General features: G+C 39.4%; 2 protein-coding genes across 2 annotated transcripts; one reads left to right on the forward strand and one right to left on the reverse strand.

The window, feature by feature from the left end:
• Positions 1-966: 966 nt before the first annotated feature.
• Positions 967-102119, reverse strand: LOC146312663 (ubiquitin-conjugating enzyme E2 E2-like). The gene is made up of 6 exons (XM_084738723.1): positions 101970-102119; positions 94669-94866; positions 85313-85363; positions 22099-22231; positions 10249-10396; positions 967-1722 (listed from the first exon to the last, which is right to left on the reverse strand). The coding sequence occupies exons 2-6, from the start codon at positions 94857-94859 to the stop codon at positions 1625-1627; spliced, it is 621 nt and encodes a 206-aa protein (XP_084594849.1). The 5' UTR covers positions 94860-94866; positions 101970-102119; the 3' UTR covers positions 967-1624.
• A 2659-nt stretch (positions 102120-104778) lies between these two features.
• sf3a3 (splicing factor 3a, subunit 3) lies at positions 104779-115744 on the forward strand. Its single transcript, XM_084739146.1, has 17 exons — positions 104779-105001; positions 105106-105153; positions 106778-106830; positions 107094-107199; positions 107294-107366; positions 109628-109719; positions 109814-109896; positions 110037-110175; positions 110277-110345; positions 110439-110506; positions 111570-111677; positions 111775-111844; positions 111961-112125; positions 113860-113970; positions 114145-114235; positions 114332-114387; positions 115452-115744. Exons 1-17 carry the CDS (start codon positions 104906-104908, stop codon positions 115527-115529), a joined length of 1506 nt encoding a protein of 501 aa, XP_084595272.1. The 5' UTR covers positions 104779-104905; the 3' UTR covers positions 115530-115744.
• The last annotated feature ends 5315 nt before the right edge of the window (positions 115745-121059 follow it).

The following is a 121059-nucleotide window of genomic DNA, read 5'->3' on the forward strand; positions in this document are numbered from 1 at the left end:
TTGGCTCAGGCAAAATGAATAAATGGAGACATCTTTTTGTGTGTCTACAGGCTGGTACTGTGGGAAATCATGTCTTTTTTTTTTTTAACACATTTTACGGCCTAATGCCCATATAAGAACATCAGAACAGGATTCTTATCGTCTCGTGGAGCGCGTGCCATGCAGATAAACTCCTGCTGGTTTAAAGCCTGAAGCCACGTTCAGAGAGACAAGAGCACAGCTTGACAAAACGCAACCTCCTCATTCATTTCCAGGAGACCACTGTGTTGGTACGGTGGGGGTGCCAAGACAGGGGCCTGTAACTAAGATGGAAGGAATCTCTGTCTGTCTGTCTGTCCATCTTTTGATTTTCTCAACAACCACTTATCTGATCAACATGGCAGATGGTGGATGTATTGCTGAGGACCAAAGGAAGTGGTTTGTCGAGTGTGAAGTAGAAAAGTTCAGAGGGCCATTCTAGACTAAATTAACTAACTAAATTATCTTGAGTAACTGGGTCATATCTTAAAAAGCTCTGCGATTCACACCAAAAAAAATCTTAGTGTATAAATAGCACTACAGGTCAGGGAAAAGATTTGAACTTAGGGTAAAATTTCCCCTTAAATTACAATATTAAAAGATTTTCTGTTTACATGAATGACTGTGCAGATGAAACACAAATTCTGTTGAGAACCAAGCATTTTGTACTCAAATTGATGAGTTTTTCATGTGCATAAAATTAAGCATTTTCGAAACTTCCAAGACTTTCTAAGAATCCTGTACTGTATGAATAATTAGCCCTAATTTAAGTTACCAGAAAATCGAATAAAATGTCACATTTACATCGAAGCTTTCATTATCTAATCACTCGACTCTGTGGTGAGCCCGTGAAGAGTCATTTCTAACAGGAAGTGGTCAGAGCGATGAGCCTGCATGTTCACACACTGTAATCACACAGTCATATTCAAGCAGGAGACTGAGACAGGGTTTGTCACATTACAGCCAGTGTTTAATTGAGTATTCAATGAGTATGTATTCTCACAAGGCATTAAATGTACAGCAAACTACCACTATCGTCATACATGGTGATGGGCTCACTCCATGCCTGAAATAATACCATGACTACATGTCCACTGCATGAACACAGATCCTGATGCCATGCACTAATATTGACCATGAACTGTCAAACCACTGAAAGAAAACGGCCTAACTGCACTCGCTCGGTATGATCATTTTTACATGAAACCATCACATGAAACGGGAAGAACACACGCGCACGCTTTTAGATCGAGAAGATGACGAGGGTGGCGACAATGTTATAAACAATGCAATAACAATAAGAACAACATCGACAAGAACAATAACAGTATTAAAGCTTTTCATGACCATATCAACATTCAGTGTATTGGAAAATACAATCCCAATAGACTCTTTGTATAAAAAAGAAGCTTTTCAAGTCAGCATGGAACAAATAACAGTTCGTTTCTCAGGGGGTGGGGGGGCAGGGTGGATGACAGGAGCGGGTGTGCTTCCATAGATTTCGGAGGAAGGGAAGTGTGTGTGTGTGTGTGTGTGTGTGTGTGTGTGTGTGTGTGTGTGTGTGTGTGTAGGGTAGGGTGAGGGGTCCTGGAGGAGTCGTGCTGCTCTATGTGGCGTAGCGTTTGGTCCACTGTTTGGCTATCCTGTCGTGCTCGGCTCTGTTGGTCAGGTACTGTGTGGCGATGCTTCCAACCAGAGGGTCGGCTGCAACACAAGAGGAATCAAACTCAGTGACACACAACACAACAAACGTATGTTTTAATATGAGTAATTCATCATTATTTACTGCAGTGTTAAACCTTTTGTTTAGACTGTCAGTCTTCTAATGGATAAACAACTAATCGTTTCAGCTCCAGTTGACAGTGAGCCACATTAGTAATTAAGATTCAGATATATTAAAGTCTATACATGCAGTGGCTACACTTGAGCTGATTTGAGTTTGAGTCAAGAAATATCAACTTCAGAATGCATTACACCACAAATGTTGGAGAAACCGAACTGTTCATGGCCTCAGGAGACTAAGTCAAACCAGAAAACATCATGGTAAATTCTCATTTCTATAGATTTTAACATTTTTTTAGACAAGAAGACATTTTGCCTGATGGCTGAAAACATCCATAGGACTTTTACTGTATCCAGCCAATAGTTTTAGAGTAGATCAGCAAATATTAGTCAATTAATTGATCAACACAAAATTACTTGCCATCCCTTTTGTTCATCAATTAATCGCTTCAGTCATTTTTTAAGCAAAAATGTAAAAAAAAAATGCTAGTTCCAGCTTCTTAAATGTGAGGATTTACCACTTTTCTTTGTCAAGCATGAGAGTAAGTGAAGAGTTTTTGGGTTTCGGAACGTTGGTGGGACAAAGGAAGACATTTGAAGATGATAAACTGATTTCATGTGAAAATAATCAGCTGATTCATTGATGAAAATACTGTTAGTCGCAACCCTGTTGTAGAGATGCTGAACCTTGTCACTCTAATGTAAACATCTCACACCTTCACTACCAAATTTCCTGAGGGGGAAATGTGATCTCAGCAGCAGCCTTCAAAAATCCACATCTGTGAGAGTGATATTTTATTTATTAGGACATACAGCATGTTTACACAAACAGCCATGCAGTGCTGTTTGACATCCAATTACCTGACGCTGTGTATCAAAGTCTAAAATGGTGTAGAAAGCTGCGGCCGGCCACTGCGGCTCATCAGCATGCATGGGAATTTTATTACAACCAGTGAAAACCACAGAAAAGCCATAAGTCAAACAAATGGAGGTCTATCGTTCCTGTGGTCTGAGGTGAGGCTTGTATCGCGTGACGTACAGCGCGGCCGACACTTTTATCGACAGCATGGTGAAATGTGCGTGCCGCTGTAAATCAGAGGTGATCGCAGCGGGTTCCAGCGGCCGCTGCGCTGTCCCGTCCGTTGATACGCCGCGCACGTCCGGTCGGTCAGCAGCCGCCGTTATGAATTCCCGTCGGCTCCTCCATTGATTGTGCTGATGCTCAACTTGTCGTGCCGCTGGTCAATTTCTCAGTGAGGTGACAGAGAGAGAAACAGATTCCCAGAGCCTCACATAGACTCTCTGCTTGGCTTCAGACCGTCTCCTGCGGGGCTCGGCCTGCTGACAGAGCAGTGTGATGAGCTTGGCTGAGCAAGCAGCACAAACACCCCTCCACACTAATCCCTGCTAGGGTTTCAATGATGGGGGTTTTTACAGGCTTATACCCATATTTCTGGATGAATGGAGCCTTACACATCACAACATTGTAGCCTGAAGCTGGAAGCATCTGACTCCTGAAGTGACAGCTTGAGCCGAAGACACAAGTCCTGTTGGAATTGTTTGTTGGTGAAAGCTTGTGAATGAATCATCATGTCAATGATGCATTATGTTTGTCTTTCCTTGTTTAACCCATTTGTGCTTTGAGGGTTAAAACTAAGATTGTCCTTTTTAGAATCAGGCTCTTGAAGGATGGTAATGTGGCTGATATGACTGAAAGTGTATATATTCGACTTCTGAAAATCACAGTTTAAACCATAATCAGCGGTTAGACAGAAAGACAAAATGGCATCTAAATGATAAATATTGATGAACACAACATCAGGAAGAAATTGGAATGCAGTTCAATTTAGTCTGACTTTGGTACATCCTTGGAAACTAGATGGGACAGGATTAGGGAGGTCACAAGAACCAGGACCAAGTCAATACCAAAATTTTGAAAATGCAGCAGTACTGTAGTCTGCTGTTAAATGCCAAAGGAAGAAGACAACGGGGCACTGGCACTGAACAAAAACAAATACACAAGTAAGACAGCAACATGTGCAGCTACAGCAGCAGCTCTGCTTCAACTCGTCGAACAGAAATAGTGATACGCGGGTCGGGTTGTGGGTTGACACAACCACCAAGCCAAGAAAATACCACGGGTTCCGATGGATGGATTGAGTGCCAAAGCAGTGGTCGGAGTAAATATTAATGACTCACAGAAACACTGTGTCTATTAGTCCACCTACTGTACGCTCTGTCAGCTCAGCTGATCAGTTCTCAAAGTGCAACAAAATAGTTAAAATCATTTTGCTATAATGTTTAAAGTTGGTGTGATTTACAGCCAGGTTGGGTGCAGATCGAAATTTCTACAAATCTTTTACTTAATTTCTGGTAACATTACATCTCTAGATGGGATGTCCGTAAAACACTTCATACAGCACCTAAATCTGTGAAGATCAAAATGATCAATTGTAATTTTGTACACAGAACATATTTAATCCCTGTTCAATTATGCAGGATGGGTGAATCTGACTCTGATCTTTGTTGGCACTGTAAACAAGGTAAAGTTACTTTTTACCACATGGCATGAAATTGTACCCAAGTAAAAACATTATAGGAAATGAAAGCCCCGGGAAAATTTTCAGCAATGAATGATAATGTTGAAGGAACCTGCTCTAAACACAACAAACAAATTTTAACAACTGGATGCAGGACAGCTAAAAAGCGATAGCAACACATCGGAAGGATGCAGATCAGCTGAAAGAGGGACTGTGGCTTCAAACATTCCTGGAGATGATCTCATATCCAACCTATCTTAAGTTTATAATGAGGTATCTGTGTTGGCATGCAGGGTTTTCCCTGCCTATTTAACTCAGCCACATTTGGCTGAGCCACATTTGTATTACTGGCTGCCACCTTTGTTGAAAATCCAACAAAAATGCAAAGGCTTTTTTTTACAGCAATGCCTTTGTGCTGACTTTCCCACGTTAGTGAAAATTATTATTAAAAAATACTAAATTGGTCTCATGTAGGACACCTGTTTTGACTGGTACTGTGTGCATTTGAACAATAACTGTGTCTGCCCCCTTGCGACCACAACCTTTTCAACACACCTTCAAGTGTGGTTATTTGGAGCAACTACAAAAACAAAGACAGCTGGATGACGCTTCATAAAAGTGACCCGTTTCAGAGTGGAGGCGCAACAGGAAATCCAGTGCTAAAAAATGGGGAAACTGAAAAAGTTTAACCTTATGATAATGTTCTCTGATACACAGGAGTAAAAACCTGGAAATGACCAAACACACTTGTTTGGATTCCTTGGTAAAGCTGGAGCACACTGGTTTTTTTCTACAACATGACTACATAAAAGAAATTCAAACAAGTTGATCATCATGATCAACAAGCTCCCGATTCTCTATGATATACAGTAACTTCAATAAGCTCCCAGGACTTGAACAAGAAAAGAAGATGCATGGAAGCACATCACTTAGAAAATGAATTACTTGCTCATTTGCCAGAATAAGAGGCAAACTGACAATTTAACTGCCTAGTCGAAGCAGAGTATCTAAATAAATGGTAAATGAAAATAGCCCCAGAGGCTCAGACTTAAGAAATGCGAGCCTGCCACTTTTAATCCATATGAATGAGATGTTAGACCATCATAATGCTACTGTAAAACTGTAGGCGGGTTGGCACCTCCTCAAAGAAATAGTTCCTCAAAAATTCAAAAAGTCTTTATCTGCTCGCCCTTGTCAGTTAAACACTGGTGTGTTAGCTGGCTCAGCTCATCATTCAATCCATAGGGGGTCTGGGTTCAGCCTTAGAGATTCAGTGTGGAGCCGAGACATCTGAAGCAAGCTTGGAGTGGAGCCGCAGCCCCTTCGTGCTGAAAGGAGCCAGCTGAGGTGGTTTGGGCATATGATTAGGATGCCTCCTGGATGTTTTCTGGGCCCCTCCAACTTGGAGAAGACCCCAGGGTAGACCCAGACCTTGCTGGAAAGATTACATATCATCTGGCCTGGGAACGTCTCAAGAGCCCCAAGGAGGAGCTGGAAAATGTTGCTGGGGAGAAAGACGTCTGGAATCGCCTGTTTAGCCTGTTGCCATCGTGATTCTGCCCCCGGATAGGCAGAGGTAAATGGATGGATGGATAAAGTTCAAGTGACGCAAATATTCTGCTTCATTGTGCTGATGCAACAAGTACATTTGTGTGGCTAAAACCAAGATATGTTTGAAACTTGAACATGCAACAAGTTGGAGCTTAAGGCCTTACTAGGCTTCAAACCGAGTGATTGTCGGATCATCTTAAAGCGTCGGAAAACTCGGAATCAAGGGAGAGGGGTTGCGTTTGACAGCCTTTGTACCTTCCTGAAACAGGCAATATCTCTCTTTGCACAACTACTTCATCACTTTTCACATGTATAACCAAGTGCAACACCATGAATGCCTGCGAGGAAAGACTGAGAGCGGGTTATTGTTATCTCCATTTGTACAATTCATTGTGTGAAGTTCTCAAAGACACGTAAAAGAGAGAAATCATCAAGAGAGGATGTGGAAGCTGTGGGATGCAGCCAAGAGGATGATGATGGGAGGCGTTCTACACGGACTGTGAACAGCTGTAAACACTCTCGCCTTCAGACATGGTTGGACAGCACATTGTAGGAATTAGTTTGTTTGAAGCATACTGAGGCCTTTATAAAGACTGTAGAAAAGCAGAAAGGCTTTTTCCAGATGGCTGCAGGATAACCAGAGTTTTTTCAGTTTTCAGGCCTAAATTGGGAAAATCCAGAGGATAATGAGACAAATATGAAAACTGTTGGACCAACAGTGCAACCATAAGAACAGATTATTGCAGCCCCATTTGGTTTGAGTTTTTTGTTGTTGTACAAAATGCACACAGGAGCTGCACCAGCTGAGGACATAAACTGTTTTTATCTCATAAATTCTGGTATCAATCCAGATAGTAAAGCCTTTCTTTAAGGTGGGGTGAGGCATGTGTTATTACAGGTTTGACAAACTGACACCCCTGAAGCTACTGAGGGGAAAAAAGCAGACACCTTTATTGTAAAAGACTGGCCGAATATCAGCACATATCAGCAAGATATATGATCCAGCCCAGACAGCAGCAGGAGCAGAAATCACTGAGGAGGAATCCCTCTGGCTTAGTTAAAAATTTAAGATTACTTTTTGGACGTTTCACAGAGGTTGAGACAGGCAAAGACAGGGAGAAAAAGGGATGACACTCGACAGAGGCCCTGGGCTGGATTTGAGCCCTAGATACGCTCTGACATGGCATGTGGTTTAGCCCCGGTGAGCCACCAGGACGCCCCAGGTAGAAATCTGCTTGTGGGACTTGATACAGGGTTCAATGTGGCATGACGGCAGGGCCAGAAGCCCTGGGAGGGTTGATTAACTGTCATTCCATCCTCTTCCCTGCCTTTAATGAGCCACATGTCAATGATCTCCGCCTGCATGGGAAAGAAAATCTTCAGATGGAAGGCGGTGGAGGGATATTTTTAGGGTATTTCAGATCCAGGGCCCACATTCGGCACTTGAGGCTGGGTTTTAAAAAACTTAAGCAAGTGGTGAGAAGTGTAGCGAGCGGACTGATTTTGATGAGGCAAGAGGCAGAAAGAGGGATAGAAAGTGCGTGGGTAACTGTGAGGAGGGGGTGACGATGTTTTTTTTTTTTTTTTTTTCGGCGAGGACGGAGTGTCGATCAAGTCTCTTTTGTATCATACTTTAAAGGAATCGGCTCATTTCATCTCGCCAACATCAGAAAATGTCGAAGAGGAGGAGGAGGGGGAGGAGAGGAAAAGCTATTCTCATTTTCGCCCACGGAGGGAGAATCTCCGCTGCTAGGTTTATCAAAGAGCAATCCCTGCAGAGAGGACACAAGCTATCATCAGAGGTCTTCACAATCATCACTATCGCTTCCCATCCTCACCCCCCTCACTCTTTCTTTTCTGTTGCCATCTCATTCCCCACTATTCACATCTGAAATCACCTGTCATTCTTCTGTCCTTTTAAGTCCCTTTTTTCCTGGCACATCTCTCCCACTTCTTTCACTCTGAGCCTCATTGCTGTGATATTGGACAGATTTTTACGACAACTGCTTTAACCACCTCTGCTTGCTCAATTCAATACTTCATACCAACAGACATTAAGCGTATTGTCAGCAGAGGACCAGTCGAACTGGGGAACGACACGTTTTACTGGTCCATAAAAGACAGACGGAATTCCCAGTTCCTCCCATTTCTTTGCTCTGCTGGTAAACTGGGCCATAATGGATCTAATTAGCTTTAAAATTGTTGCCGTCTTCTTCTTGAATGGTGTCAGCTGTTTACGGGATTGCGTTTAGCCAGCCAGTCCTGGTTAAATATTGATTAAACTGCAATGAAGGGAGCAGGAATACCCAGGCTCGCTGTTTACTGTAAGAAGATGGATGCAAATGGTATGACAATGCTACAAACATTTTTTTTCCTGCTTCTGACGCCCACAACCGCCACAAATTCAAACAGAGACAGTAATGGTTACTGGAGAGAAGAGCGTTATGTATTGTTGTTGCTGAAAAGGCTCCAGTGTGCTTCAGTGCTAACATCATCTGAAAGCCTCCTTCCAACATCGTTTGCAACACCACAAAAACACGAGAAGAAGCTGGCCGAAAGTGTGAACTCCCATTTGTACAATTCACTGTGTCACACCACAAAGACACACAAAAAGTCACTCCTGGAGACACTTTTGACTATCTGATGACACACTGTACAAACCGTTTGAGGCAGACTGAGTCCTTAACTCAGGTGATCTTGACCTGTGTGGTACGCCATAAATTCTAGACCCATGCATTAACCTAATTACCTAAATGGCGCTCTCATGTTTGAACACGCCCCTGTGTCACCTATCCGATGGCTATCTTAGGGTGTTTTCACACCAACAGCTTGTTTGCTCTGGTCAGTGGTTAATGACTTTGTAAACTTGAAACCTTTTTCCCTTCGTTCAGTTTGTCTTTTCACAGAGGCCCTCTCCAGTCGGTTCCAAATAGGAGTTTTGCTTGGGAAGAAAATAGGCGTGAAAAGTCGGGCTACCACCAAGGTTCCAAGGTTCTTGAACAGAGCAGGATCAAGAGCAAAGGGAAAAGGAAAAAAATATCCAAAGGAACCAAAATGCATCACTTCAAACCAAGTGAGACTGATTGGTTAGATGTGTCTGGGGCAAGAGCAAAAAAGTAAATACAACAAGAACGTCCTGCGTTCTGGACTAGTGCGTATTTAACATTGCAATGCTATTTAACATGGACAGTTATTTAACGATACAGTTGGCATTTGCTCATAACTGTGGTAATTATGTTGACAATATACCAAGCAAAACAAAACCAGAAGAATGCACTCTGTGGAGCACTCTGTACCTCATACTTTGCAACAAAAAAGCACTGCCTTCAGAGGACTGAGCAGGAAAAGGGAGCTAATATTGAGCATGTACAACGAGGTGTTAAGCCTAATCCTGTGGAGTACACCTGGTAATTGGGTCTGATCACATTCCCACTACAAACGCACCAGTCCAGACTTTGTTTGGGTCCACCTCCTCTCAGGGGTCTCAGTGCAGATTTTGAGGTTTGCACATGAGTGCAATTACTGTGTTCACACCTGCTGAATCACATCAAGGAAGAAAATGAACCAGGGCCCAATTTAACTGGACTAAAAAGTGCAGGTGTGAATACACCCTTACAATATCTGACCAAATAACATTTCTGTAAAACCTGCAGTGCTGACGCCACAGCTCAGCCAGAAACCTTAAATTTATTTTAGTACAAAAGATGGCCAAGACGTACTGATTGGGACACTTTATAGCCCTCATTTTTTGACATATCATAAGTAATGTCTGCCGATATTTTGACCCAGCTGATTTAGACATCACATTACATCTAACAGCCAAGATTATACCCATATAGATATAAAGCACTGCTTTTCAGCCTGCTGTGAAAACACATCAGCATCTTTAAATTTTCAACATTCTAGTAAACAGTTTACAAACTGCATGCAGGAGTGCATTAAATGAGTCACATCCTAATGTCCTGTCATTTTAAACTACGCTTTGGCACTGGGAGACTGTATGAAATAGGCAGCAAAATTCTGTGTTCATTATATCAAATGTATGAAAATATTTTAGGAGAACAGAACGGTTAGAACGGAGGCCCTTCTCTGAAATCACAGACGCCGGTACAATGTTACAGATGCTGTTTGAATAGCAGCAGTTCATCACAGAAACCTGCCTGTCTGTCCTCAGACGACGGCTGCTGTTGTGCTACAAAGTGACGACTCAAGCCTCAAAGTGACACACTTCTATGTACATTATCTACACAGAATGGACACGTCAGTCAACCTGTCACAGCTAGAACTGGATTGAGTTATGACAAGGAGTGTGTGTGTGTGTGTGTGTGTGTGTGTGTGTGTGTGCTGCAGCTCTCACCAGGGTTGCAGTCAGTGAGCAGGGAGCAGATGGACAGTAGGACCTTGGAGATGGTGAGGGCAGGACTCCAGTTGTCCTTCAGGATGTCCAGACAGATCACACCCTGACTGTTGATGTTACAGTGGTAGATCCTCGTACGGAACGTCACCTGGACACACACAGATGGACGATTACTTCAGTATTAAATTTCATAAATACAGCTGTGATCATTTTGGTTTCACCTTTTAAATCTTTTACATTTCTATAAGCGATGTGATACATTTTTCATGTAAAAACATTGATTACATATTGCAGGTTTAAATCTGATGGCAGATGAGGCCACTGAACTCTATGAACATCATGGACAGACTTACAAATATCACACGTTCTAGTTTTAGTAACATATACAGATATGCTCCCTTGTCAGTAGTTTGCAGTCTGATTATATTCTAATTTCAGTCGAACCAGTCAACAACACCAATTTTAAGTGTTTTTTTTTGTCTTTTGAGTACTTAATTTACTTTTACTCTTTATTCTAGTATGCTGCAATTATGTGATTTGTACTGACAGCAACATTTGGTTCAGCATAGAGATGGTCTGATGCCATTTTTTGCTCCTTGATAATGATTCTGATATAGAGTACTGATCCAATACTGTTAAGTTAAAAAATACTATATATTGTTATTGGCTGTATGTTACTAACCTGGGTGGATGTGATATGATTGCTACCTTTTTTGTATGGCTTAGCATACAGTGCACTGCTGGGAAGTAGCAGGGTCCTGTTTTAGAGCTGATAAATTACACGATATCAAATTGGTGCACAGAGTCCCATTACAAATGCAGCTAATGATAATTTCATTAATTAATAGTCATTTTTACCATTAAACCAATTAACTGTTTAGCCTGTCTGGATTAATGGTGAAAAATGTTGATCCAAGCCCATGGTGACCTAAAATGTCTTGTTTTGCGCGCAACCCAAAGATAATCAGTTCACTGTCACAGAGTTTCATAAAAAAAAAAAGATTTAAAATGATTCATTGATTATCAGAAAAGCTGTAGATTAATAGTTGATTAATAATCAGTTAATTGCTGCAGCTCTAGAAAATAGCATAAATTTTTCAGAGCCCAGCGTCTGTCAGTCTGACCAACACTTTAAAAAGATATTTAATGCTTCTATGAGGAATTGGTAGCATCTCCACCATAAAACCCATAAAATATAACCTGCATCTTTTTACCTGGCTAATGTACTACTCACTGTAACTTCACCTGGGAAAATGTAAACACAGGCTTGTTTCTTCTGATTCAAAGGAGAATTTGACCTGATAGCAGCCATTAAAAACATCTCTAAAGAAACAGCCAATCTTCTCACTGATGGTCTTGTTTCCTTATGTAGGTCATATAGAGGCGTCAGTGTTAAATTGAGACCGTTTTATAACCAGTTAAAAACTCCCTGTAGTAGCTTTAATTTGCAGTTATATAAAACAGAGTGTCCCCAGATTTGGACAGCAAACACTCCTTCATAAATGACTAAAACAATCAATTCATTATCAAAAATAGATTTTCTGCCCACTGACTAATAGATTCATGGTTTCAGAAAAGAACAGAAGCAACCTTACAAACCCACAGCCAAACAAATGTTGGACAGATTTTAACAATTGGCTGTTAAAAAAAAATCCTTCACATTCAGATTGATTTCCAAAGTTCAAACAGGGCTATAATAGATAGATCATCGAAGAGGCTGCAGACAGAGAAGCAGCTCCTGCTGTGTCTTCAGACTGTTTATACAGAGTGAAGGTGATACTGACAGTGGATCTGCCTCAGTCAACAGTGAAGTGAGGACAGAGCCTCCTGTCAGCAAAAGGAGCCTAGCATCATTAAGGAGTGACCTCTGACCTCTCTGCTTCTTTAAAACAGCGACTGCTGACCAGGACAGGCAGTCGAGGCATGCTCGCGCTCCGTCTCCCTTCTCTGCGTGCTCTGTGACTGCAGCCCGCCCTCGTTTATTTCCTCCCTCTTTTATCCTCTCATTAAGTCTCCATTCCTCCCTTCACATCTCCTTCTTATGAGAAATAAACAACCCTCGTCGTGCGCGAGCCCAGCCTTCCCTCCCTTCACATTCCACGCTGAGGTAAAGCCATGATCAAGACGCTCTCTGTAACATAAAAAGGTTGCAGTCGGGGGACGTGACATGAAAAGGCAGAGATGAGGTGATTGATGGTGATTGGTTGAGGGCAGGTCTCATGTTCAAGTCGCTCCTCTTCTGTTCTTGCACCTCCGCTGAGATGGGTTAGCGGTGGCATGCTAATGCTGGCAGCCCAGCAGCCATGAAAAAAGATCCTTGGCCGGCCTGTGTGGTCTCATTAACAGCCTGTAATCCCATCATGGCTGATGCTAATAGATTATGATGCTGCCTCCGCGTAACAAAAGCTACGGGCCTAATCCCACATCCCCTCTGTATTATGGATTCATCCCTGAGCCTCTAAACACAACCTCTACACCCGCGTTTTGTATCCCAACAGCTCTCGTTCTCATTCAACACATTTATTTTTGTGTTCCTAAAGCACAGAACACACCTCAACACGTGAATATGAAGATCTAAAAATTTATTCCTCTGGGGAGCAGTTACAGTACATTTAATGACTTGGTGGTGACGCTCAAAAGTCAAGGAATCAGAACAAGTTATCTTTCCGGAAATATGAACATCCACAAAATTTCATGGCCGTTACTTGTCATGACTTAATATTAATTTGGCTCAGTTTTAGATGAATTGACCGACATCTCCATCTTTAAAGCTGCGTTTAGGGTTGTTACGGTATCAATACCTGTATTGGAAAATACAGCCAAAAATGATGGTATCATATCTGCAAATACATGGTTATCAGGAGCAAATAATTGTAACACCTCTCGCTGCATTTTTGCAGTTTTTGGCCACTTGGGTGCAGAACCCCACAACAAGCTAAAAATATCATATTTGACATAAACAGTATGCAAGTTGTTATGACTATGTTAGCAAACTATTGTCTGTTTTAGGGTTTGTACAGCTTTTCAAGCATTTAATTCAAGCACTTTTAAGGTATCTAAATTGTCACTATAAATGTAATTGCTAAAAATAAAGTTTTCAGAATTCCTTTATACCCAGAGAAGTCGATCTATATTGTCACATTGTTTATTTTACCAGCTGTTCATATTAAAGATCATGTTTGTCACATCACATAAACACCCAGCCAAATTTGAATGATTAAAAAAATCGCTAAATGTGTAAAATTACGATGAGCAGTTTCCTCTGCTCCTCTGCTCACACCACTACGACCTGAGAACAACCTGAGACATGGATGCTCCGTCTAGCAGCTTTATTGGATGTCTGAGCCACGAGAGCCAGAGGACAGTGATAGGATGGTATGTTTTTTTTTCTTCTGTGTCAGATTGTTGGAAGTGAAGTGAGCTGAAGTGAACTGCTGGACTGATTTGGACTGAGAGAATTGCTGAGATGGTACTTTTGTAAATTGACCATTAGGGAAGGGGAGGTGATGTCGTTTGTACCTTTAATTTCAGATATTAAATGTTTTTTTCCACTTACATGAGTGACTGCGTAGATGAAACAGCAGTTTATGTTTCAAGGAGTATATCTGAATTCAAGCATATTCTTGACCTTGACTGTTAAAATTAAGCAAATACACATATGATAATAACATACACACACTTTTGACTATCCAATAAGTGTAACTGTACATTTTGTACGCTTTTCTACAGTTATGTTACAGACTCTCCACCTCCCTACACTCGTATTTTGAGTGTAATTCATTTGCCAAAAAAGAGACACAATAAAGAAAGTTAAAGATATGTTTGACTGATGCTATCATTTTTTTTCACATCTTCTGGAAATACTGCAACAATATTGTTATTAAGAATTATTTTGGTCATGATAGTTGTGTGGTGAAAACTGATATTGTGGCAGCCCTACTACAAACCCTGCTATTTACACATCCAACAGACACGGATCAACATGATTGTTCATAGCAAATTCAACTAAATATTAGAGCCTTCTTATAGTTTTGCAAGTCGCTAAAGTTCCCTATACATGTAAAAGGTCCACATTTGGCTCAGCAGTGATGGATCATGTTCCTCTATCATTAACTCAGCTCTCTTCATTTACTGTCCACATTTAATAGTCATTTTGGGTAAAAGGAATGAAAAGCAATTGAACTGATTTATAGTTTTATGAGAAGGCAGTCATCATGACATCTCTTAAATGAGAAAGAAGAGAAAGGTTTGGTTTAAAGGAGTGAATGTGCTGAATGGCTGATCATCCGTAAGTCTAAGCTTGACTTTATGGCGCTTCATGGCACGTTAAACAGCCTATTTCACAAGTTTGAAAATGAGAGTGATATCATGCTGAGGAAGATAAAGTGTGCTGCGGAATTTAGTTCAAAGCCATGAGGAAATTAGAGTTGATAGAGGGGGATAATGTTAGTCAGAGGACTCTAATCTCTCAGCCTGTCATTGGGTGGCTCTGCTGCGCAGGTCCTGGAAGGGACTGATGTTGGACCAAAACACGAATGCTGAAGCAATGCCCTTGCCACCCTCCACCTCTATCTAAGAGTATCAGTGTCAGCCTTAACTGGCATTATCATCCTAACATTAGCGAGTGAGCCAGCGCAGTGAGCAGCTGCAGCTGTCGGATTGGTGGCGGCGAGCCGGTGAGCTGCTGGATGGCGCAGCTCACAGCCAGGCTGGAAAAACAAAGCAGCAGGAGGCCAAGAGTTTAGATGAGCTCTGTTTCTCCCCTCAGCGTGGACTGCCAGGAGGGAGGCAGTTTTTAGCTGGTCAGGAGGGACTGAGGAGGACGATGTGTCTTTTGGGGAGTCGTGTTTCACACCAGACAACAGATAACATACCCAAGGCCGTAGCAAAACTGACAATCAATTTAATTTGTTGTAAAAATACGTAATGCGTTCAGCATGAGATGACAAATTATACCACAAATCAAATACACAGCAGCACAGAGGTTTTATTTAGTCAACTGTTGTTCTTCCAAACTGTGCGATTGCAGTTCTACAGAACAGTACTAGTACCAGGCATAAAGGTGATATAAGCATTTTGAGAATTAAGCTGAAATGTTGAGAATTAAGTCAGACACTTTGGACTTTAGTCTCCACATTTCGACTTTATTGTCAATATTTCACCTTGTTTCTTGACATTTTGAGCATATTCTCAACGCTACAATCAGATGCTATGGAATATGTTTTTCTTTATTCTCAAACTTTTAAGCTTATTCTGGACATTTTGACTTTATTGTAGACATTTTGACAATATCGTTGACATTTCAACTGTATTCTTAACACTTCAACTTTATTCTCAACAAATTTGACTTTGTTCCTGCGATTTCAACTTTATTCTTGACATTTTGAGCCTATTCTCAATAGGGGTGTCCCGATCCAATATTGATATCAGATATCAGTCCGATATCAGCCAAAAAATGAGTATCGGATTTTATCGGACTGCATCTACAATCTCCGATATAAGCGCTCTGATTAGCAGTCCATTTTCCGCTCCAGCACTTCTATCCATAGATGACTCTGATTGCTGACTATTGTTCTCTGTTTGAGTAACATCACTTGATCAAGTCTTTTCTAACATTCCACACTACAAAATAAGTCATAAAAGTATGTATGATTCGTGCTGATATCGTATCGGATCGATATCGGCCAATACTCAAGGCTGCAATATCGGTATTGTTTCGGAAGTGAAAAAGTTGTATCAGGACATCCCTAATTCTCAACACTAAAGTCAAACAATATGGACTTTATTCTCAACATTTTTTCTTTATTCTCAAAATTTTAAGTTTATTCCGAGCACTCTGACTTTATTCTCGATATTCAACTATATTTCCCACATTTCCATCTTTATTCCTGATAGTTTGACTTCAACTTTATCCCTGAGACTTCACTTTTACTTTTGACATTTCGAGCATATTCTTAATGCTAAAATCAGACACAGTGGATTTTATTCTCAACAATTTTTTTAGTCACAAAATTTTAAGTTTATTTTCTATTTTTCTATTTTGACTTTCGACATTTCAGACTTGACTGTTGACACTTCAACTTTATTCTCAACCAATCTGACTTTATTCCCAAGACTTCAACTTTATTCTTGACATTTTGAGCATATTCTCAACACTTAAATGAAATTCATGACATTTCGACTTTTTTGTTGACATTTTGATTTTATTCGTAAGATCTCAAACTTTATTCTTAACATTTGGACTTTATTCTGAATATTTGGACTTTATTCTTGGCACCTTAACTTTATTTTCAACATTTCAATTTAATTCTTGAAATGCAAAATAAACAAAATGCTGCCCTAATTCTCTACTGTATAGTTTCAGTTTGTACTGATCCTCCAGTGTGTATTCTGTTACTCAGGACTGGGTATCAAAAAACCCTTTGACACTGGTGCCAATAGAATACTTGAATTCCAGTACTGATAACTTCTTTTATACCTTACATTGAGGAATTTAATTGTTTTTTTCTGCTATCTCTTTCTTTCTATTTAACAAAATAAAGCCAACTTCTTAAATGTGTCAGTGTTCTCATAAACACATTTTCCTCCCTTTAGTGTCTGAATGTGTGAGAAGATGAGCGAGAAATGACTCACATCCAACCTTATCATTTGCTTAAATTATTACTGTGGATGCAGCATAATAGGCTGCACGGGAGACATATGCCAAGTAGTTATTGAGAAATCATCATGAAGTCATTCACACAGCGAAGTCTACAGCATGATAACTGTCTTTTTTCAAACAAAGCTGGGAAATATGTCGGGAGTTTTTGAGGTTTTATACAGAGCCCATGCTTACATTTTCTATGACAAAATGGTTTTGACTGATGTAAGGCTGGGTCATACTTCAATTACTGTTTTGATACTGACCAAAATGTGTCCCATAGCACCAAATAATACTGAAAGTTGTCTGGTCAGATCAGCAATCTAGTTAATTTATTATCTGATCAGGCTGTTCCTGATTCAAACAAAAACTTTGCTGTATTTTATGTCAGGGAAATACTCAGATGGCTGCTTTTATTTAGAGGTTTCTTTTGTTAAATTAAGTTTAGAAAACATTTATTTTCATAAAAGCAAGGTATTGTTTGACAGAGGTTTCACCAGAATCTCACGTGACTGTATCACAGCACAGACCTCCAGAAAATCTAGCAAATGGACATTGAGTTGAGATTGTTTTGTCAAATTCTTGTTTCCAAGGTTAAGAATGAACTTTCACTCTAAATGAAAAGTGTCAACACCCTATATTTCCCAGAATAAGCACAACTTATTCATGCATGCAGAATGAAGTTTTGGATGCTAAAAGCAGCTGTATAAGAAATGAACACAACTTAAATAGTCTAGAAATTATGATTTACATGAGGAAATAGAATTATGAGTAAGGTGACCACACAAAAGGTCGATCAGCCCTAACAGGATTTAGAGATTTGGTGTCCAGACCTATCCAACACGGTGCCCCGTGAAGAAAACAAAAATGAGCAGCCATGAGACAATTTTCAGCAGTTTATGTGATATGCAGTCCTCATTAGAGCTGCTGAAAATATGGCACGACTGATCCTAAAAAGAAGGTAATCCCAGAAAACATGGTTGCTGTCTCTGTGGTGCCAGTTTCAATTTACTTTCAGTGGCATCGCTTTTCTGTATTTGCAGTTTAAATCACCTCTTGGAGCTGAACCAAAAACAACACACAAGATTACCCTGGAATTGGCAGCGGATATTCACACTCCCTGCACAGTGATTCCAAAAGATTCTTGTGTCACTATGACCTTTTCTTGAACACCACAGTTACATGAAAACTTCCCTTTCATAACAACTTTGGTTAAAGTAATCTTCTTCAATATCTTCTACACACATTACACATGTTAGAAAATAGTTGCTAACAATGTGTGAAAAGGCTGACAACTGAATTGTGTTGTTAGACATGAAACTCTTGCTCATGATTGCTGTACAAGATCTTTAAAAGATCATGGCTTGATTTTTATTGAATCTGCTGTGAATATTCAAGGTCCCAAAAGGATGAATCCTAACTTTTGGCAGGCTTTCTGTACTATTGCTGCAGGTCTCCTCAATAACTCTCTTTCACTTCTCAACCATAATCCAAAGCAAGTTACACACTCCATATCCTAAAATATTTTCTTATTTACTTTCTTCTATTTATTTTTACAACATGCGTCTCTAGATAGCTGATAGAGGTTAGCCAGTGAGTATTTCTAGACTTGAAACCAAAACCCAGGGCAAAATCAGAGGCACGACTCAAACCGAGGGAGGTGGCAACCGCTGTCAGCCTGTCTACTGTGTAAATACTGACACACACTTGCATCAGCAGAACACACACATATCCCCACAAACCCACAGCCTCGCTGGAAGGAAGCCAAGTGGTAGCTGCGTGCATATCAGAAGGGGAGACAATAACAAGAAGCAGTTAAAGGAGAGCAGGTGATAGTGCCAAAAAAACAGACAAGACGGGTAATTTTTCACCCTCCATTAAAAGTCAAAGTATAGAATTTAAAAGTTTATGTAAACATTTTAACAGCACAACTGGCTTTAGGGTCTGTGATATTCTGTATTTTTCTTATGTCAACAAATCTGATGTGCAGCCCAAAACCAGCAATGAATGCATCCTACTGACAAGCACTGTGTGTGTATCAAAGGCTGATATATCTTCTTCCTCTGTGCAACAGAGCTCTATTATTGTCCAAAAACTATTAAAAACACATCAGTGAGTCACACTGTTGCACTGGGTGAATGTTCCTTCATTACCATGAACACACACACACACTGTAGTTTATTTTGACTCAATCCCACATACACCACCCTGTTGCCAGAAATACCCACTAGAGCACCAAATGTGGATTAATCCTCCGCTGAAAATAGTCCAGAGCAAATGCACTATTTCCTCCTGTTTGAGTAGTGCTTTTTTTTTTTTTTTTTTTTAAATCACAGTGAGCAGCTGATTACCAATCATCCCCAAAGACTGGGTCATGACCCACAAGTGGGTCACAGGAGATTTTATTTGGGTCACCAAATGACTAAAAGACTATGGAAGAAATTCTGCTAATTTAAGATTTATACATATTGTAGGGCTGCAACTAAGGATTATTTTCAGAGTGGATCAATTGGTGGATTACTTTCTCATTTAATCAATAAATCAGTTTTCCCCGTAAACCTAAAGTGACGTCCTCAAATGTCTGTTTTGTCCAGAACTCAAAGATATTTACTTTACTGTCGGACAGGAGTAAAGAAAACAGAATATTCACATTTAAGAAGCTGAAATCAGAGAATTTTGACTTTTTTCTTACAAAATTACTCAAGCTGATTAATCAACTATCAAAATAGTTGGTGATTTTACTTTAATAATCAATTAATAATTGATTAATTGTTGCAGCTCTATATGTAGTACACCTTTCATAAAGCATTTAAAATGTGTAGATGCTTTTACTGATAAGAGGGAAAAAACAAAGTCTGTTAATTCTGCCTGAATGCATTTATTTTGTCTCATTTATTACGTAGGCTAAAACATTGGGTCTCAACCTGGGGTCCAGGCCCCCCTAAGGGGGACAGCAAAAATCACAGGGGGTCCCTAAGGTTTTGTCTGCTCTGAGGTCGTCAGAATGAGATTTTCAGATGTTAACTACAATAACAGTTTGTACAAAAGTACACAAAACTCTGTGATAATGAATCATTATTCTTTTGTTCTTGGTGAGTGTGTGTTAGTCTACTCTTCTGGGTTATTAAAAGAATAATATTACACTTATACTAGAAAAGAGACATTTACTGAAGGTAAAGGGAAACAATTATTAGTGATAATATTTAACAGGACAGTTTTGGAATTAATCACGTATTCTTTTATAGTATAAAGTATTTAACAAGTGTATATGACATCAATAACATGCTGCAAGATAACATAAGGTGATGTAGAAATGACTGTAAAAATGGTGATAGTAAAAAAAAAAGTCAGGAATGTTCATTTATGCAGAAATAAACTCTTGTCAAGATTTCTTAAAAGGTCGATTGTAAATTGGGTTGTCTTGGTTTGTCATTTAAAAAAGTGGGTCGCCAGAATAAAAGTTTGGGAAACACTGGTCTGGACCAAACCAGGTAGGCGTGAAAATGCCTTTAGTCGCATTATGGTCAACTGAGCCAAAAGCTTTTTAGCCACATTTTCATCATGAATGTTTAATGTCCTCTAAGCCATCTTTGATATGTATAATTAATATGACTACAGGTGTTGTTCTTTATCAGCAGGTTAGTGAAAAGGCCTTGTGTTTGTATCAGCCTCTATAGAAAAGATTCTGTGCAGTAAAAACTGTTGTCATTCTCTAAGTCTGGTTGTTAGAACTGTTTGTGCTCAGTGTTCACCGCAGTAACATCCTTTTAAAGCTGGATTTACTGTCTTGTTCACTAAAATATTGTTCTCCATCTGGGTTTGGAGACAAGCAGCTAAAACATTTATTACACTGAAGTGATGTTCCTTAGCAAACACTTATAGAGGAAGATTCAGACAGGGATTTTGTGGGACTGTGGATGAATTTAATCATAAATCAGTTCATCAGCTACAAAACAATCTACGGGGAGCGCTGCTTGGGTGTGAAAAAAAAGTGTCCCTGTGGTGCTCTTCAATCTGGGGATCCAAACTTTGAATTTCTTCAACAGTTCATAAATCAGTTACTTTTGTTCTTTCTGAGACCTGGCAGAAATGTTACCAAAATGCTGCAACATGTCAAGCAGCTAGATCAACTTCTAAAGATTTGGCCGTGGAGGATTAAGTCACAGATTTACTAATCTGGGACATTTGTGTATAATGTGTGCCTCTATAAATCCATGCAGTTCGTTAAATAAGACCGTGTTAAAACACTAATTAGTTCATTTGTCCATTTGCCCTTCTTGACAAAAAATGTAGCACAATTTAATTCTTTTCTTTCTCTCAAATCTTTTAATTTTGCTCTACTCTTTTACTTGTTTGTTATGGAGAAAAGGTCAAGTAACACTTTTCATCATAGTTTTTGTTCATGACATTAACAGCTCCTGTAGAAACCATTGGGTCTAAGTGTTTGAGAGAGTGTGGGGACATCAGGAAGTATTGAAAGACGGGCTAACACACTAACATGAGTTACTGACAATAAGAAAAATATACCATCCATTCTTGAGAATTGGGACAAATTATGTCCTGCCAAATAAAAAGTGGAACTTTATTGATACCAACACTAATCAGTGAAATTTTATTCTTTAAGAATTTATATATATATATATATATATATATATATATGTAATATATATGTAATTCATCAGTCCCAGATTTCTGTCAACTCTGCTATCAGGTGTCTCAACCATAACATGTCAATTTTGGTTTAAAAATGTGTATTTTAGTAAACAATGTAATCACTAAGAGGGATGTTTAATAGCCAAGAGTCTGATCTTTTAAAATATATTTTCAGTATAACTGAACAGAAAAAAAATTAAAAAAAACCCCTAAAAAATACAGTTTTGTCCCAATTCTCAAGAATGAGTGATAGAATAATGCCTGCCACCTTTAACACTATACTGTATTTTCAAACTGAAATATACAAAAAAATTTAGGCTCATCATTTGTATTCAGACCAGCTTCAGTTCTCCGTGCTGCTGTCACTCGTTATTCTGTCAACATGCTGTAGGTGAACAGGCCTTAAACAAGTCATTGTTGCTGGACAGCAGCGTGAAAAGCTGACAGCCTGCTAGGACAATGGTGACATTGTTCAAAGCTCTGGGTGAAGGAGCAGAGGGTCGGGGGGGGGGGGGGGTGGTCTGTGCTGCGCTGCGTAGCTGCAGGGCACCACTCACCTTGGGTGGTTTGAAGGGGTAGTCTGGTGTGAAGGCGATGTCCAGGAAAAACACTCCTCCCTCGTACACGGAGCCTGGAGGGCCCAGGATGGTCGACCTCCACTCATAGATGTTGTCTCCTTTAGGACCGGCGCTGCATTTGTGGAAATAACGAGCAGAAGGGAGAAAAAAAAGGGGAGAAATTTAATCTACCGGCAGGCGTTTAGGGAGGAAAAGACACTCTAATCGTGTAACTCAATTCTCTCTGCAGCAGCAAGGGAGTGAATAAATAAAGTGAGTGATTATCAGCTGTTAAATCAGCTGCACAAAGCTGCCATTTGGAGTTCTTATCCATTAGAAGATTATGCTACATTACTACAGTGTATATAACAAAGAGGGTATCTGTAAGCCAGGAAAAATGATGAGCATGATGTCATGTGTGTGACTGATCTGTCTGGGATCTGAAGGCAAGCATGAAACATACACAAAACAACCTTCACACACACACACACACACACACACACACACACACACACACACACACACACACACACACACACACACACAAACAGGAAGGTGTTGAGCAGCAGCAGCAGCTCTGTTTCCTCAGTGTTCATCAGCGCTTCACCGTTGGGCAGCTGGCTGCTGCCGAGCTCCATTGTTACCTTGATTCATGCCACACACACACACACACACACACACACACACACACACACACACACACACACACGTACGTACGTACACAGTCACACACAAAAACACACACGCACACAGCTGTAAGAAGAGAGGCACTAATCCAATTCCATTTTCTATTGGAATTAGGCCAGATGCCCCTGTCGGTTTCTTGTATTACTTTTACTTTCATCATTTACACACAGAGAGAAAGCCAGAGAGAGACAGAGAGAGAGAGGAGGAGAGAGAGCGTGCGAGTGAGAGTGTGTGTGAGGCACATAAATGTAAGATGAGAGTGTGAGTGGAGTTGTTCATGTGAAACAGCAGCCTGTTGTAAAGCACCGGGCCTCTGCAGACCTATTTCTTGTCAGCGTGTGTTTGGACACAGAGAGGAATTATGGGAGCGGGCTGGGGAAAGGATGCCGACATGTTCTCCTGGTTGGATAAAAATAGTCCGGAGAGCGATAGCGTGCTGGGGCCAACGGGGGACAAGAGGTCCAATAAATCGCTCCTCTCAGCACCAAGAGATGGCCTGATGTGACACGGTGGAGAAATCTGTTTGTGTGTCAGACAGTTTTTTTTTAAATGCTAATAGTTGCAGAGCAGCACTGTCAGATTTGGTTAAAGTGCAATATTGATCTTCCTTTATGACAGTTGTATAACAACTTAACTCACTCAGGCACTCAACCTGAATACTGCAAACATGCAAGCTTTCAGTAAATAAGCCAAACTTCAACCCACAGGAAAAACTTGAAACGCCTTCAAAAACTTTCAGTCTCGTTTCCGCCAATTATCACACTACTGAGACTGGTGAGACAGACAGTATAGACCATAATATACTAACTGACAGGCTGAAACAGCTATCAGTGGTTCTGGTCTCAAATGATTTGTCTTGTACCACTTTCGTTTTCTGTCACAATGTAAACTATTCCCAGTGTCTACTGGTGTGCCTCAAACCTCCGTACTTGGTCTTATACTGTTTTCTACTCATGAGTTACCAAAGGCTGTACCAAATCATTCAAAGCTTCATTCACAATGCTGTCATTAGAATTTTAAATAAATGTTTTTATTCTTAACAGCTTTTTTTTTTTTTTTTTTTGCATATCTATTTATTCTGTTTAAACCAAACACGTCTCCCCTTTCCCTCATTTAATCTGATGAATCATTTCAAATTGAGGATTTTGTTCAAGGATTTTTTTAAGGGTAATGACATCATGAAATATGATGACAGGCATTCAAAGCTTAGATCATAAACCTCAACAGAAGCTTTGAATGTAAAAAAAAAATCATTTTATGCAGATGATACCCTGCTTTACTTTTCTTTCAATTTTAACAGTTTGCATTTGAGACAGAGCTATTCGACTGTCATTCTGATATGAAATGTGGATGAACCACAGCCTCGTTTAACTGAGTGTCAACAAAAAGTGTTTCCACTCCTATTGTAGAAATATTTAAAGAATAATCTAAGTGTCGAAAACTTGAAATTGCCAAATTAAAAGTTGTAAATAAGTTTTAATGACCCGCTTTAGAGTCCTGCTATCCTGGGCCCTGCATGTCCTGTGCAATTGTGGTGTTTCCAGTCGGGATGCTTTCGATTGGTCCTCTGTAGAAGTAAACAAGAACATGGCACATGGAATTACGCCTTCTTAAGTTTCCTTCAGAAACAGCCGTTTCTGAGCCTTCTTTACCAGGGTGGTAATGTGTGATGGCAGATTCTCTATGATGCCGATTCCCAGGAACCTACTGCACTTTTCACCTGCTCACCTCTATGCTAACAAGTGCTAATATGTTAAACTTAAATCTAGAGTTTAGCCTTTTCTTGTCTATTGTAACACAGGCTTTGTGTGTTCTATTTATTCTATTACTGTTTGATTACGGTTTTATCCAAACCTATCAGCATTCCAATTTTGTTTGTAAGCATTTTATGAATCTCTGTTTTGTAGCACACTTATGAAATGTTTCATTGGAGAGTTTAAGTGTTTTATAATGGTCTAATTGCTCTTTTAAAAACAAGAACAAAAGAGCGAAAAAAGACCCCAGCTTTCATTCAATGATTATTGCTTTTTTAATTTCCTCTATTATGCTTAACGTACCCTATGTGACAACCCATAAAGTTAAGATTGCTCCTTGAGCCTGGTTTATCTGAATGAATATCAGCACATAAGTGCAACAGTTGGTAAACTCAATCCGCAAACTACCACTGCGGGGCTTGAAAACCCCGTTATTACTCAAATCCTATTGCAAGGTAGATGTTTAAATTCGCCTTCTAGGCCTCTTAAGGTTGGCCAACCACTGATTTTTCTCCCCACTAAGTTCCCACAGTCCAGTCTGCAGCATCTGGAAATGTTTAGACGTCTGCCAGCACCGCCTCTTTTTTCTCTTCCTGCAGCCTGGTACAACCCGCTCTGACAGGAGGACAGATTTGAGATCCAGTAGATAAAGATCTGTATTTTTACCACCTGCCTGGGCCTGTTAATATGATGGCGGGGAGACAGACCTTCAGGATTCGCCTCTGTAAATCTGCAACTTGACTGTCTTTATTATCAGTAGCTCGGGAGGTATCTTTTAGGATCTTGGATCTGCTTCAAATTGACTAAAAGTCATACCAGAGGAGAAAGAGCGCTGTAACGATGGCTCAATGACGATGATGGAACCAGCTATTTCCCACGGTGTCAATTTCCACACTGTAAGCCATTAATAATGAGCCCGGAGCACTATGAGCACCCCGCCAGAGGAGCACCATAATTAAGGCGAGGCAGTTTCTGTATCTTTTAGCTCCCTTGCAACAGTGAATTCTTAATACAGCCTGGGACTGACCACTGGAAAATAAAATGTCCACATCAACAGCAAAAGGTAAATTGTCCCTTGCACTTATTTATTTGTTTTAATACCATTGAGGGCGGTTGTTTTGCAGAAAAATGTAAATGTGTGAATATTTCCTAAATAACCAGAAGCAAGCTGTTGTCCACCCCATCACACACTGACAGCAGATGCATCATTGGCTGAACTGAAAGCAGTTTGCTATGCTATGCACGCTAAATGCTAGTTAATTCCCTGAAAACTTGACACAACTGACATGCTTGTTTTCCATCTGTTAAATGTCAGGCTTTAATAAATCAATAAAATTAGATGTAAAATGTTTGTGTTTGATGCATTTAGGTTGATAAAGTAGCAGATGGCTGATATATAGTTATCTGATTGTAAAAATTGATATAGGTATCAGCCTTAAAAACTGATAACTGTTCAAACGATATTTAGAAAGTCACCAGTTGCGTAAGTTATCATAGCTTGTTAGCTGTGTTGCACCCTTGATTGCCAGAGCATAGACTGGTCCACAAGAGAGGTCAAGTTTGCAGACAGCTGCGAGGCAGGAGTTGCTGGGACAAATATATCTCTCAAATAAACTGTCAGAATTTATCCAGCTGTTGACAAATTGTCCAATTTAGCAAGCTAGCTAGCACAGTGCCACTGTGACTGACGAGTGCTTGTGTGTTTCCAGCTGGCTATTGTACTAGACATGATCTGCAAACGAAATTTGTTTTGCCACTTTCTAGTATAGGGCCTTTAGACCGAATCCTAGAGCGGTTTAGGTAATCAAATTTTAATCTGTACCTTTTTGGGAAAAAATGTTAAATCTCAAGATATATGAAATACAGGTATTAAAAAGTACAGCACGACTGGAGAACTGACATATTTCCAAGAAGATTTCTGTATTGGGCTAAAAACTATTAATTTAAAACACTTTGTAACTTAGCAGAAAGAATGATACACTCATTTTTACATTAAATTCCTCACAAATGAACACGATTTTACCTTAATTCATCTGCACATTAGGGCTGCAGCTAATGATTATTTTCATTATTGATTAATCGGTTGAATATTTCCACAATTGATCATCTAGTCTGTAAAATGTCAAAAAAAAACAAAAAAAAACAAAAAACAAAAAACAAAAACCTGAGAATAATCTTAATTTTCTTTCTTTCTTTCCAGAGTCCAAAGTGACGTCTCCAAATTGCTTCTTTTGTCCAACCAGCAGAGACTCTTCATCAAATGACAAAGAAAAGCAGCACATCGTCACATTTAAGAAGCTGGAACCAACAAAAGTTTGACATTTTTTGCTTGAAACATGACTGAAATGAGTAATTGATTATCAAAATAGTTGGCAGTTAATTTTATTTTAATCCACTAATTGCTGTACTGCACATGCAATAATATAAATATGAAGCAGCTTCTAGACCTGAACCTTGTGCAACTTGAGAAGAGACAGTTCAGTTGAGACATTTACCAGTTTAATTAACCTCAGAAAAAAAGTGTGACACCTCTGTAACTAATTGGAACCACAGACTTCAGTGTCTACATAAAATGAAAAGGTTTTCATATGTTTTATCAGGAACAAAAACATTAGTAACCTGGAAAAGAAACCCATGGTGGAACATAATGGATTTATTATTTTTGTGTTTGAGGACTGCAAGCTGCCCTGACAATTCCGTATTATCACTGAAACACAATTTCCCGTTGCTGCGCAGCTTTATTCAACAAAATATCAGACTAATTAAAAATTTAATAAACAGAATGAGGATCGGATCGAAATGACTTTATTGGTTAAAACTAATATGTCAGAAACAGAAGACAAATTCAGGCTAATGGACTTTATAGTCTTATATTCAGACTGCAGAGATGTTACAGCCTTTATAAAGAATTTATATCACTTCATACTTTGAGGAATATGCACATCTGCTTACAACTGCTTATGGCTGCACATTTTTATGGGAAAAATTCTTCCAGGAACTCAAACACAGTTTTATATTTCTATATACTGTGCTGCTTTTAAATTCAATAATATCTTACTCTCACTATTGACTGCTGTGCCACCCAACACCTTTACAGCACAGCTCAGATCACCGACCCCACCATCTCAGACTATCTTTCACCCGTTCCTCCCTCCCACCTCTTTTGTAGCTCTTCCTGAAAACTATTTTTACTCAGACAGGGCGCACACACAACACACACACACACACACACACACACACACGGCAACATAAAATACAGGAACTTTCACTGGTGGCTACAGAGGTTTGAGCCTGCTGTGTTGCTTTGCCCAGGGCCACGAGGAAGAGCTCAGCTAACAGAAAAACTGCAGTCTCGCTTCAGCGCAGAAATGCTGAATGTGACTAATGTTTAAACTGAGTGGGTGTTTGTCAGTTGTGGCTGAGATAGTAGCCATAATCTCCTGTGACAGCTTGTTAAGACATCACAGAGAAACAGCAGAATACTAAAGTCACCTAGGGTTGCGCATGTGTCACGTTGCCTTTTTAAAACCTTTATTTAGCGAGGAAAAGTCTAGTGAGCTCTGTGCTCCCTGCTGCACACTCACACACGTTCACGCAGACACAATCGCAGCCTTGTGCTGCAGCGGCGGCGGCGGCAGCAGCAGCAGCAGCAGCAGCAGCAGCAGCAGCAGCAGCAGCAGCAGCAGCAGCAGCAGCCGGGGCCTCAGTGTCCCACTCAAGGGCACCTCCACAGCGGTTGTTTAGGGAGCAGAGAGCGGAACTCATTCACATTTCTTCACACACACTTTTCCAGCCCGTTCAGGGATTTGATGAAATGTTTGGGGATTTGAAATGTTAACCTTCTCTAACCTCAAGGCTACTGCTGATTCCACATTACTGACTTAGTGATGATACCACAAAAGCTCAAATGTATGCTTAAGGGATGATGTGTACTTTCTTGAAAATTGCTGATTACAACAGAATGTTTTGTTTTATTTTTTTTTTTATTTTTTTAAGCGTATTAACATGCAGACCTTGGCCTTTGTTTAATCCTCAACATATATTAATATTTTTCCTGGTTGTTTTACTGCCTGTAAATACACTTGCAGATGCTGCACCACAACAGTCACATCATGATTTCAAGTTCAAAATTTCATAGTAAAAGCACAATGTAAAGTATAAAAAAATGGTAATTACACATTAATTAATAATGAGTCACTTTCAGATGTTAATTAACAATTATGTTACAATTACATGAATCATAAACATACTCCTTTTGTTGCAAATTCTGTACACCTAGGGTTGTAACAATACCAGAATTCTACACTTTTATACAATACCAGAATAAAAAATGATCCCCTTTTAAAAGCACAGCAAAAATAATAAATATAAAATAATTGTTTTCCCTATTATAACCTGGTACTGAAAGTCACTGAACACTGTCTGGTTTTGCTAAACTAAAAGACAAATTTCAGGCAGAACAATTAAGACTGAATTGCAGTCCTGAGATCATTTTTCTACAGTTTCAGCACATTTAATTAGGGCTGCAATATTGATTGAAATTTTATCAAAATCATGATATTTGTTAAAATCAAAATGTGTGTCAAAAAATGAAATGAATGAATGTGGTGAGGCAGAGATGTCCTGTACTAAAATCAGATTCTACAGACTTTTACAAAAAACACATCATAGTCATTTTAACATGTTTTCCAATCAAAATAAGAGTAATGATTATGATAAAAATTAGCATTATATCTAATATCACATTGCAACTCATATTGCAATTGCAATATCAGTCAAATAATTGCAAATCGTTCAGTCCTACTTTCAATACTATCAAATGTTAGAACTGTATTGTTTTTAAACATGGTATTTAAAAAGTTTCATCACTTCAATACTTTTGACAACTTTAGTACCCTGTTGAAACCTGAAGAGGTCAAACCAGGACAGATAACATCTTGAAGCAGAGAACTTCTCAGCTGTAGTTTTACTTTCTGCTTCCAACTTGTAAAACAAGCCTTTGATTTTCTGAATCATACATTTATGCTCAAAAGGCATGTGGAATCAGGTGAATGCTCCCGGCTCTGGTTCATTCCTGAGGTTCAGTTTTCCCATATAGCACTGCACACATCATCTGGTGCAGATCAACACAATGTATGACTCAGATTGACTACTGCAGCTCCCTCTACTCCGCTATCATCCAGTCATCCATGTCCTGTCCGCAACTCCTTCAAAATGCACATCACCCCCATACTGGCTTTCAGCTCGCCATCAAATCAATTTTAAGATCCTCCTGTTTGTTTTTAAACCTCTTAATGGCCTGACGCCCCCCTACATGTCCAACATCCTCAGCCCCCACTCTATCCCCTGATCTCTCTGTTCCTCCAACACTGGCCTCATAGTCATCCCACAATCCTATTACAAACTCAGTGGTCATCATGCCTTTAAGGTCACGGCCTCTAAACTTTGGAACACTACCACTCTTTCTTAGATCAGCCCCTTCCCACGGCTCATTTAAAACTGATCTGAAAACCAACTACATACCTGCTCTTTAGCATTTGTGTCCACCTAAATTTAGTCCTCCTGTCTGTTTTATTCTGTTGACTGTCATTGTTCTGTCTGTGTTTCTGCAAATCTTTAACATACCTTTAAAAATTGGAATCGATGTGTAGGTAGCGTGAACATCCACTGACAATTTTGGGTTTATCTTGTGTGATTTAATACAAAATACAAAAAAAACAAAACAATGCTTTAAAGCAAATATAAACTGGCACCGAATAGACAGAAACCATCAGTCAACAGCTCTAATGAGAATTGTATATCACGTTTCACTAGGGGACTATGTTAGGGGACAATGGCTCTGGCACATCACAGAGTCATATTTCAGGTCTGGTCAAAGCAATCCTGAATGCAGAAATTGTGAAGAACAGTTTACCGGTCTAACTCCACAATTCAGTGCTACATAATTTTCAGTCTTTTCACATGTTTTCCTCAACTATTTTCTAATAGAAATAATGTAGAAAAACTGAACTGAATTTACACACTTAAAATGTGCAAAAAGCCCTCATACACATCCTGAAATCATTTTTTTCCTATTTGAAACCTCTCAACAATTTGAAATGACATCATGTTCTTTGCAAAGTCCACATTTTCACTGATGCAAAACAAAGCCACGTTGTTGCTGCGTCTTTGTCCGGGAGACCAATGCTCAACCAAGTTTGGTTGATGCCGAACTATTTTTTGTGAGTTCTCAAAGTGCAGCAAGCAAACACAGTTTTAATGATGAATAAAAGATGACATGGTAATACAAAACGTCAAGAATTTTTTTATCATGGTTTATTGTGCAAACCGTAAATCCTTTTATCCCTAACTTGTATATTTTATTGTTCTTTGGTTTTTACCACCATACAGCACAAGTTATTACAATTCATTCTTTGTCTGGGTAACATATGACCAAATTTCAAGCAAGCGACTGGTGGCTTTGGCAATGTTTCTCCCTATTCTACTGGTCTACAGGTGTCATTAACACACCAAGATATACTCAACGCACCAACAAAGGCAGGGAAGAAGAAGACTGAGCTTGTCAACATGGAGGTAAACAATGCTGGATTTGAAAGTAATAAAAAAAATCAGCTTTGTTTTAAGAAGAAGGAAACATTTCTTAGAGCTCACACACACTAAGGTTGTAAAAAGTATTGATACTTTTCTTATACTATGAGTTTAAACTGATGCAACATTTCTAATTATAGTATTCAAAGTAGAGATGCCATAAAACAAAATGATCAAAGTGTGCTTTCAAGACCACAGCTCTGCACCAAAGACCAAAGATTTAACTTTTGGGAACTAAGAATGTTTGTACCAAATTTTGTGCCAATCCGTCTGAAACACAAGTGGCAGATGTCGTCTGTAGTCAGGCGATCAACAAAGTCATTAAGATTCATCTTCATCCAAAATGGAAATAAACTAATCAACAGATAGAAATTGGAATCTCATTGATCGAACACGATCTGACAGGAAAATCCTGCTGCTCTGTAAGACTGCTGTGCTGCATGAATCAACACTTTTAATTCAGTTATTTCAACACAGCATGCTTTTTTTGCACATTTCTTCAGTGAAGTTTTTTCCCTTTAAAATGTGAAAGCCTGTTTTTATTTTAATCAGTATGGAAATCTTGCTTCTTTTGTTTGCAAAATTTCATAAATTACACTGACAGCTGAATACAATCGCTGCTCTACAAAAAAGCAGAGAAAAGAGAAAATGAGGGAGAAAAAAAAAATGAAAGCAGGCTCTCCGGCTCTGTCCTGCTTTGGGAAAAGACCTCTGGGACAGACTCCAGCTCTATGAAGCCACAATAATAAACACTCTTTAAAAATCTCTGTGCCATGTCGAGATCAGCGGAGCCGCATTCCATCGACACACACACACATACACTCACGTATAGAGTGATACTTACAGTGAGGAGGAGGGCAGCACAAACAAGAGAGTTTGCAGTTTAAACAAGGGAGTTAGAGGACAAACTGATGAGCAAGTGGACTCAGCTTCATCATCCTCCACTCCTCTCATCAGCCCGACTCTCCTTGGGCTGACAGACAGACAACAGGTCCACAGAGCTGGACAGAAGACTATACATATGGAACAGGAGGATAAAGGGCATTGATTGCTTAACATCTCCAAAGGCCAAGATGTGCTTTCTCTTAATCTTTATTCTTTATCTCTAGTCAGTGAGTGAACACTTTGGCTAATAATAATTTGTTACTGACAACATTAAAGTCATCCATCGGTTTAATTGTAGTAGTAGTTGATAACACCAAAGATAAAAAGTCTGACCTGGTCTAATTACTCATGTCCACCTGTTATTAGATGGATACAATCCAGTTTGATTAGCCATGTATCCAGCAACATATTTTTGTGTGCATTCTGAAGTATCGCATCAGAAACGGTTGATAAGAAACTGCAGAGTTCAAGAAAACTTCCTCAATTTCACAAAAAACTTTTTACGCTTGCTTTAGTTGGTGTTGTTTGTATGATGTTTGCATTTATTCTGAATAAATTCAGAGGTAGACATCCATGATCGCTCCACACAGATCAGCAGCATATTCAATCCGAAAACACTGTGCACTGTTTTGTTACGATTTCCAGATTGAACGGCGTGTTTCTTTAAAACAATGTGCAACAGGCTTTAAGATTCGTTTTCTCTCATTTGGTGGATGTACCACAGGTGTTACCCGATCATCAGCAATGTGGATGTAAACACAAGCGTATTAAAAAGGCATTGCAGTGCAGTGCACTCGCATACACAAAAGGGTTTTCAATGCAGCACCATTTCTGTTTAAATATATGTTTTGCTAAGTTTTGTCTGGGCTGACCCTAATAGAACCTTCCTCACATTAATACATGAAACTAACAGAAATGCCAGATTTTTTTCATCCACCACTGGACTTTAAAGCAGCAGCAGTTCTGTTTGTGACATGCAGGAGAGAAAAGAAAAAGAAAGAAAAAAAAAAGAAGCTGTTGCTGTTGTTCATATCTTCTTCTAAACACAACTAAGTTACAGACGTGGTGTTGAGACAAAGACCCTTTTAGACCCAGCAAACAATATCATCATCCATGAAAATGTTTCACTGCAGACATCGTCGCATGCCAATTTTGCAGACATCACCCAACCATAAAGGAAACAAGCATTTATTTGCATTTTTTAGATATATACCAATTTGCTCAAAATTTGGTAAAAATTTGCAACACACTCTGTTAGAAACACAGCTGATGACTGCAAACTTCACGTACCAGTAATCAACTCTACACTAGTTTTATGAAGATCTCAAAATAAACTTGATAGACTTTATGAACACATTATTATTCTTGTTCCAATTGTCATTTCATCCTTACACATGACAAATTTTAGGCAAACATGTAATCTTTACAATGTTTTTAGCCAGATAACAGCATGGCTCTAGGGATGGCAATGCCACTGAGTCAGTCCACTTTGGTCCACACTCAAACATGGCTTGGTATCAAGTTTGGATCTTACGCTCCTGCTTTCCAGGAAACGTTTCATAAAAACTCTGGTGACCCTCAGATTTGTCCTCTTTCGGTACTGGTTGACATTTTTTGGACTTCACATATTTGATGGACAGTCAGGAAATATGGCACAGATGGATTGGCACAAAATTTGGTACAGACGTTCATGGTACCAAATGGTTGAATTTTAATAACTTTGGTGATGCGCCATCAAGAGGTCAACATTTCAACCTGTCCAATATCTGCAAAACTAATAACATTCCCATCAGCTGCAACTTTACTTTATTGATGGTAGCAGAGAAACAATATGCTGCTAAACATCAGCATTGTAGCATGGTTATGTTAGCATTTAGCTCAAAGCACAGCTGTGCCAGCTGTATTGAGTGTAGAGATCCAGAAACAAAGGTAAGTGGAATTAAGATGTTTTTTTTGTCTGTTTTTGTACTGATGATTAAATGTGAGTCACATAAAACAGCCAGTTGCCAAGATTTTTTCATGACAAAATACAAGTCTTTGAGGATTAGGGAAAAGTAAAAATCAAAAGTCTTCAAATGAAAAAGAATGACTTCCAGGAGAGGAACAAACTGTTGGCACAAAAACACAAGCTATTAGCCGCTTTGCTCCAAAATTCAGTCGCACTCTTCAAAGACCTCTAACTAAAGAGCCCTGTAGATCTGTAATGTGTGTGCACAACTTAATATCTCTTGTCCACAAGATCCATATCTTGTGTGCATAAGATATTAAATTATGCACCATAAATATTATCATTCTGGACTTTGGGGGCTCTGTACACAACAGTCTAACTGATTCTGCACAAAAGGGTTTCCAAAAGTCGTGCAGGCATGTTAAGCACAACAAACAGGTGATTCCTAATACTGTTAACTTGTAATTCTTTGGCCTGAGAACAGCTAAAACATCGACTATAAGCAGCTCGACAAAGCTTACAAACCCACAGTAGTCACAGCCTCGGTGAAACAGCTGTGGTTTGAACAGTTCCACTTGATTTCAGCCTGGAGCAGCAGTCTCTTGAATAAGCAGTGGCTCTGTGACCTCTGCGCTCAAAGTGGCATCATTTATCATTTTCCCCTGTGGGTGTATCAATGATTGCGTTAGCTAATCAATTCAGCTAATGAGGCTGAGTGACACAGAGGAGCCCTGACTGTCCATCTCTGTCAAGTTACATACACTAACAGTTTTAAAGCTGGGGGGCTGGCTGCACAAACATATATCTGCAAAACCTTTTCCCCCTGATTTTGTCATCATTCTACTTGGTGGTGGATTGCGAGAAGAAATTGCTTCAGCTTTTGGTTTACAGCCATGTTTTTCCATTTATGAAAATAAAAGTCTCAAGACCAGTGCAATTTCACTCCAAGTTTCCTTTGTTTGTAGCCTAACAAAGTACCCCCGTCTGTTGCTTTGGCTTTTGTATTGTTATTTAATTGGATTCAGTGGCTAGGAAAATCCATGAATGAAAAAGGAAAAAGGTTTTTGACATGATACGAATTTGACATCCACTTTGTCTGCCTCGACCCATGTTGCTTGACAGTGGAAATACCAGGGCTGGATTAACCAGCTAGAGGACACCAGGGCAAATATGAGCTGTTGGCCCCATCTGAGCCCCCCGTAGACATATTCCCTCAACCAAAAACTCCCTAGAACACCACCCAGTCCTAGGACTCATGTCTCCATGTTTTATGAATGCATCATTCATTGAAATGAAAATATTCTGCACATCTTAGGATCATTTTATGCACATTTCCTTGAAATTCAGGATTATATTTGGTATCTTTGGAAAAAAGTTCTGTGGGATTGAAAACTGCACAGAATGAGTGTGTAATGACTGACTTAAGAAGTTATGACTGACCCAAGAGCTGGTGATTTCAATGTTTTCACATTGCACTTAGTAAAAAATTTTTAACTGCAACAGTTCTCTTTAGCATTTTAGCATCTTTCAGGTCATTTTTTTGGTTTTACTTCACTGTATACTGCTTGCCCAGCAACAAAGAGTGGACAGACATTAGCAAGACAAGTTAGCAACTAGCTGGTGGAAATAAAAGGACATTACACAGTTAAAGAGTTGGATTTTTTTTTTTCCTCAGGAGTTGGTGGAGAACAAACCAGAGCTAAAAGGAAAGTAAGTTTTGAAGTCACATTTGTCATGTTGTCAGAGATAAATGCCCAAATGAATGCTCCATCTCTGCTGATATTAAACACAAAAGAAGAGTTTCACATAAAAGGGCAAGATCCACCTTGGGGACATTTCAGCTTTCAAATGTGCTTCAGGTCAGGTCAAGTTCCTTTTATTCAAAATCTATAGGCCAAAATTACAAATTTATAGACAAGATTTATTTACAGCACCCTCTAAACTCTTATCTGTCTATGTAAGGAGGCTGTAGTGCTCTAAAACCATTCATAATGCCATAAAACTAAAGTAGTGGTAACAAATAATTCAGGTTTTTATTTGCTTTTCTTTTTCCCACTTAATCTAAATACATAAAGTCTCTAGGTTTCTTCAAGGTGTTCTATTGTCAGGTGTCTGAAACAGACCTTCCAGTTCCACCCTGTTCTTCAGGGTTTGAAAAAAAAATCAAACAGAGCTCTCATTATGTTTGCTTACAGTGTCTTTGAGGCGTTTGACACCTCAACATCTAACCCGCCAACAGACTGTTATTATTGTAGAAGCACCTTAGCAATGTTTCTACGCTCAAGGGCACTGCGCAAATGTCAGTGACTCGCCGGGGAGTGTACAGAGAGGCCACGGCGCACAAATCTATTACAAACAGGTAAATAAAGAAATACAGCAGACAGACGGAAAGCCAGTCAAGAGAATGTCACAGTCCTCAACAGCAGGGACTGTAGACATTTTGACATTGTTCACGTGTCAGGAGTTGTTTGTTTGGACTACTGAGTATATTCCCTTCTTGCTTGTGTGTTTGGCCATGTGTGAACAAGTCACCTGACACAGGGTTTTATCCTATTCTAAGTGCTTGTCAGTATAAACAAATAGATTACCTCTGAGTAGAATGTGTCAGTTTAAATAGCCTAAACCAAATACAGTAATGGTTTCAACTGTAGAAAATAGGGCAAAAAAAGACAGTCATTCTTTTCAAAAATGATGATTTGCTGCCCAGACAACCCCCTCAGTGTTTTACCCAATAATCCCAGTGAGATTAAATGAAGCCCTTGTCCCTCCACTCAGCATCCCCCAGCAGGCAAACAGCTCCACACTCCAACAACAGACTGATTAGATTGTGATAGCAGAGCAGTCTTCGACAAGCAGGGCAGAGGTGATTCATAAAGACGGATAGATATCCATGTACGACGAGATTCAACAGGACAAGCCGGCAGGACGTTGTCAGCCTCAGCTCCTGTTTGCTGCAGTAAAAGAAGACAGGACCAAAGAGGAGAGGACTGCAGAGGATGAAGCCCGACTGGCAGCATTACCGTCTACTTACATTCCAGCCTGGATGGCTAATCCCCCCTCCCATTCCAGATTACAAACTAACTGGATTAAAACCCGACGACAGATGATACAGCACTGATTCAAATGCATTTCCAAGGGTCTTCAATGGCTTCAAAGTCACATTTGACTTGAAACTGTTTCTCCCAAAGGTCGATTTAAAGCCGTATCACATAATCTTCCCCAGCAGCTGGAGTTTGCCCAGTTGTCATTGAATAGATCAAGGTAACTCTCTTATCAGCATGTTCAAACTTCTGTTTGCCCAAAGACATAAAAGGACTTTTCATCAATGTTGCTTTAAACACTGAAATTGAAGATTATTCTTGACCTTGGATATGATCCAGTGATACAATCTTGGGTACCCCGTGATACGACTGGAAGCTCAAGAACAGCTACTACTGGACCTTGTGATGAGGTTGTTTTATCAAATTATGTTTCCAAAGTCAAGACTGAACTTATCTCAATATTTGTGGACGTCTGTAGAGTCAGCAGCGGCAGGAACTTTGAATGCAACCTTTCAGCCAGCAAGTCAGACATGAGCTCCTGGCGCAGAGCTTCGCAGAAACACTATCTTGATCTTGTGTGTGCTCAAAAAAAACTTGTTTAGGGTTAGGAAAAGATCATGGTCGGTTGGTTCAAGTTAACAGGGTTTAGTGTTGATGATTTTTTCCCCTACTTGCCCAGAAATCTATTTGCCTGAAGACAAATTTTATTTGCTTCTCGTACCAGTCCCATTCTTCTGTTGAGCAAACACACCTCAGCGTTAGTTATTTCTGCTTTTCCTTTTAGATGTGGTTTGACCAAACTTCGTATAACAGAAGTTGTTTTAAGGATGAGATACTTTTAGTCCAGGGTTTTCATGATTGGACCCCAACCTACACTGGCCAACTGAGTGTAATACACCTTAATAGAAGCATTTACTTCATTACAACTACAAAGCACTTATTCAGTCACTCAAGGCTCTAAGAATATCTGCAAAATCTCATTAAGCAAAGCTCAGCAGGTCACAGGTATTGACTGACAACCATCAACCAGTTATAGCATGTAATTTTAAGCCATAAATCTCCGGAGTGGAGGCTGTTCCTTGTGGGTTAGCAGGATTTCAAAGCCTCATTAGCGAGCACTAACCAGCATCCTCACGTCAGTTCTTTTAATGAAGGGTAGGCTCAAGGTCCCTGGGAATGATCGGTTGTAAAAAGGCTCGGGAAAAAGGTGAAACGCTTAAATCCCCTTGAGATAAAAGCTCTTTTGATTCCTTTGTTGCTTTAGCTAAAAGGACTAAGTGTTGGCTTGCGCAGGCCTTTGTCCCTCTTCACGTGGAGCGGCCATACATTCACAATGGCCAAGTTCACTGGGAGCAGAGGTGACGAGAGCAGGCGACAGAAGGGCCGACTGGAGGAAGGTCGACTGTGGTAGAACTCCAAAACCCTCTAACCTTTGAATCAACACTAAACCAATTGCACCTCCCCATTGTCTTGAACATGTTGCCTAGCAACATTACATCCCTGCAGTGACTCTGTGCGTGTGTGTGTGTGTGCGCACATTTTGAGCTGCAAGAGGAATTTCCATGGAAACAACAACAGCAGTACAGACAGACACAACAGCGCTGCTTGACTCACCTGGAAACTGTTTGGCCAACGGATAAAACATAAAGGCCAATAAAAGAATGAATTGCCCCACACATTCATCTTTGGTTATGGCTCATAATCCCCAAATAGGTCCTCCAGGGACAAATCAACAAACATCAAGCTATTAAATTAGCCAACGAGATCATATGAAAGGAATCAAGACGCAGATTATTTCCTAAATGTTAGTGACAGCTCATGGGCAGACATCAGATCTAATACACTCCCCGCATGCTCGTTCTAATGACGCCTCAAATAACAAGTGAGATTTGCATCAATATAGAGCAGTTGGAAATGAATTAGGCCATTCAGTCTTTGTGCATGATTTGCTTTGATGGCGAGCACTGGCGGTGCAGTCATGGGAAAAGCTCATCATCCCCAACTCAGTTACCTCACGTCTTATCTTTATGGAACACGCCGACATCCTGATGGATCTTTCACAGAGGATGCAGTCTGGTTAATGCTCACTTGGTAAAGTGTGGCACTTGGGTAAATTCTTATAGAGGTTAAAGTAAAGAATTAGATGAGATGCCAAGTCATTACCAAAGGTCATTGTCTTTTTTTGCCACAGAAAATGCCTGTTTCTGATTGGCTGGCAAGTGTCCTTTCAAAATGCTGTATCAGAACACCACCAGAATAGTTCTAGTCAATTGCTTAACCACTGTTTCAAATTAGCTAGGCAGTGATTTTTTGGCTGAACATCGGTACTGGCCGATATTTGCCTTGTTGACTGCAATCTGCAAATCAGGTGACATTCACTGATGACAGTGGCCGATGTAAATGTTGTGTTGGTAATTCGCAGTTGGACTTGAACAGTGGCTAACATACCCATGTGCTGTTTGTTAGTTTCCTTGGCACAAAATTGGAAATAAATTACAACAAAAACAAACTAAACAACCACAAAAAACATTGGAACCGGCATAGGCATAGATTCCAAAGAGCCCCATCTAGGCTTACATTTAGAACATGTGAACTTGTCCCCTCCAATAAAAACATGAAAGTAGATTGAACGGTCATCTGGAGCATGACTTTTGTGTTTTCTAGGGCTCCAACTAATTTTCATAGTTAAGTAATTGGTCGATTATTTTCTTGATTAATTGATTAATATCTGTTTTCCAGAAAATGGTAAAAAAAAAAAATGCCAGTTGGAGTTTCCCAAAGCCCAGGATTATGTCCTCCAGTGTCTTCTTTTGTCTACTACCCAAAGACATTTCAGTTTATTGCCCTGTAACGAGTAAAGGAACCAAAAAATAGTTACATTTAAGGAGCTGAGATCAGAAAATTTTGACTTTTTTCTTTTAAAAAAACTACTAAAACCAATTGCTCAATTATCAAAATAGTTGTTAATTAATTTAATAATTGATTAATGCATATAAATACAATATACAATAATACAATAATTACATTTCCACTACAAACTGATACAGGAAAAGCACAGATTGCATAAAAAAAATAACATTAATATGTATTCCCCCCATGTTGAAATAAAACCTATGTCACTTGGGTAGGCCATCGGCTATCATTTGTTGTTATTTGAAACATCAGTATCGGCCCAGAACTTCACAATCGCTGCATCCCTGCTTTAAATAGCTTAAAAATGGATGGTGGTTGGATGGTTTTTAAAGAGCCTCTTTTTTCCTTTAGTAAGTGGGCATAAGCGCCAATCTCCACTCCTAAGGTGTCCTGATTACAGCTGGGTATCCAACATTAATGCTGGGTCCATAGTATTGCATATTTAAAACTGTCAAGGACTGAAAGCTAGTGTCAAATATCCAGACTTTTGAGCCTGTTGACCTATTGATCAATTTTCTTGTACAAAACCTTGTGTGGCTGTTAGTGTTTAGATATCATGTAACATTGACAAAAGTTTTTTTTTGTCTTAAAACATAACATTACCATTAAAATGTCTTTGCCTTTATTTTAGATAGTGAAAGCTGAAGATATGAGAGGAAAGGGGGCAGAGAGAGGGGAAGACACGCAGCAAATAGACCGCAGGTGGGAATGGAACCAGCAGCCTCTGGACAGACAGCATCAGCATGTGGGGCAGTCGCTCTACCAACTGAGCTATAGGGACACCCCAGAGTTGTGTACTTACACTAACCCATCTATGTTCAAGCCTAGAAAAATCTGTAATTCAAGGCAATGGTGCCTTTCATTTTGTCACCTGTCAACAGCGTCTAGGGAAACATGGGACACGTCAGAGCGAGGAAAGGAGTCGGTGAACATGAATAAATGTAATGTAACATTTACCTCGTCCATGAACATTATTTCTACCTGAGTCACGTCAGATAGATTTTCACTGGCGATGGTGGCTGTTTAACAATGAAGACAACAAATCCCATGATCCCACGCTATTTCACAATGCCATTAAACTAGGTTTCTTGTTCTGGTTTTGATGTCAGAGAGCCCCAGCAACAGAAGTTACATACCGTGACTTTAAATCGATTTCTTTTAAATGAAAAACATGCTTACATTTCTCAAAGTAAGGCACTGAAAAAAGTATAGCTCTATACAGGTGCCAAAACTCAGGCACGGTATTGGCAGTGTAATTGTTTTGTCAGTGACAGACACATTATTTTTTTATTACAGTAAACAGGAAAGACAAAGTGCATCCTTAGTGCTGACTCTGAGGAAGGAGGGGGATTCTCTGGCTCGGCATCTTCATTTTCTTCTAGTCATTTTGTCCGACCCCTCCCTCTCTGCTCTCAGCCTACTTGTGTATCGAGCCTTGCTGTACCACACTCTTCTGAAAGCAGACACACAGATGGGTTTTTCCTCTTCCAATAAATCAGCTGGAATGGGAGCAGGAAAAAATGGAGTCCTGGTTTTCAGTACTGTAAATAGCGCATTCAGTTTTTGTACTTTCAGCATTGAATTAGAATTGTTACCGTGAACTGAGAACAGCTGATCATCAAGTATTAGTAGTTGTGCACACTGGGGGTGGACAACCTACTGTAGAAAAAAAAAACATTCTGAAACACATTGGGACTTGACCAATCAGAGATTTCGTGCAGAAGTTATCAATAGTTTTTGGTGCTCACATCTATCCATCAGTGGGCATTTGGGTATGGACAGAAATGGCTGGCTATAAAGTGCTGAGAGTTGGCATTGAATGCTTAGTCAAATTCTTAGTCATAATACTGCAATGTGTTGCAATTGTGCTCTGTGAAGTGCGTCAGTAGCAGAATGATTACTGAGCGTGCAACGTAACCACAAAGTTGCCGGTTCAGTTCCAGCCGGGGATATTTGTCTTTCTCCCCATGTTTTCTGTCAGCTTTCAAACTGTCCAGTAAAGACACGAATGACCGAAAAAGAGTCTTTAAAAAAACTGAAAAAAGAAAGATTGGTTTTGCAGAAAAGTATTTATATATTTGAAATATTTTAATACTATTGCCAAGACCTGACATTCAGTACTGATAACAATTTTTATTTAGCTGGGAAGTTCACTTTTGACCTTGGGAACTGTTGTTTGGCAAAAACTGTAACTTGAGGTCCACTCACTAGCTTTTTCTGGAGCTTTTAAAGTAGAGCTGTAATGATTAATTGACCATTACATTAATCATCAACTATTTTGATAGTCAATTTATCGTTTCGAGGCTTTTTTTTTTTTTAAGTAAAAATGTCCAAATTCTTTGATTTCAGTTTCTTACATGTGAATACTGTCTGGTTTCTTTAGTCCATTATGGCAATAAACTAAATATCTTTGGGTTGTGGACAGACAAGACATTTGAGGATGTCACCCTGCACTTTGGGAGGCAGTGATCACGATTTCATGATGTGTTTCTGACGTTTTATGCACCAAAAAATTAATAAATATATATTGAATAATCATTAGTTGCATCTTCAACACATTTATCAGTAGGGTGGAGTTAAGAAGAAGATGTGGCTAAAGTGTAAGTAAGTGTACCTTGAGCCAAGATTTATTTACAAAGAAAAAGACTTTTTGGGGCTTTTCCATTGGCATTTTTGGCTGGCAGAGTCATACAATGTCGTGTTGATTTGCGTCACCATTACCAGTTAAAATGCACAAAGCTGTGCTGAGATGGACCTTCTCCAGAGAAGGGCCAAAGCGTGCCCAATCCGCCTACAAGTGGGCTGCGGTGATGACTCGCCACTTGCCACCAACCCATGACAACCCCCCTCCTCCCCCTCAAACAGAGACTCAACTCATGCCTGAAAGATGTTCTAAAAACTGCCTGCGTGTTCAGCTCTCAGTGCTTTTGGGCTTTCAACTGAATCTCTGTGGTTTGAGGTTTAGTTTCAGCATCTGGTTAATTTTACTGTTGCATGTTCACCTTCAGTTGGACAGGAGTCGTGTTATGTTAGCGCTGATAAAAAGCAACATTTCTGGATTTTGGTGCTTCATAATAAAAGGGGTTAAATATCTGGTGACTTTTATTGTGGATGATTTACAGGAAATTAGGTGTTTATTCACCGTTTTACAGCCAATTGACTCAAACTATGCTCCTCTAGCAAATCCCTGCTGTGCTGGGCTGACGTGCCAAACACGTGTATGGAAAAGGAATATCTAAGAAACATAACATTACATTTCTACAAAACAAATGAAGACAAATGTCTCCAATATTATACTAAACACAAGCAGCTGAATAAGAAATTTAACAAGTCTAAATAATGATAGAATTTATGTTTAAAGGAGGAATGATCTGACCAAAAAATAAGCAAGACATTCAAAGCCACCTTTCAGTACTTTGTGCTCTGGAGACATTTCAGTGGGACTGAAAAAAGGAAGGAATCTTGTTACAGAAAACATACTTGGGCTGTGTATAAAAACCTCAGAAATCCTTTGTTGAAAGAATGACATCACTGTGTGAATGACTTCCTGATGATTTCTCAGTAACTACTTGGCATATGTCTCCCGTGCAGCCTATTCTGCTGCATCAACAGTGATAATTTAAGCAAATGATAAGGTTGGATATGAGTCATTTCTCCCTCATCTTCTCACACATTCAGACACTAAAGGGAGGCAAATGTGTTTATGATAACCTTTACCGTTGCTGTAGTCATTAATGGTTCCCATTACAGCGCGGAAACGGTAATTCATTAACCCTCCTCCACTGGCTGTGCTGAACTACAGCCAATAAAAAAAAGACACAGAGTGTGGGAGAGAAATGAGAAAATAGAGAAGAGGAAGAAAACAACAAAAAGGTGGTGTTTTGGTTGGTGAAGGCTCAAAGCTTAAATGGGGGGAAAAAAAATCACACAAAAGACCTCTGAATGAAAAAATAATTAGATTTGTGGATGAACCAGGTTTGGAAAGTGTGCACACAAAAAGTCACAGCACTTAATTAACTTGTGTGAATCATCATCATCATCATCACTGAACATTTTCCTTTAATAAAATGATGCAAGATAAAATTACATTCTCATGATTCATGACCTGAGCTGTGTTGCCCTAAAACCAAATGCTAATTTGATTACAATCTCTTTCCATCCTGACTAATAACCTTTAGTTCGTAGTGAATCCCGCTGCCTGTCAGTTGACTCTGAATGCTGAAACAGAGATCAATAGGACTGAATCTTTTTCTCTGAGCGGCTAGTCATCCCCATGGCAGAGTAGACCAATCTTATCGAGTCACTGCGTGGAGAGATGAAAAGGCTGAAATCAAATCTGAATAGGTTTTAGATTTTCACATATCCCTGGCCTTGGAGTGAAAAAGCAGCAGATAAATGGTGCTGATGCAAAAAAGGCTTTCGAAGGAAACGATGTGCAGACACTAAGATGTCTCAATGTAGAAAATAAGTCCTAATTAGTCAAACATTCTCAGAGTGACTGATATTTGATCCTTTTTTCAGGTTTAGAAGTAGAAACATTTAACCATTTTTCCTAATAAATTAATATTTCTCTAATAATATTTTGGAGAGCTCCAGGTATATCTTGACCTATCAGGAGATGGAGATGAGGCAGCCACAAACGTGCACTCCCTCCAGGAGAGGAGATGTTTGGGAGTACTTCATAACAACGAGCTTATTAAAAGAAACAGAATTCTGATTTTTGTGTGGGATGCAGCCATTCTGTCAAGGAGAAGATATGCTTTCTTTGCAGAAGCCAACATCCTTGGCAAGAATACACTTTTTGGCAACAAATGCAGCTTTGCAACATATTATTTGGCAATAGTAAATCAAACTTTGACAGCTCTTACAGCACCTCAGACAATGTGCTGATTCATTTAATTTCCCTAGTCAGCGTGAAGTGGAAAAACAAGCCGCAAATTCAAATTCCACATGGTAGGATTGTAATATTTTAGACATGTATTCGCTGAGGTTGTGACAGGATGGATTTTTTTCTAACTGTGGTGACAAAGCAACATTACTGTGGGATGGCGGTTTACTGCAGCAACCGCCTCAATAATTACATTTTAATTGGACTTTACTGAAGCATACTGTCATTAGCGTAGCTTCTTTAAGGAATACAGCAGTACCTGTGCAAGTGTGGGAGAGCGAGCAACAGGTGAGTGATGATGCTGCTCATAGCAGAGCAGAAACTTAACACTAAGTTGTCAGTGTGGCAGTAAATGTACAGTTCAGATTATAGTGTCAATTAATAAATGCTGCAGCTTCTCAGGACCAAGAAAATCCTCGTCTGTTGTTTCTAAACTGCTGAAACAGTGACAGGGTTGACCTAGCATTAAGCTGAGCAGGAAAGGCTAACGCTAGCATTGTACCTTTACAACTCTTGTCCAATCATACCCCTTTCAGGAGATTTGTAACCCAGCCTTTAAGTGCTGCGTCTTCTTAGAGACGTGGTAAAATAAATCCATGATAAATCCAACACTGACTGTCTTCTGTAGTTATTTATCCATTTTTCTATGTTGAAAACAACTGTTGCTGTTGTTTGCATGTTGTTAGCCACTCAAGCCACTGTGGAATCCCGAAATGCCTAGGATTGAGCCTGTCAACCAATCAGAGGCTGTGCTCCCAACTTGTGAATCAATCAGAGGTTATGTTCCTGACTAGTGTGTTACAGCGCTGATCCATAGATGTATTAATAGATCGATGCTCTGATCTCAACATGAGATTGACCCTTCAAAATAAAATTTGCGGTGATGAACCCCGCACTAGGGATCACGTGACTGCAGTTTTGCGGTAATACAGTTATTATTATAGCCCTGGTATTCACTTTGTTATGATGTCCAGTAGCTGTCCATTTACTGTCAGACAGTAAAGGGCAGGAGCGTCCTGCAAGCTCCCACCAGACAATAAGTCTAGCCTGTCTCAAAGGCACTAAACACAATTTCTCTCCTCTCTCCTCATCCTTCACTCAGCCTCTCCTTTTCCTTTCTCTTGCTTATTTTCTAAATAGCTTGTGAGGCTGTGTTTGCGAGGATATATATATAGAAAGGGAGATCACGCCTGAAGCAACACATGCATTTTTGGCAACAGGCATGAGAGCTTACAAACACACTGCTTCTTCAGTGACAGACCCTTTGTCTGGATTGCCACACCAGACTGCATACTGACGGAGCACAAAGAGGGAAATTTTGGCCATCAGGAGTGTCATACGTTCCATCAAATGGATGTGCAACGTGCTTTGGCCCTGAGGGATTTGGCGCTCTGACCATGAATCACGGTCTATTGTTCGAGTTTGGTTGTGGACTTTGTTACATGCAACTCTCTCCTCATTTTCAGTCATCACTCTACTCTCGGCTAATAATAAAAAAATACCTAACATGCTTGATAAATTTGAAAAATTGTCCTGCAGAGCTGGAGAGTGCCTGCAGTTCTAGACCCATCATGCCAGATGAAAATGGCAGGACAGCAAATGGTAAAGTCTGTTTAAAATTTAGAGTGAAAAATGACTAAGACACCATTATTCTGAAATGAAGAACTTGTGAATTCCAGATCCCACAGGGAAACAGTTTATACTGATAAAATGTCCTGTACAATATGCACACATTCTATTTAATGAAAGACTTGAAAAGTGGACTATTATTTCAGTTAGAATAGTGTCACTCGGTAGAGTGCGGATCCCTGCCAGGCAGGCATAAAAGTCATGAAAAAGGTTTTTCAATAATTCTGAATCCCAGAGGTCATTCAGCATACAGTCATGAATGTTCACAAAAAAAATTAGGCTGATCAGTCCAGTAGTATTTGAGATTAGCCCTGGACAACTTGTAGGTCCAGTGATCATACACACATTCACTCACGCACACATGGAAGCAATTACATGATCCCCTCCAGACTTACAGGGATAACAATGTTGGCAGCCGTAATAGAGTTTAGCACTCTCCAAAAGCTGGTGGATAAGTGTCTAAAATAAGTCAAAAACATTGGGTCTGCTGGGGTTCTCCAGCAATCCAGGTCAATGATATTGCAAAAAATAGACTTTAAAATACAGCAAAGGGCGTTTACACATCACACAGTGGCATATGACACATGGATCACTGGCAGGATCGTCTACTCATTGGGATGCACCTTGGACTGTTTTATTTCTTGTGTGTCAAGTCTTGAGAAAAGAATAAAACTTTAAGCACATTCACTCCCAAGATCAGCACATCGTTGGTCCTGTACCTTGACTACGACTTCTGTCTTGTGTCTGCTACTGGCGTCAATTGATGATTCAGCTGTAACATTAATCAAAGGCTCTAACAAGAGATGAAACTGTGTGTCTTATGGGATTCTCAACTACTCACACTAAGTTTTAAAGATCAGACACCCTCTGCAAAAATTCAGGGGAGTCAGTGGTGTTGAGTGTTAGAGAACAGAACAAATTCTCACTTTTCATGGAGCAGAACTACTTTGATTTATAAAAAGCGTGACATTCTGACTTCTGATGCTATACTGTGGCACCACTTGCTACGTGCAAACTTTGCTGAATCTGGTTTTAATTAAATCACCATAAGTAACAAGTTATGAAAGTCAGTCCTGAGAGAATTCAGGTCACTCCGCGTGGCCTCAGTCGTGGTCCTCAGAAAATCAGATCAGTGCCAGTGTGATGTTCCTTTCCCGGAAAAACACTCTTTTATCTAAAAAGCCTCTTTCATCTTTTGTAAAATGTCTTAAGTCAAAGTTCTTTCATCCCTTTCATAAAAAAAACTGAGGGCAGAAAATTCCACACTGGCGAGAGGATGGAGATCTGCTGGGGTTGTGTGTGTGCAGTCGGCAGCGTCTCATCTTGTTGAAATGTAACAAAATCTAGCAGCAGTGGCATCACAATGGCGAGCTCTGCGGAGAGGTAAAGCTTCTGTTTGGAATTACCTCGGCGCTGCCTCCAGAGCAACCTCCACCTTTCAAGCTCCATCCCACAAGCAATAAATGCTTACACTGAAAGTGTTCAGATGGTGCAAGCTCGAGGTGAGAGTGCTTAAATAAATCTGGGGAAATCGAGGAGTGACAGGGAACCCGCTGAACACAAACACAGCTTGTTCTTTGTCTTCAGACAAGCCTTGGCCACTTCTGTCCGGTGTATGATCCAATCCATGCCTTGACTGTGAGTTTGATCACTCAGATAGGGCCAATAAAAACATTCTCACCATATAACAATAAAAAATTACGTTCTGTTTAATGTCATGCCTTCAACCATATTTTTGCCCCATAAAGTACAACCTCTACCAGTATCTGTGTGTTGAAGGGATGCCCCAGTGATTTAGTGTTGCACTTCTACAAAAGTTGGGCTCCTAAACTTCATAAAAGGCAATTCAATAGCATCTGTTCTTACGTCTCCCTACCTGGTAAATGTCCACACCTTTAAAACTCAATGCCACAAGTTGGTAAGGCAGGCTTTGTGTTAAAATTACGGTTGTTCTGCCTGTGGTACAGTCTAAAACCCTGGATTATGTATCGGCTAGTATGAACCAATCCCAATCCCAATCCAATATCACACAATTTAGTAGCGCTGAAACACACACTGGCATTGGATCGGTACTCTGAATTAGCTGATACACAAAGTTCAGGTGTCAGAATCGGTAGCAGGAAGGCAAAAACAGTACTGGAACATCTCTAGTTAAAATCAGGCGTGTAATGATATATTCAATGTTCAGCAATCGAAAATGATTGATGCAAAGCGAAAATATCGATCTATACCCTGTTTTTAAGATATAGCTTTATTTTGAAATATCCATGGCATGTCTGTATCACAAATGTCTGTCTAATATTGATCACAGACCCCTGAATTGAATTGAATCAAAATAGTACCGTTGAAGAATAAGTGTTATTGGCAAATACTGTATTGTCCAAAGAATTTATACAATATTGTATCACAATGAAACCTGAGATTAATACACTGCTGACACACTATACTGATGTATACTGATGTATACTGACTATACGATATAAACATTCACTTAGGTTTCATTTTCACTTTATTTCATGCTGTACAATATGAGTATCTTACTCAGGTATACTATCATTGCAACTGTGCAACATTTTCCTATGTGCAGTGGTGTAAATTTGTTGAAACTGTTCATTGTTTGTATTGTATATTAGGGATGGGCATTTTCGACAAACTTTTTGATCGATAATCATGAGAATTAACGATCAATTATCGATTTAATCATTAAGAAATGTCTGATAGAAAAAATGATTAAAAATACCGCAGGCAGTCTGATTTTTCTCAATTTAATCCAACAATCCTCTTGCACAATTTAGGCTACAGTTTAAATGTGCAACTGTTAAACAAAACACCGCGAGGCGTCGGGCTGAAACTCCTCACAAAATAAAAGCCAGTGACAGTACTATTTTCTCAAACAAAATACAATTCCGCCTCTTTTAGACAGAATAAAAAATCATTATAAATAATAATAATTTAAGGAGAACTTTAATCCACGTCTTGCGCGATTTACAATTTAAATGTGCAACTGTTAAACAATAGAAATATACCTACGCGGAGGCGTCGGGCCTCGGGATCTTAACAAAATAAGAGCCAGTAGGCTATTCTCTAAAACAAAATAAATAGGCTACATTTCGCCTCTTTTAAACACAAAAATAAAACATCATATTATTAACTAATAGTCATTTAATCAAAGAACAAAGTAGACTCGCAGCTGACCTTTTTTTTTTTTTTTTTGCCAGAAGGCACGACTGAGAGAGGGAGGTCCCACATAACAATAACACATTATAGGCCTATAGGTTTACCTGAAGGCTACGGTGGTAACTGTCCTGGGCTATAGCTTACTTAACCTACTTGTTTTTGTTCGCCGTGCACGCTTCATGTTTACTACCTTCAGATACGGCGGCAGGGCAGAAGTCAGCTCGCAGGCGGTTTTCTCTGCTATATCGCCCCCCGCTGGTGGGATATTTTACTACCGCCACATAATGAAATTCATTACATTGCTTTCTCGACGCACACTACATGAACTCTGTTTAACACTGTCGAAAAATCGAAAAAAAATTACGTGATCGACAAAATTCTTAATGATCAATTATCGATCATCGATTATTCGTGCCCATCCCTATTGTATATACTTTTATATTTCCTCGTTTAAATTGTTCATATATTTTTTCTATTTTCTTGTTATATTGTTCCTCTTATTTATGACTTATTACTTATTGTTTTTTATTGATATTTTTCTATTTTGCTATCCATACATTGGTGCTGTAACACTGCAAAGGATTATCTTATCTTATTTACACCACTAGTTAGGACGTGCTGTCACACCCAATCCAATATAAAACAGATATAAAACTCCCTCCTGAGCCAGGACTGTTTTCACAGGCTGCCTGGTACGCTATGTGACAAACAAACTGATTTTCAAGTGAATATATGGTGCAGTGCCCCTTAAACATTCCCACATGTTACAGGCAATGAGGGAAAGCAAACAAACAGTGTGACCAATTAAAATCAAGAACACGGGCAGCTTTGTCATCTCATCAACTTAGGCTCAACATGAAGATGGTGCTATATTAACCTCTTGAACTGGGAATTTCCCCTCAAATTTCCCTGCAAGTAATGCTAAAGTTAGAGGATACGCACAGTATGACACTGTTACATAGCTATTCTCCTGCACTTCTTTCAAGCTACCCTTATAGACAACTGTAGACAACAACTATTTTGATAATCAATTAAGTGATTTGAGTAATTTTTTAAGAAAAATAGTCAAGTTCTCTGATTCCAGCTTCATAAATGTGAATATTTTTGGTTTATGACAATAAACTGAATATCTTTGAATTGTGGACAAAACAAGACATTTGAGGACGTCATCCTGGGCTTTGGGAAACACTGATCAACATTTTTCACCATTTTTTAGAAACTTTATCAACCCCAAAACTAATCGATTCATCAAGAAAATAATCAACAATGAAAATAATTGTTAGCTGCAGCACTACTCCTCTTCCCACTTACTTAGTGATTTTAACAAGAAGAACCGTCAGTTCCACTGACAGAATATAGATGAACTTGACACAGATGACACATATGGGGAACTTTATGATCTTTATGACCAACCAGGGAGTCCACTATGGTTCTCAGTGATAATATGAACCTGGAATTTAATGTTGGTTTTGCAAAGTTGCTGAAAATGCTGCTGAAGCCCCTGACAGGTGGTGACATAATCTACCTGTGACAACATATCATAGTGATTGACAAGTAGTGCATGCAGGACAGACAGCCAGCCAGTCAAAATGTTGACACTGTGAGTGCTTTCACATCTAACCTGTTTGATGTGGTTCAAGTAAACCCTGGTGCATTCGCCAGTTTGACTTTATTCACTTGATGTGAAAGCTGTCTGGTGCAGACCAACTTGCACCAGCCACAGGAATGCATGATAAGAGGTGTCTAATTTTTAGCATGAATTCAAAATTACTATTAAATTCACTGGATCCATGCGCTGAACGAAGAAAGTGATCTCCAAAGCAATCTATGTAAGGGATCTATATAATTATGCAGGAGTAATGATGGTAACACACATGAGATTCAGCAGATGAGTGTTGAGATTTCCTTGATGCATCAGTCAACAGATGTTAAAACAGAGGTGTGTTGTGTGTGTTGAAATGTAAGCAGTGAAAGAAGTCTGCTGAAGAGTGAAAGATGAAAGCAGTTTAACTGTCAGTAAGTGGAAGCTATTAAAGCGTTTGAGATTTCATTTGAAGTCTAAGCTCTGAAAGTAGTTGAACTGTCACTTGAAGAGTAAGAGATGAATGCAGCTGAAATGCCAGGTGATGTATAAGTGGTAAAAAATTGTTGAAATTTCCTTTGAAGTAGCATGGAGAGAGTCCAAATATGTAAGCAGTTAAATTGTCAGTTGGTATGTAAGATCTGCAAAGGACAGATGGTAATATTTTTAAGGAATGGTCACACCGGCTACCAAGCCACTAAATTTGGCTTAAGTACATTTCTGGTGACCCAAATGTAAAGTAATGTAAAACCAATGCAGAAAAAAGCATTTAAAGCCACTGAACACAGCCTTCCTGAACTGTGACACACAGTGTTGTCCACTTTTCCCATGTGGCGCTTCCCGAATGCATCGTTTCTCAGCTATTTAAAGAAAACTGGTGGCACACACAACAATATATTACATATTTAGATGTGTCATATTCTAGTTACTTAAATTCTTGCTTCCATTCAGTCCCAGTTTTGCCTTGTTGTTTCGTTTTTGCATAGTCCGCCTTGAGTAGGGTTAGTAAACCTGTACTCTTTGCTGTATTTGTAGAATATTGAACTATAAGGCACAAATAATCAGGGTGTTTGTGGAACTGTAACATTGAGTTGGGGATATTTGGTGGCCACTCAGAAAAGTAACTTTTGTTGCAGAATCTCTAAAATAATGGAAGTGAATGGTGACCACTTTTCAACCATAAAAAACAACTGGGAAAAAAAAACATAAAATGCCTCCATACTGCTTGTCTGGTGTAATCCGAGTCTCCTAAAGCCCTGACATGTCCTGACACACCGTCACACCATACATATCCAGTTTAGACAGTGTGTATGTGCACATGAATGTGGCTCCAAGTTAAGGATCTACAGCGAAGATTCAGGCTAAAAACATGCTGTAAATAACATTTTCTTTGGTCAACTTGGCATATTGGGGCTTTAGGAGACTTGGATAACACCAGACGAGCAGTATGGAGGCATTTTAAATTTTTTATTATGTTATGTTTTTTTTAAATTTGAAAACTGGTCACCATTCATTTCCATTATTTGACAGATTCTGCAACACTATTTTCCTGTGAAACTCCAGCTGTGACTGTGGATTAAAAAACTAAACCCAGCCTTCAATCAGCATGAGGCTGAGCAGATAATGACTGTATTTTCATTTTTGGGTGAACTATACCTTTAAAGTTGTGAAGGGTAAGTAATGACACTATTTTAACTGTAAGTGTAAGTGTTAGACAGTTGAATGTTTCTGCTGCTGATTTTAAATGAGAAATCTGTAATATATTTATTGTAATAAATCATAAAATGACCAGGATGTGTGAGATCAAGGAAACATGTTAAGTTGAAATACTCGCTTCACTTGACATGAAAGCTGCAGCTGCGGTGTCCATCATTGAAATTTCCATTCCAAACAGAAATATGTTTGTCTGTTTCACATTAATCACAGTTCAAATTAATGCAGAATTTTTTGCCAAACAAGTAAGTGTCTGTTTATGAGTTGTTAGAAGTCATTAATAATCTTGTAGAGGGCGTAGATGTTTATAACAATTAAATTGAGCAAAATGTTAATGGAGTTTGGCAGGCAGTGAGACAGGCAACTCATCATGCAGAGTGTGTTATTTCAGAGCAGTGAGCTTTCGTTTTCAGGGTAGCGAGCCTAATTTTACATCGACAGACAACTGACAGTTATAAACAGCTGATCAGCTTACAGTGGAGGACTCGTCCTCGCTTGTAATTGTCAGTTTGACAAAAGTTTGTGCCCATCCTGCGCTCCTGTGGTGCTTCCACAGCCTGCCTGACTCTGTCACGTCTGTGGAGGAGGGGACGGTGGGTAAACAATATTAACCTATATATATATATTAGCCTATTTAATATACAGTCTATGGTTCCAACTCACTACTAAACTGCTGTACTCGTTTTTGTGCATGCATTGGTTACATATTGCTCTTTTAAGGTCAAAAATCAAGAACAGTAAATTGTGTCACTTAAAATGGTCAATGCTTTGATGCATAAATTCTCTGTGAAGAGTGAAAATTACAGTATGAAAACTCTGAAGAGATTTTTTGCTAAAAGTTGTAGAGCTGAAAACTCAAAGGTTTGAAAGTGACCTCCATCACCCTGTCTCCACTTTTGTCAGTTTCTGTGCTTTACACTGTCCTCTGATTTCATTAATCATGCTGCTCTCCCTACTTGCTTTACACACTGTAATATACTTCTGATGCCTCTTAAGCACCACTTTAACTAAAGTGTGGCTATTATTATCTATAAGATGAAGTCTAGGGATGAAGTCAAATAACGTTTCAATAATATATCAGAGTATCTTCCTCTGGACTCTCTGCAAGACCTGGCTCTGCCATTACATAGTCCTCAGAGGGCACACACACACTCACAGCAAGGTCACAGAGACCTGCCGACTCAGCTCGCCATTGTGAGTGAATGTCTTGTTAGCTGTTCTCTTAATATCGTATGCAGAGCTGATGGCAGGGCGCTCTCACAGAAATGAACACATTCTCTGTGGGGACAAAATTAAATGAGGGAGGAAAATTGCCAAGTTACAGTGAAAAAGAAACACGTCGAGCAGTCTGGGTGAGCGAGCGCAGCGCTGTCAAAACTGCGGCACTATTACATTAGTATCATAAAAGACGGTGCGCTGAGCTCATTGAGGACAGAGAAGGTGTATCAGAGGAGGCACGGGGTGACCTCCTGGGCTAACCAAATAAAACAATCTCTCAGTGCCCTCCCCACAGTCATCATGGCAACATTGATTAGGTTGCACTCTGAACATTGATTTCACGTCACTCCTCTATTGAGATGGGCTCGCATAGACTGCAATCACTCACAGCCAGAAACATTCAGTCTATCTATAATTCACTGTGTCCTTCGTCCTCCTGATCTCGCTCCCCGCCCAGCGCAGATACATCTGCTCTGCGCTGAGCATAACAACAACATGGAGATATTTTTTTTTTCCACTGGACAATTTCCTACACAGATACAAAAATCTGAGTATAAAGCCATTTTCAAACATGCAATTTGTCACATTGCTGGCTCCATCTGCCTGTAATAGCTTTTGGGCTTTCAAACATAGGTCTCCGTCATGTAAATGCTCCCTAAATGTTCTATTCAAACACAACACAGAAAAAAAAGCCACAATGTAGGTACAATATTTGGCATCTAACATGCAAGAGGGACCAGCGGTGCTCCCAGTTCTCTCACCGGCTCATGTGGAAATACTTATCTATCGCAGGAACCTTTATTAATGACAGTTGTTAGTGTGAGCAGCGAGCGCCCGTGCGTCTCACTAGTGGATGCCCGAATTAAATTTCTCATTTAGGAGATAGACTCCAGAATTGTGCTCAAAATAATCTACAGTCTGACAGTGCCCAAGCATAGTTAATTGAGCGACAAGATGTTAAGTTATATCTCATTTAATTTTATGATTATTAAGCTGACTGTAAAGGTTTTTGGTGGATATTCATACTTTAAAACTAGGGCTGAAATGATTTCGAGAAAATATCTAATTGCGATGTGATTTGCGATATTAGAGGTAATGATATTTTTTACACCATTAAAAACATGTTAAAATGACTATGGTGTGATTTTTTGCAGAAATCAGAAATCTCTGCCTCACAACATTCATTCATTTAAGTTTTTTTGGACACACATTTCGCCTTTAACTAATATTGCACCTCCTGCAATTTCACAGACAGCCGTATTGCAATTCCCATAAAATTATGATAAACTGTGCAGCCCTATTTAAGACATTAACTAGGGTTGTTGCATTAACCACAACTTTGACAGACAACCACAACAACCACAACGTGCCTGTGTTTTCTTCTTCTTACACTTCAATGCATGTTAAATAAATGAATCAATGCTGCAAAATATTAGACAAGCTGAGGGTCAATAACAGGTTTTAAATTCAAGTTTGAAGTGCATGACTTGACTTGAAGCTGCGAGTTTTTCGTGTTTTATGTTGTTTTGGTGTTTATTTCTTAATTCAGGGAGAATGATAGTGGATTTTTGAACCCGGTGTTGATAACTCAGATGTTTATTGATTTGGTATTTGTAATATTATCTGGAGGTTCAGTTTTTAAGACTGAACAATTTTCAAGAAATATCTAACTGCAGTTATTTTGATACTGTTATTCCGCTGTATGATTTGCGACATTAGAGGAAAAGGATAGTTTTTACATCATTATTCAAATTTTCATAAAAAACACATGATCGGTGTGTTATGTTTTTCAGGGATCTGTACTAAAGTGTAATAAGGTGTTTAGTCTGGAGAATGATGTGTTGACCAGGACACCTCTGCAGCACCACAATATTGAAATTAAAATGGTATATTGCCACACACTTCACCTTTAACAAATAATGTGCATCCTGCGATTTGACCATATTGTAATTTCGATAAAATTTCTATTAACTGTTCAGCCCTAGTGGTTTTCCAATGTTTTTTTCTTCTTAGAATGAATGAAAACCCATTTTTATTAACTGATCTGATGCAAGACGATTCACCTCTATAATTAAAAATGGGCTCATTTACAAGAGTCTGTGGTTTATTAAAGCGATTTCATTTTTTTGTGGATAAGAAATGATAAGCACGAGTTTGATTTGCATGACAATTACTTTAAGTAGGTGGAACAAAACACATTGACTATGCATGTGAACTCAATGTCTTCAGTACAGACTGGAGTCATGTTCCAAGTGTCACAAAACTGCATCTGTGACTTTAATCAAAAATAGACTTATAGAGAGCATCTTGGAAAATGACATCTGCTCAAACATTTAACAAATGAAGTGCATGACTAAAGAGGGTTTAAATGTTTTTGTAAGAGTGATTTGTTAATGGTACATTCCTTTACTCATACATAAATGACAAATACATTCCAGCCACACAACTGTCTGCAAATTAAATCGATATGAAGCAGGCACATGTCAGTGTTGCAGCCTGAGGTCTCAAGTCAGCAACACCACAAGGCCTTATATTAAAAAGTATGTATGCTCAGTCAACCTACACTGTATAAATAAATGTCAAATAAATATTAAAGATGGTACAGTCCATTAGCACTCAACATTTTCTCAGTGCTTTCTTATTGATCTCACGCATTACAGTGTTGTCAGCTAGAAATGGGTTAATTATCCAGTTTTCACCTGACCTTACAGTGAATCAAAAAATCATTAGCAATTATACTGAGATCAACAAATGTGTACAGACATTTCATTGTTTTGTAGACATGCCTGCGAATACACACTTTAAAATTATGCCTAGAATAAGATGGAAGTGATGCTAATAGTGATAAGAAACTATTCTGAGCTTGCTATCGAGGTTTCGTCAAATCGAAGACATACTGTTTTCATAACATCAGTATCTCATTTTGTATTTTATAGGAACACTGTCTTCGATCTAAGTGGCTTCGACACAGGATTCAGGTGTCCTGGTGTCCTAGCCCCCCACCCCCACCCCCTGGTGCCAGCTGCTGGGGATTCGTCACCTGAATGAAATCAAAGCCCTGGCAGGAAGCTTGGTGTGTGTGGCGGCTGCTAAGGCCGGGGGCTCGCTCGGCCTGGCTGTCTGCGTGGAGCTCGCTGCCAAAACAGTAATGGAATCTCACCGTAGCCTTGCTCTGCATTGGAACTGTTTGTCCCCGTGCCAAGATTTCTCTGTTTACCCACACATGAGCCCCTGGGCTGGAGCTAACCCCCTCACCTCTGCAGGAAGAGGGTTGCATGTCCGCGCGGCGCGGTGGAGACTCTGGAAAAAGGAACGAAGGATCCACCCAGAGATGATTTACACTGATCCATTAGCTCGCCTTAAAACAGCATTAATGCAGCTTTTCCCTGCTGAACTGCCATGGAAATAAAAGGGGAGACACCCCCCATTAAGAGCCGAGGCTTGAAGGTGATAGCTGTTGAAAGCGGACCACAAAAGGGCACATTAAGAATTCAACAGCGAGCGCAGCCACATCAGCTGGAAAACCAACTGAGGCATGCATGGAGACAATTAACCAGAGATTTACTGCAAGAAGGATGATCAGGAAAGGTATGGGGAATCTGCCGTTTCCCCTTGTGGTCTCCTATGAAACGCACTCTTTGATTAACGGTAGCTCGGGGCGTTGCCAGTGCAGTGACTGGTATCAAAATGGGAAGGCCGGTTGTGTGAATGGCTCCCACAGGCTCCATAGTTCTGCATCTGGCGTGCAGGTGACCTACAGCCGGCATGGCGCGGCACAACTACCTTGAAACTCCAACTATCTTTACACTGAGCGTTTAATTAATCTTATCAAGGGCAGACGTGTGCATGGCGAGGACAGCTGAGGCGACTGAGTGAATGAAAATACTCTTTGGTGGTTGATGATAAGAGCTACAGATAGCTTTCAGATAGGCAGCGGAGAGGGATCAGAGCTGCCTGAGAGGCAAAGAGAGGGGGTGATTTGGAACACAATCCCCAAGTGATAAAAAATACATCATTCCCACGCCTGCCGCGCCGTTGTCTGCTGACTGAAACACATTATGGGCTGATTTTAAGGCGGCTGTGAAGTGTATGCTACAGTGGAGCCTGTGGGTGTAGCCTGGCTCCCGCTGCACTATTGATTCAGCAGCACTGCAGTTTAGAGAAGCATTGGCTGGCTGTGAGAAATGGAAAATAAACAGAGAGGACCACGTGGGAGCTGTGGGAGCTCCATGGGAGCAGACCAACAGACCCTGAACCAGTTAAAGAATACAGATTCATGCTTACAATCCAAAAACTTCCCACTGCTGAGGAATTTAGAGAAAGATTTTGAAGTTAGAATTCAACAGAAACAGTCAAAGTCTTACTTTTAACTTTTCAGTCCTTTCTTCTTAACCCTTTCACTTCACACCGCAGTTCAGTTTTGACAAACCTCTCAGACTTAAAACCAGTTTCTGAAAAAGCATCCAAATTGATCTGTCAGAAGACTGTGAGTAAGTGCATAACATTTCTTTTAGTGCCCTTTCACACGTACCTCGTTTGGTCTGGACTTTCTGACTTTCCAGTTTGACCCAAATTAAAATCAACGGGTTTCAACCCTACCTCACACCACAGTCCAGACCAAAGAGACAAACTTTAGTTCAACCAAAAGTGGTTGTCTCAGTTCCGCATCAAATGGAGCCATGGTTCAGTTCTTTTACAGGGTGAAAACATCTTTGTGAATGGTCCAGACTTTTGGACTGATTACAGGAAGTTCTGGCAGAGTATTGTAGGGACCGGAGAGCATCAGGAGAGGACAAGAATCAATGTCTAATTGACATTTGGCCCGATGACTTTATAAAGAAAAAAATTCCATCACTTTTCAACTATTTTCCAACCAAAAGACAGAGAAGTATTGAACTGAACTGACAAAACGCCAACATCGAAAAAAGGATGTAGGTATGTCATGTACATATAGTTCTTTAGTACTCTTTGACATGGCTGCAACTAATAATTACTTTCGTTGTCAATTATTTTGATTATTTTCTCGAGTAATCAATTAGTGGTTTGGTCTATAAAATGTCAAAAAATGGTGAAAAATGTCAATCAGTGTTTCCCAAAGCCCAAGATGACATCCTAAAATGTCTTGTTAAAATTACATTTTTTCCCATCACAGTCACCTCAGTGCTTCTCTTGGTGAGAAAAACTGGCTTTCTGAGGAGTACAGTCTAGACATGCTTGAAAAGTGCCCAGTTACTTGATTAATAATTGCAGCTTTACTCTTGGATAACTGCAATGTCAAACTAAAACTAACTGGATTACAAAAACATGAACCATGGTTAGGCTGTTTGAATGTGAAAAGGCCCTTAGATTTTACATGTTAAAGATGATTTACAGGTCATGTGGGGTATTATTCGAGCTATAAAACAGCTGTATAATGTTTTCTGTGTCAAGAACCAGAACATTAATCATATATAAGTCACTGTGGCTTAGGCTTGGAGACATCAAATTTGCAACAAAAAGCCTGCTATGCAAGGACAAGTAGGCTTGGACCATTTATATCAGCTTTTTTTTTTTATCCCCAGTGGGGCAATTAAAAAGCACACACACACACACAAGCACACAAAAAAACCCACATATTTCTCAATTAAAATACATAGAATTAAATAACAAAGTAAATGATGATGCTATAAGAAAAGAAAGTATAAAGTGGATGTTTGGAGAGTTCTACGCAATGGAAACAGTCACCAGAGGGAAGTGGAGATGGGAAAATTTCCCTGAGGGGAATCAAACCACAACTCAGCTGTCACTCTGTCAGAGATACAGCTGTGCCGTCATGTGCATGTATAGATGTGGAAATGTGCTGCATGCAGTGAGAGCAGCGGAGACTGACCACCCTGCAGATAACAGTGTGTCCTCAGTTGGATTAATCAGGATAAACCAATTTCATGATAAAAAAAAAAAACAGCCAACACCACCCTCTGAAAGTGTGAGAAACAGGAAGTGTAACTTGCGTACACAACAGTCTCAGAGAGGTTCGATCTAATGATAAATTTCACACACAACTCACAGCTCAGCATGAATTTATCTACTTGTTTAATATTTCATAATCAGACTTGAGAACTTTCCATGCTGTTAACATTCCTCACAGGGCAGAGCACAGAGCTTTTGTCCAGAGGAAAAGTCATTATGTACACTTCACATATCTCCACTGGTTAATTAAACTAAATGTAATGTCAGACAGGTATTTAGGAAGTTACTAGTGGATTACCACAGCGGGCTGTGTTTTACTTATTCTATATTAATTCATAAAGGCCAAGCGGCACAGTGGTACGATGCTTAGCACCATCGCCTCACAGCAAGAAGGTTTTGAGTTTGAGTTTGTGGCTGATGTAGGGGCTTTCTGTGCGGAGTTTACATGTTCCGTGTCCCTGTGGGTTCTCTCCGGGTACTCTCCCACAGTCCGTTCTGTGACTCTAAATTTCCCGTAGGTGTGAATATGAGTGTGAATGGTCTCTCTGTGTGTCAATCCTGTGATGACTCACAGGGGGCTACCCCGCCTCTCGCCCACTGTCAGCTGGGATAGGCTCCAGCCCCCCGGCAACCATTCGTGGATAATGGACGGACAATGAATGAATGAATGAAAGAAAAAAAACTTTAAGCCCTTTACGAAAAAAAAAATCTTAGAAATGATTGTCTCCCTATAACTTCTTCACTGTCACCTGCTCGTCTTCTAATTGAGGAAAATAATAATTACAGAAGGCCTATTGAATAGGCCTTCTGTAATCATTATTTTCCTCAAATAGGCCCTATTTGCTCCGCTCCCAGTACATAAATAAATAAATAACCAAATAAACAGATAAATAGTAAGATGCACAAATGCAGCACCATGATTCTGTCTGACCTGAATGGAACCTTAATGAGTATCATTTGTAACACCTGTGTTTACACTACTATTTCATGTTAAAATGGCTGCTGTGAAAAAGGCTCTGTTGTGTCTTTGATCATCAATAGCTGATACGATCATCAATCAGCGGAATACTAGCATCAGGTCATTTTCACAGGTGCAGAAACACAGGTGTAGAGGGGTACCAGTTTAACACGGTGAGCGTGTAGTGGTAGTGCTGCTTCACAGAAAAACAAGAATACACCCTGCTCTACCTTTTAGGCTATAAACCAGGGTTTAGAAATCCCAAAGGTATGATTTTCAATACTATCAACATCAATAAAGTTATCTGAAACAGTGAAGTTCTTGTTTTTTTTAATTGATGGAAAGTGAAACCGATTTATTACAATACAAAAGAAGAATTATTTGAAGGTAGAAAAGAATTAATTGGCTCGTCACTTCTGCTCTACACCCTGGGTGTTTGCTAATTAATTAAATATGACTAGATATGGAATCATGCCAATATTGCCACATATAATTTAATTTTGACTTGACTTCTTCCATCTATAAAAGCAGTTTATCAGTCACATGATACATATATAAATCGTCTCTGTCCAGACAAAGGATGTGTTGGTATCCATGGCAACAAGTGTCATCGAACCTTTAGCAAGAAACTATGCTTATTTCCTATGTATTCATTAATCTATGGGCCATAGGTATTTAAACACAGTAAGACTTGTGTAAGAAGGCTAATTGCGCATTCAACACAACACATTGTAAGCTAGACAATGTCATATATGCTACAGTGGCTTTTAATAACTTGTTTTTAAACATCAATACCGTCATATACCTTATACACCAGTGCAAGGTCAGGACTGTATGAAGGTATGAAAAAAGATAGATAGATACAGCCAAAGCCTATTACATCTGATTGCATATTAGATCAAAGTGGCTGTTAGCTGGAACTTCAGACCTTCTAATTTAGTTAATAAAAAGTATCACAATCTAAAGCTGATAACATAACAGCTAGAAAATGGTACAGATCCAATCATACACAGAAGCACAGAAATTAAGAAATCATCTATTAAAGTAAAGAAGTAATTGCATCATGGATAAAGTATGTTTGTCTGTATGGCAAACAAGTATGCATGTGTCAAACAAATGATCAAGACAGATACTGACACAAAGTTCCGGACAACAAAATGCCGGTGAAACCTGGAAAGAGAGAGCATTAAGTCAACAACGCTACGTATCTGGCAGGCTTTCCCGAGGCCACACATTTCTGTGTGAGGATGAGCCTCGGGGATGCATGATGACTGGTGTCAGTGGAGCGCAGCTCACCTTATCTTCCCCCCTGCTCACAACTGGTTGGTTGAGTTAAGCTGGAACAACACAGGCGGATAAAGAGACGCCCAGGACTGTGTCAGCTGTCTGCTTTATCTCTGTGATGACAGGGGACTCTGGCTACTAACCAGCCACACGCACACACATGCACACACACACACACGCACGCACACGAGTCAGCCGCTCCTCTGCAGATCAGAGGGGCTGATGTTCAATTACTCACATTAACTCGCTTTTCTCAATTATGCTCACAGCACGGTGGCTCAGGTGGGGACGGGACGAGTGCAGAGGCACCGGAGGATGTGAGAAATCTCAATTTTTCATCTGTGTTTACACAGGCTGGTTGTCAGTTCTGCAGCAGCATCCTGATTTATGTTTATCTAGTATAAAGCACACATTCTTGGTGATTTAGTGATTATACTCCAGCACATCCTCATACTTAAACAATGGAATAAGTTAATTGCCAGTGCCAAAAACGACATACATGACTGTTATAGAGACCTTTTATGTACCGTACCTTCATTGTCACATGGTTACATTGTGAAACAGTTGCAATTCAGTTATGTTTAGGCACCAAAACTCCTTGGTTAGATTTAGGAAAAGATCATGGTTTGAGGTTTTAAAAATCAGTATATTAGTGATGTAACTTAAAGTCCACCTCCATATTTTAAACTACATAAAATGCTCCACAAGAAGTTATAGATGTGCTTTTTTTCAAAATAAGTTCAAATACATTGCTAAAATGGCTTACATATATCTCTATACCTTGTCGTCATTTATTATTCAAGGTTTCTGAGTATTCAAATAGTCCCCGACCTCTTCTGACACCCCACACCCCCAAACCCCACCCCTACCCTTAAGTAGCTGCAAACGGCTTCACCCCTGTGTTTTGTTGGCTAATCACTGTAAACTAGCTTCATCTGGCTTCTCCTGTGGGCTGGGCTTCACCGCTAATGATATGCATAGCACCACTCTCTTGATTAATAAGATTGGTTCCTTCAATTCATGCTGTCATATACCCAGACTTTTGGTTTCACATGGACAGCGGTGTCATGGGTGAAATTCTGGGTGTGCTTGGGGTAAAATAAGCATGTTAATAAGTTACATTACATACATGATGTAAGTTAAATATGTTGACTTTTGGTTTCACCAAGATAGAACAGAGGAAGTCTGGGTCTGTCTGGGTTAAGGTAATGAACTTAAGTAAGTTAGGTAAAGTTACATGACGTAGGTTAGGTACTTTACATAAGTCAATGTTAACTTTTGGTTTAACCCCGGAAGCTATGACCCATCCATCCACCCCGACCACATCCCTAAGCGGACTTTGTCTTTTTATCACGTCACTTCCTCCTTTGCTACTGTCATAATTACTACAGTCACTAGAGGTCACCACCTTGCAGTACAGGTAAATATGGGTCGTAAGAAGCTGCTTGCAAAGACGACCTTTAAGGTTGTTTCTCTGGTGAGGACAGCTGGTTTAGTAGGTAGTTGAGCTAATCGCTAACATGCTTGCTGGTCTGTCACAACAGCTCCCAGGTTTAGCTCTTCTGTTCTGCATACTGTACATGATTTGTTACATAAAAAAATCTATATATTTGTACCACTGATAACTGTCTGCAAACCATTGCTGCTGTGCGAAACAGTTGAATAAAAGTGAAAGTGGTGCAACACTTTTTATAAGAAGAAAACGTCTACACATGATGACTACTAGGAGAGATCTGAAGTTATAATGAGGATATTTTTTCTATGCCCTCCAAGTAGATATATGTACTTTATCTCTGGTGGAATCATTTTAAATACGAGGATGCATTTCTATAAGTAATGATCCTCCGATTCATCCTGCCGCACAGCAGTTCTTTTACTGTCTGAAGTCTTTACCTTTGTAGATCCCTCATTACCATTAAGTTTATTTGTATAGTGTGTGGTTTATTTTGACTCAATCCCACATACACCGCTGTGCTGCCCCAAATACTCACTAGAGCACCAAATGTGGATTAATCTGAGGCTGAAAATAGCCCCCCAACAAATGCACCATTTCCTCCCCTTTGTTTGATCAGAAACTGCAGTGAGCAGCTAAAATTGCTGAGCCTTTTTTTTTTTTTTTTAAATCAAACTATATATCTGTAAAACCCTCACATCCTTAGTAGGAACTGAATGCCACAACCAGGGCAGACAAGTCAGAAAAAATCAACACACAGACTAACACAATGTTGGTTTTGGTTTGTTTGGTTTTGTGGACAATCTTTCAACTCTCTTTAGAAAAGTAAATATGTAACATAGAGCACCATTGAGTTACAGAGAGCCAGTGTGTAATATCGTCCAAAATGAAATGAGACGTACAAACACTGTTTGTATACACTAACATACAGAGCATGACAGCAACACTAACCAACTTGCTCACTCAGCTTAAAATTTATTGTTAACAGCTTGAGCACAAAACTTTTAATGTGCACAGGAAATCATTTGAACTGCTTAAAAGTGTAAGTCAACTGAACTTAAGTTGAATAGTTACTTTAATCTCTAATCTGAGTTTTGTAAAACAAGGTTAGGTTAACTGAACTTGAGAAGATGTGTCCAATACGTTTGAGATAAAAAGTTGTACCAACAACTGTTCAGTTGTACCTTCTAACATTACCACCAATTTGATTTCCTATTACATTTTTACAAAACAGTGACTTCTTCATCTCACACAAAGAACTCTCAGCTGCAGCTCCTTTAGTTGGAGACACTTTATTCAAGTATTGACACAAAGACAATAAGTCAAACTGCTCCCAGTGACTTAATTAGATTTTAAGTGTAAGGGGGTAAGGACTGAATTAAATACTTAATCCTGGTTTGCAGTGATTTCATTATTGTGAATACTGCAAAAAATGTTTTACAATTGTATGTATAAAGTTGGCTCAAAATTCAAAGTTGACTGAATCTGAAAAGACAGGCTGAGGTGATTTCGTAATGATTCACAACAAATCAACTTTTCAAGTTAAATAAACTTGATATTAATTCAGCTGTACTTTAGAAAACATGTTCAGTACACTTAAGATATTGAGTTGAATCAACAATTCAATCAAATTAGATTTAATTTAAATTAATTTCATTTCTCAGTTTGAAAAGTCAGTTCTTCATTTCACATTGACACAAAGACAATATGTGACTCTGCTTCCAGTGGATTTATAACATTTTAAGTGTAAGGGTTTAGGGACTGGATTCAATACTAACCTTCATCATGGTTTGCAATGTCTTCATCATTGAACAAGAATTGAACAGAAAATTGTCTACATGTCATATGGACATAAAAATGTTAACCACATATATTGAGCCTATATCATCTATATAAATTTAGTACAATGAACTCAAAAATCAGAACTTGGTGACTTTACATAAAAAGGGATGAGTGTGTGTCTATGAACATAAAGTTTTCAGAACATTTTGACAGTCCTGAACATTTGTGCAGACACTAAAATTTTGTTTCATCAATGAATTATTGTTCACACTGTGTGGTTTTCTAAAGGCTGATATGGATGCAAACTTTACAACTGGATCATTTTCATGCCACAAATCATCATTTTCAATATGAACATTTCCACACCAGGAAACCTGAAAAGCTCCCACTCAGTATGAGATGTATTATTCCTACTACTGAGACTACATGTGGTTCCTGCACCTTTTCCAAAGTCAAATTCAAGCACCTTTCAAGAAATTTCAAGGTGTATTTTAAGGACTAACAATTATTTTCACTGTCAACTAACCTGGCAATTATTTTCTCAATTAACTGTTTAATACTGTCACAATCTTGTCACGTGAAAAACAGTACGTATGTATGCGTGTTCCATGTTTGGACCGCTTCTTTTTTTTTCCCCAAGTATTTTCTGCAACAATCATTTTCATTATCAGTTAATCTGTCAGTCTGGAGTAATTTCTGGAGTAACTGATTAGCTGGTCCCTAAAATGGTGAAAAATGTAGATCTGTGTTTCCCAAAGCCCAAGATGACATCAGAAACCAGAGAGGAACCAGAAAATATCTTCTATTTTCTTAAAAAATTACTTAAGCAATAATTTGATTATCAAAATATTTGGTGATTAATTTAATAATTGATTATCACAGCTATACTTAAGTGATGAAGCATTCTACGGATGAGTGACAGAATAAAGGAAAACAAAAAGAAGTTTCATGTTTGAAAATGTGTCACCTGTCTACAAATTAACCTGTCATCCTGGTTGAACCAGTAATCAACTTGTTTTATTTCTTTATCTAAGATCTGAACTTTTCACTCAGCTAGCGATTTAATGTGAAAGTAATGCAATTGCATTCTCAAGCAGTTTCAAGCTCTTTATCCAAAAAAAGCACTTTCCAAACCTTGAAATCGCTGCATTAAAATTCAAGTGTTTTCAAGGATTTCTAGCACCCGTATGAACCATGACTACAGCTGTCAAACCAAACCAAATTGATGAGACTAGAAAAGCTTTTTACACTTTAAATGAGACTTAATATCAAAGAAACAGAAGTTATCAATTATATGAATGACTCAGTTCAGTTTCAGACTGTGGGTATGTAGCTGCACTCAGGGAGAAACCATCATATCAGAGGTGGACGACATGACTACCCTTTCATAAAAGGCCAATTACTGCTGGATGTATCAGTCTAGTCCTAATGGGTAATGCTCAGGAAGTGAAAGTGTGTTTCTGTGTATCCGACATGAATGAAGTTTCCTCTTTAAGCGCCGGAGAGGAAGTGGTACATTTATGTGTGAGTGCAATAGTGTTTCTGTTTGAATGTTGTGTGTGTGTGGATAGAAAGAATATGTAGCCGCCTGTGAGAGACGGAGCGGCGCTGGAGGACGATACTGCAGTCCTTCCTCTACAGAACAGGACAGCATATCTAATGAGAGGCTAATCATTCATCCAACACGGAGACACGATGTGCATAGCTGATACACGCACACTGATGATGACCTCATTCACACTCACACACATATACACACATATACACACACACACCACTGCAGAGACAGGCTTAGTCAGCTGTAGCAAACTGCAGACAAGAGAAGGGAGGAAATGAAGGAGGATGGAGGAGCAGAAAGAGGCGAGGAGGAGACGGTGGTGTAGACTCAGTTACAGCCTCTCTGAACATGCACATAAATACGCTTTTGTACGAAATGTCACATCAAAGGATTATTCAAGCAGGTCACACAGCGAGATTTAAATATGGGAGACAAAAACAATGGGTGTTTGATGACCTTCCACAGAAGAATACTCCTCATCCTTCTGTGCGCAGACAGCACAAGGGCACCCTCCTTTGTGTTTGATCACAGACTCCCAAAAACACTGCAGTAATACTCCAGACCAGCTGCTTAGGTCACGTATGGGTCCTTTACACAAAGCCCAGCCTTCTCCCGCTGTGACTGTCAGTGCAGTGACTGTATGAAATGTGTCTGCAAGATGAAAACGCTTCTTCAAAAATAGATGGGATTTTTTTACTGCAGCGGACATGATCAGAATGAGAGGCGTTTACACCGTTAAAGATATCAGATCCAGCCTCAACAGCCCATGAAATTAGGGCCACACTGGTGGACTAGTGGTTAAGACACATACCAGATAACTGCAACATACTCAGTTTGATTCAAGCCAAGGACGTGTGTTGCATCTCATCATCCGCTATAAGGGCAAAATGTCACAATACAGCTTAATCTTAAAGATGCAATACGTACGTCCCCCTCACTATTCCTGACTGGAATGACTGCTTTGTATGTTTCTGTTTCACATTAATCAGAGTTCAAATTAATGTGAAATTTCTGGCAAATGAGTCTGTATATGAGTCATGAGAAATTATTAATAATCTTGTAGAGGGCGTAGATGTTAATAACTGTTAAATTGAGCAAAATGTCAATGGAGTTTGGCAGGCAGTGAGACAGGCAGCCACTGAACTCAAAGTCAAGAGTGTGTATTTTCAGAGCAGTGGGGTTGTCTTTCAGGAGACAGGCTTAACAATTGACAGTTATAAACAGCTGATAAATTTACAGTGGAGGACTTGTCATTGCCCCCTGATTCTGAGGAGGAGGGCGCAAGGAGAAACAACTCTCTTCAATCCTAGATTTTATATTAAACAGGATTACAACCTACTTCATGTACCATCCATGGCTCCAACTCACAACAGTATTTGAACTACTAATTTCTGCAGTGCAATTCTTCCATATTGCTCCTTTAATCATTTTCTATTGCCATTATTTAAACGAACTGTAATGTAACTTAAAAAATGAGACCTTCCCATATTTTCTCGGTTGCCCTCAACAGCCTGTGGACTGATCTCTATGTGAAGGGCTCAGGCCGAATATTCCAGGAAAAGGATGTGAAGTTTATATGCGCCTGCAAGCGCCTTCTCTTCCACTCTCCTATGCAGCAGCAAAAGTGTACAACACTAACAATAGCTTAGAAATGGAGTCTGCTAAACTCAACAAATAGCCAGCACCTACTGGAAGACATTCCAACACAAAGACCAAAACTAACACTGCTCCCAAGCATGTGAAATATATTGTGATATTTGGGTTTTAGCTGGATAATGTTAGCTAACATTAGCTAGTTTGCTATCATGGATGAATTGCTAGCTAGCTAATGTACCAAAGTACTGTCTTGAGTTGATAGTGTCAGCTAATTCACCCAGATTCTGGTCAGATGTTGCAGCTGGCTGCCCTTGCCGTGCTAACTTCAGCACTGGCTGGCTTGCCATTTTGTCGCCTGGTGTTGCAGGATGGCTGGTGTAAAATCCGTGCAGGGTGGCTGGGTTGCAACTGACTGGCTAATCTTAGCTTGCTTGCTCAGAAAAGTTATCGCTAACAAAATACTATGTGAGCGGTTATGTTAGTTGGCTAGCTTTGCCAAATTAGTTCACCATCTATCGTGATCCATGACAGTAGCTTATGTATTAAGACAAACTGTTGATTTTAGCCACTAATTAACTGTAGCAAAAGGTCAAGTATATATCTAACAACTGTTCTCTACTAGCCAAGAGCAATGCAAGACAGGGGTGGCCAAGTAGCTAACTGCAACAAAAGCTAAGCTGGCTTTTGCTGCACGGTGTGGGTCTGGCAGTGGTTGCTTTGTGGCGTTAGCTGATGGGTACATTTACACCCTGCAAGCTAGTTAGTGTCATGGAGCCAATGAGCCAAACAAAACATAGCAACATTAATGACAAGGGTTTTCAAAAAGTTACAGATAGAACTTTTAAAGCTTTTCTTTCAAATAGAAAAGATCAGTCTGATTCTTACAGTGATTTACAGACAAAATCAAGGCATCCTGTCATACCTGAAAGAAAAGGCTATGAATTGATTAATGGAGAAAATAATCAAAAATGATCGAGTATGAAAATAATCGTTAGTTGCAGCTCTATTAGTCTTAATAAGCTTTAGGGAAAACAAGTAGGAGTTCTCCATCACACAACAGAGGCCACATATTTAATGAGTGAGGGCACCACCATGGAGATGGTGATCACAAGATGAGATGCATCAGGATTTCAGCCCCGCAGGTGATTCATCAAACACATTCACACAGACTTCACAGCATCGACGTGAAAAAAAGAAAACCTTGGGAACATTAAAACAAGCAGAACACTGCGGGCCAGACACCGAAACAGTTTGTTAATCACGCACATGAAGGACTATCGAGCTGCTTGTGATGATGTGACGACTGATGGGACCAAGTTGGACCAGGTCAGCTGGTGTTGACAAATTAAATCATATAGTGTGTGATATGTAAAAATTCTAATCTGAAGTATCACTGCACAGATATATAGACCTTTCCACATTCAACTGCGTTAAACTTTTAACTCTGAAACATAAAAATAATGAGCAAAAAAATTAAAAATAGGGGAAAATCAATTTGGCCAGATACATTCACTGTATGATTCCCTTTAAGACTAAATACAATATACATAAAAAATATAAAGGAGAAAGACAGGCAGGCATAATCACCTTTATTCCTGGTGTAAAGCAAGTCAGAGCTGCACACAGTGTGTAAATCAAAAAGGGTTTCACAGTGAGCCAGTGGGAGAGCGGCGCTGGCTGACGAGATGGCGAATAATTAGTATTTCTATAGTGCCGTCTCCCTGCAGGGGGGCTGCAGAAATCTTTACGGTCCCTCCTCTGTTTCCTCTCTGAAGCAGATGGGTACGTCTCTCTCTGTCACTCTCAGCTCAACTTACCATTCTATTCATTTCTCTTCCTCAAACAATCTGTGAGCTTAAAAGACAATGACTTTCCAAAACTGTTTCCTTCTTCTTTTTTTTTTTTTTTGTCCAAATCCCCCGGGATTCCTCCCAATGTAGCAGGCATCACTGCACAAATCTGGAGTGATTTGACAGATCAGGATATCTACAGCTTGTTCAAATCTTTTACAGGAGAACAAAGTGGCCCTAAGCAGCCCTGTAATGCAGTAAATGTTCCATTAGATGTACACCCACATAATCCCTGATAGAGTCATTGAAATGAATGGCCCACTTGTGTGTGCTTGTGTGCAGATCTGTCCAGATAGTCTTACTTTAAGTGTTCCAGTGGCATTCTCAGTGGCCAGCATAAGGGCTGTGTTTACTCAAGCCCAAATTTCAAGAACTTTGTGATGCATTACCAAAGGAGCTACATGAGACGCACATGGCACCAGTAAAAGATTGTATATTGGTTTTAGTGGGGAAACAACAGAACTGAAACTAGCACAACTATGACGTGTTGAATTTGGTGGTTAGACATCACGGCATGGCTTCCTGGTAACTCTACTGAGAATATTAAACAGAGTGGGGCAGTATCGATTTTCCCCGAGTTCCAGTGTTCAAATTCAATAGGCTACATCTAACTATGCAATGGTGTATAAGGGCCATTCTGTTAAAAAAGGGCTTGTGACTATATAATCTCTGAGTTTTTTCTCGTAAATTTGTGAGTTTTTTTCTTGAAAATCTGCCACTTTAATCTCAGAGAACATCCAAGTTTAAACTCGCAAAATTATGACTTCATCACCATCTGAATTGTATGAATTTCTTTTTTCTAATAAATTTGTGACTTTAATCTCAGAGAATTTTTGAGTTTTTCTCGCTAATTTGCTACTTTATAATCTTAGACAGTATCAGAATTTCTTCCTTGTAAATTTACCACATGAATCTCAGAGAATATTCCATATAGTAATTAATGTCAGGGTTTTTGTTCACATTTATGACTTTATCACCTCCAAGATTGCCCAAGTTTCTTCTGGGACTTTTATCTCGGAGAACTTTGAATTTGTTGTTACTTTATAATCTCAGACAGTATCAAGATTTTTTTTAAATCATAATTTCAAGTTTTTTCTTAGAATATTACCCCACTCCCTGGGCTCTTTTTCCTCCACACGATGATCATCCAGTGTATCTCACATAAATATTAAAATATCTTTAAAAAAACATTCAAGGCTGAATGAAAAAAGGCTCAGCCCTGAAAGAAATCATCCTATCTTCACTATGTTTAAGTGGTTGTTTAAGGATGGTGGATGCTCACCAGTGGTCTCAGCGCACTAATACCCACTTCTAGACTCTTTATCAGGAGCTGCACATTTATATATAAGCTCATAAATGTAAAGGATGCAGCATGAGCAGAGGAGACTGTCCACAGTCGAGCCGAGATGACTGTGTGGTCTCAGCTGGGTTAAGCTGATGCTGACTCTTGAGATATACAGTATGTATATATGGGAGTAGATGGTAAATGTGGTTTATGGGAAGTGTTCTAACCCTGAGGTCATCAGGCTGCTATATAGCAGATATTTAATATTTTATCATCATAAACTGTGAATTTCCATTATCTTAACTATCATCACAGCAGGAAGCTTTTGCCTGAAAAAAAAATAAGTCTGCTCAAACAAATCTTAAATAATGCTGTGTTTTATTTGATTAATTAACTAAACTACATCAAAATGCAGAGTGACTTGTGCTGATTAACATCACATGCCTCATTTTTCTAATTTGGGAAGTTGTGTAATCATGGAAGTTTGTACGATAAAAGACAGTACCAACAGACAGAAAATACAGGAAGTTAGGAAGGCTGAGACCATTGAAGTTCTTTTGTGACTTTTGGACAAAAATAAAAGATTAATTAGATTTTTTTTTTTTTTTTTTTTTTTTTTACAAAAGGAGTTCAGCTTAAAGGATTCACCACAATTTGAAAGACCCTGTTTTTGGCAGCCATAGAACATTAGTTTCCTCACCTTCCCTGCTCACTGGAGTGTTATTTAGTTTAGTTTATTTAAGAGAGGGGACAGTAGTTCCAGTGTTAAAAAGGCTTCCTTAAATAAATCAAAGCAAAAACAAAACCGATTATGGAATGCCAAGATTGGAAAAGGACACAGTTCCTAAAAAAAAGTTAAAGTACACAGTTGCTGAAAAAGTAAAACTACACAGTTGCTAAAAAAGTAAAACTACACAGTTGCTAAAAAGCAAACTGGGAATAGCATTTCTTTATGGAGCTGGCTGTGTGCACAGGGGTATTATCATGTTGAAACAGGAAAGACAAACACAAACTGTTGACACAAATGATAGTCTACAGCATTAAGATTTCCTTTAGATGAAAACAAGGGCCTATACCAAACCATAAAAAACACCTACACTCTTATTCTTTTTGGCCATAACTTGTGGAAGTCAATCAGTGAAGACTAAGCAATGAAATGACTAAATTATCCCAGGATCAGTCAATAATCCAATATTTGGTGTGTGTGTGTGTGTGTGTGTGTGTGTGTGTGTGTGTGTGTGTGTGTGTGACAGGCTGACAGCAGCCATCAAGGGACACACACCGAGTTAACTGTGTGGTGTCAGAGTACAAAAAGCACCAGCAGCCTACTGCTCTCTGATATTACACATGCGAGAGAGGATGACGAGCAGGTTGTGTCCTTGACAATAACGGTGAAGAAGACGTCTCCGGAGCTGTAACCTTGAGCTGAAATGAAGAAGACACCTCTGCTAAGATGGCATTGTTGTGGGAATATTTCAGCTATTTTGAGCCTGACATGAGATGAGTGGCAACAAAGTAGAGCGATACAGCGCCCTTGATTCATCACTGTTGTCATAAAACAGCTTATTGTTATTGTAATCCACCCCCATAAGCAGCGAGCGTCCATGGTAGCTACGCTTGTGGTGTTTCTCAGCAGTAAACCACAGCCTCAGCACTATTCGCTATGAACCAAAAAACTCACACACTCATCAGCAAAGAGTGCAGCATGCTGCAAAGTACCTGACACTTACTGGTTTCTTATAGAGCCTTTAGTTAACAGAAGTAATCAGTGTATTCAGATTTTAGTCACCGTGGTGACAGCATGGTCCCTCCTCTCAGTGTGTTTGTGTATGCACTAATGCAGCTTTTAGTCTGAGCAGCGAGTCGCTGGCTGAACAGCTGGTGTGCCCACTATAGCCGGCTGTTTCACGGCGGGACGTTTCCTGATAACAAACTGGACCTCCTCCCATTTATCTGACAAGACCACAGCTACAGGAGCTGGCTGGATGCTGCAGGGCTGGGCTGCAGACCTGACGCCTCATTACACAAACCTCTCAAGTCTGGAATCCTGTCATATCTCAGTTTATGATGACGTTTAGGGTTTTTGGTATGACAGAAACAACAAACAATGTTCCTAACTGCATGTGGGGAAAAAATCTTATCCATAATAATTTAGCCATTACAAAACTGTCTAGGGCTACAACTAATTATTTTCATAGTCAATTATTTTCTCGAATAGTTGTTTGTTTGAGAAAATGTCAGAAAATGGTGAAAAACATTGATCACTGTTTCCCAAAGTCTAAGATGGCGTCCTCGAATGCTGTGTTGCCTCCACAACCCAAAGATATTCAGTTTACTGTCCTAAAGAAGAAAAGAAACCAGAAAACTGAAGTCAGAGAATTTTCAAACTGATAACTTAATAATCGAAATCGATTAATAATCATTTAATCGTGGCAGCTCTAGAATGGTCCTCACTGAAGAATTTAGGAATTAGGAAGTTAGGAATCCTACATTAGGATTAGGCCTGCATGGGGCGTCCCTGCAGCTTAGTTGGTAGAGCGTGCGGCCCATGTACCGAGGCTATCTGCTCTCTGTAGTGGCCGCTGATTCAACTCCCATTTGCTGCTTGTCATCCCCATTCTCTCTACCCCATTTCCTGTCACATCTTCAGCTGTCACCTATCAAATAAAGGTAAAAAGCCCTCAAAATAATCTTACAAATAAGGATTAGGCCTGCCACGATGTGGTAAAAAAGTGCGATTTGGTTCTGCCATTTCAATACTGCCCATTAACATATTGAGATTTTGATAATACTGCGATTAACTGTGCAGCCCTAGTTAGGATGGCATTGATCCTGTCTGTATGGCAATGGTAGTGAAGATGGGGAACAACATGAACATTGAAATATGACTGTTCAGAGAATCAAACCGTAAGTTAAAATCCAGACCATGTTTTAATGAGTATGTATCGACTGCCAAGACAGTTAATTATTTCCCCTGGTTTGGAGGGGATCATGCAATCGCGTGATGCTTGTGTTCATGATCAACAGACCTGGAGCCTGTCTGCAGCAAATCTGCATAATACTGGACCAATCAGCCCAATTTTTGGTGCATATCCATGGCTATGCTCAAGGACTTCTGTGATTCGCAATTTTTGAAAAACCCTTAAACTTTCTGTTTTCAGGTCATCCCATTCTTGTGATCTCAAGAACCCTCTGATGGAACTTCTTCAAATTTGGTTAAAAAAAATGTCCATTTGGAATCAAGAATGAACAGATTGGATTTTGGTGGTCAAAGGTCACTGTGACCTCACAAAACTAGAGTTCATGTGCTAATTATCAGACAGTACTGCAGAAAGTACTGGAGAGCAACTAGTTTCATGGAACTACTTACATGTGATTAAATTACAAAATATATGCAAATAAATGTGATTAGAATTGTCATCTGTGACAGTGGCTAAAAACAGTGTAATAAAATTGCAGTAAATAATCAAAAAACAAATGGTGATTACATAGGGGTTTCATCCAAATATTCTTTTCAGCTTGCGTGGCAGAGATCTACACTCTACTGAGTGAACTCTTCTAGTTTTATCCTGGGACAATAATTGGGAGGAAAACCTCCCAAAAAGGCAGGGTTTAAGAAAGAAGAAAGAAAGAAAAAAAGAATGAAAGAGAAAGACAGAAAGAAAAAAGAAAGAGAAAGAAAGAAAATGTACACTGTGCATTTGGCAGACCGTGTCTAGTTCAAGTGGAAAACAAATAGAGATGCAGAACTGCAGAGGCATGTAATGAAAGTGAACAGTGTGTCTTGTCTCAGCTGTGCTGTGGACTCATGGAGGACGGAGAGAGCAGCATCCGCTCTGATCACAGCTGCTCAGAGCAGCTCGACACTTTCTGTAAGGCCCGTATCTGTTCACACCACCAGTAATCATACTGCTGTCTGCGTTAGTTGAGCAAGTTGAACATGATGGTGTGTCTGCCATTACGAGGCAGATGTGCTGATGCAATTTCTAAACAGTAAGTCTTTAAAAATTGTACAAGGATGTTGATGTATGAATGTCTCCACTTACAGTTAACACACAGAGGAATGACTTTCAATCGTAAGTGTTTTTCCTTTCACTTGTTTGGTCATTTAAGTGGGTGAAAAATCTACTTGGAACCTACGTCCAAGTCAAATTTTCAAGACTTAACTCGATTGCATGAAAAATGTCAGTTTTTCAAGTCCAAGTTGAGGTCTTAAAATGTCTCATTTTGTCAAAAAAAAATAGCATTTTCTGCCATTTTTGCATGAAAACTTACTTACATTACTTAAATGATGAGGGTTGCTAATGTTAAATAGCCCAACATGACATGACATTTTAGTTGCCTCGGGAAAGCAGGCAACCCTTATTGTTGAGCCCTTAAAGTTCCACACATAGAACTTCACTGATTTAAAATGTAGAAAAGATAACTGAATTGGTACTGGATCAGTAATTGGGTGTTGGAATTGGTATCTGCAGACAGCGTAATGGGTGGGTGACTCAAAATGTTTTCTGATGGGATATATGTTCTTTATTTTAGACAGGGCTGTTCCGATACTGATACCTGTATCAGAAATGCCTCCGATATAGCATAAAATGCTGGACTGGGTACCGTGAGCAAGTAAATGCACCAATCCAATACCACGCAACTTATTATCCCAGAAAAAAGGAACCCAGCAACGACCTACATAGGGCAGACTTCGTAACTTGAGAAAGGCGACAGCAATCGCATCACAGCCATACATCACTAGTATAAAGCACTTAAATAATATTAATAATATGTCATTTTTAACATACTAGTATTGGATCTATATTCAGTACTGCCCAATGCGTAAAGTTCAGGTATCAGAATCTGTATCAGGAATGAAAAAATGGATGGAAAAATGGAGCATCTCTATAGTTCAGTTATGAACAGTGTTGAGCTACTTTATAAAGTAATGTATTACATATTACTAGTCATTGTTAATTGAAAGCACTGTGTTACACTACTTTTGCATTACTTTTGCATATCAGGAAGGGAAAGGAAAAATTATTTTTTTTTTGACCACTTGATAAATGGACTGTTTTCTCAGGACTCCTGCATCTCAACATCTATTTAAACCTTTATGAGGAAAACACGCTTCAGTTAGAAGTGATTCCAGATTAGCTGCTTTAATGCTTCTGTCACTAGTGGCTAACAATGCCACTTAATCCACAAGGCTCAGGCTTTAAAAATAATCTTGAAAGCTGTGCTGATAGAAGACACCTCACAGTCTGCTGATGATAAATTATTTGTTTAAGTAGTTTTTCAAGCAAAAAAATAACACCTTCTCAGTGGTTTCAGCTTCTCAAAAGAGAGGATTTACTGTGTTGCCTTGTTATAAATGATAGTGCTTTGAATATTTTGAGGTTTTCTCGACTCCTGTTCAAACCTTTTTGAGGAAAATAATGTTCACCTTTCTCAGCCCATTGAAACAAACTCAGTTAGAGGTACGATTCCAAATAGTTGATTTTAGTTTTTTCTCACTAGTGGCTAACAATGCCACTTAATCCACGAGGTCCCCGCTTTAAAAATAATCTTGAAAGCTGTGTTTGTAGAAGATGCCTCGCAGTCAGTGGACAGAGCGTGTTTCCACTGGTTCTGACATGTACACTTTGTTGCCTTTCGGATTTATCAGCTCTGTAGTAAAAGCTCCATCTCTATTAGTTTACTATGGCTGGAAAGGAGCTGACAGGCAGCACAGCTCAGGAGTCAATAACATCCTCCACTAATTTTGCCTCTGTCAGTCACTGAGAGACTACTGAGGGCAAAGCGAGGGGGAAAGTAATTCATATTGTCCGTTTTACTGATGTCTTTACATTTTGTCTCGTGGCAGCGTGAGACACTTGAACAGGCTGGAAGTATGTGATGATACTGATATAGGACTCCTGTTGAGGACTTTGATGTAGCACAGTTCTCAGAGCTGTAACAGCTGCTGAGAGACGGATGATCCTCACAAAACATAACAGAGTTATGAGAGATGGAAGAGAGTCGCTGCCAGGAACACCCATAAAACATCGTCTCTGCCTTTTACTGAAACTAAAGTTGTCTGTTAAGGTTTTTAAAAAGAAGAATGTAGAAACGTTTGGAGTCAAACTACTTTCCACTGTCCAGCTGACAAAAATGAATTGGACTTTTTTCCATACAAAGTGGTTCAGCTAAAATGCCACAAAATGGACCAAACAACTAATCAGTTAATCAAGACAATGATTAATTGATAATGAAAATAATAATTACAGGAAAGACTTGACAAAAAGGTCTAAACATACTGGACCACAGCGACTTACATCCACCCTCAATGTGAGTTCATTTTTTCCCAAGATATCAAAAAATGTATCGAATATCAATATTTTTCAAGGTATTATACTGAAATTCAAGTACCATGACAACACTAATGTCTTGTAATCATGAAACAGTTTGCATATTATATGCTTCTGATAATAATCCTCAGCAGAAAGGATTCAATACAACAGGACAAACCCTGTTTTTGGCCACCATAGAGTTTACTGTTCATCACTGCTCACTAGTGTTATTTAGTTTAGTTTATTTAGGATAGTGCAAATTAATCAACACATAGTATGTAACCTAGCTTTTTAAAATTCATGCAATGGATGCAAACATGTTAAGCTGAACTTATCTCTTTTCTTGCATCACTTTACATTTGTGCTGACTGACACTGTTGCTTCTTCATGTTGCAGGTATATCACTGATGTCACTGGTTGGTGCTACATTTCTTGCACACAGTGGTGGATTCCCCTATGAGGGGGAGCTGCGGCAAAACTTTACTGGTAGCCCTAATTGCACCGTGCATGCACTGCAAGGTTTTCCTCAGGAAACAGTTCACCAGAGGTGGTAAGCCACCTTGATTCTGACTCAGCCTGCGTCTTAAGCAATTCAGTTAATAGATGACTGTCTACAACACTGTCCCACCCAAAGGTTTATTACGTAAAAATGTATCTATTTAGTCTTTGTTGTGTAATTTTATAAATTAGTTGATTGAAGAATTAGTCAGATTAAGTCCATTTTCAAACAAGAAAATACTACCTACTTGACAGTTGCGACTTCTAAAAAGTGAGAATCTATCACTTGGCTGTACGGTACACACCCACTGAACCAAAGAATGAGTGACAGAAAAACAGCCAGTTAAGTAAGTCAAGATTCAATTCAATATTAATTTGATTATTACTTTTTTCTTATGGATATGAAAGATATTTTAAGAGAAATAATGCTGTAAATTGTACAAGAAAGCTTCTAACCTGGTGCATAATTAAAAAATATTAATATTTACTGACCAACATACTAAAATTAGTGAAATCTCATGCCACAAGATCTTATACTATGACATTTTTGGATTTCATGAACCGATACTAGACCAGGCAAAGGAAAATTGATTCAGACTGATTAATCGATTTAGTTAACCCAGCCCTAAGGTGTGCGGTTGTATTTTTGTGTTTAATAATGAAAATATGTGTGAGAATATTTCTTTTCTTGACATTTTGTCAGTTTATTTATTGGATATATCAAACGTATGTAGCGTATCTCGCTATGACTCACACGGATCTCCAAACTGAAACTCCAGCACACACATACACACACCTGTGTGAATACATCAGCAATCGCTGGTTGTTGGACTGATGATGGCTGGTTGGGAAATTTTAACATATCATTCTAGTGCACTTCAGACTGGTTTTGTTGAACTGTCAGCGCAGAACCTGCTCACACATTGGTCTCACCCCATGGTGTAATAATGCTCCATCTATTTCATTGTTTTTATTTTAACTTTGGATAATAGTGTGATGATCATTAAGAACAATACTCTCGCTCAGTGCTAATCACTTAAATGTAATTTTAAGAAGTGAACAAAGAAGGTTCATTTGCATCAACCTGACAGGACAAACACTTCACATGATGGTTTATTTGCCTGTTGTGACAGCTGGATGGAGATCAGTACAGTAAAGCTGAGCTCAGCGTCTGCCATCATCTCCCTTTGAGAAACTGAACCAGCGCTTTGCGGCAGACAATGAAAGCCGCGTTGTGTTTGAGTCAATCATATCTACAACCTGATAGTCATGGATGGATTTACATTTCTCTCATTCATTCAAGCCATTCTGCTGCGACACTTTCTCCTGCCTTATTGCTTTCATTTCGCTGAGAGATCTTCACTGATATTCACTGGGAAGTTATTCCTCTGGAACACACAAAGTCTTACAGGGATTAAGAAGGAAAGAGAGAGTGAGAGAGAGAGAGCATGAATGATAGTGAGGGAGAGCGAGAGAGCGTGGCCAATTCCCCCTTGGAATCCACACATTGTTGCCCCTCAGCCGATGGGGGATTCTTATCAAAACGCTGCCAGGACTATCATGAAAGGATATGGTAATTATGGAAAACACACACATACACACACAGAGCCAGGAAGGCCGACCAAGCACCGGGCTAATATAATGTGTCTGGTGTGGGGGCTATTTACATACCCTTCCAGAGCGCTTGTCACATTCAATTAATTACTCTCTGGCAGGGTGACAAAGATGATTAAAAAGAATGATGAAAAATATTTCCTCACATGGCTCTGAAAAAATCCACTAAGTCCTTTTAAAATCCAGCCAAATGATGTCTAAAACAAGGCGTGCTGTCTTATAAAAGTTAAAGGTGTTTTTTTTTTCATTCCCAAGAGGGATTACAGTACCATTCCTCCTATTGAGGAAGGGAATGCAGAAAATGAGCCAGAGAGGATGTTTGTAGGAGCGGCTGTGATCATGAGCTGTGCTTTTATTCTGGCGGGGGGAAAAAAAAGAAAGAGCTGAAGCCTGTGGGGTAATGAGCTGCATCACAGCGTCCGTTCATAACCCTTCACATCTGATGTCTTTCAGTGAACGCAGCCTATTTAACACTGTCAGATCAATTAGTAGGTGAAGAAAGGGGCCAGGGAGACGTGGAGCCTTTTGTTCAAACAGACACTGTGTGCGCCGAGGTACAGTACGGTTTAAGGGAATTTATCTTGGCAGAAGGGTTTTAATGTTCACAATGTGCGATTGTGCTTCGCTTATCGCACAAAAGAGCAGGCTGAATCGGGATTGTTGTGGCAAAAAAAAAAAAACGTGTAGGCTGAATCAAACACCAGGGATGTGACAGCCTTGTGGGGGAATCGGGAGCTGTTAGAGTGAGGCAAATACCCCAAGGGGCATATGAATACAGAAATCTACATTTCAAGTAGCGCCGCGCCTCCGCTGGCTCGTATCTCCTGCCTTGACGCTGAAATACGCCCGAGCAGCCTGAGCCTAATTTTTCACTTATGGCTGAGGACTCCTGACTGCAGCCGAGCTCGATCCATTCGTCACGAGGGCTCCTTTCACCGCGGACATTCTTCAAGGAAGCCTCCCTTTGCACGAAAATGTCATTTGCTATACAAACGTCTGCCCATGAAATTTCTTTTTCCCCCTCTGCTGTTTGGCCCTTTGTCAGGAAGCATAATGGCTTGCTTCAGCCAGATTAGCCTTGTCTTTGAGATTGGGGAGCCGACAAACAAACTACGACATGCCAGGGAGATCTTTTCCGACTGTGACAGATAGTTCCTTCATATTAACAGGTTATTTTCTGACATTCTTCGCTGCCTAAAAGACACTGGCTGTGCATTTACACCACAAGAAGTGTGGTTAAGGAACTGTTCTGTTGTGACAGGTGAGATGTAGCTGCCTGTAGATAGCAACTTTTCTGAGGGGAAATGGCTTTTTAACACCTTTCAAAAATGTTCCATCCTTTTGATGAGTTAACACAGTGAGCCATGTAACATTTGTCAAAAAAATTACAACAGAGGAGAAAAACATCTTCAGAGTTTGTAATCTATGCCAACAATGGGTGCAGCTGCTCTCTTGAGAGGTTTATTCTCACAGTCTTCCCAAGGATGAAGCTTTGAATTGTTGCAATCAATCCTCGCATCCATTTCACACTGTCCAGCTGGAATTATTGTTCAGAAAAACAGTGCTGCTTAAAGTGAGAGATGATCTTCCATGATACTAATTCCGACACCTTGTGGCAACAGGACTAATCCAATTGCAGTGGTGTTCTGGAATCATTTGCATAAAGGCTAACATGAGGCCAGAGGTGGCCGTGGCACTGGGAGGCCAGCAACCTGCTAGAGTGTCAGAGAGAAAAAAAAAACACTGTTGATGTAAATTGTCCTGTAGGGTTGGTTCAGGCTCATGTCCAGTTGCTATTGGGTCAGTTTAGTCTTGGGGATCAGGTAGCAAAATCTGACACAGATTGATTTACCATGAATTGGTACTTAGCAGCACTGACATAATTCAGTCAGTACCCTTAAGACTACAGAGATGTGTACCCAACTCTGCCAAAATGGAATCAAGGAGATCACCTCAGAAAATAAAGACTGAAGTTACATCTCATTAACCCTGACCTTTCAGCAACAGGAGTAAGTAAGTGTATAGAAGCACTAATTTGATGCACCAGATTGGTTTTGCCACTGAATCTCAGAACCTATTGGCTATGGTCTGATTAAGACAAAGCCTCCGGAGGCAATGGTCAATATCTTGGAGCTCATGATATAGCCAGCGGACATCTGAATAATGGCTAGCCAGCCAAGACTTCCTCTTCTGCATGCAAGTAAGTGTTTACACTCTGATTGAGCAACTTGAGATGTGACAATGGAGTTGAGCTCAGCTGATTTAAATAAATAGATAATTATTGTACATATCAATTTAGATACATTTTTAAAAAGCTAATGAAACTCTAAATTGTCGTCAGCTGATAGCCAATTGTTTCCAAGACTGAATTTCAATTCATTCAATGCCTTCCACCTCTTTTGTGCATTTTTCTTAACTGATGGTTGAATACATTAATGACCAATTAATCAATTAATCATTAATACTTGATAAGACAGCTGTTCTTGTCTGCCCGTCCTCGTTCAACAAATGGTGCCACCAAACAAAAATATTTCAGATGGTGTGCAATTTCTGCCATTTATTGACTAACAACACAGATCAAACTAAATTGTGAGAAAACCTGTGAGCTCGGGAGAAATGGCACAAACATTATGGGTTAATACATTTTTAATTGGTTAAATTCTTAACGGTGATTAATCAACGAAAGACTAATCATTAACATCCTTACGCTCTACTATTTACCTGCAGGCAACAAAGCTCATTGAAACATGATTGGTCAATACTTCTTAGCCTGCAAACAGAAAGCAGAACACTTCCGATACCAAAATGTTGTCCCTTGCCTACAGATTCTAAATTCACATGCAGATGTCTGTTTAGAGAGATTAATCATGCCCTAATTAAGCAGATAGGGTGATGGCCAGATGTGACTGATCCACATTAACTGTGGTTTGTTCCTAAGAATCATTTTAAAAACAAGCATTCCCACTAAGTTGCATTCATTCTGGACCACTGACTCAATTTTTAGTTGCACAATCCTGGTACATAATATTACTGTACATATCAATATACCAGATAGACACTCAGTTTGAGTTTAGATGTCATAACATTCGGGGAGAAACTGCTGGAGTGGTGGATTATCCCTGATTAAAGCCCTGCAGAGGAACTATGTAATGTTAGTTTAGCCAATAGGTTTTGGTTTGTGAGTGAAACAAAGAAAATGCACAGATGAAGCAATGAAGAGCTGCAGACGTGTGCAATGAATTGAAATGTGGCCTTAGCTGTAGCCTCAGCTGTTCTGTGGACACACAGAGGACAATGAGTGCATCATATATTCAGATCATTGTTCATCACGGCACGTCAGGGCACTTTGTAAGGTCTTTGTGCAACATCAGTAACCTTACAGCAAAAGATGTGCATGTTACATAAATTAGACAAGTTGAACATGATGGGGAATTTGCCCTTTGGTCAGGAGGATGTGGCACAAATAAAGTCACAATGACAGAATTTTAAACTTCAATACAATAGTAGTATATTAAAAAAAACAATACCTCTTTTGATGCAGCAGCAGCAGCAATTAACACCCTGCATATAGTGCTGGTATAGAAAAAGTCATTGAACACTGTCTGGTTTTGCTGCTGCAAGCAAAATTTCAGGCAGGACAACTAAGACCGAAGTGAACCAAGGTCTTAAAAGAGCACTTAGATTTTTTTTATAGCTTTGGTACTTTCGATACTATAATTAACTGATTTTTTTTTTATCATTTGTGGCATTGAAAAAGTGCCTTTTGACAGCCTTACAACTGAGGTTGACAATCTTATAAACTGTCTAGAACAATCAGAGTAAAATTTATGGAAATGTTCAAAATCCAAGGCACTCTGGCTAAACGTGAAAAAGCCTTTATTCAGGGTGAAGAAGGCTGTTTGTGCTGCTACGTGTGGGTGGTGACCCAGCTCTGTTTTAACATGTGCAAGCATTACCTATGTGTTCTGAATTTCACTATGAAATAACCATCTGTACAAAGGCTTTTTAACTTTCACTGCACTGGACAGAGCAGCTGATCTTTTTCTTTTTTGAACTTTTGTGTTTCCTTCATTACACCTGTGTGAACTTCTGAGCACTCACTTTTTTTTAAAATTTGCACAATCCTAAAATGTACGATGGTATATGAATGTCTCCACTTATAATTCAGAAGCTAATTGAAGTTACAGGCTCATGTTCACTCACATAAGAGTGATCCAAATACATTTCACACAGTGAGGTTTATAGATTCTAATCTGGCAAAAAAAAGAGCCCTGAATTTGGTACTGGGAGAGAAAACACTGGATTGGTGCATCCCTAGTTTTTGCGCCGGGTAAAAAATATTTGGAGTGACCAAACCCAGCTGTGGCCAACATTTCTCAGCCTGCATGCATCAGTGAGTTTCCCTGCTTTCTCAGCCCTACAGGAAATGCCTGGACGTCAGTGACTTGCTGCCTGAGCTGCACAGAGTTAGAAGCTGCACGGTCACACCTCCACCTTCCCCTTGCCTGCTGACGCTGCTCCCAAAAGTCGCCACTTGGAGAAGAATAACAAACGCTGACTCGTCGAAAAAACGCTGCGCACAATGAAAGCTCTTACTCAGATCATGATTGGCAGGAGCGTGCGGCTCCTCCGTCTTTCACCACGCTCTGACTCTCGGAGGAAAATAAACCATGCAAACCAGTCGAGCCACAGCAGAGTGCCTTTCCCACCCTTAGGGAGTGTGAGCGAGCACGGCTCTGTTGCTACAGTGATCCTAATGGTAAACACGGCCAATCGGGTCAATCGCACAGATATTTATCTATTCTACTATTATTATTCTGTTTGATTCATGACTCAGACTGCTTACAAGATCCATTCAGTGAGCTTCAGCCTGAGCAAATAGTGGTGCAAACACGCCACAATAGCTTACCTATGCTATTCATGTGACTCACTGAGCCGGCACAATCCATTCACACAGCTCAGACACACTCACATACACACACACAAAAGTGCCTCAGGTGTCAGAGCAAACAGGCCTTTTAAAAACACACAATCAACAGGCTCCTACCTGCAATTTGGCGGCGGGTCCAAGGTTATCTCTGCTAGCTCTTTTTGGATTCTGAAACGAGAGGAAGAACTGTGTTATAATCACGCTCTCAAACATGCGAACGAACAGAAAACACAGACAGTTACATAAATCCTGCCTGTGAAATCAATCTGTAAGTGTGCACACTGAATACCTCATTGATTTTCTAATGAGCTCCTGAGCGCTGTGACTGGATGCAGGAATAAGTCCTGTCACGCAAGATCAACACAGAGATGCACTGCTGAATATTTGCCTTTAAAAAAAACACGCATGAGCATGAATTGATATTGATGTCAAAAGGGCATGTCGGATAAAGGAATCATATCTGATGTATCTGGGTTAATTAATTTTTGCTACTGATTGTGGTCTTATCCTCCTGTCTAAGCCCCTCACCCTTTTAGAAGGCTGCTGGGAGCATTTCCACAGCGGGCACATGAAAAAGGGTTTAATGAATAGACTGTGGAGAGGTCAAATTTCTCCCTGGTTAAGTATTCATTACATAACTATGCCAGTGATTTGCCTACAAGGACCCTGTATCCAGGTGTTACTTTACAATCACTCAGCCAACAATGAATGCTGTCATTCCCTCCGCACAGACAGTGCCACCTCTGTTTCATTCAGACACGTTTGGTTGCCTGGAATCTCAGTTCGTTTTCAACTTTCAAGGGGCTTTCATCAATGCGCGCAGGCCAAAATGCCTCTGGACACAATTGGATTGACCCACAAAATAAAAGTGACAAAACATCTTTCGCAGTGCAGTGCTTGGTCCGTTTTCAAGCAAAAATGGTGGCCACATTGCTCGGACTTTCTCATATTACAGCTAAACAGCACACTAAAATATGTTTCTGAAAGCACCAATGCAAGGATGACATTTTTACATTTTCAAACTGGTCCCGTTTCCACTCAAAAGGCATGTCAGCATACTTTAGAGGATCGTAGGGAAAGGGATTGGTTCGAATGATGTTCACACCAGAAATGAACCGCTCCAGTGTTCACATGACAGCGGTCCGAGACCACCCCAGCATTCAGTGTTCATGTTTTTTTTCATTTGCCCAGTCAAGCAAGTGGGTCAGAAATCTACTAGCCCAAAGTCAGTTGTTACTTGCCCCTGCTCAAATTGTTTTCTTAGCGATTATTAAATAACAACAAGACTAAAGTTAAATGTCATGTTTAACACTGGGGCTGCAACATCATGACAAATGTTCATAACAGTTTTTCCAAGGTGTTGTCTTCAAATGTCTTGTGTTGTCAGTCTAAAACCCAAACATATTCAGTTTAATTTGGTAATAAACAAAAAAAGACAGGCATTTACCTTGAAAAAATACTTTAAGGATGATTGATTATCAGAATAGGTTAATACTTAATTTCTTTTCTTAACTGTACTTCCAGTCAGGCGAGTGAGTTGCCAGGTTTACTAACCCAACATGGCATTTTCGCTGCCCTGGGCGAGCCTTCTTGTTGGGCCCTGCACCACTTGGAGGAAGACCAGAAAATGAGTGTTTGATTCGCACGCAGAGTTCGAGTCTGGCGTTCACACCAGCCAAAACAAACTGCACCAAGGGGGTAAGTGCTACAGGTTTTGGTTCAACTGGACTAAACAAAGCTGGTGTGAACCCACCCAGAGGTGTTACGCTGGATGGACCTGCTGACTGGATTAACTCGCCCCATATTAAATAATGTGACTGGCCCGACCAAATGCAAGCCTGGTGGAATTCTGCCAGAGCAAGTGAAAACACAAACTCTTCCAGGCTGGACTTTTGATGCTCATTATGAAGCAACTGAGATACATTTCTAACCCTTTTCACCATTGTCTTGATGTATCCATGCTTCTTCCACAATTATCCCTAAACTGTAAGTAAAAGTGCCTCCAGGACCTAAAATATTTATTTTTCTCCTGGTTTGTTAATATGCTGTTTCTAGATGGTTGAATATTCCATAATGTTCTATTGCAGTTTAACTGAAAAAAAAAAAACAACAAAAAGCAATGATTATGTGAGACATCTGCTTCTTCTATTCCCTGAATTTCCCTTTGGAATATTCCACATTCCATTATATTCCAGAAATACTTAGTATAGACGAATCCGGCAGCTGATTTATGTGTTGTACTCTTCAGCGCTGCCGACATTACTGTGGTGGCGGAGTTCAACTAAACACATTTACACTGACAGTGGAGGCAGAGATGTTTGGCTTAATCACAGGCAGCAGTCGCCCTCTCCGACAGATGAAGGTAGTCTGTGTGAATGTGGAATTTATTCAGTCTCAAAGCACTAGTCTCAAATTAGTTATGACACAGGCTTTGGAAAAAATAACATTAACATATTGCTTCTGTCCGACCTCCACAGTCTGGATGTGAAAGTGCTGTGTGGAGGAGCTAATTAAACCCAGCAGGAATTACTTGCTAGCTTAGATTTGAATCATCAAACTCCATGATTTCTTGCATTATAATTAGACGAATTACATCATTTAGATTTAGATGTCTTGGCTCTGTTTTAGCAATGTCTTTAGCGGCTCCTCTGTTGTCTGCATGCCACTCCGAATGTGTTAAAAACATGAATATTTGAGGGGGATTTATCAAAGTAGAATTTATCTCATGGAGCAGGGGATTGTGGCTCTTGATGACTGTATTTTTAACAAGTTTAACAGCTCTGCAGGATCATCAACATGACTGAAGGCCTTTCTCAATGTACTGCACATACTTGACATTAGCCAGCAGCCATGGTGAAGGACTTGCATCTTGTTTTTATATGCTATAGCTCTAAAATGTTCAGAGATGCCATAAAATCAAAAAAGCTAAATAACTGATTGCTGTCATTGATTGTGGCGTCTGTTCACTCAGCTGTTTGTTAGCTGGGACATAAAAATTATTTGCTATTTCAAGAGAGAGGGGGAAGAAAGACAAGCAGTCGATGCTGACATGATATATTGTCTCAGCATTGACGTGGCAGTGAATGGATGTGCAACAGCCACACTGCAAAGCAACGTGAGGCTCACTTACATTGCACTACATCTCCTCTGATGCTTGAGAGGTGGTCTTAGTGTTAAAATGCTATTTTATTGTACACTGGAGAGAAAATCTACGGCATGCATCTGCAGAATGGAAGAGTGATTACTGGATTATGGATGATGACAGGTTTCATTACCATCTATCTTTGAGGAAAGCAGCACCTTATTTCTGTCAAGTATAGTTATCAAGGCTAGTTTGTAATGTAAAAATAGTTAGGCTATGTAGGAAGTACAAACTTTTTCCAAATCACAAAATAATTTGGGTCAAAAATCTCTCTAGAATAGACTGGTTCCCCATTTTGAGATAGACTACTAAAGTTACTGTCCAGTCCAAACTGTCTCGCCATTGCAAACATGTGGTTTGGGGCTGTCCTTCTGTCTACACATCTGTCAAGAGTTATTAGGGAAAGCTATTCCTTTGCAATCAATGTTCATGTACTTCAGTGTAAAACTGAAAGCCAGGCAATGCAAACTGTTCATGGGTGATTTAACAGCAATGAAAAATAAGATCAGTGATCCTGTGTTTCAGTGATCTTGGACAGTGTTTATTGTTCTTGCCAGATGTGATGATGGAACTATCTGTATATCTCATACCTGTCAACCACTGGGATTTCTAGCTCCACACCCTGCACCGTTTCACCACCTTGACAACTTACATTTAAACGAGGGCACACTAAATCACTGAATCCTAAAATCACCACAAGGCAGCTTGCTGTAAAATATCAGTCCTAAAAGGACTGGGTTAACTAGTGCCTACATGAAGTTTAAGTGACTTGAATGTGCTCATGGTTGACAGATCTGTCATGCTGCCTCATATCGCTTTTCACTTCATGTGATACACTTAAAACTGTGTGGCAAATTTTACACAAAGCAGGACTTTGGTGTTTCTTTTCATTAAGTACAGGAAAACCTCCCACCATCTGATGAAATTGAACTTGCAAAAACTTTTGGCCATTTTGTCAAATTCTCCATCCCTATCACCTTCATCCATCCTTGTGTCCTCTTCTTTTCCTTTGTTGTCTTTTTTTCTTTATTGTCTTCTTCTGCATAGCCATCTTCTTTGGCATTGTGGTCTTCTTCTTTTCTTCATGGTCATCGTCTTCACCTTCTTCATCTTCTTCTTCCCTTTGTTGCCTTCTTCGTTGTCTTTTTAGCCACCTTCTTCTTCATCACTGTCTTATTCATCATCATCAACACCTTCACTGCCATCTTCTTCAGCAGTGTGTTTTTCTTTATCATCTTTGTCGGTGTCTTTTTCTTCATCGCCTTCCTTTGTCGATGCTGTCTTCTTCATTGTTGCCATCTTCTTTTTCACTGCCTTCTTATTGGTTGTCTTCCTCTTCTTCACCATCATCTTCTTTGTCTTCTTCGTCGTATTGTTCTCCACCGTCATAGTGTTCTTCATCTTCTTCTTCATCGTATTCTTCATCATCATCTTCACCTTCTTCTACACCATCTTCATTGTCCACTTCTTTGTTGTATTCTTCGTCAGTGTCTTTTTTTTCATCATCTTCTTCACTGTCTCCTTTGCCATTGTTTTGTCTTCTTCATTGTCTTCATCCCTGGTGTCTTCTTTGTCTCTGTATTCCTCTTCATCTTCTTCTGTCATCATTGTCCTTTTTTTTCTTCTTCACTGTTTATTGTCATTGTATTCTTCTTCTATTCCGTCTTCTTCCGTGTTCTTCTTCGTCATCATCATCTCCTTCGCTGCCTTCTTTGTTGTCATCATCATTTTCTTTGTCTTGATTTTGTTCTTCTATTGGTGGGAGTCATTTGATTGAATGACTTCTCATCACTAGCTGTTACAGCTAATGATCTGGATATAGCTAACTGTTTTAAGGAGGTGAATGTAGCAAACACATCAAATAGGTCCAGTGGGCTATGCCATTTTTCTTTACAAATGTTAAAAATATATGAGATTTACAAGAAAATATTTACACAGGAGGACAGCAGGAGAAAGGGGTGAAAAATGGGATAATTTCAGGAAAAACCTGAGGGTTAACAGGTATGATATATCTTGTATTGTGTGCAAAATAAAAAAAATGAAAGTAGTACAAACTGCTGCTTCTTCTTCCTGTCAGTACTCTGAGAAATGTAAAACAAATCTGTAGACCTGACTGAAGAATTAAATACAAGGCCAACAAAGGGAATGTAGGTACAAAGACATCCATTACAACAATTCATCATAAAAGAACTCCTGGGCTGGAGTGTACATCATTGGTTGATGATACATAACACAGTGAGAGTATCCAAGGGGGAATTTTCCTTTAAACTCTCCTCAGTGGGGAAATGACTGCACATGACTCGCTTGGGGAAGGAGGGGGAAAAAAAGACATATATTTGCAAAGGAGCCTGTAATACAATCTCCACGGTTATGGAATGATTCTCAGCTCGAGTGCATGCTGTGTAATTTTATCTGCAGTATTTCCTGAGGTGGCACATTTTGACGGCTGAAGCTGGGGACCTGTTAGGGAGAGTGGTGCAATGAACAAGGCCGGGAAAAAATCCGCGGGGAAAAGCACTGGTTACACTGCGAGTTCCTCGTGCTCGTCTTTAACCAAACACTTGCTTTCTCTAAATGTTCCACAGCTCGTTGCATTTGATAATCCCATGAGACACTGTGAGCCCTAAACTATTACATTCTGCATGCCTCGACAAATGCAAATCAGTCAATATCATCTGAGCAGAGTTTTTATGATGGAAAACACTGGCTGTGGCTCGTGTGCAGAGCAGGCGGTGATTTATTACAGGAAGTAGCACTGAAACGCAACTAAATAACTCTGTGCCTGTCAGCCTTCCTATAAAGTGGTAACCCTCGAGGTCCTTATTTTTTATGTTGTAGCCATCTCTGCTGATAAGAAGTCATGGCTGTATTTATTTCTAACAGTCTGCCGTGGCTGAAGTCAGAGGCGTACAGAGTATCACTTCCTCTGTGCTGCGGGATTTCTTCCCCAGGACAGAATATTTACAGAGGCTTTCATTAAAGCAGTCCTATAGATCCCAGGGAGTTATGACCCAGAAAGACAACAGTTACTAGACTACAGGCTATACGCTGGCCAATGTGGGGTTTAGATTTAGTTTTGTGCCACTGAAACAATCCTGTACACGTAATATTTTTTCCTGAGATGGCAGTAAGAGGAAGGCACTTTCTCCCACACACTATGACCCTTGAGGTGTCAGTATGATTCAGCCACAGTGCATGTCGGACGGCCGAACAGCATCTGAAAACATCCTCCTCCTACACCTTTCGAACATCGGTTTAAGGGTGTCCAACTGTTTCTGTAACTTTCCAAAACCGGCTACCGGTCATTCACACCCACTTCATGTCACGACTGTCCAGCTGTGTGAAGAAAGGAGCCAGGGTTTCAATTCCTCTCCCTAGCTCTTTTTTTTTCATTCTTTACACAACTATCTGTCTCTTTTCGCACTAAACGCTATGTATGTCTTCCAAGAGAGACTGTCTGAAAACACACTTCATGGTGTTTATAGTGGACACTTTAAGTACAGGTGACCTTCCTCCTTTAGTGGGACTCAAGTTGTTCCACCCGCTCTTTCAGGTTTGATTACAATACACTGTACTGACAGCTCACAGCAATTTTATTCGAGCAACATTTTGATCTAACAAAGATCTTATTTCAGTGCAATCAGTGCAGATCTTTTGTCTGATTTGTTTGCCTTCAAATTGCTCTTTTGATCCAGTATCTGTAATAGTTTTTGGCTTGGGCATGGCCTACTCTCTCTTTGTCCTTGATTATTATACACTCCAGCTATGATTTCACATTAAGACAAGGTGAATTATGTCTACAGCTACACAATATGGTCAAAAAAAAAAGCCATGCTGTGATTATTTTCACTCAAATTTCAATTGGATTAGAGAGAACGATCATTTGGCATTACAATTTTCATTTCTACTGAAAAACTAAAAACTGTCAAAATCATGATCATGTTATATTTGTTGAGGTCTGTGCCAAACAAACATGTTTTCTTTCATCTGAGGAACAAGATTTTTAGGTTGGAGCATCTATGCAGCACTACAATATTTCATTATAATGTTGTTTTCTCACACAGTTTTCCTTCTTTAAAAATGTGATTTGGTCCTGGTTCTGCGACTTGGATATTTCACTTAGCCACACTGCAATTTTGCTAATAATGTCATCAATTGTGCAGCCCTACTTATGTTCTTTCATTTTGGCAACATTGCTTCTTGCACTTCTTATCCCTCATTAGCCATGTTTCCATACAACTGCCAAGTGAATCTGATGCAAACTTTTGAAATGCTGCATAGGAACAAAAAATGAAACGTGAATTTCCATAAACTTTGGAGCAAATAAACTAGGCTACACACAGCATAGTTTCATCAAAAGTTTAGGCTACATTAATAAACAGAGTTGAAGAATTAGAACCAGACGCAAAAAAAAGCAGTTGTAGAACAAGAAAAAGAAGGAAGGAGAAGGAGGTAGAAGAAAATGAAGAAAAAGAAGAATAATCAACAAAATCAATTTTCTTGGCCATGTACGAGAGAAAAATGGAGAGAGATATTCAGGTATTCTTCTCAATTGGGCAAGTTGTACTCTTTAATGGAACAATCAACACTAACAGTGGAAACAGCTACTTCTATTCTCATAGTGGAGTCAACTAATCAGTCATGTCAGTTAAATGTTAAGTGGCAAATTATTTGGAAACGGTTCCTTCCTAACTCTTTTTTGAAAAAGGCACTGCTTCAAGCGAGTATATCAACCTTTCTGTGAAATAGACATTTTTTCAAATTGTGCCTTTTCCATCCAAATTTTCTAATGCATTTCTTCAAAATCCACATAACAATATGTTGATAGAAACATGACTATTGGCACCGCGGCTGTCAATAAGTGGCAGAGTGTAGAGAACAACAACGTCTCTCTCAGCAGCTCTGGTATCAGCATCAACACACCATCCGGACTGGCTGTGCTGCTTGGCAGGCTTATTCACCAATCAGATAACAACTGCTGTTGTTCCGTGCCATCACCCCATGATACCCAATGCCAACCTGCCATGAACTGGTTATAAACTGAATCAGTGCTGTGTTGCATCAGGGAACTGGACAAAAAGAGAACACCAGGGGTGCATTTAAAACGAGAACTTCTGGCATTGGTTTGCAGCTGCTTTCTGGCTCAGTTCTGTCTTATATCCCAACGGTGGACATCATCATCAGCAGCAGCAGCAGCCTTTAATATGTAATCAGGTGAGTATAAGTTGGTGGTGAAAACCCAACAGTGACATGTGTGAACACAACTGTGTTCCAAACAGCTATCAACACATAATGAAGCTCATTTAGCATAATTATAACAATTAAACCTTTACTTTCCATGTTGTCTTGGCTCAAAGGGGACACAGTGCCGATGTAGTGTTAACTACAAGATGTTCAATAAACAAAGAAAGAATAGTTCTTTGTCATGATTTTGTGGTGTAGGTGTCTGATGGGACTTTCTCAGGAAGTTGCCTTGAATGCAGAGGAAGTGATGCCTTTATGTCCACCAGCTTGTTTTGGGAGAGGAGAATTAAAAACAAGTCAATGGCTGAGTGGACGAAGAAAATAATGTCAGCAACAGAAAAATCAAACCTCATTAGCACAGTTACTAATGACTATTTTCATTATTGATTCATCTCTCCATTATTTTTTTCAAATAATTGATTAAATGTAATAAGGAAACATCCCCATTATAATTTCACAGACCCCAAGGTCTTGTTTTTACAGACTAACAGTCTGAAACAGAAAAATATTCACTTTACACTGACACAGAGGACAGCAGCACACTCTCACACAGAGGTGTGTAGTGAGACTCGAGTCACAAATTTAGGTTGAGTCTCTCTTGTTAAAATGGCATTACATTTATGACTTGTTTAGGACTTGAAACTCAAAGTTAAGGACTTGGGACTTGAGTGCAAAGACTTGAGACTTGCAAAACCTGCAAAACAATGACAGGGTTTCAAGTCTGCCCTCAAATTTCTCATACTCACAGAAAACGTTTGCTTTCTTGGCCTGAGTAAGGTCTTACACAATTTATCAGAAATGAGCTGTTAATTTTCTGTTGATCAACTAAGAATTAATCAGCAAATAGTTTAATCACCGAGCCTCGTCCAGTGAAAATGACAGCATTAACCTGCATTAAACTGCTTTGACTGACAGATGATCTCTAGAAAAACCAGCACAGAGCACCAGCAATGAAAACACACATCAACAAGATTAGTAAGTGGTAGAAGTGCGCTTGAGCAGCTGAACAGTCTAGCTACCGGCTCAGCGTGGGAACACACCCAGCAGAGGACACAAAGTAAAAGAGACTCAATGCAGCAGATTCTACCTCTTGGCGCTGGTAGAGAGCTTGGCGGCGGTCTTGCTGGAGATTTTGGCCTCCTTCTTCTTGGGCTGGGCCTGGTCCCGCTGTTCGGGGCCTGGCTGCTCCGGCGGGGCCGCCTCCCTCTGCTCGGCGTCCGAGCTTCCCCCACTGGTGTTGGGGCTGTCGTCCGGCCTCGGCTGCACCTCACTGGACATGCTGACACTGCGAGGACACGCATATGGTGTTAATGCATACACTCTGAGTACACAAAGACACACCCATCTAAAAGGTGTTATGTATCTTTACTGGTGTATCTTTCATCTGTTGGTCTAATCAACCACTGATACCAGTGATGCTGATTTGAATTTCATTACAGGTTAATTGGTTTAACATTCCTCCAATTGAACTGATGAATCACTTTAAGTTCACGCGCATGTACCTGGTGTTCATGTGCATGGATTTTGAGACTAATTAAATGCCAGAAGAACAGAAGACAGTACAGAAGAACTCCATGTCTTGCTGTTTGCCATTCATCCACCTCTTTTTCAGTGCAGATGATGCAACATCTTCTTCCTCTCTTCAAATAAAAAACACAAACATCATTGGAATACTGATTTGGACATTGAAAACCAATGATAGAAATGCTCAGGTCAGCCCTGATGAAATGATAAAATAACAGCTCGTAGAAAACTGAGCAAACTCTGCAGATGAGGATGGTTGAAAGGCCCAGAAAAAAACTAATAAGCAGACCTTGAGTTTAGGGCTGCAACTAATGATTATTTTCATGGTCGATTAATCTGTTGATTATTTTCTTGATTAACTGACTAGTTGTTGGGTCTATAAAAAGTCAGAGGAGGGTGAAAAATGTTCATCAGTGTTTCCCAAAGCCCAAGATGACATCCTAAATGTCTTCTCTTATCCCTAACCCATAGATACTCAGTTTACTGTCATAAAGGAGGAAAGGAACCAGAAAATATTCATATTTATGAAGCTGGAATCAGAAAATTTAGACTTTTTTCTTAAAAAATTACTCAAACCAATTAATTGATTATTAAAAGAATTACAGAAAAATGTAATAATCAATTCATTTTTATTAATCGTTGCAGCTCTAATGGTTTGGATTGTTTTGCAAAACTAAGTCCAAGGACGAGAATGAACTTTTCATGCTTAATTTATGATGGTTTTGTGACTGAAATGTAAAAAAAATGCCTTCAAAAGCCTTGTTTGGTCTTGACCAACAGTCCAAAACCCAAAGATGTTCAGTTTGCAATAAGAAAAGTAACAAATCCTTACATTTGGGGGACTGGAACCAGTGAATTTTGGATAATTTTGCTTAATAAAATGCTGGTGGGATTGAGGCACCACCTATGAAACACAATATTTCTGCGTTCATGTAAGGAGGGACCTTTATTTAGTGTAATTTCTTGTCACCCCTCTACTGTCTGCTCTCAAATAGACCCAGAAAATACCCCAAAACACATGAATTAGAAGAACAGACTTGTTCTCAAAGAATTTATTTTTTAATTTAATTATTTCAACATTAATTTTAAGCTTAGTCTCATATTCAGGGTTATGGTAGATTCAGTTACTGTGTGGATGTTAGTCAGGAATTCATCAAGCATTCAATCAGACTTGCATGCCTGATTATCATGCACATATCTACTAATAACGTTATGATTCTTTAGAGAGTGTTAAGTTTTTTTATAAATGGATAAAAAGCATTCATTGAATTTATAGCTGCAACTAAAGCTTATCTTTATTAGGAATTAAACCGCTGCTTTTATTTTTGATCTGTGGATTCATTGTTTAGTCTATCAAACATGAGAACATAGTGAAAAGCAGCAAATTCTCACATGTGACAGGATGGGAAGCATCAAATGCTGTGTTAAATGAATAGAGTTACATTAAGACATTGCCTCAGGCTTCTGCGGTTCTGGAAGTAGGTTGTTGAATGTTTAAGCCATGTAACGGGTAAAGACTCTGCAGGCCGCGAGGATAAATGCATTGTTCTGGAAGAACACAGACATACATTGTACAAGAATGAGAACAAAGGAACTGTGACTGACTTACATTGTTAAAGAGAAGGACAAGAAACTCACTCGTCTATAGAGCCCTTACACTGAACACTTGGAAAGACACTTTCGAATGAAGTGGAAATAATGCACATTGTTATTTTTACAGTTTTTCTTTTTTTGCTTTCAGGAGAGTGATTGTGTTCATGTACGTGTTCAATATTAAAGGTTAAATAAAATTATTATCTTCAAAAAATATAATTATTTTTCAAAGAAAACATGTGTCCTTTCAACTAATTACCTGAATTATAAGTTGTCCTTTGGTTGGATGATTCACTTAGAGTCTGTGTATGAGACTGGTGATGCTTGTTCATTAACCCGATGAAGGTCATGTTGGCCTCGTCTGCGGGAGTTCTTTCACTTACTCTTATTCAAAAATAGCACTATTTTTAACAAAGGCCAACATTACCTTGATTATAACTCTACTCTTATTAAAAAGCAAGTGTGACTTGTGAAAACCAGAGGATCGCAGGCACATGCAGCCAACAGAGAATTAATTGGCAACAATGCTGAAATTTACCCTAGAATCAAATGTACATATTTTTAAACTAGCCTGTAGTGCTGTTTATCCATCTAGATAGTTCTGGTGTGAGCTGCAGAGTTTTAGAGATATTGGCCATAGACGTATCTGCCTTCTCTATAATCCTAGACAAACGCATTTTGGCGCTAAAAGCACCAAAATGCGTTTGAGAAATTCAAAATCAGTGTCTCTTTCCAGTATAATCTACAGGCTGTGTTGTGAGCAGTTTCATGTAGAATCTGCTTTACAATCTGCTAGAATTACTTCCTTTCTATTAGAAAGGAAGCAGTTCCTGCATGAAACTGCTCACAACAAGGTCTATAGACAATTTTGAGTAACTGGGTCATGATTTTTGGCTGAAATCTCAGAAACTCTGCAATTTGCACCAAAAAATATATAGGTGGATAGGCCCAGGGGAAAATATGTATTTTTGCTTTTAGGGTGAACTGTCCCTTTAAATAACTTTTAAGGCGAAAATGTCAAATTTTCATCGGTTTCCAGCTTCACAAAAATGAGTATTTTTCTGTCTACTATGATGGTAAAGTGAATCGACAGACATAATCACAGACCTGCAGCTCGGGCAGTTTGCCTGCAGGCTGCACAGACACTTAGCAGGAGCGCAAGATGAGTGCAACATTATATTCTGACACTGACAAGCAACAACGGTGTAAGTTGATCAGCTGTTTATAACTGTCAGTTGTCTGTGGATGTAGAGTTAAGCCCATTATCCTGAAAACAAAAGCCCACTGCTCTGAAAATACACACTCTGGAGTGTGGGGCTGGAGTTCAGTAAGGTTGGGTATCGGTACTCGGTATGTTTAAGATACCGACTGAAACAACCCAGTACCAAGTAGTATTAAAACTTCTACAGTCAAACACTACCTTCATTCAATCCGTTTGGTACTTGAAGTACTCTATTGGTATTGGTATCAGTCTAATGGTACTGGTATTCTAATTTTTAAAAATACCCAGCCCTAGAGTTCAGCAACTGCCTGCAAGACTCCATTAACATTTTGCTCAATTTAACCATTATAAACATCTACGACTTCCAAAAGATTATTACTGATTTTGTTCAACTCATAAACAAACAAACACTTACACATTTGGCAAACATTCTGCATTAATTTGAGCTCTATGAAACAGGTAAACAAAAACAGTTATTCCAGCCTAGAATAGAAATTTGAAAGGGCCACGGCTGCAGCATTGAAAGAAACGGGTATTTAAACTTAACATGTTTCCTAGATCTCTCATGACATCATGGTCATTTTATGATTTATTACAGTACATATATTACAAATTTCTCTTTTAATCAATTAGTCAAGAACTGTTAGCTTAAATAAATGGATAAAGGGATCATTAACAGTTAACTGCAACCTTACTGAAGCCATTCCTCTTCTACAAGGGTTGTTCTGCATCTCCCTACACAGGAATGACAAGTTAAACAGACCTCAGATCTGTCACCACTCATCCTCAGATCCAGCCGAGTTGAACGTCTGCTGGTCACAAGCCTCCAGTCTCAATAATAAAAGACACCTACAAGGTCATGTTCACTAAATCCAATTCCTCCATCATTGCGCGGCTGTGTATGTGTGTATGTGCGTCTGAGTGTGTGAAGCTCAAGGTGAATGCCTCTATTTACATTCCCTGCTCTGCTATGAAAAATGTATGACACAGACGAACGAGTGCGAGGGCATTTTTTTTTTTCAGCCGCACGCTGTTGAGCTGAAATGAATATCAAATTGGACAGAAGTAAGGACAGATTGTTCAATAAACATGACAGCAGCTTTGGCAAGCTGACTCGGCTTCTGACATTTGACAAACAGCCACTGCACACAGGCTATCTGATGCAATTAACTGCATTTGGTGGTGAGCTGATATGGGAGATAATTGCGGGATTATACGGGTTAGGGTGACACAGAGGCATCATTTCAAAGGTTATAACATGTTACATGCTCTGCTGAATGGAATCCTCTCAGGGTAAGCTGTTATTATCACGTGTGGGAAACAACATGTTCCCAGTTGTCAGGTGAGGACAAACAGAGTAAAAGTTGCAGACAGAGCAGTAAATCTATGTGCTTCTCTTGCCACAAGAGATTGGACAAACGTTTTTTTTTTTTCCCCCTTCAGGTGTAAAACTGTCAAAACACCTCGACCATAACTATCTGCCGAGGTGAGGCTTTCCAAATTGTTTGTTATTGAGCAGACCTACAGAAAATCACACCCCAGAGAGAAGCCACAGTCTCAATACATGTCCTTCCCTGGTGTGAGAGTGTGTGTGTGTGTGTGTGTGTGTGTGTGTGTGTGTGTGTGTGTGTGTGTGTGTGTGTGTGTGTGTGTAACATGTCAAATTTCACAAGCAAGTTGTAAATTTGTATTTTACGTTACAGGTAGAAGAAGCAGAGAAGGGCACAAGCATGGAAGCTAAGCAATGAACTGCAGTGGACAGACTCAGCAAAAAAAGGTATCTCAGACACTTAAAAAAATATATATTGTCATTTTAAGTGTGCACTAAATTAAGAGTATTTTTACTGCTTTACTTCGCCATCAGACAGCCTTTTCTGACAGGAAACAGACAATACACATGTAACATATCACTCTCTCCAGACCAACCAAACTCCATGGAAGAAAATCAGTCATTTTACCTCAGAAACCAGGAGCTGCTGATGTACTGCTGCCTTGACATTTTAGTTTGTTTGTGTTATTGTGTGACTCTGGTATTTTAAAAGTTTACTTTGGATTCACTGCAGTCACAGAATAATACAAACTTACTAACAAATCAAGGCAGCAGTAGATCAGTGACTCCCGTGTTCTGCGTGTTAAAAAAAAATATATATTCCTATTGAGTTTGGTTAGTTTGGACAGCATGCTTTATTAGTCTTCTATAACAGTAGTTTCCCATCAAAAAAGACTCTGGTGGTAAAGTGAAGTGCAAAAAATGCTCTAAATAGTGTACACTTAAACTGATATTTATTTATTTATTTATTTAGGTGAACCTTTTTTATGTGGCTAAAATACATTTTGTTGCTGACCCTGTCCACAGCAGTACATTTCTTAGCTTCCGCACTGCTTCTCCAAACTGAGGGCGAATCGACCAGCATCTACTGTAGGTAATGCACTCACTATAAGTACCTCATACAACCCCACTTCAGATAATCCAAACTATCCCTTTAATTTTCTGCTAAAACCAAGTTTTGCTCATTAAATATCAACTCTACATTTCAAAATGCAAAAGAAAGTTCTCTACATATGCTCACTCTGTCAAAATATGACAAATATGATGAATCCGGCTCGATATAAATTCAATACACAAGCACATTTTCTATCAAAGACGGACATTTATTCATAGCAGAACGATTTTCAAGATACTAACAGTTGATGCCATCAGAAAAACTGCTTTACACAGTCCAACCTGCATAGAATAAACAACATTCAGTTTCTTTTTACTATAAACCATATGTCTATATTATGGTTGAGTACTGAATGTGTGCATTTTTCGTACACACTAAAAGGTCAATCAGTCATCTTTACTTACTGCAATAAAATTTACAATAGAGAAAAAAATCAGCCTGCAGACAAATCTGCCGAGCTCATGTTTTCATTTGCTCTGGCAGGTATTAGTCTGGTGATGCCAGGCTGGAAAAAAACAGCAAGTGACAGAACTGCTGCAGTAAAAGGCTTAATGTAATCCAACATACATGACCTTTGGTTCCAAATGTGTAGAAATACACAAACAACAACTTCCATAAATCAGCTACTTCTCAATATTGCAATGTTGTTCTGTTCATTCATAAATGCTTAACAGCTGTATGGGTTTTGAGCAGCTGTTGTTGCATATAGAGGCTTTAAACAATATTAAATTGTTTTTTAAACATTAGGTTTTCATTCCTGACATGATGTGTGCAAATAAGATCCGTTGTTTTGGCGTTGTCAACCTTGTATGCAAAAGAAATGTAAGTATTTTAGGAGCCTGTGAACTGACTGCATAATCTGTGAAAACAACACTACTTGTGTTTATGGTATATTCCACAACAGGCGGATATTTTTTCAGTTGTGTTTACAGTTAAAAAACTGTAACGCTAAACCTTTTCTGACTTTGAGTTTGTTATGATAAACAACACTAGCTCTTAAAAGCAACATTTGAACTCATTTGGTTCGTACGGCTCGTGAAGCTCATGTATTCCAGTGGTAAAGGTTGTGGGACAACGTGGAGAGTTTCAATTTTATTGGTCTTAGAAGTGTAGTTTGGTGCAATGGGTGTACACCGAATGAAAGAGTAGCTGTTAACGGCTTTAAAGGGTCTTTAAATGGCATCCTTGTAAAGTATACACATGCGGTCAAAGAGGAGTAATTTAAAATTGTTGATATTTTGAACGGAGTTCGGCGAGACGTTCTCTTCATTCAGCACCACACAGAAAAGGCAAGTACCGGGCACTCGCCGCCCCGGTGCCCCGGCTCACAGGCTATCTGCGAGGGGTTAACAGCAAGACAGCCTCGGTGTGAGACATCTTGATGTGAACAGAATGGGATGGAGCTCAATAACACACTTTAGCTAGATATCTAGCTTACCCGAGCTGGCGCTGACCACTGCCAAATCTGCTCCAGCACAAAAGACAGAATGGATGCCCCCCTCTCCAACCACCACCACCACCGCCCCCTCCCTCCAGAAGATAACGTAATAAACCCTTATTCAATTCGTGGAGTTGAATGTTTAGAGAAGAATATGGCCGACTCACCTGTATGAGCAGGCTGGACGCACGGCGGCAGGAGAAATGTGTTAGGATGTCCTCTGTATAGTCCGTATTCCGTAACGCTGTCTGGCTGTCCACTGCTTTCCGACCGTTGCTTTGACTGACTGCTGCTGGAGAATGTGCCAAACCGAGACCGTCAACGCCTAACTGTAATTACACGCACCGCTTCCGGCGTCAGCTGCCAAAATAAAAGCATAATTGAGCGCGTTCTCCCTTTTATTTATCTTTTTTCTTTGTGGGCAATTTTTGTTCGTTTCTTCTTGATTCCTGTTCATTCATTATGGGGGAGACATAGCATATGAAAATCGAGTAAATAGTAAAAAGGAAATAACAATTTTTGTATTTGTTGTACAGAGAGTCAGTTCACCAAATAATAATTGACCACAAAAGTTCAAATCATGGTTACTGATATATTGGCAACCAACACTAAGGACAGATTAAGACAATGGGCCCCTGGGCAAAAATATATAACAGGCCCCATCATCTCTTCCACAGTGTTGCATCTTTTCGTAGTGGCTTTACATCTCTTCATAGTTGTTATGCATCTTTGTGCAGTTTTGTGTTTCTTTGTGGTGATTTTGTACTCATTTTGAGGTATTTTGTGTCTAATTGTGGTGATTTTTGTGTTGATCATTTTTTTCCCTTGTGGTTGTTTTGGTTTCTTTGTGGTCATATTACACCTCTGTAGTTATTTTGTGTCTCTTTCTGCTTGTTGTGCCCCCGTTGTTGTAGTCAGCTGGCTTCTCATTTTTGTTGTCTCTTTGGTTTGTGTCCTCGTGTAGTCATTTGTCTCATTATAGTCATTTTGCATCTTGTCATAGTCATTATCTGTCTCTTTGTAGTTGGATTGTCTTTTTTGTAGCCTTTTGTGTTAGTTATTTTGTCTGTTTTGTCCTGTTTTTTGGTAGTTGTTTTGAACCTCTTTGTGGTAAATTCAGTACTCCTCATGGTTATGATGTGTCTCTTTGTAGCTGTTTTGTGTCTTTTTGTAATCGTTCGTCTATTTGTAGTTGTTTTGAGTCTCTTTGTAGTCATTTTACGTCACCTTGGGGTCATTATGTGTCTCTTTGTAGTTGTACATCTTTTTGTAGTCATTTTGAGTCTCTTTGTGGTCAGTTTGAAAGTCCTAATGGTTATTATGTGTCTCTTTGTAGTTGTTTTGAGTCTCTTGGTCATTTTGCATCCTTTCATTGGCATTGTAGTCAGTTTGTGTTTGTTTAGTAGTCTTTACAAACATTGTACATGTTGCATGTGATGTGCAAAGGGGCCCTGGATCCTTTGGGCCCCTGGGTGTTTGCCCAGCAGGCTGACTCAATAGACCCTTTTACAGTTTATAAACAATGAACAAGATGTGTGTGCATTGTGCTAAAATTGTCGTGATTCTGTCATAATCCTTTACATCTTGAGCCAGCCAGTGGAATACTCATTCTGACAACTGTACATGCAACAGCTGGATGGTGATTTTAGTGCTTGTAAACTGTCTAATTCAATGTTTGTAGTTTGATCACTTATCTGGATGACTGTTTATACTTTATCTGCGGTTGGTAGTTTTTATTTAGTCTTTGCTGTTTAATTTTAATTACTTTAATCGTTTTTCCACAAAATAAGACATTACCATACATAACACAGTAGCTTACTGACTTTTTCCATCAAACATCTAATAAGTCTTTTATGTTTAAACAGAGACTCGTCAGTTCCGTGTTTTCTTTTGTTGCCGCAGCTTGACAAATCAGACCGCCTCGCGTGCGCGCTCCCCCGCGAGTCGCGCGCAGACCGTGATCTCTGTGGAGCGTTATGGCAGCTCTGCTTTGATGATAGTGGAGACTACAAAGGAAGTGCTAAAGAGAGCTGCCAATCTTGTTTTGAAAAGTGTGCAACAGAACGGAACCGATTTCCTATAATAATGAATAGCAGGCCAGATACTCAAATACAGAGAGCCAGATTACAGCAATGGAGCTGTTCATGATGTCTGTGTTTTGATGACCTGCTACTGTAGGGAGGCTGAGATTCACTGTTACCCCATCACCATCTGAAACACTGGGGCTAGTTAGAGTGCATTCATGTGCTCGTCGGATGGTCCCAGTTTCCGACATGGGAAGTCATTATTCCGACCCTGGTGTGTTTATGTGCTTTTATACGTCGTAATTTGGGAACAACATGGATGCTACTAATAGTAGAAGGTAGTGGTGTAGAGTAGGGGACTTATTATAAGGGTTAAAGCTAAGAAGTAACATTTCTAAATAATTTAGGTCACTCTATGTAAACAACAACTAACGGTCACAACTGAATACTATAATACAAATTACATATGACCAAAAATGTTATTCAATATACGAATTAATAAAAAGTTATGGACAAAACATTTACTCTCTGTCACCATATTTCTGTAAGAACACGTTAGAATTCGAAAAATCGTGAAACAGATATTCTGAGTCGTTGTTCCGATTTAAGAGGGCATTCACATTATAATTTTTCCCACTCGGATTTTTCCCACTCGGACTCATATTTCCCATTATTCCAACCCCACATGTATACAGCTGAAGAGAGCAGTACTTTTGATACTCCTCAGGAAGACCCCCAAACATTTCAAGTGACCACACATAAATATACACACATATTTCCTCCAACTTGCGTCATTCTTTGACTATTTGCATCACATGCCTGACTAATTGATATTTTACTTAGGCTAATTGGCATTTTAATTACTATTGTCCATGGTTTGCGTCTACCAAGTCACCACTGCGGAACCTTTGAATTGCTCCATGTTTCTCTACCTCTAGTTACAGTGACGGACGTCCGCCGCTCAACATGCGCCATTGAAAACAAACGTAACCGATACAGCGGAGGCCGTTTTAGTGTGTGTGCTAACGAGTGAGCTGCCGTGTCCAATCTTAATTAAACACACGCCAAATTTATAAATCATGGAGACTATTTTAGAGCAACAGCGGCGCTATCACGAAGAGAAAGAAAGGCTAATGGACGCCAAAACAAAAGAAATGCTACACAAGAAGTCCACGGTAAGCTGTTCGCTTTACGTTAGCATTAGCATTATTGCTAATCAATGGGAATGTCTACAAGTTAACTTCTGTTTTCTAATGTATGTTGTTTCTTTTCCTAATAGCTGCGGGAACAGATCAACTCTGACCATCGAACAAGAGCCATGCTGGATGTAAGAAACACTTTTGATTTGTTATAAACGAGTAGCACCGGCAGGATAACGCTAGTATTAGCCATTCACAGTTTACTAAACAACAGTTTACTCAGGTAGCCTTTGCTTGAACTGCATTTAACATGTTAGCTCTTTTATATAATTCCTAACTGGAAAATTCTGGCTTTACTTACAATAATTACGTTAAAAACTAGATATAAATAACGTAGCTATGTCTCTGCCAGCGGCAAAGAAATTCCGCTTAAAAATCTATAAATTGAATGCACGTTCCACTATAATGTCATGAATATGCCTGCTTTCACTTTACTTATAGTTTTAAATCTATTGGTAGGGTCTGCTGGAACATTCGGCATACAAGGGACCAGGGTTTCTATCTACTGAAACAGCTCAGCATGTTTAATGAAGTTGATGTATTTGCATGATACTTGCAATTTTTGGATTGAATGGACTTATTCTGATTTGCTTTGGATCAATCATGGATCAATCATGAATCAATTACGATTCACCTGTCAACGATTCGAGTAAATAATGATTGTTGATGAATCAGTGCATCTCATTCTCAGTTTTCTATGTAACGGCACATTTTTCATCAGTTTAATACAATGATTGAAATAGATCTGAGCTCCCTTTTTAGGGCTGCATGATACGGTAATAAAGTCATATCGCAATTATTTGAAATTGCGATATGTGATACAATAAGTGGGAATGGGATATTTTTTTTATTACAAGTTTTGTTTTTACTGGGGGAAAAAACATAGTGATGTGATATTTTGCGGGGTCTCTACCAAACGAACGATCTCTGCATCACTACAGTATTTCATTATAATACCGTTTTCTCAGGCATTTTTCGTTATTAAAAAAAATAGATTTTTCTTCAGTCTTTCAGACATGGACCTTGTTTTTATGGTAGCAGACTGTAGCTCAGGGAGACAGTGGTTCTTGTGGTTCCTCAAATTCACTGTATTAACGCTGCTTAAGTTTTATTTTTGTAAGTCAGATTTTACACACAGCATGCATCTTGCCCAGGTCATGCTTCCCAGTACGTTCATAAAATCCATAATGTGCCCAGATGTCTGCTCTCAAAACATTGGGTGTGTTTATTATTTATTTTTTTTATTACTTGGAACTGATCTCTGGCTCCCTCCTCCATATCGCCCCAATATATAAAAAATCATGTTAGCCTAATATTTACCCACAGCTCAATGAAAGAGAGAGACTTTGCAACCATAGACTGTATATCAATGTAACAGCATAACCTTAGAATTTTATTGTCCAGCTGAAGCTGGAAAATCAACAGGCTGCAATTTTGTTTCGGCAGCAAACTGCTGATTATGTCACTACATCGATGCAGAATCATATCTGTGTCTGATTACGTCTGTAACTCTACTTAATATGACCAGAATGTCCTGACAATTCAGAAGTGCTCTCGAGTCAAACTTCACACACAGACTAAACAAGAACATTGTTAAAATTTTGAGTTTGAAGAACAGTAGTCAGAAAGTTAATTGACACAATTTCTCCACGTAAAATAGACATCTGAGTTCATTGACTTAGTTATACAGCTGAGTTGTAATGTTCAACACATAAACAAATCCAGTCTGACAGTCTGTTTATCTTCTTACAGAGGTATATGGAAGTGAGCGCAAATCTTAGAGACTCCTATGAAGACAAAGACGGGTAAGTTTTTTCGATGTGACTAACCTGCTTGAGTTTATGAGGCTCTACTGTAACTCATCCAAACGTGGTAGAATGGTCCTTCTTCAAATTACAGGTGTTGCTGAGGGATTATTGTACTTTGAGTTGTTAAACACTGCTTTCAGAAAGATTTCCTCACACTTTCTTTTTTATCAAGATGGAAACAGCAACCTTAGTTGTGATAACATTTTTTTTGTTTGATTATTGCATGCAGAATAGTCACGTACTCTCTTTCTCTCTGACAGAATGAGGAGGGATGAACTTGCTGCCATCTCAGGACCAAACGAGTTTGCAGAGTTCTACAACAGACTGAAACAGATAAAGGAGTTTCACAGAAAGCACCCAAATGAGGTAGTTTGCCTGTCACTTGTCAATGGTCAGATTTGACTATGTAAAACCTTTAAAATGGATAAATAACTCCTATGCGGTCATGTGTTTCTTGTAGATTTCCATTCCCATGTCTGCAGAGTTTGAGGAGCTGATGAAGGCCAGAGACAACCCCAGCGAGGAGGCTCAGAGTACGTCTACATGCAGCTCAAATATTTATTTTAACATCCGTCTCAGAACAGTGGATTATCTCAGACAGTCCATCTTTGTCACAGCTGTTGTCACCAAACCTCACACTGTAACCTCTTTATAACTGGTCTGAACAAAAGTGTTTATCGGTTGGCTCTGTTATAACCAAGATTTTTCCTGTCCAGCAGTGAAAGTGTTAAGAATTCAGCTGTCTACACTGAAGCAATTACAGCCAGGAGAGCTTTGAAGAAATCCAGAGCAGTTTATTGGCTGCAGTAAATTTTCTGTATCACTGATAATAGTTGACAAATGCCTAACTTACCCGTTATTTCTGCTAAACCCTCTTATAAAGCCTCTATGGATGTATAAGGTGATGATGTATCAAATCATGCAATCAAATAGAAAATTTTCTTTTGAGTGCAGATGATGTTCGATAAAATTGAGATTTCTTATTGTTTCTCTGGTGAAATTATAACAGTTTTAACAATACAGTTCTCCAAGAGCTCTTGCAAAATTTGTTATGTATGTGACGATGCAAAAGGCCATTTCCATTTCATTTTCACCAGAATTGAGCTAATATGAGAGCGTAAATCAAAAACAAATGTCGAATTTGAGATTGCACTTTAATTTAATAGTTTAGGTGGCACAATCACTATATATGTTGGTCACAATTCTTAATAACCTAATGTATAGGATCATCATAAAAATATAATTTTATTTTCATTATTGGGGCAACAGCTGTATGAGATTTTCACAGTATGTTAACTGTCTCAGAAATATGTTTTCATGGTATAAGTTATTACACAGTTATTATCAGTTATAACAACTCTTACAGGGATGAAATGGGTTTTTTAGTTTTTTTTTAACACTTTTATAATGTCACAAATTATGTTTTTTATTTTTTTTAATAACACAAATATGATAGAATTCAATCTTTTTTTTAATGATATGTTTGATAACTGTATTTTCATACAGTACATACGGTACAAGATAAGCACCAGCCAAATGCCGGTAAAACATTCACGGTTATTTCCTTCACTCTCCATCCAAAAAGACAATGCTAACCTGTTGAGTGGCTGGTAAATTTAAACATTCAGTAGCCACTTAGTTGACAGGAATACTGTGAAATGGTTTACTGCTACAACTCTGAAATCTCTTTAAAGATGCAATAACTAACTTTTTTGTCATTGTAAATACAACATTGACACATCAGCACATCTTAACTTGATATGATGAACTTGTTTGCAGTTGGAGTTGCTTATTTGCACATGTAGAGGTTAGGGAGCAACAGTATCATTCATCTGGAGTCGTGTTTGTATCCACCTGATGAAAGTCAGTATTCATTTTCTATTAGCTCTTGTTTTGGTTTCCACAAACTCCAGAGAGAAGTGACTGACTGATGACTGATTGACCCTTTAGCTGCTAAATGCTCCACTATGTTCATGAGCTGGTCTTTAACTGTGTCAGTCTGCTGGTGCTGAGCAGGTTGTGTACAGTGGCTCTTTGGAGTGTTTTCTATGAAAACAGCTGCATGCTGCAGCTAAAAATCATGCTATGAGAGCAGTGAGAGTGAAGTGAAACAGTAATGTTGCAGTCGGACAGTAACCCCCTTCACATCGGATTGTCATTTATTATTATTATTAATAATGATTATACCACTTTTTTTTTTTTTATAAAACAGAGTTTAGTGCTTTGACAGACAAAGCAAAAGATCAGGTTTCCCAGGAGGCAAAATAACAACAGCAGGCCAACAGAATAAGGCCAAAGAAACAAAAATTGAAGTAAAATTGAGACACAAGCAAAAGAAACTAAAACAATGTTAAAACAAGACGGCAGTAAAAGAGATGCGAGCAGGAAAACAAGAAAAACATGACAACAAGAACAAATGAAAATAGAGGGAAGAGTATGCAGAGACATTGCATGTTGTCTAGTCAATATAAACAAATAAAAGGAATGAAATTAGACAACATCACGTAATGTCAATAAAAAATAAGTACAAATAAAAAGAATAAAGATTAAAATATATTAAACAGACAACATCACATAAAAGCAAGTCTATAAAATTAGTTTTAAGTAGTGATTTAAAAGATATATTGTTGTAAAAATCTATTATAGCAAATTTAATTTAATGAATTCGTCAAGCGAAACAGACTCATCACCCTCGTCACTACCTGCTCATTCAGTAGTTGAAAACTGGTGGTTCTGTGAGACAGACCTCAGATCTGTAATGTGGACGGCTGAGTGAAATCTGTGTCTTCCACAGACTTGGTGGAGTTCACTGACGAGGAAGGATACGGCCGCTACCTCGACCTCCACGACTGCTACCTGAAGTACATCAACCTGAAGGGAGCTGAGGTGACGATCCTTTTAAAGTCTGAATAATTTAAATGCCGCACCTCCAAACTGAAGTAGCATTTTTTTGACTGTTATCTTTACTCTCCCCCGACAGAAACTGGAGTACATCACCTACCTGTCGTCATTTGACCAGCTGTTTGACATCCCCAAAGACAGGAAGAACGCTGAATACAAAAAGTAGGTCCACCAGAACTGACTGCTACCATCTGCATAGAACTTTAGGGAGAATATAGCATCAAAATTTAAGTGATATCTAGATAGTAGATGTGTATGTACTGTGCTGTTGGACTAATGTGATGTAATGGCTGTGTGTGCAGGTATTTGGAGATGCTGCTGGAGTACCTGCAGGACTACACAGACCGGGTCAAACCTCTGCTGGACCAGAACGAGCTCTACGGCAAAGTGCTGTTAGACTTTGAGAAGAAATGGGAGAACGGGACGTTTCCAGGCTGGCCTGTGAGTTTCCCTCGCACGCCTTTTATTTGTGATGTGATAATGGTTAGTGTTATGGTCTTATATTTCATCTGATGTTTTTTATTTCCCTTTTTCAATTGTAGAAAGAGACGAGCAGTGCTTTGACACACGCTGGGGCTCATCTGGACCTCTCTGCTTTCTCTTCCTGGGAGGTAAAACATAATGTGCCCCCATCTTTTAATATTAATACTAAGAGTGCTCATTCATACCTCTGCTAATGTGTTTTTTTCTCTTCCTCTCCACAGGAGTTGGCTTCCTTGGGTCTGGACAGATTGAAGTCTGCCCTCATGGCGTTGGGACTGAAATGTGGAGGGTGAGCATGTTTGCACACAGAAAATAACATTGAAGACATCTGTCTGAAATGTGTGAAGATTGATACGGGTTTTTCAATGGCTGCTGGCAACATTTAGAAAGCAGGGCAGCTGATATATAAAACCAAATCACTGGACCTTTGATGCCGTATCTATCAGATACTTTTTAAACACTTTATCTGTCTTTGTTTGCATCTTTTGGGTTGGATTAAAGTTGTAGTAGGCGATATATTTAGTGTTCTTAGTTGCTGAAGTGTTCAGTGTCTTTGCTAGTGAAGAGCAGGATGTTATGTGTGAAGACTTGAGCTTACTTGGCAGCTTATTTCACTACTTTCCACAATTCTCAAAAAGTCATAAGCCAAGTGGCGTTCAGTGCTCAGTCTGATCTGAGTTCTTCAGAGCAGCTCAGGTTTTTGGTCTTCTTAGACTGTGTATCAGTATTTTTTTAAACTCTGTTCATGGCGCCAATTTTTTTAATCACATGCTCTCATGTTTATTTCTGACTGCTGTGCAGGTGGAATAGAAAAAAAGCACACAGGGTTATTATGACAACCAGCAACCCAGCTGTCATCGGCCCTAGAGCTGCAACCAACTATTAAATTAATCACCAACTATTTTGATGATCATTTACTCATTTTGAGTAGTTTTTTTTTAAAAGAAACTTCTTAAAAGTTAATATTCTGTGGTTGAATGAATATCTTTGGGTTGTGGGCAAAATGTTATTTGTTAATGAAATTTGAGGACGTCATCTGGGCTTTGGGAAGCACTGATCGTCATTTTCAAACAGCTATTGAAGAAAAAGAGGAAGTGAATCTAGTCGCACCTTCGCACTGTTCTTAAGACACTTTCAGACCACACGCAAGGTCATGGGACAGTAATAAATCTTAATAATATTATTGACATGTGATATTTTGTATTTCAGAATGTGCACAACCAGTTTAGACCAAGTAGAGATCATGTTACACACACACACAAGTAGGACAACTGATTGACTGTGTGTGTGTGTGTGTGTGTGTGTGTGTGTGTGTGTGTGTGTGTGTGTGTGTGTGTGTGTGTGTTGGACAGGACTCTGGAGGAGAGAGCTCAGAGGCTGTTCAGCACAAAGGGTAAATCCCTGGAGTCTCTGGACCCGTCACTGTTTGCCAAGAATCCCAAAGCCAAAGGCCCTAAAAAGTAAGTGGGTGTTAAAAAATTCAGTGTAATGCTGACAGTGTCTTATGATAGTGTTCATTACATAATTCATAACAATTTCCATCCATCACTTCTGCAGAGACACCGAGCGTAACAAGGAAATTGCCTTCCTGGAGGCTCAAGTCTATGAATATGTGGAGACCCTCGGGGTGAGTCACTGTCATCAGCTTCATTCTGCTGCCGAAATCGTAAATGAAGCGTCAGCGCCAACATCTTGAGAATAGTGTTGTGAAGGTTTAACAGTTTATGTCGTCGGCGGTTACAGGAGCAGAGGCAGCTGACCCACGAGAACGTCCAGAGGAAACAGGCCCGGACCGGAGAGGAGCGCGAGGAAGAGGAGGAGGAGCAGCTCAGCGAGAGCGAGAGCGAAGACGAAGACAACGAGATCATCTACAACCCCAAGAACCTGCCGCTGGGCTGGGACGGCAAGGTGAGGAGACACTCCTGTAGTCCTATAACATAACGCATATACAACAGCCAACATGTCACCTGACTGGTGTTGGAGTGTAGAGATAGTTTGGATGTTCTGAAATGGGGTTGGATGAGGTATTTCTCCATGGCAGCGTATTACCTACAGTAGATGGCGTCCCAAGTTTGGAGAAGCAACAGGAATACTGATGTAGGAAACTAAAAAATGTGCTGCTGTGGACAGGGTCAGCAGCTAAATGAATCTGAGACACCTAAGAAAAAATTAATCAATATCAGTTAAAGTGTAGACTATTTTTTCACCACTTTACCTTGCTGTCAGACAGTATTTTCCGTCAGGGAACTAAAGCGAGGGAACTAAATTGCTCTCATCAACACCACCAGGATCCTTTGACAAAAACAGCAATTTTACCTCACAGGCCACACAGTTATAACCCTGCATTGTAATGGCATAGAGCTTGAAAGATGTCTGCAGTTATCATGCAGAAAAGTTCTCAAAAATTATGCAATTAAAAGTCAAGATATTCTTATCTGGTGGTTTAATTTTGACATTTTAATCTGTCTTTCTGTGTGACGTTAACTGGAGCTTTGATGCAGATATCTATCAGATTTATTTATAACAGTCTTTTATCCTTCTCTTGTTCTGTGTTTTGGGTTGAATTTGCCTTAAAGCTGCAGTAGGCAATATTATTTAATTATAACATTGGCTGAAAACACACTGACAATATTTAACCCTCTGTGGTACAGTGTTGTCTCTAGGTAACAGGGCCCTAAGGAAAGAAGTAGCAGTGTTTTAATTTGTCACATGACTCTCTGGAGGTCATGTTGAATCTGTTTTTTGTGGCCTTTCTCACACATTTCATCTCTCACTGCAAAAAATGACCAGACAATGAATTTATCTGTCATTTTAGAAGCTAGAAAAAATTGGAAACACATCAATAGATGAGTGAAGTTTATTTTTTTATTTATCAATTGTATTTTATTTGATAATTAAATAACAGAAAACAGAAATTGTGAATTTAGGTGTATGTCAAAAAGAAAATACACACCAAAAAACTGAAAACAAGTATTTAAATGTTACACAAATGACCACTGTCTTGTGGGGTTATGAAAAAAAAATATATTTTTTAACCCACTGGCATCACAATGTGTACTATAGAGGGTTAAAGCTACTAAGAGGACTTTTCATATTGTGTTGATCTTGGAGGCCCCTGTAGACTAAACTGGTTGTTTCCACCACCATTTTTGGTGTCAAAAATAAAATAATCGAAATAAAAATCTCTTCCTCCTCTTTTTTTAACTGGCTAAAATACTACTCACTGTTACTTTGCCTAAAAAATATAAACACAATCTTGTTTCATCTGATTTCAGGGAGAATCTACCCTGGTAGCAGACTGTATAAAAATAGGCAGTCTGATGGACTTGTTTGCTTACTTAGCTTATAAACAGGCATCAGTATTAAACTGAAACTATTTATAAACCATTTAAATTCTTCTTGATGTCCTGCTTCAAAAACAGCATAATGCATGCTCATGCTTGGGTGTTTAGTGGGAGGGGCTTAGTGGCATCATATGAGGCAGCAGAGGTTTTTACATTGTGTATAAATCTATAATTATGATCTATCAGCACTCTAAAATTGTGTGTCCTTAGACTGTCCTCTTTGTATTCTCTGTGCATGGTTTATTTCCTCGTCTGAACCGGATCGTGTGTTTGCTGACTGCTGTTTTCTTCCCTCCAGCCAATCCCGTACTGGCTCTATAAACTCCACGGGCTGAACATCAACTACAACTGTGAGATCTGTGGGAACTACACTTACAGGGGACCCAAAGCCTTCCAGAGGCACTTTGCAGTATGTTGTCATTTTCATTACATTCAGTAAATTCAGTAAACATCCTCGAGTCTCCTAACAGACTGTCCAGCGTCAGCTTGTCAAAATCAACACCATACGTCAACACAGTACACTGCTTATGACATGAAGTGTATACGTCTGCAGCTGAACTGTATTATGTGCTGTTTTTTTTAGGAATGGAGGCATGCTCACGGTATGCGTTGTCTCGGAATCCCCAACACCGCTCACTTTGCCAACGTCACACAGATTGAAGACGCCGTCTCTTGTAAGAGCCTTTGTCTTGTTATGAACATCTCTTTTTCTTTGAAGAATTTTTGGAACGTGGTCTCAATGCGTGTTTTGTGTCTGTTTGTTACTCCAGTGTGGGCGAAGCTGAAGTCCCAGAAGGCATCAGAGCGGTGGCAGCCGGACACAGAGGTGAGTCTGCACCGATGGAATCAGGACGACAGATTAGTCAAAGATCACTTTGCGTTTATAATGCCGTATTATAATGCAGTAACTCATTATTTGAAAGGGTGTTCATAAGACGGAAATGACGCTGTCATAATCGTGTCGTGACATCTGTCTTGAACATGAAGGATGCAATTAAATTGCATTTAATGCAAAAAAGACATTGTTTGAGATGTCTTTGTTATGACAACTTGACATTAACCAAGACAAGATGACCTGTCAATGTCTTTGATATGACAACTTGACATTAGTAAGACAACAATGTCTTTGGTATGACAACTTGACATTATCCAAGACAATATGATGTCAAGTTGTTATAACAAGGACATTGCTGTCTTGATTAATGTCAAGTTGTCATAAAAACATCTTAAACAATATCAACTTTGCAATAAAAATTACATAATAGACCAAATTACACTTGACCACAGTCATAAATATTAATAAAGATGATTACGACAGGTGTCATGTCATGGTTATGACAGTGTCATGTAAGCCTTATGAACACTCCTTCAAAAAAGTGCTCATTGTAGAACTAATGATTCATTATGTTTTTCAGGAATAGTATAATGTCCAAATATCTTAATGACAACTTGACATTAACTTAGACAACATACAGTGTCTCAAGAAAAATATTCATGACACTGTCATAATGATCTTGTGATAGCCGATGTCAAAACCAACCACATATGACAGTTTAATGTACTGCTCATACATAAAGCTAAATAGTTTGATAATTAGTCCTGCTGTGGCATGTTTATGACAGGTTATGTTGTTTTGGTTAAGGTCAAGTTGTCATAACAAAGACATTGTTGTCTTGGTTAATGTCAAGTCGTTATCACAAAGACATCTCAAATAATGTCAACTTGCATTAGAAGTGACATAACTGACCAACTGACAACAGTCATAAACAATCATTCAAGACTCCATTTTGTTTGTGACAGGTGTTACATAGGTGGTTATAACAGTGTCATGTCAGTCTTATGACACCCCTTCACATAAAGTGCTCTTTGTACACCCTGTTTGTATTTCAGGAAGAGTACGAGGACTCGAGTGGAAACGTGGTCAACAAGAAGACCTACGAGGATCTGAAGAGACAAGGCCTGCTGTAGACTGAGAACTTGACCGACTCACACCCAAGAAAGACATAACATCTAACGAGCGTCCTTTAAGATGAGCTATATTTTTTATCACCCACGTTTCTTTTTATTTGTACGTAGTAATGTTGTTTTACAGGCTGTGCCCCGCCCTCCATTCCTCCCTTTGATAACTTTGTAATGTGGCAACCATTGATCATTATAATAAACGGAGTACTTTTGTCACTGTGCTGTTTGTGTTCATCTCCTGTTTGTTCAGTGTGAGTGTTCTGCTCTGCTGCTAAGTCTCTCCTCTGCAAGCATTTCTGTGTGTGTGTGTGTGTGTGTGTGTGTGTGCGCGCGCTTTGATTTATTGCTGCAGTTGACTCGTAAGCATATTTTAACTCTCTTTATGTAGGCCAGTTTACTACTGTGATTTTATGGTGGCATTAAACAGTTGAGTAATAAATGAAAACATGGATAGCTTTAATGAGCAAACCTGCTGCTGCCATACAGCCTCGTTGTCAAATGGCTACATAAAATGCAACAAAAATACAACATTACACAGGGTTTGCTGATGGTGAAGATAATAAAAAAATAAATAAAATTAACTAATCTTAATTTTATTCTTATTCACAATTAGAAGACACTGTCTTGGTAAGAAAAACCTCAAAAAACCTCCCCGTCTCTTTACTGGCATACATCCAGAGTATTTTACACACCACCGTGTTTGTGGCAGAATGTTACGAGAACGCCGAATTACTGATTCAGATAAGATCAAATAAACTGAATTGTTCCTGTGGGGAACTTTATCACAGACATCACAGGTCTGGTGCCGAGAACATAAAGTGGGTGTTTGGAAATGAAACAAGATAAAGACGTTAAATACATGTAAGCATTTTGTAGTGTTCCCAGGACGCACGCAGCGCCGTGAGCTCATTAAGACTAAAGTGGAATGACTTGATAGTCAGTGATTTATTGGGGCATATGCAGAGTTGATACCTAATGTGAGAGGGTAATAACCTTTTTCACAGCAGGATGTGCCCTGAATATTTATCATGTCGCCTTTCAAACAGCTAATAGAAGGTTCATGTTACATTACAAAGAAGAAGCCATGAACTGACATCTTGTAAGTGTAGTTTAAGATAGACAAATAGAGGAGACCAGTTTGAATTCACTTGAAAATATTTTGTTCTGGTTTTTTGTTTGTTTTATTTTTCATGTTGAGAAACAAATTCAGCTTTTTTTAATTTATGAGATAATTTTTCATAAAAAAAAAATAGGCTGGATTTCTGATTATTTTTCATTTTAAATGTACATGAAAATGTATACAGTTAATTCAGAAAAAACAGCAGAATTGTTTTTGTAGATGAAAATTTGTCTCATTAATTTGGAAAAGTAGACTCAAATTAATTTTTTAGATGAAAAATTATCTTATTAATTCTTTTTTTGTCAACTGAATGCAATAATCATCTGTAAGCCATGGACAGATGTTACCTTCAATAAAAGTAAACTTTGATGTCATATATGCTGTGTTAATGTGTCTTTAAAGGAATAATAGGGCTGCTAATAACAACTATTTTCAATACCAATAATTTGTAATATATTTATTTATATAATTTGTATTTTTCTTCTCCTTGTTTTGTTGAGGTGTAGACTCGAGTCAGATGACTTGACCCAAATCAGAATTAAGTCACAGATTTGATGACTTTAGACTCGACTTGACATAATCAAACAAGACTTGCAACTAAACTTGGTCTTTAACACCAATGACGCATGACTTCACTTGACCTTGATCCTATTCATTTGAAAATATTGATATCTATTGTATTGAAGTCTGTCATTTAAAGAGTGTGAATCCACCAATCAGTTAATTTCTCTTCATTCCCTGAATCCACTAACAGTAACGCTGTTCATTTTCAGCAAGTCAACATTTAATTCCCCAGATCTACTTTGTTTCAACCAAGCTGAGAGCATCCAATCAAGTTTGCAGGAGAGAGCCATGAAGAACTTATGTTACTGAGCTCCAGCTGGGAAAATGATAGCAAAGATAATTTAGTTGGCGTGCAAAAACTACGAGGTGGTCAACAAAAAACACAAACTGCAGCATGCAAAACCTGCAGGTCGAAAAAATTACAAAAAAATTGCAAACAACGATGTGAAGTTGCAAAAAGAACGCTTTCACTAACAAAGACCACACCAACATAGACAGGCATTTGAACAGTTTATTCGCTATTGAGGATGGAGGAGAGCTGGGTGATGAGGTAGGGGTCTGAAGGGGGGATGTGGGATGGAGGGAAGGAGGGAAGGGATTAAGGTTTTAAGGATGGAGGGATGCATGGGATGGGAGGAAATGGGAGGGGGGATGTAGGGTTTAAGGTGCTGGATGGATGTATTAGTGCGGTGGAGTTGGCGGTTGGCTGGAAGACTGGTTAGAACCAGGTGGGGTTGAGACTCTGGGTGGTCTTCTGGTGTTCGGAGCCCCTGTGATTTCTGTATTAAAGTGAAGATAGAAGAGAAGAAAAAAGAGGGGGTTGGGGAGCGAGGGATGTGGAAACAGGGTCAAAGTGTAAGGAAACAGAGGAGGTGTTCTTAGTACTTAGTATTGGAATGAATCTGTCGGACGCTTGATCTTTGTTCCTGAATCTTGTAATAAAACTTCATAAGTTGAGACTAATATTATCATAATTAGCAAGCTAGTTAATATTAGCTTTAAAGATAAGTAACTGTCACGGTTACATTATGACTTGTTTAGGACTCAGAACTCAAAGTTTTGAAACTTGCGACTTGTCTCAGGCCTGTGAAAACTTGAGAAGTTATTTGTGACTTTCAAAACTATAACTTGGTCCCACCTCTGTTTGGGAGTATTGTTTTTTCCTTTATTGAGTATGTTTGGACTGGAGGAACAAGAGAACAGTTAATCAGTTAGTTACTGCTTAACTATGCTATGTTTATGCACAAATATATAATATTCAGTAATATGCATGTAAGCACAGGATGAGCATGTGAGATCATTTTGAAAGGGTTTTTCATTAAAATCAAGTGACAGAAAAGAGCTTTCAGACAGATCATCTGGAATTGATAACCTGTTTCAGAGATTTAATATTACAAAAAATATTGCGAACACCTTCATATTTCACTCATCATTACTGTTCACAGCATCACAATCACAATACATAAAGCTCGCAGATGAAGCAACAAGCTCATTAGCTGCTCCCACAGCCCCCCTCGCTGCTCGAGTTCATTTTTAATTTGTTTACAGGTGAAAAAACAAAATCCTTGATTGTGTAATTTAGCCGGTTTCAGATTAGTCTGGAGTGGCATGACTGATTGGTTTCATTTCTAATTTTGTGTCAGGAAGAGGTGGACTTCTGAACCTTAGAAGATGACTCATTTTTCTGCTCGCTGTATTCAACAATAATGACTGCATTACTTGTAAACACTCACTGCATAAATTAAATTAGATTTTCATGCTACAGAAGAACTGATGATGTGTTATGGATTATTCCTACAGAGCTGTGTCACCTGATTAATATCAACGGAGGGAGCTGAATTAAAAATGAGGAGCTCTGCTCACATTCACCCAAAAGTCAATCCATAAATCTGAACATAACGGCAGAACGTGCAGGATTGAGTCTGTTTGTTTAAACAAGCAACATGTAAGAATTTTAGTTTAAAACATTAAAAATTAAGTGAAATTATCAACAAAATGTAAAGAAGTAACAGTTTTGATGTTACATCACAGACTATGAAGTTAGCATGCCAACTAGCTAGCCTAAGACCGTCCTGTCTTGTAATTACCACTTTATACTTTAGGGGGCGATAGTTAGTCCAGTTTACTTTGAGTCCAGCAAGTCTGAGGTAGTTTTCTTGCCGGGTTTGGCTCCTGACACCCTGGGACTGGCCCTCGCCAGAACTGGTGCTCAGGCCTCAGGAGGTGGGTGCTGACTGATGCTTGTCCTCTCTCCTCTTCTGCTTCAGGACTACCCTGAACCCACCATGTCTACATTGTCCCCAGAGTCAGAGCCCTGGATGCAACTGCTGTAAATCACCTAGGTACTGTACTCCCCATCATCAAACTGGCCTCTGTCGGACTCAGAGGCTGCGTTCGGTCCCGCTCATCGGGAGGCTGCTGAGCCAGATTCTGTTGTCCTTTTACCCAGCTCTAGTTCTGGTGCCTATTCTAGCACCCCTCCAAGCCCCAGGTCAGTAAACCTCCTCCTCCCGGTCTGGGGCACAGTCACCTAGCAATAGGCCTGCAGTGAAATAACTAAGGGAAGCCCTAGTTAGCAGCAGTTAGTGGTTATTCCAGTGACATGTTGCCCTCTATTTGTTTGTAGTATGAATTTGAAAGGGAACCTGTTCTTACGTACTGCACCTTTAATGCTAAGACTAAGTATTTACAACAATGCTAGCAGGTCTGTGACGCACAGCGGTGCTTTAGGTGAAATTCTCACATCTGCATGCTAACATGTTGATGATTAGCAGTAATGATGTTGATCATAGTTAGTTTAGCATGTTAGCAAGTTTTGCAGCTGAGACTGATGGTAATGTTATTAGTTTTTTTCAGTTGTCCTGTCATAAACCTAATTATGGGACAAACTAAAATTCTGACCTGATGACGATACAAGATATTTATGACCCGGACCCACAGGTTAAAGGGGTAGTTCCCTCATTGATGAAAACTTGGATTAGACCAGACAAGCAGTATGAAGGCATTTTATGTTTGAAACCTGGTCACCATTCACTTTCCAGCAGTGTTTTGTGGATTCATTTTTGGGCTAACTGCTGTACCTGCATCAGGACCTGTGGCTCTCTGTTCACTTCTTCAACTTGTGGAAACCATAGTTTTAATAGTAATGTGCCACAGACAGGTGCACCAGCTCTAAAAGAGAGTGCAAAATGACACTGATTGGTTTCATTAATGTTTCACTCAAAACACACTATGATTAAGAAACAAAATGTAACTCCTTTGCACCTTACTTTGTGCCCAGATTATGCACCGTTAAATACACTTAAGACTATGTACTATAGATCAGAACAGAACAGCCCCAGTCACCATGCTTTGGTAATGTCTGTGCATCGAACACTGAATTTCTTCAACAGCAGGATGACACTTGTGGTTTCATCTTCCAGTTATAACTTGTGTTTTAACACCTCTGTCAACAGTGTGTAGTAATGAGCTCATCAGAGGGCCTGATGTCACGCTGTCATTATAGTGCTGGTTATACGAGAGGTGTTAACAGTTTTACTGCCAACAGGTTTCCTTGCAGGTCTTTACTTACTATGACACTATGGCCACTACAGGGGACGAAGTATTAGTCTGACACTTTTTTATGCTCAATTACAGTGTTTTTTTTGGTCCATTTCAAAGTATAATTTTTTTTATCAATAGAACCTGATGTATAAAAACAACTTTTTCAAGAAGAGTTTAACAACTTTAATGATTTCTTTAAAGCTAAATATTACATCTGGTAAAGGTGGAGCTAACTTTAATTACTGAGCAGATGCTGTGCCTTTTCCCAGCATGCAAGTGCACTGACAGGCTCGAGGATTTGCAGTGTTT

The sequence above is a fragment of the Lutjanus erythropterus genome, chromosome 16 (genome assembly GCF_056507025.1).
Source record: "Lutjanus erythropterus isolate fLutEry1 chromosome 16, fLutEry1.hap2, whole genome shotgun sequence".
Classification (NCBI taxonomy): Eukaryota; Metazoa; Chordata; class Actinopteri; order Lutjaniformes; family Lutjanidae; genus Lutjanus; species Lutjanus erythropterus.

Excerpts from the sequence above, each read along its gene's own strand:
- sf3a3 (XM_084739146.1), top strand. The coding sequence starts at position 104,906 with ATGGAGACTATTTTAGAGCAACAGCGGCGCTATCACGAAGAGAAAGAA. Across the intron at positions 109,897-110,036 it reads AAGAACGCTGAATACAAAAA|GTATTTGGAGATGCTGCTGG; the intron begins GTAGGTCCACCA and ends CTGTGTGTGCAG. Across the intron at positions 111,845-111,960 it reads AATATGTGGAGACCCTCGGG|GAGCAGAGGCAGCTGACCCA; the intron begins GTGAGTCACTGT and ends CGGCGGTTACAG.
- LOC146312663 (XM_084738723.1), bottom strand. The coding sequence starts at position 94,859 with ATGTCCAGTGAGGTGCAGCCGAGGCCGGACGACAGCCCCAACACCAGT. Across the intron at positions 85,364-94,668 it reads CTCTCTACCAGCGCCAAGAG|AATCCAAAAAGAGCTAGCAG; the intron begins GTAGAATCTGCT and ends CTCTCGTTTCAG. Across the intron at positions 22,232-85,312 it reads GACCCGCCGCCAAATTGCAG|CGCCGGTCCTAAAGGAGACA; the intron begins GTAGGAGCCTGT and ends CCACAAATGCAG.